The sequence below is a fragment of the Lagopus leucura genome, unplaced genomic scaffold (assembly GCF_019238085.1).
Source record: "Lagopus leucura isolate 7727_CA_CO unplaced genomic scaffold, USGS_WTPT01 Super-Scaffold_739, whole genome shotgun sequence".
Lineage (NCBI taxonomy): Eukaryota > Metazoa > Chordata > Aves > Galliformes > Phasianidae > Lagopus > Lagopus leucura.
The window spans coordinates 7246785-7355694 of NW_024962255.1; the positions used below are offsets into that span (position 1 = coordinate 7246785).

The 108910-nt window shown below is 39.6% G+C and overlaps 2 protein-coding genes across 5 annotated transcripts; one reads left to right on the forward strand and one right to left on the reverse strand.

Annotated features, from left to right (window-relative positions):
* The first annotated feature begins 7696 nt into the window (after window positions 1–7696).
* PHYHIPL (phytanoyl-CoA 2-hydroxylase interacting protein like) lies at window positions 7697–41111 on the forward strand. The gene is made up of 5 exons (XM_042863302.1): window positions 7697–7824; window positions 31999–32195; window positions 36292–36466; window positions 37444–37561; window positions 39874–41111. The coding sequence occupies exons 1-5, from the start codon at window positions 7719–7721 to the stop codon at window positions 40406–40408; spliced, it is 1131 nt and encodes a 376-aa protein (XP_042719236.1). The 5' UTR covers window positions 7697–7718; the 3' UTR covers window positions 40409–41111.
* On the reverse strand, window positions 40932–86006 carry FAM13C (family with sequence similarity 13 member C). 4 transcript variants are annotated; one of them, XM_042863300.1, is made up of 14 exons: window positions 85854–86006; window positions 81642–81698; window positions 79785–79968; window positions 74267–74388; window positions 67785–67848; window positions 60960–61110; window positions 56366–56576; window positions 55525–55663; window positions 54021–54102; window positions 52907–53118; window positions 46382–46477; window positions 44790–44986; window positions 43642–43743; window positions 40932–42830 (listed from the first exon to the last, which is right to left on the reverse strand). In XM_042863300.1, the coding sequence occupies exons 1-14, from the start codon at window positions 85913–85915 to the stop codon at window positions 42707–42709; spliced, it is 1803 nt and encodes a 600-aa protein (XP_042719234.1). In that variant the 5' UTR covers window positions 85916–86006; the 3' UTR covers window positions 40932–42706. The 4 variants fall into 4 exon arrangements, with proteins under 4 accessions (XP_042719234.1, XP_042719232.1, XP_042719233.1 ...); XM_042863298.1 differs by having other exon boundaries at window positions 44790–44989; XM_042863299.1 differs by lacking the exon at window positions 85854–86006 and adding an exon at window positions 82486–82562 and having other exon boundaries at window positions 44790–44989.
* Window positions 86007–108910: the final 22904 nt, after the last annotated feature.

A 108910-nucleotide genomic window follows, 5' to 3' on the forward strand; every position in this document is an offset into this window, starting at 1 on the left:
CACAAAGACTAGCTTTAGCTTCAGGATGCTTTTCTCTTTCACTTTCTGTAAAATCAAGAGAAAACACTTCTGGGGGGGCAACTGAGCACGCCTACAAGGAGCTCTGGTGGAGACACGCTGTCTGGGAGTTTACTGCTCCCCAATGGCTGTGGAAAGATCCTAAGGCAAAGAAACCCCTTTCGCTAACAATGGTCTTTGCACCTGTCCTGCTATGCGGCCTGGTATAAGAACCAGGAGCAGGGAATCATTCACTGAACAGTTTTGGAACAAGCCTGTAAAGACTGCAATGATGAAAATAAATAGCATCCTTTAGGGCTGTCATATATTCAGAACACAAGTAACGGTGATAAGATATTGCTCAGAGCAGAACATGGTTTAATTCAAATACTGGTGAATGTTAAAACAGTGCTATAAAGTTGTGGTTGCTTTATTGTCTGCATACTCTCCCTATTTTATCTGTCTGGATATGGCTGGTGAAGCAGGCATACACTCCTATAAGAGCAAAAACTTGTAAAACACCGCTCTTAATTGCTGTTTTTAATGTGTTTCTTTGTGAAATTCTAATTGTGGATGCTGAACTTAATCAGAGGTCTGAAAGAGAGTATAAGAGCTAGTAGTAAGTGACTATGAGTCAAGTGAATGAAATATGACTAGTCCCACTACATATCTAGGCTCCGAGCCAATGAGAGGGAACATCTGGGTGTTCCCCTTCTCATTCATTTAGCGTAATTTTTCTTCAGTTTCCTTAGCAGTTAATTAGCTTTTGTTCACAGCAGCAGTGGGGAATAAGACAACGATGTCTTTCCTGTCTTGCCACATCACCTGAGCCACAGTAGCCTTGATGGTACAAAAACTGGCAGGCACCAGGATTATTCTGGAATGACCATCTTCTGTGCCTATGCAAAACAAGCCTAAAGCTCTGTAGGTGTAAGAAAACTAGGTTGGTAGATGACATTGAAGAATCACTCACTTAGACTTTCTTTATTCCTTTTATGTGTTACCTTCTTCATGAAAGGAGTTTAGAAGGAGTTTCTATGTCATCCAATGAAGAGGTGTAGTATTATGAGGAAAATCTAATATGCAGGACCATTCAAAATAATCATAGAAAGCCCTTTTGGAAAGGGGAAGGGCTGTGGGAAAGACTTCTTGATACTGTAGTGGAAAGCCAGCAGAAATGTATCTTGTTTCAGTGAAAATGGGAAATACTGAAGAAAGGAATTGGTCACTGTGGGCTACTTGAACAAGTAAAAGTAAAATATTAACTACACTGGAAACAGAAAACTGGATGGCCACCAAAATAGGCTTTCACATTCTAATATAGTACACATGAGAAAAATAGGAACAGGCAAAGGATACACTGAAATGGTTGCCAAGAGGTTAAAGATAATGTGAAGAGGCTGTTTTAAGTCCTGAAGGTACAGTACAGCAAAATGACTTAACCAAGAAAATACTAATGGTAATTAATTTGTAATGGGGAGATAAATTTTGGGGCCAGTTCTTATTCCCAGTAAAACTGATTGGACTTTTGCCATAAAGTTTATTGGGAAGGTGATTAAACTTTGAATAATGACTTGGTTAAGAAATCATTTATGTAATTGTGAACTGCTAGGAAAAAGTAACTAAGAAGTACATAATGAAATATCATCACTTGAACAAATATAGTTGAGGTGTCCCTTTGGGTATTTATAGAAGTGATGGAACAGCTAGTTGTTAAAATATCACAGGGAATTGAGGAGGTATCAGGAGACAAATAAGTGTCAGCATGACGCAAGTCTTTAAAAATTGAATTAAGAGTAACTGTGAAAATTATTGTTTTAAGAGCATGGTTCCAGTGCTACAGTAAAGTAAACCGTAATAAGAAAATTCCTTCCTGCATGTATTTTATTTTTTTAATAAGATGATGACAAGTTGGTAGAGTACAGACAGGCATCAAAACTTTACAAAGACATTTGATGCTCTACTGCGGAATTTCTTAAGGGAAATACTGGTTCAAGTCAATTCGGGCTAAAATTCATTTAAAGGTATTACAGGCTGGCCACAGAACCATAGACAGAAATTAAATCTGAATAGAGGTCAGAATTTTTAAGGGTATGCACTCAGTAGTATCCTTTGCAGGTCAAGTTATGGTTCAACATTTGGAGGATAAATCACTAATTAAATATGAAAATGATACTGAAGTAAGGAGCATGATTAGCAGCAAAGACAAGAGAGGAAATATAAAAAGTTCTAGTTGTTCCTCTTAGATACTATAGATCTAATAAAGTGAGGCTAAACTTAAAGAAAAGCAAATAAATAAATGATAATGGCCAAACATTAACAGTACTTGGTGCTCATTAGGCAATAAATAAATGTTATGAAACCAGAAACACATCACAGTTATCTATGACATAGTCTGTCTTTTTTAAATGCTTATTTGGGCTTTATAAAGCAGATGTGAAAACTGAAATTCAGAAAGCGCCGTAAATATCATTAATAAAATGATAGTTTGCTTGGTATTTTTCCATTAGTCTGAGAGGAATGTTTTCTTTTAACTGTTTATGTTGGTCAGAGTAAGTTGGGAGTTGCAAATCCAGATGGTACAGCTGGAGAGTGGCATTCTTTGAAGTGTTTATTATGGATGGGGATGAGGTGGGGAACGGGGAATAAAGGGGCAGATAGCAGGGCAGTTCCTTGATGTGCTGGGTCAGACTAAACATTCAGCAAGTCCATCTTCTGCAATGGTTGTACACGGATGTTGAGAGAAGATGAGGAGCAGGATAAGCATGCATATATACTCCTCAGTAATGCTTCCCCAGCCTCTAATTGTTTTCAGCTTAAGGACCTTGAATCACTTGTGCTTTTAGTAGTTCCAAAGGATTTCTTTTCAGCCTCTCCTTGAACTGAGATAAACTTTAGCACTGACATTCTCCTTTGGCAAGCAGTTCTACAAGTCTAACAAGAGCCACCTCCTTGTGTTTGTTTTGGAGCTGGTTGCTTTTAAGTGCATTTGACACTGTCTGATACTTGTCCTGGGAGACTGGGAAAACAGTCAAACTTTGTTTGCCCTGTTTGTGCTAATTTTGTGACCCTCTCTTGCATATCCCCAGAGTTGCCTCATTCTCTCATTGATGGGCTTTTTGCCTGCGTAGCAGACTAGCTTTTCCCCATACATATTCCATTCCATCCCTGCTATACAAAAAACTAGGTTCCTGAGTGTGCCCCATGGCACCAGAAGTCACAAGATTACCTCAGAATTTTGTCTTTGATGTTCTGTAATATGCTTTAGAGCCTTGCAAGAATAGCCTGAATGCATGAACTGAATGCAGTGAAGCCTTCCTAAGAGAGGAGAGACATTTGGAGCTGTATGAGCTATTGTATTTATCTCACCGGAGAGTTCCCAGAAATTATGAGGGCTTCCCAGCATCTCTAGCACCATCAGGGAAGAAAGCAGCAGATCCCTTGCAAGAGGGCTTGCAGCCTGTCACGAGGGTGCCTGGCTGCACTGCTCACCCTGCAGAGATGGGGGAGAGGGAGGAAGGCTCGCTCAGGAGCTCTCTGCTGCTTGCCTTGGATTTTCCCAGATAAAAAAGGGTATCTGTTGCCATCACCCTCCCTGTCTGAGTGTTTGAGGGGGCCCTTGCTATGCTGTCTGAGAAAAAGCAAAGAAATTCCCAGCGAGATTCTGAGCCTAGTGTGCCAAATTGTCATACATCAATGTCTTTCTCAGTGTAGAAAAGGAAGCTGTGTCACACTGCACATTAACTGTGCACAGTCGTGGCTTTCACTGGAGGGTCTTAAATCTTTTTTTTTTTTTTTTTTTTTTGTCTTCCTGTCATTACTGTGAGGATTTTCTTCAGTCCTGTGGTGTTTCAAGAATATCTTGCACACAATCCTTTACAAGTATGTGTCTTTCTACTGCAGTGTCCTCTAAAGACAAAGAATGACTGTGAAACCATAGAGTATTTTCTCCAAGAAACTTCAGGAGTTAATTGCTAAGTTTAGTCAGTGTTCCTTTTAGGACTGATCCAAAATACTGGATGGTATTTTTGACCCTTCTATATTTCTGTCCTTTAATGTTTTTTTCTCAAAGGTGACATATTAATAGAAAAAAAGGCGGCCTTTTTTCTCCCTTGTTTTCCTTTTCTGAAAGCCATGTCTGTAGCCTTTCTGCCTTCTGTTTCCACAGCCCATTGAGCAATGACATAAGTCTTCTTTATTCCCAAATGGGAAGGAATAGCTGGAACTGTTGCTGAAGTCTGAGAAAGGAGGTTTCTTTTTCAACTCACGAATAAAATCCTGCTAGTGTGAACTCTGAAAGTGTTTTCAAATAAGAACAATGCGGTTGCCTTACTGCTCCATGCTGCTTTGGGGCAGCTTTCCCCAAATGGGGTGCTAAATAACAGTGGCAGGACTGAACTTGTAGTAGGTGGTGGCTACTAGGGAAGAAGCCGTGTGCTTCTGCAGGGGATGGCTCTGCCTGTCTGCTGTACATGGCAGCCCTGCAATGAGACCTTTGTGCCAATGCTGTTGCACCTGGCCAGGCACAGGGTGTGTGCCACTGCTCGTGTTCCCGGTAGGTGTAATGTGTTAGAAAATGCTGCTGCTCTCTGCTTGCACGAGTCTGCTGTGATGACAGATAGATACACTCTTGTTGAGCTACAGAAACTGGTAATACCCTATTTATCTACTGCTGAATGTGCTAAAGGTTGCTGCTGTGGTAAATCGTAAGCATTTGCAGTTCTAGACACATGACGCTGTTGTCTCTAATATTCTGCTGCCATTGGCAGCCTTCCCATTATATAATGTTGACCCATATTTGTGGTATGTGACATTTTTGCTAAACACTGTCAAGGATAATCCATCTCAGAATAAACTTTTTGATTATAGCTGAGGCTCTGTCATCCCTGAGCACAGACACAACCTGTCCCTCAGATAGCACTATTCCTCATTCAGGAGACAGCCAGAGTATAGCTCTTTCAGGTAAGAGGACCACAGGCATAGTTCCGTGTGCTTTGAGACTGAAATATCTACGGTATCACCGAGTGATTCCAGTACAGTAAATGGAATGAAGTCTGTGAGCAATTTGAGCTATAAGAAGTGTCTCTGTGTAGCCCAGGTGATGGGAAAAGCTGTTGGCTGGAGGAAGCGTGTCAGAGGAGTGACTCTGCAAAATGCTGTCACAGGCAGGTCTGGCTCATTTTGTGCTGTAGAAGGGCAGAGCTGTGGAATAGGTTTCTCTGCGGCACCATTCCACAGAAGTCTGCCACTGTTTGTAGATTAACTGTTTTTTTCTTCAGAAAAAAAGAGTCTTGTGGTCTGGGGAAGTGAATAGATGCAGCTCAACCAGTGATTATTGCCAAGAGGCAGCTGAGAAATGAGAGGCCTTGGAGGAATGGAAACACTCCTAAGGCTGTCTGCTTCCAAAGACCTATGCAAAATCCACCAGTTCTTAAAAACTCAACCTCAGTAGCACAAAATAAAAAGTAGGGGAAAGAAGAATGTACAAAACAGAGGCAGAGAGAATAATAATATTAAAAAAGCAAATTGTCTCAATATTCAGCAATGATGTCTGGTTGAGAAAGGCTTTATGCAGTGTTTTGGCAAATAAGTAACGTGGCTCTGTGAGCTGCTGCAACATCTGACATTGTTGTGGAAAGGAGCGAACGTGAAACAGTGCCGAGAGACTAAACACACCTTCAGTCATCAAACAGAAATTACCCAGCCTTATGGAGGAATGACGGTGTGCTAAGAATGTTCGCAGCACTGAGTAGGAAGGGTTTGCTTCTGTGCAGGGAATGAATGCTTGTCAGAGCCAGAATTAAACCTGATGAATGCAGTCTCACCCACTTCCATTTCTCCTCTCTCGTATTCTCCATTTGTCCTCATTCTGTCTGTGTGTTCATTCATATATTCCTCTCCCTTCCCACCTCCCCATTGACTCACACTCCTTCCCTGTCTGTTACAGCTTTCCTTTCATTTTCCTTCAGGTTTCCTTCCCACTCACTCCATTTTTCCCCTGCCTGACACTCCTGTACACATTTTCATCTGAGATGAAAAAACAGGAGAGAGACAAAGAGGGGGAACAAATGGAAGGTGAGCAAGGCAGGGAAGGAGCAAAGTGCAGGGAGGGAGCGAAGTGCAGGCAGTTCAAGAAGGGCACTCAGTGTCACACTTCTCCCTGTCCTGCACCACAGACCTCTGAAAGTGCCGAGCCAGCCAGGGCTCCATTCTACTCCTTTCTCTCAGACAGCAGCTCGTGGCTGTGGCTTTGTGCACAGTAATGCCAGAGCTCATTTCCTCAGATTAGTGTCCCTAGGATCCTTTATCAAGAACAGGATGATCCCGCATTCGGGTAGAAATCCACCTCTGTGACCATCATTTAGCCATGTGTGGAGCTTGCTGTCATTTTGGAGCAGAAAAAACACTGGGTTTCTCCTGGCACCACCAAGCAGGTGCAGACCAGGAGCAGCTCAGGTTCACAGCAGGGACTCACAGACATTACTCTGCGTGCTGCCAGTGGCTGCAGTTTATCAGTGGCTGCATGGAGCCAAATGTGACTTTGTGAAACAGCAGTTGATGGGCTGGGACTGTTTAGTGCACTGCAAGGCAGGATACAGGCTTACACTGGCTTCTCTGGACACAGGCTATCCAGCCGTGCTCCATTCCAGAGCTGACTCGTGGAAAGCACGCTGTGCTGCCAAGGGCCTGGCCTTCATCTCCACCAAGGCCTATGGGGAGGGAGCAGGGCCGTCATAGATGTGTGCTGTGCAGCGCTCTGGCAGTTTGGGGTTCTTCTATCATTGCTCTCCAATTAAATTTTCTCCTTTCGAGCCCAGTTCTTGTTGCAGAAGCTGTTAGCTGAGATGGAATTGCTCCTCCCTGATAGGAATGAATCGAGCTTCATGCAAAAGGCTGGGCAGGGTTGGCGTGGGGATGGTCAGTGGGGGTGCTGTTGATAGGGATAGCATTGTTAGGAGTCGTGCTGGTGGAAATGGTGTTGGTGTTGGCAGCGATGGTGTCGGTGCTCTCGGGTAATTTTTGCACTGAGTGCAGGAGGAACGCGTGCAGGGCAGGCAGGCAGGAATGACTAATTCCTGCACCCTGTCCTGACACGTATATCCTTCTCGGTTTAACAATGGCCAACATTTCTTTCTCCAGCTCCTTGTGTAACCGAAGGCTCAAAGCACTGCACACAGCATTGCAGTTCCGCACCATGCTGGGCGGCACGTGCTCCCGAGCGCTCCCCGCGGGAAGCCAGCGACCGCGGGCACTTGTCCCCACACTCCCGTGCCTCCCTGCTTGCAGGCACCCTCGAGACGGGAGCCTCAGGCGGCAGCGGGAAGCCTGAGGGAGTGCAGCGGAGCCCTCCTGAGGGGCCCCCGGGGCACGCGCGGCCGCGGCCGTCGGTAGCGGTCCCCGCCGCGGGGCCGCGAGGAGTCGGCGGGGAGCGAGCGGGAAGGCGCGGGGCCGCTCCGCCGGCGTTACGTAAGGGCGTGGGGGAGGGGAGCCGGCCGAGCTGCCGTCGCGCCTCGGCGGCGGCGGCCCCTTTAAACGCGGCGCCCGGGGTGCGAGGAGCGCGCCTCTCTGCTGCCCCCTCCCCAGCCCGCCGCGGCGACAAATCCGCTGCCGCCCGCCTCCGCCGAGCCCAGCCAGCCGGGCGGCGCCGGGAAGCGCGGCCGCGGCTCTGTACCGCCCGAGCTCCAGCCCCAGCCCCACAGCAGGGAGCGGCGAGGGGCGCGATGGAGGCTCCGCGCCTGGCGCACGCCGTGGGCAGCCCCACGAGCCCCTGCGAGGAGGTGATCAAGAACCTGAGCCTGGAGGCGATCCAGCTCTGCGAGAGGGACGGTGAGTGCGGCTCGGCGCGGTAATTCCCGGGCGCGCGCCGCGGCTGCCCCGGCGGACGTAAGGCGAGTTAATCGCCTCTGCGTGCGGCCCTTTGTTAGCCCGGCTGCCGGGGGATGTCCCCGCGCCCTCCCGCCCGCCGCCCTCCCGCGCCGAGAACAAAAGGCGGACTGAAGGCTGCGCCTTGCGGGAGGGAGCGGAGGGCGCGCCGCCGCGCCCCGGAGCCCCCCGGTGCGGCAGTGCGGCTGTACTGGCGGGGAGCTGCGGCACGGCGCGGCCCGTGCCGCCCCGCCGGGACCGGCCGCGGGGCCGGAGCGCGCAGCCCGCGCCCGGAGGTGGAGCGGCGGCCGCGTCGCGGTTCTGTCGGCCGCGAGCCCCGAGCTGCTTTGTGCCGTACGGCAGTGCCCGAGCCCGGCACGCGCGGGCGCGTCCGCCGAGGGCCGCGCGCCGGTGGCGAAACTTGTTGCCGGCGCTGGCGCTGCTGGGCGCGGAGCGGGGCCGCGGAGGGTTCAGCACCGCGGACAGCACCGCCGCGGCGGGCGCCGTCGGGGGCGGGCACGGAGCGGGCCGCTGTGCGCGGGGCTGAGCCGCCGTCCGCGCCCACGGCAGCGGCCGAGGGCGATCGCAGCGGCGACACTGAACGCGCGTCTTTCGTGCACAAGTAGCAGCGACCTACTAGACTAAACTGGAGGCACTGATGCTCAGAACAATGAAAAATTGTTCCGTAGGAGGGCGGAGTATCGTTTCTGTCCTTGTATCGGGCCGTTCTTCTTGTCTGTGTATGTTTATGTGATCAAAAATAACTTCTTGTTTTTTAATGTGATCTGCTTTGACAGTGCTACCTGGTAAATATCTTAGGGGATGGAAATACCTCATCAGTGAGTGAGATAATTGAACTGAGGAAACTATTTCCTTGTTGTGATACACTTATGGAATGTAACTGTTGTAGGTAACGTTTATGGCAACAGTCCAGCTTTCTCAATCACTGTTTGTTTTTTTTTTTAACAAATTATTTGTGTTTAAATTCTTTACTTCTTTGATGAAGGTCTGCTTAATACTTGAAGCAATTAATTTTTTAAACTCTCCATTTCTCTTGAAATATCAGAGAAATTGCTATGGAATTGGAAACTCTTTTTCATAATTATTTTTATGGTGGCTTTGGAAATTACTGGATTCTCTCAGCGTTGGATCTAAGGTAGCATTTGCACTTCCATCCATTCATGCTTAGCACGCTACACAGAGAAACTGAATGGTGTATATGGTGTGGTAGAGGCCAGACTGTTGTTTTGCTAGAACACTTTTTTAAGTTAGCTTCTTTTTATTGATTCTGGAAAGAAATGGAAATAGAGAAGTTATGCACTCCTTAGTATTTGTCTGCCTTAGGTAACTGTGGTGAAGCACTCCATTTTAGCCATTGCAGGCACTATTTAATTTGACATAGCATAGTTAAGCACTGCTTGATTTCTATGGAATAGTGTTATACAGACCAGCAAATGGAAACAATGTAGTGTTTTTCATTTTTAATTTGAATTTTCATTTGAATAGACTGCATTACAAAGCAGTGTTATTCCTGTAGCTTTGACTTTAGAAACTGATCTTCATCAAGTAAGCCACTATCATACAGGTTCATTGCTTCTTACAGTACAGGATTGAATTTCTGAAAGAGAAACCTGTATTGGGCATACAAAATATGCAACTTGATGCCTTACTTGGCACAAGATTGTATTTGAGCATACTTCAGTACTTCCTACAGGTGGCACTTATGTATCAAAAGGATTGCTTAAACGGGATCATGAAAAGAAGCAAGCAAAGGTTTGGCCATTAATCTTTCTAGATAAGCATGGAAATGCATATGCAACCCATTTAGATCCCAAACTGTGCACGTGAGTTTAGTTAAGTGCATTTGTATCATAATTTATTTTAGGATGTCTTAATTGTGAAAGAGTTAGCTCTCAAAGTAGTGTGTTGGTATCACCAAGGCCAGTCCAAGTTTTGCAATTAGAATTAATATATTACCTGTAGTGAATTAAAAATAAGCTAGATTTTAACCTTTGGAAAATGCCCTTTATTCCCCAGCAATAACAGTGAAGCCATTCAGGAAAACGATAGCCTTACAAATTCAACCATGATAAATTCTACAGCACATTTAAGATAGAATTACAGGCATTGTTTCTCCGGGATGTTTCTGGGGTGCATTAAAAAGAGCGTGTCCAGCAGGTCGAGGGAGGTGATCCTCCCCCTCTACTCTGCCCTGGTAAGACCTCATCTGGAGTACTGCGTCCAGTTCTGGGCTCCCCAGTACAAAACAGACAGGGATCTCTTGGAAAGAGTCCAGCGGAGGGCCACAAAGATGGTGAAGGGCCTGGAGCATCTCTCCTATGAGGAAAGGCTGAGTGAACTGGGTCTGTTCAGCCTTGAGAAAAGGAGACTAAGAGGGGACCTGATCTAGTTTTATAAATATCTGAGGTGTGGGAGCCATAGTGGTGAGGAGTCTCTTTTCAGTGGTGAGTGGAGACAGGACAAGGGGAAACTGACATAAGCTGCAGCATAGGAAGTTTCACATGAATATGTGCAAGAACTTCTTTACAGTGAGGTGACGGAGCACTGGAACAGGCTGCCCAGGGAGTTGGTGGAGTCTCCTTCTCTGGAGATGTTCAAGACCTGCCTGGATGCCGACCTGTGTGACCTGCTGTAGGGAACTGCTTTGGCAGAGGGGTTGGACTCGCTGATCTCTGGAGGTCCCTTCCAACCCCTACAATTCTGTGATTCTGTGATTCTCAGAGACCAAAAATATTTTGCCTTGTATTTTTAAGATGAGGGAATTAATATTGAAACATTTTGTGCTTGGAAAATGGGGTTATGCATCCTGTGGTGGAAAATGCAGGAGCCAGAAATCCAGGAATTGGAGCAAATAATTAATGATATTATGATTCATATCTTTATAGTATTTTTTTCTGGTTGTTTCAATGTTCTTTCAAGCACCACCACCTCTCATAATGAATCAGACCATTTAGAAAACTTAATAATTTGAGACAAAATGAAACAAACACATGCCTTTTGGAAATCTTTAAATAAAAACATCTGGTAAGGTTTGGCTTAAAGAGAAAGCAACATTACAAAGCCGGTTATTAGCTCTTACTTTTAGCATGCTTTGTGATCTATGAATATATCTATCATTCCTTATTTTCAGTGAGTTTACTGGTACAGCTTTTTATATGTCTGCTGCACACTCTAACATTTAGTTCCTTGTAACTCTGATGAGTTCATCTTTTGTGTTGTTTCCCTTTGCCATACGTAGATGTTGTAGCCAAGTTTCTGTGAATTTAGGCCAAGAAAGAATGAGCTGAGTTAAAAATTCTCGTGACAATTTCATAAATTTTGTATTATCCCCACCTAGGCTTTAAGCTTTTAGTAGATGCATGATTTTTGTGTCATGAACAGGCCGGTTCTAAGGAAATATATATAACAGCGTAAAATTATAAACCTTTTAAAAACCAGTCCTTTTCAGATACTTGGTAGAACAGTCTTAGGTTTTAACATATGAATTTCGTGAAGCTTCACGTTATGGTTGTGCAGGGCTCCCCCTACAGATACTGCTCTTCAGCTGCTGGCATCCTGCCTGAGGGAAAGCAGTGCCACTGTCGTCTGCTCTTATAGTAGGCAGAGGTGGCTGGAAAGAAGAAGGCACCTATGGATGTGCAGAAAGAAGAGCAGAGTAACAAATCTTCAACAACTGTGTTGGAACTTCGGAGGCTTGGAGTGGGGAGAAGAACTGGTCCAGAAGGTACATGGCCTTGGAGCTAGTAGAGACAGGCTGTGGCTAGTCAGGGGTGGAAGAACAGGAAAAACTGAAGTGGTGGAGATGTTTGTGAGGATTAGATTGAATGTGAGAACAGAGGTAGGAAGAATGACTTTGAATGAAGAATGGGAAAAGAAAATGAAGCAGCAAGGGAGGCAATCCAAATTCTGATGGGATGCACAGAGAAATAAAGTTGGGAAAAAAGATGAGGGGATGTTCACCTAGATTAGATGGGTTTGATAAAAGAGAGTGGAATTAGAAATGGGAGCCCGTGAAAAGTAAACCTGGAGACCTGTCTGCAAAGAAGAAACAAGGTATGAGAATGTGGAAAGGGAAGTACAGACAGCAGAGGTTAGAAGTAAGTAAATGTAACTGGGTCTTGCTCAGTGAAGAGGCCAGGATTCCACTGGCAGCCTTAGGAATGAAAAACAGGACTCTTGAACAACAAAGAGGGGCAGATGCAAATAACCTCAAGAAACAGTATAGAAGTAGCTGTCCTTCGGTTTCATAGACAAAGGTCAATACATATGAGCGCATGCAATCTTCAAAAGCCAGACATGATCCCAGCATACCTTGTAGTTCTTGTTCATTTGCCAGCAAAGATATCTAAAATCTACTGGCAAAGCATGACACCCCTTTTCTGGGTTTGTTTGTTTGAAGGATGACAGTCTGGCATGGCAGGTGGTCAGCCCTTTAGCTGAGATGGTAGCGGTAGCGGTACAGAGAGATGGCTGCTTGTGTACCTAGGTGTTCCAATACGTTACTTGTATGAGAACTGAGGTGAAGCTATGGGTAGAATTCTACGTGTTTTTTCTTCTTTCTTTTTCCTTTTTTTTCCTGATGTTCTGTAAATCCTAAGAAATTGCAGACATGATGGGTCATCCTCTTTGCAGACAGAACTGACATGGTGATAGGATACTTCATGTGATACAGTGGATACTGGCTGAGTTGAGTGGCATGTTGAAAGGTAGGGAAAGAAATAATGGAGAAAGCAATTTTAGTTCTGTCCTGAAGGCTATTCCAGACTTTCTGCATGAAACTGAGCAAGAGCTACCTAATTTTCAAAGGGGATTGTTACTTGTTGTGTTCCTCCTTTTCTGCTTGCTTGATTCTAATACCAAGGAATGAGGCTTTCAGGAATACTGCGAGTCCACAGTGGCAGCTAATTTCAGTGAGTGAGTGAGATTTTGAACATGTGTAACACAGTGCTCAATGCTTTAACAAAGGATATATTAACCATCTTAAATAGGTACTGAAAGTCAGTATTTGTTTATCTTAACCTTTTTGTGCCTCAGTTTTCTCAGTGTAAAATGGAAGTGATATGATTGCCTCCCCTCCAAGAGATGATTTCCAAATAAACTACTAAATATTTGTTAAGTATCCAAGCACCACAGTAGCCTGGAAAACCCATGAGGTGATTGGAAAAGTCCGCAATGAAGTTCATAATTTTGTCTTCAGAGCAGACTCTGAATAATGTGTAGCAAATAAGTCCTGGAACTACTGAACAATGGTGAATAGCGGATAAAAGAAAAGTAGTTCATTAAGTACACACTATTCATTATGCTGAATGAGTCAGAATTTGTGTAGAAAAATAGTATGTAATCATGCAATTAAAGTCTATGTCATAATCTGAACATACAAAGGGGCCAATTTAAGGTTATTCAAGTATGTTTCATTCCGATGTTTCTCCCTCTTGATGGCTTAAACTATACAGTCTTCCTAATGTGCTTTTAAAGTTGTTTTTTCCTGTGTTCGTTTCCACTATGTGAACACAGTATACAACTATCAGGATCACAGCTGGAATTGGTGTCTTGGCCAGTTTCAGCTGAATAAATCAGTTTCATTCCCATCCAAACATTTGAGACCATCAAAACTGTTTAGTCTAAAAATCTTACATTAGTGTTTTACAAGATAAATGTCATTTCTGTCTTATGTAAACTATTTTCGTCTCTGGATTTCCCTATTGTTTGAGGATCTCTCATGTTTTCGTATTTATTTCAGAAGTTTATTGTTATGCTGGATTACCAGAGTGTTCTGCAACATATTTTTATAGTTTGTAGATGGGAGAAGTTTTTCTTGGCCAGGTCATGTACACGTTTTCCTTTTGAACAGAAGGGATACAGTGGCACCATTTAGCCTCTGAATCCATTCTTCAAATCCATCTCTTAGCATTATGGAGCAGCATCATAGCTGTTTCTGAAATGCTATCCAGTAAGTCTCAGAGACAGGAAACAACTGAATTTCTAGGTAGACTCTCACATGAAGGGCAGCTGAGAGGTCCAAGTTTGACGTTAATTGTTAGTGTCCCGAATGGTGCTACTTGCATAGTTAGTTGTTGGGTTTTATTTTATTTTTAACTCTGAGAGTTCTGAGCATAGACATAAATAACCCATGTTTTCATATCAAGTGATAATAATAGAGAGACGCCTGTAACTGTGACACTCAGTTGTGACACAGAGTTCAGGAGTCGTTGTTTGTAATTACTGTAACTATTGTTCCTCTCCTCAGCTGCAGTTTGGAATTAAACACACACTTTTCGAAATAGAAAATGCATAATTTTTCTAGAATTTAAAGGATATAGAAGCCAACCAATAAACATTTTTTTCCTATGAAATTTCTTCTTAACTGATAGAGCATCAAGTGATCAAAGGTGAGTCTTTTTATTTTGTGACAAGTAATATTGCTGCTTCAGGTAGGAACTAGAATCTTGTGCGTAGCATTAGAAGGAAAAATACTTACCATTGACATTCTTGCAAGAGTCACAATTTTTCATATATGAGGTTCCGTACTGTTTGGATACAGAGAAATATTAAATGGGGCCAAGCAGCTATTTGGAAGTCCTCATAAATGATATTTAGAGTTATGTAAGAGAAGAATACTAATGATTTGCTTATATCTTTCACTTCACCTCACTATTGCAAGAATTTTGTACTATCGTTTTCTGTCATAAGCAATGATGCCACTAATTCGTTGGACATTGCTGGAAACTGACTGTGTCAAGAAATGCAGTTATTCTCATCCTTCCTTACTGTTCCTTAATTTTTAGAGTCATTTTACTTCCTTCTTCCTCCTTCCTCATCTCCTTTTAGAGCATTTTGCAAGTCTGTATGGTTGATCATTAACTGTTTTATCTGTTAAAGACCAAACTGTATGTGACTAGCTGTCCAAATCTTGTCTGCTCTTTTATTTGTGCCCCTGGCTGAGCTAATTATTGTTCATTGAAACTCTTCTAGATCTTCTGTAAGTCAACTGAAATTCTTAGTGTGTAACTATACCAAATCCACATAGAGAAGTACTGTCCTCTCCTAGTGCTATGAGCTGATACTGCTAGGTTGCAACTCAAAGTTATGTTCTTTGTAGTTAATTTCCACCTGCTGTTATAACTAGGGCACTTTAGCCGTTACTGTTTCACAAATGTCCTTTCTGTGTGCATGTGTTTTCTCTTCTTTCAAATTATAATTTCCAGATGCATTTTATTTATTCTGTATTAGAATACATTTTATTACTTTTAGCCTGTTCTGCAAGATTTGTGTTTTCAGGTCATTTTAGTATCATCTGCAGTACAGAAATGTGATCTCTCTTTTCCAAACATTCCTAAAGGTGCTTATGTAGCCTGAAGAAGCCCTGGGCTCTATGGTATAGCCCATTAGATTCCTTAGCTTCTTGCATGCTCTGACATGTGTCAGTCTCCTCTTTGCAAGCCAATGTTCAGCCCTGCAGATTGGAAGTTCTTAGTAAATGCAATGGCAGGAGGAATCATTTAAGGAAGAGAAATTCTACTGCCTCCATCATTTATGAAGTTGGACAATCTCAAATACAAAAGCTGTTTTTCTTGAGTAAAAGTTAAGCTGTTAGTAACTCCTTTGTCTGTTTCAGCTTCTCTCTCAAATTGTATGTAGCAGTTTTATTCTCAGCCTACTAATTAATCTGGTAGTTCTAACACCTCTGGTAAACTGTCTTCTGAGCTCACTTCTCTGAATTTTCAGTTACCCTGCAGTCATGCCTGTATAACTACATCACTGTGTGCTATGGGCTGCTTCAGCTTTTACAGGACATTTCCAATAAGCTTCCTAGTTCCAGAGCCGTGGGTTCTTGACCAGGAAGAAGATTGTTTTCTCACACAAAGGAGGGAAAAGAGGGACTATCATGTTTCTTACGTAGAGATGTCTAGAATTTCTTCATTCACTTTTGAATTGCTTTGACAGACATCATTATTTTAAATCATCTCCAAAGGCTGGCTGAAATTTATCTTCCTGACCTTGGATTTGCCTACCGAGTATTCTCTGCCACATTAATTTTCCCCCCTCAAAGATCTCCTCTTTTACACATTCCCTGTAATTTTCTCCATCTCTTACTATTCATGACCTCTATATAGCAGGTTTGATGCCCCCAACTATATCTACCCACAAGGTAGATTTCAGTTTCATTTGTAATGCTGAAGTAGTGTCAGTGTCTTTAACCAGAGTTGAGGAGATAATCTTTTAAAGTCTGCGCAGTCTGGGCTTGCTGTTCTTTGTCTGTTTTGTATTGTAGGTATGTCTGCCATGCTCCAGCATACATGGGCTTGTGTGCTTTATGTGACTTTGGAAAGCTGTTTTTAATTCTGGATTATCTGAATTATCTGCTGTGTTTTCTTGTGTCTTAATAGAAGTATGAAGTGTTCCTACCAGAGTACTATTTCCAAATATTTAGAAACGTTTGAAAAAACACCATTTACACTGTCAATCCATGATATGTTTATAAAAACATGCCAGTGTCATGGCAAAGGAGCACAAATGAAATATTTATGATATTGGAACAGAAGAAAGCTCTGCTCCAACCTCAATTCCTGTGATTTCCATGCTATATTCATTATACAGTGAAGAATCCTTTATTTGACCTTGAAAGTGTTTCCTTCAGCACAGGTTTGTTTAGAATTCATTGTAGCGTTTGTAGCTGATCAATTTTCGCAGTGGTATTTGTAGTTGAATCATTAATCCATTTTATTTTATTGTTTTCACAGAATGTTCTTTTTTTATGTATGCTTGAGTGAGTAAGCTGTTTTGTGTGGATGTTTTCAAAAGCAATGATTAGCTATACTGTTTTTATAACCCAACAACAATTTCTTTGAGCCTTGGCAGTTCTAGCTGCTATCAAAAAAGGGGAAACCTTAAAACTACTTCAGTGTTGCTGTTTTGTTCCTACAGAACGAGGGGAAGTAACTGTTATCAGAGTTGCCCTCTCAGTTCCAAGTACAGAGTGGTGTCTAGAGATTATTTCTTCAATGAGCCAGACACAGCTGGCAGCATTAGGCAGAGAAACATGGTCTGAGGAATTCCCATGTTATGCTTTGTCTGTGAATATACTCTAGTTGTGAGAATTGTCTGCCAGAGGTATTCCATACATTTATACATTTATTCCCTGAGCTGTTCTATTATGTTTGAGAAAACTTTGCGTAGAAGTAAATTTGGATTCATAACTCAGTGCCATCAAGACCTTACAAGTGCTGTGTTTTCCTAATGTCTGTTGTATATATTCACTCTTACACATACAGATGTGTGTTTAATGTGGAATTTTTCTCTTCCAGTTTCAATTTGTCTGGATTTCATCTATCTTCAGTTTTGGCTAGGGAAAATAAAGTTTTAGAAAGATCTTTTTTTTTTTTTAATTTATTTTTTTTATTTTGTAGTTTGCTTGAACTTGTAGCTGAAGACATATGTAGTTTGAAATCAGGTGGAAGAAAAGATGTTTAAAGGCTCTTTCCATCTTGGATAGCCATAACTGTAAATATAACAAACATCAGCAGAATGATTCATACTCTGTCTCTGGTTATTTTAATCTCAAGCAAATTATACATGAGTTTATATAAACTAAGGGGTAAAGTGAAGAATAGAGTATGTAGCAGATTGTTTCCATGCTATTTTTAAGGAATATTTGATAATATGATGTACTTTTATGATGGACGTTATGCTGGTAATGTAGTATTTTAGATAGTAGTAAACATGGATTTCAGAATGGTGATGTTTCTGATAAATTACTAACCTCTAAACTTTCAGTGTAGTTTGAAGATACATCTCCAATCACAGGAGCTGAAAACCCCTATCTTCTCAAATATTGCATTACATTAAAATGTTGTCCTTTGCTTGTGGAACATACTGAAATTTTAGTCAGTGTCACATGTTCTTTGGTGACACATATACCACCTTACCCTTCTCTAAAGGACAAATTTGAGCACAGGATTTCATACATACACAGTTTATTGGGATTCTCTCAGCTCTGCCCATAAGTAGACCTTATTTTCTGCTCTCTCCTGGCTGGAGACACTGGAGGCACCTGAAACTACAAGTCTTTCCTCTGTCTTTGAAGTGCTTTACCCCATCCTCTGGAACATCAACCAATTGAATAAGCTAATAGAATTACAGAATCTTAGAATATCCCACATTACACTGGAAGGGACCCGCATGGACCATAATGTCCAGCTCCTCCACACAGGACCACCCAAACTAATATCCCGTGTCTGAGAGTGCTGTCTAAATGCTCCTTGAACTCCAGCAGCTTGGTGCTTTGGCCATTGCCCTTGGAAGCCTCTTGCAGGGCTGACCAACTTCTGGGGAAGAACCTTTTCGTAACACCCAACCTGACCCTGCTCTGATGAAGCTTCATGTCATTCTCTCTGGTTCTGTTGCTGTCACCAAAGAGATCAGAGCCTTTTCCCCCAGTCCCTGCATGAGAGAGCTGTAGGCTGATGTGAAGCCTTCCCTCAGTCTCCTCTATGCTGAACAAACTAAGTGACCTCAGCTGCTCCTTGAGTGCAGGAAAGACAGAATTAGGTCCTACATCTGAAAAATGAAATACTTATTCTCTTCCTTCTATTTTTGTATATACTGTAATGCTCAGCTGGTTTCTGGGTTGGTTCCTTGAGCAAAGCATCAGCAAACTACCTAGGCTGTCTGGTGAGGCTGTCAGTGCTAATTCAAGTGTGCAGTGCTTGAGATGAAAGCAGAAAGACCGTACAGTGAACCTAAATCCTTCAGTGTGTCTTAGAACACTTCTTATATATAGCTCACATGGTAAGGAGCGTGAATTGGAAAACATTACTTACAATGCTTATATATGTTCTAAATCCAAAAATGAAAAATAAATCTGAATATGAATCATTTTTGAGTAACATATCCAAAGAGACTTTGTTGGCTTAGTGAATTTGTGTTAGGTTTTGCAGCTATTCCTCTCCAGGAAGTAATTTCATTTTGTCTTAGCACAGTTATGATTGATTCCTTGTTACAATCCAAGAACTATATGATAGCTGGTGATAAGACTACAGAAGACTTCATAAGAGAAGCTGTGTTTTTAAATAATAATAATTTGGGTGCCATTGAGGTCTGCAGATTTTCAGGGGATTTGAATCTGATTATTCAGAGTTGTTGTACATTTCTTTTAACTCAATTATATCAAGATTTCAGCTTGAATTTTCTCCTCTCCATTTGGGCATCAGAGAACCTACATGAGCTGTCCGTTACAGATACCATGAGGGCAGGAAAATGATGAGCTGGAGTCAAGTTTCCTCAACTACTGAGATTATGTAACAGTTCAGATCACAGTTAAAATGCAAAAACTGGTGTAAAACAAAGTCAGATTCTGTTTCTTACAAATCTATCCATGTGAAAGGCAGGCAGCAATTACCAATGCTTTGAAGTAAAGAAATGCTCATTCATGCTGCAGACTGCCTGTGTATCCAGTGAGTCACAAAAGCCCACTCACATTGAGCTCCCTGCTTTCCCAAGTAAAATAATTTGTAAAATTGTGTTCCCCAGCCATGACTTCTTCCTGCTGCCCGTCAAGCGGTGAGTTTTGCCTTTCTCTGTAGGCATCACTTTGCTTGAAAGGAATGTGGGTTTTAAATGAAATTTCTTATACAATCAAGTCAGCTGCAGTTTTCAGACAAGCTGGCAGGTCAAAGAAAACTCATGTGAATATGAGGCTGCCTCTCCTTGCTAGATTTGAACTCACATTACCTAACTTGAGATATGTAACACGTTTTTAGTTTTTAATTAAGATGCAGCTGTAGTAAATGGCACCAGTTGTTGCCAGTCAAATAAGAATAAGGTAAAACATGTATGAGTGTGAGGTTCTTAATAATCAGTTAAAATCAGCTAATTGGTGTTTGTTTGCTTCTCTGTTTTGCTCAGTGAAATGTGAAAGTAGAAATCATGTCCAAAAGGCCACTTGTTTCTCTAATACACAATTAATATTAACAGCAGTAGAAGATTAAGAGCAGTGCTTTGCCCTTGGTTACGCTGTTAGATGAAGAGCATTGGAGCAATTAAACCAGTGACCTACAGCAGTGTAACTTGGATAAGAATCTGTCCCCAAGCAATTTTTCCAGGGTCATACAGTCAGTATGCCTTCACCTATTAGATCTGTTTTCTTTCACTGTTAGTCTTGGAGACGTAGGCTATTCCACAGCCTCAGAGAGAGCTGTACTTGTTTACTCATCAGAAGAGAAAAACCTCATACTATAAGAAGCTTCAGATCCCTTCCTGCTCCAAAACCCATCCTTTTAATAATCTACAGAGGGAGAAACTATGTGCAAATAACTGTCACTCCTTGTTTTCTAGCAAGACTATACCGAGCTGTAATACTGAAATAGCATCCTTTCAAAAATAGTCCACACTCCAGGCCTGTGTGCAGGCCTAAGTATGGTCATAAGGAATTTCATAAGGATTCATAGATTCCTAACAATACAGAGCTCACATGCTGAATGAATAAATACATTCAACAAATTGATTTGCTTCTACAGTAGTGAATCTGGTGAAGTAACTAGCTCTCAAAATCTGAAATTTCTTACAACATATGCATTATATGTAAATTTAAGTACATTTAAGTGTATGTATAGTTCATCTTAATTTTTAAGTGATATTTAAATTAAGCTTGAAGGTGGTTTAGAGCCTTTTACATCTCTTATTGCCCTGTTTCTCTTTTGGCAGCTGAGAAATGCACATTTTAATTAAAATTTGTTTTTAAAATGTATTTTGCAGTCAACAAGCGCTGAGGAGAGCAAGCTATCACCCATACTGTACTGTACTGTAAGCTTGCTGTCATGTATATTGGCTAGATGACTGGACTGTTAGGCAGATAATTGTTTGGATGGTTGTAGCCAGGGTGTTGTCAATGGCTTTATGCCCAGGTGGAGGCCAGTCATGAGTGGTGTCCCCCAGGGAGTCTTGAGACAAGTGCTCTTCAACATCTTTGTCAGTGAGGCAGACAGTGGGATTGAGTGTACCCTCAGCAAGTTTGCGATGACACTAAGTTGAGTGCTGCCGTTGACACAGTAGGAGGGAGGGATGCTTTCAGTTGGACCTGGATAGGCTCAGAAAGTATGCACATGAGAATCTAATGAGGTTTAATAAGGCCAAGTGCAAGGTGTTGCACTTGGGTGGAGGCAATCCCAGATATAATTACAGACTGAGAGATTTCATTGAGACCAGCCCTGTGGAGATGGACAAAAAGCTGGACACCAGCCAGCAGTGTACCCTTGCTGCTTGGAAGACCAACTGTATTCTGGGCTGCATCAAAAGAGGGCTGACAACAGAAACAGGGAGGTGATCCTGCCCCTCTACTCTGTCGTTGTGAGGCCCCATCTGGAGTACTGTGTCCAAACCTGGGCCCCCAGTGCAGGAGGAATGCAGAGCTGTTGAAACAGGTCCAGAGGACAGCCACAAGGATGACTGAAGTGCTGGAGTTTTGAATGAGTTGAGTGTATGTACTAAGTACTTCCAAGACATTAAGATATTCAATAAGAACTTATTCTCGATGAAACAATGAGGTCAGCCTTGCTGAACTAACCATTGCACATTGATCAGACATGTAGTCAGGTTTCACCCTAGGCTTTGGGTTTATGAAACTTGTAGGCTTCCACAATTCAGTCAGTCACAGGCATGAATTGTTAGATAGTTGCAATAAAGTTTTCATAAGCCCTTAAAGTGACTTTGCTTAAAGCCAGTTGATTTAGAATAAAACTCTTCCAAGTTGTAGGCACTTCTAAAGATGTTACCAAATGTTACTAAAATGTTGTCTTAAAATAAGAATGGGTCAAAATTCCAAGGGAGAATTGTCACTGACTCAGAAATATTGAATGATAACAGCAGTGGACTACTTTTGTAAAGTGGTTTATCTGAATTTTATTTATGGGAATAATAAAAGAGGAAATAGAGAAATTATTTTAATGATTGCAATTGAATGCATTATTTTTTTTAATTTAAATTAATTGCATTAAACCTATTAAGTAATTTAGTACATTATTTAATTTCTGTAAGATATAAATGCATGCGTATTTTGATCTTTCAGATGTGATGTTTGGTCCTATTATTTGTGGGGAGGGGAAAGTGGAGTAATTAGAACAACTCTGAAGTGTGCGGCACTCAAATTCAGATAAATAATTCTTGAAAAGTGTATCCCTTTTAAAGTATCCAGGGGCTATTTCTCATTGAGATGTGTATTTCTTTGCTGAGTGAGTTCAGAAATCGACTATGATGTAATACTTTTTCCCCTGTTCTCTGTCTTCTTTCTCTTTGATGGGAATCTTGCAAAGTATCAGAGAATACTGTTACATCATGAGAAGCTTGAGAATGGATGAGTATAATTTAGTGAATGATCACAAAAGGTAACTTTAGCTAGCTCATAACTTCTGTGACCTCCCTCTCTACTCAATGAAAAGCACTAGGTTTCTTGGGGCAAAGTTAAATGAGAGAGCTAACTGTAGGTACTCAGATTGTCCAGCTTAGAAAACCATCTTTCTTTACTGAACAGAAAGTGAGCCTGAGGAGAGTGGGCCTTTGTTGATAGTTTCTTCTAAGCATAATAAAAATATTAGTGGTTTCCACACTAGCCCATCGTATCAGTAATGCACATGAGCATCATTGCAAAAAATGTGTATCAAATCTTCTGCGCATCAGTCCTTGCTTTTTTAAATTGGAGGTCCATCTTTTGCATAACATTTATTTAAGGCCTAATCTATCTTATTATGTCAGGAGCAAACTTTGTTCTTGCTTTTTCCTTGGTGCTGTATCTACTGTTGTCTTTAGGTATCAAATAAATGATTGGGTTTTGTAATTTTTAAATTCAAAGAGCTATATATAGCCCAACAAACCCACTTGAGAGAATTTTGAATCTGTACCAAAATTTCTATTCCATAGAAGTACTACTTATTTTTTCTGCTACTAATTACAGTAACTTTCTCTTGCAGTTATACTAATTTCCTGTTTAACTTGAGAATGCATTCAGTGCCTGCTGAGAAAATGCTAGTGCTATAACCAGTTCTGTAGTAGTGCTGGTTGTCCATTTTGTCATGCTTGCACCACATATTCCCATTGGTGTGAGTGGAAAGCTTGCACATTTGAGGAAAGCAAGCTCCTGAAGACCCATCAGCACAAGATTTCAACTATGTGATATTCAAGCGATTTCAGCAAGGGCAAATGAGGATTTGATTTGAGTTAGTATTCAAGTGGATGGCAAACCTTCAAGACTATGTTGAATACTTCTCTTTCGGTTGCTGTACTGTACCTCTTGTCAGGTAGCAGCTGAACCAGTGAGCCTTCTTCATGCAATGAGAGCCTACTTGGAAACAGTGTTTCAGTCTTCTAGCTGACAGCAGTAAGTGAGAAATGAGGCTGGAGAGAGGTTGAGGCGCTGCTCGGTAGGAGCTAAGAACTGCACATTTGTTGCTGTCAGTTGCAGGATTGAGATATTGGTCTGCTCCTGATACGTCTCACGGGATCCACTTGTGGAATACATTTGTTTTCCATAGGAGGAAGAGTTGAGCCCTTTGTAAGGGTTTTCTGCTTCTTTTCTTTTTTCTCTTTTTTTTTTTTTTTTTTTTTTTTGGGGGGGGGGGGGGGGAGGGGTTGGGGGGAGGGAGGGAGAGGAGAGAAGTTCCCTAATACAGAAACAAGAAAATTTGTATTGCATTCATAAATTCATTCAGCCTCCAATTTCTGCCAATGGCTAAGTAACACTTCAGGAGATAATTCAGTGAACTTTACATTGTCACAGTTTTCTATAGCATCAAGTGCACTGCGGTCAACTGTACTAAGAACTCACTTGTGCTCACAGTGTCTGGGATTGTTCTTTTCCTTTTGCAGTGTATGTAGTATTTCTGCTGAAGTCAGTGGTGTAGATTAAGAGGAAAGAGCTAAATTACGCCTTCAGTTAAACCAACTAGTAAGAATCTAAATGATAGCTTGTGGTATTAATAGGAATGGGAGGGTGGTTGGACTAGATGATCTTGCAGGTCATTTCCAACCTTCCAATTCTGTCATTCTGTGATTCTATGGGGAGAAAATGAGGAGAAGGGTCAGAGACGTTTACCTCTATTACGGGATTTATAGAGTCGGGAATGAGTTTAATAAGGATGCTTACTTAGAAAATATTCTTAAATATTTTTACATAAATACAAAAATCTGTATTAGGAGTTAGTTTACCAGAATTCTGTGGGAGAAGGACATTGAGTAGCCTGCATCAATTTGCTCATCTTTTAACATGAAAAGATGCACAACTGAGTGATGCACAAATACTACTTATGGTGACTATGAGTAGGAAGTTGAACTCTGAAATAGGATAGCCCTCCTGGAGAGTATCACTTAAATGGCCTAAGAACTATCAGCCCTGTATGGAGCTGACACCTCACAGAAAAATCTGTTACTATTGTTTGTGTCTTTTTAAAGACAGTGCAGTGCAGCCCCTCCTGTGGTGTCTTCTGTGCAACAGCAGCATAGATAAACTATTTGAACAAGCCTAGAGAACGTAGGTTAGTGTGGGCCAACACTGTGGTGGTGTAGAACTAGCATGACAGCTGTTTCACTGGCTTTCTTCCCATTGCTGGTTGTGGAATATCAATGACTTTCCTGTGCTTCTGGCATTCCCAGTTAGTGCAGTAGCTCCCAGTTGTCTCACCTAGCACAAAATATTGCAGCAATTTAGAAGCTGCTTGGAGTTGCTTTAGCGCAGACAGCTGTCATTTGGATGAATAGAGCAATTGCCACTGCACTTAGGCTTTCTTTTCTGTAGTATCCTTTCAATCTTGTTGATCCATGTTGGAGTTGGTGGTTTTTTGGTAGCTTGGCATGCTATGTAGGGTACATTTCCTTTACTGTCTGTATAGTACCCCAAAATGTTAAATTATCTTCAGTTAAATTATTTGGAAATTACCAGATTACATGACTGTTAAGACTGTGTTTGTGTGAAATCTTAGATATATGAATTTCTGTTGGAAAACTAAACTGTGGTTTTGAACACGTGTATTTTGCAAAAGATTGTGGAGTCAAATTTTAAGAAACTGCTGTCCCCAGGTAATTAGTTGTCATCTCCTCAGCTGGGAATGTGGTAGTGAACTTTTAGGATATTTCAGTGTGGCTTAGAGCTGGAAAAGAGTGGCTTGTAACTGGAAATAGCCATCACTAACAGGTATCGTGTTGTTTGTGTTGTGTTTTGTTTTAAATCTAGACCATTTTAAATGTAGGGTTTTATCCTCAGGCAAAGAAACTTCTTAATAGCAACTATTTAAATGGAGGGACGATCATGAAATTTTCAAAGCACAACTTGATAGCCTAAAATGCCTTATTGTTTTTTACTAATCTTTTGGGAATGTGTTGACAAACATTCAGGGCAGTGGTGCTGGCATTCTCAGGAGAAGCACAATAGTGATTTTTTGTATGGCTGCTACTCAAGTGTCAGAAAACCATGTTTCCCACAGTGTAACTCTAAAGACAATGAAGATTTACTCATGAGTGCAAAGAAACTTGAAACCATGTGGCTTGTTTTTGTCTGCACAACTGGAGATCTTCCAGTGTAGTAAAAATGAGGCACATGTATTTTTACATGTTGAGTGGAATTCATAATGCCTTTAAGTAAAAATGTAAGTTGCACCATCATTGAACTGCTGCACATTGCAGCTTGAGAGACAGAAGGAAAATGCTTTAGCAGGAAACACTGCCAACGGTCTTTAAAATTGGCTTGCCAATGTGACTCCCATTTATAAGAAAGGTCGTAAGGAGGATCCGGGGAACTACAGGCCTGTCAGCCTGACCTCGGTGCCAGGGAAGGTTATGGAGCAGATCGTCTTGAGGGAGATCATGCAGCATGTGCAGGGTGACCGGGGGATCAGGCCTAGCCAGCATGGGTTCATGAAGGGCAGGTCCTGTTTGACCAACCTGATCTCCTTCTATGATCTAGTGACCCATCTGGTGGATGAAGGAAAGGCTGTTGATGTGGTCTACCTAGACTTCAGCAAAGCCTTTGACACTGTCTCCCACAGCATTCTCCTGCAGAAGCTGGCAGCCAGAGGCTTGGATGGGTACACTCTTGGCTGGGTAAGGAGCTGGCTGGAGGGCCGGGCACAGAGAGTGGTGGTGAATGGAGTCAAATCCAGCTGGCGACCGGTCGTGAGTGGTGTTCCGCAGGGGTCGGTGCTGGGGCCTGTCCTCTTCAATATCTTTATTGATGACCTCGATGAGGGCATCGAGTGCACCCTCAGTAAATTCGCAGATGACACCAAATTGGCTGGAAGTGTGGATCTGCCTGGGGGTAGCGAGGCCCTACAGAGGGATCTGGACAGGCTGGAGAGCTGGGCTGGAGCCAATGGGATGAGTTTCAGCAAGGCCAAATGCCGGGTCCTACACTTCGGCCACAACAACCCCAGGCGACGCTACAGGCTTGGGGCGGTGTGGCTGGAGGACTGCGTAGAGGAAATGGACCTGGGGGTATTGATTGATGCTCGGCTGAACATGAGCCGACAGTGTGCCCAGGTGGCCAAGAAGGCCAATGGCATCCTGGCTTGCATCAGAAACAGTGTTGCAAGCAGGAGCAGAGAGGTGATTGTTCCCCTATATTCAGCACTCGTGAGGCCGCACCTCGAGTACTGTGTCCAGTTTTGGGCCCCTCACTGCAAGAAAGATATTGAGGCCCTGGAACGTGTTCAAAGAAGGGCAACAAAGCTGGTGAGGGGTCTGGAACACAGGCCATATGAGGAGAGGCTGAAGGAGCTGGGAATGTTCAGCCTGGAGAAGAGGAGGCTCAGGGGAGACCTTATTGCTCTCTATAACTTCCTGAAGGGAGGTTGTAGTGAGCTGGGGGTCGGCCTCTTCTCTCGTGTCATTAGTGATAGGACCAGGGGGAATGGTTTCAAGCTACGGCAGGGGAGATTCAGGCTGGACATGAGGAAGTATTACTTTTCAGAAAGGGTGGTCAGGCACTGGAATGGACTGCCCAGGGAGGTGGTGGAATCACCGACCCTGGGGGTGTTCAAGGAAAGGCTGGATGTTGTGTTGAGGGACATGGTTTAGTAGGAGCTATTGGGAATAGGTGAACGGTTGGACTGGGTGATCTTTTAGGTCTTTTCCAACCTTAGTGATTCTATGATTCTATGATTCTATGAAAATAGTGCAAGGAAAAGCTGTTTTATCTCTTTCTTCTCCGTTTGCTGCTCTTCTGGTGTGTTTGAGTTCCATGATGTGTGAAGTCCATTTACATCACTTGAGAGATGTTTAACTCTCCGCTACTCCTTAGGACAGCTTTAGATTTGGTCGAGTGATGGTTTGAACACCTCTTGCTTAATTTTAAAGTTTACTTAGGTGGTTTTTTTGTTTGTTTAGTTTTGTTTTTAATAAATGCATAAATAATTTTTGTCCAGATATTGGGTAAATATCTGGTATAGCTGAATCTCAGTGCCATGAAGAAGGAGCGATATGAAAATCCTTCTTGTATTTTTTTGTTGGCCACTTCCCCCTAGTGTCTAAATTGAAGCTGCAGGTAGGCAGTGATGTTTTACAGATATATTTTGTCATCTGCTGTCACAGAATTGTAGGGGTTGGAAGGGACCTTAAGAGATAAATGAATCCAATCCCCCTGCTAGAGCAGCTACCCTACAATAGGTCATACAGGTAAGCAGGTGACCAGATGGGTCCTGAATATCTCTGTAGAAGGAGACTCCACCACCCCTCTGGGCAGCCTGTTCAATTGCTCCATCACTGTTTCCATAACGATGTTCTTCCACTTGTTGTTATGGAACTTTCTATGTTCCAAGTTTTAGGCCACTACTCCTTGTCCTATTGCTGCACACCACTGAGAAGAGCCTGGCCCCATCCATTTGCCTCCCACCTCCCTTTAGGTATTTATAAACATTAATTAATTACTGAAGAGAGAAAAGAGGTTCAGCTGACCCTTCTTTATTTTAATTTTTCTGAACTTAACGAGCATCACTGCAGCTGAATGAATATTTCACGGGTTTACTTCACACTTGAGTATATACAATCCCACTCATTACAATTGCAGTATTAGTTTTATTTTCCTCTTGGTGGGTGTCTGTTATGTCTCTATCAGTCACTTGCAGGTTCTATTTTCTGTCCTTTCAGGATTTCTTTCATGGATAACAAACAATTTGGTGGTGAAATGAAAAATGAGCAGACAAGTATTCCCTTGCTCTGCTGGAAAGTTCTGCATTTTTAGAGCTGAGCAAAAAGAATATTTAAATATTCTAAAATTATAAAAATTCAGTGGCTGGGAGCACTCATTAACTACAATTTGGTGTCTGTGTCCCAGTTTTTCTTGACTGTCTTGCCACTGCTGCAGATGTCATGGTTCAACAGCTTGTTTCAAGTGATGAGGCAAATAAAAAAATAAAAAAAATTAAAAAAAATCCAAATCTTTTTAGCCTGGACTTAGCAATTTCCAAGCCTTATCATTTGTCTCCAATAAGGACAGATGAAAGCCACAAATGTTCAATGGGAATTTTCTGCCTTTTTTTTCCCCCATTCAGAGATAATTTATGTAAGTAGAAGATATAATAAGAATACTAAATTAAGTGTGTCTGTGTGTATATAAATAAAATTGGTTTGTTATCCATTTGCCAGCATTTTGGCTCAGCTGCAGCAGTAGCTATCATGACTGCTTCAAAATTGATGAGACAATTTAACTTGTAATTTAACTCTGGATATGGTAGAGAGAGATAAGCCTGTGAATAGGACCATAAAACATGGATCTTGCAGTTCTCCAGCTGATCTCAGTAAAGCTGCAGTTTTGTTTTTATTTGGCTTTGAAGAAATTGAATATCTTATGCTTCCAGTGTAACCTATGTTCATATGAGTGGTCTTTGACTTTTTTTTATAAGGGTCAAGAATCACTGAGCCCTTTAGCTCATTGCTTATTATAAAAGTAAGATTGTGTGTGTGTGTGTGTGTGTGTGTGTTAAAACTGAGATGTTTCTGCAGCACACAGATATTATATGCCTAGGTTTTTTTGGCAGTGAAGAGCAGGTTTGTCTGGCTTCTAGCTCTTCCATAATTTTCTGCCTGAAAGAAACCAGAAAGCTGTGTTTCTATCGAGACCTGCAGTGGCATCCAATGTTTAACCAACATGAATGTGCAAAACAAAGCAGCTATTTTAATTGGAAGCTGATCTATTTTAATTTGATATGAAGCTATTCAGAACAACATTTCCTATGCCACTTTTATTTTCAGATTTTTATGTGTTGTAATGTTTTGACAAAGGAAGATCAATGTACCCTCAGTGAAGAGGCAAGACAACTAACATGCAAGCAGATTGTTCTAAGTCATTTTCCATCTATTTGGCATCCTAGCCATACTAACTGCCTTTCAACCGGAATTCTGAATGCTTTAGGGCAAACATATGCTACGAGGGTTGCTCTGAAAGTTACGCCTCCTATTTTATTACATTGGCTGTATGGCCAAGTAGGGGTTGAACCTTGCCACCAATATTCCCTTCCACGTTGTTACTGTGTGACAGATGACAGCAGAGGGGCAATCTAACAAATGGTGCCTGACGTGGAAGTGCAAATGAAGCAAAGGTGTGGAACTGAATTCCTCCATGCTGAACGTTGGCACCCACTGATGTTTGCTGGGTGTTTTTGGAGACAAAACAGTGGATGTCAGTACAGCGAGGTGGTGGGTGGTGCATTTCAACTGTGCAGACCAACATGAAAGGCAAACCTTATTCTGGATGGATGTGGACAGCATGCACAGCTGTCACACCACAAAATGAAAATGTGTCTTGGTTAGCTCATCTGGGCAAATGGTGGTGACTGTGTTGAAAAATAGTGCTTTGTAGCTGAGAATTGCTCTATCGCATACTGTCATTCTGCTTTTTGTATTTGTTGTAGCTTTCATGGAAAAAAATTAGGTGGCATTACTTTTGCAGTGAGCTGTGTATTTTTTGAAGAAGTTCAGCTGCTGTTTGTCATTTTAGTAGTTTTTCTGTTGCCCAGTGTTGAGTTATTCTTTACTTGATCCCGATATAAAGAAGAAATATTTTGAAGTAGACAAAATGCTTTCATACATGCTTTCCAGTATGAAAGCCAGTTCAAAGCACAACAGAGAAAAAGGGGAGGAGCAGATGCGTTAACATGTTAGTCAATTACATCTGTGTGTGAGAAAGGCTGATCCAATACCTGCGTGCACAGTCATTAGCAGTTTCCAATGCTGTGTGTCAATTCAGTGCATTTTGACACTCAGAACTACACAAACAGGTATCAAAATATATTCATGCATGGCAAATATTGCAGATACTTCATATTCTAAATAAAAGGGAAACTGGAATTTTGCTTGCTGATGATTCAGAGATATTTATTTCATAATCTGTTCATACTCTTTGTATTTCGAAGTCTTTAAGATGATTGCTTATCACTTAGTAATGCAAGTGTTTTTGTTTTCTCAGATGTATTAAAAATATTTGGAGATTTTTTTTCAGTAAACACGTACTCAAACTATTCACTTCTTAAGTGAAGGAGGAAGTAAAAGAATCAAGAGCACAAATATCTAAACGTGTGTATGAGATGTTTCCATTTACAGGTGTTCTTTTGCTCTTTGACAATCATTAATATGCTCTGTAATCCTTTCTCATTTGTTACTTTGTTTGCAATCAGTGCTGCTTTGCTTACCTCCTGAAGTTTAAACTATCGTGACCATTTATATGGTCAGAGCCCATCAATATAGAATATAGAAGCTCCCTTTGAAGAAGAGAAGTTGCACATTAACATATCATGGATATATATGGCTGTATATGCGCTCACATCCTTATTTTGTTATTTGTTGTTCTGGAGTCTTGAGTTCAACCTGTTCACCAGGAGGTCTGAGAACCTCAGCAGAATCACCTCCATCTTCTCCTGGAAGAGCAATCACATATAGCATTTTTAGTGTGCACCTGGCAGAGATTTCAGTCATTTTTCAAATACAAAATACTTACAAAAGAAAATGATGCTGTTTTCTTCCTGTTGAATTCTCATGGAGGTAAAAACACTAAACCATATATTTTACATGACCAGGATGCTTTCTCTAATGACTGGGATTTCTGACCGCTCTTGCAGGCAGTGCAGCTGCATGATCTTTCTGCCTTTCTCTTCTGGATGTGATTTAGGAATTTTCCTCTCTCTTTTATGTAGACTTTAATCTTCTTTTTCTCCTTTATTTCTTTCTATTCTTATCTAAAGATTTGGTTTGTTGTTTGGTCGGGTTTTTGTTTGATTTGGTTATTTTGTCTTGTTTCTTCACTCCTTCGCTTACATCTTCTCTGTTTTTTTTCCTTTTTTTTTTACCTGTTTATTTCCCTGTTATCTTCTCTTTTTTTATTCATTCACCTTTGACTGAAGTCTGACCCAGTGCAAATCCCCCTAGCATTTCTGTGTTTTAGTACTCATTTTGTGCCCTGCAACAAGGTTGCCCTGGAACTAAGGGAGTACTTAAGTTTGAAATCTGTAAAGCCCAAAGAAACTGCTGTGTGTGTCAACTGGGCAAATAAAATAGAGGGAAAACAGACAGGAAAATGACACCAGTGTATATGTCCTCTTTACTATGGCTCACTAAAAGGACCATTGTTTGTTTGTTTGTTGATTGTTTGATTGTGAGGGGAAGTATTTTATGTGTGTGTATGTGCACACACCATCTATATACCTTGAAGAGATTGGTTTTACTTTGTGCTTGAAAAATGCTTTCAGAATGAGAGTGGTTTCTGTTTGTCTTTATTTCTGTGGCAAGTATGGATAGGGCCATTATGTTAACTGTAGACTACACTGGCATCATAACTATTGAAGCACCAGAAGGCTTCAGATATTTCTCATTCTCAGAGCATAACTGCACACACAGTAGTTATGATACTAAACAGCCTGTGAAGCCCACTTTGTGTTATTAGTACTTATTCAATATTTCTAATCATTGAAATTGAGGTTTCTGTAACTGTGCCTTACTGTGCCTTATTGCCTTACTTCTAAGTACCAACTATGAGATTTTGTGAAAGGCTGTTCAGAGTTGTCATCATATTGGTCCACAGAAAACAGATATTAAGAAGACCTTTAAGTTAACTAACTAACGTAACTGAAATCATGCTTATTTTTTATGCAGGGAATAAATCACAAGACAGTGGGATTGCAGAGATGGAAGAACTTCCAGTCCCACACAACATCAAAATAAGTAACATCACGTGCGATTCCTTCAAGATTTCTTGGGACATGGATTCTAAATCCAAGGACCGCATCACTCATTACTTCATTGATCTCAACAAGAAAGAGAACAAGAATTCCAATAAATTCAAACACAAGGTAATTTTCATTTAAAAATCAAGGTAGACATATGTGGCTTTCAGTAGATGAATCTTGGTGTATCATTAACCTTACAGAAGCGGGTAATGGACATCTGGCCAAGGTAAGTTTAAGTGAATCTGATTGACAGTATTTTTTTTACTCAGAACATCAATGCCTCTACTGTACATGCATGTACATGCAAACACATTTGTTTTGTGGGGAACTGAATATTACCTCTTCCATCTCATTTGGAACTTAAACAGTTTTTTTAATCCATACAATTTATTTTAAGGTAGGCATTTTTATTCCTGATTAGTTCTTAGTCATTATTTAAACAATTCATGTATTCTGTACTTCTCCATAATCAGTGACAGACTGATGAGAGCAACACATGTCGTTTCAACAGAAGAGTCAAAAATTCTAATGCACTTCTAGGAAGGCTTCCAGCAATCTCAGTTTGTAGTGTTCAGTACTGTGACCCAAATATTCAATTTGGCCTCTTTCCTCAAAGCACTAAAGCAGAGAGTTATTGAATATATTGCTGAGTCTATTGTTATCAAGTCCAGAAAAAATTGCTTCAATCTCAAAATAGTTCAAATACTGAGATGTTTTACAGAAATATGGAATGAGATGGAGGAGGAAATTAAAAGCCTCAACCATCTGCAAATTAAAAAAAAAAGTCTTAGCAAAATCCCTAGAAGATAAGATTTGCTAAGGCACCAACAACCTTGGCAAACCGTGTGTACCTGGGAGAGCTACACTAATATTTTATCCTTTCAATGCTTTCTCTATTGGTGAATACATATTCAGCTTGTTTAGAGTGCATATTGTTTTATTATTTATGAAAACTGACATCATAGTTAGGAAGGAGGAAATCTGTAGTAGTATGTAAGTTCTAGAATTCTATTAAGACTTTGTCTTTTTCTTAATGCAATTTGTATGCATTTTCACTTTTTTAAAAAATATTGAAGTATGATTATTCTCACATGAAAAGTGGAGGAATGAGGCTGAGACGTACAGCAAAACTAGGACAAGAATGGAGTCTTCAATTCCTGCATTGTGTCACATGAGTGGCCTTGGCAAAGGGGGGGTAAGATGAAAGGGAAGAAGACTGAAAATTGAAATCTGCTTCTTTGGCATGGAAGAGGAACTACAGAACAGGATTCTGTTCCCAAAAAGGACTGAGGTAGTGTGAGTGGTTTACCTTGCTGCTTAGTCATTCAGGGCTTGCAGGTTGTTGTTATTGTAGCCTAGGTACCTTTATTGTTGTGTATTTAGGAATTGGTGGTTGAGCAGTCATCTGAAACTCCAGGTTCCTGACTGTCACTGAGCTGCACTGAGGAGGCATGTAACCTCCTTTGCTCTTCTTTGGGGCCTCAGCCAGGAATAGAGATTGGTCATTTCACAAATAGGCATGCAGACAAAACAGCTGCTTAATGCATTCTTCGCCTTTGTCTTCTACACCAGTGATGGACCTTGGGACTCTTGGATGGGCTGTGAGTGCAGTAATGATACACTCCCAGCCAACCTCAAACTTGTGCAGGATTTGCTGCTCCAGCTGGATATGCCCAAGTCTATGGTGCACAGTGAGGTTCACCCCAGGTTACCCAAAGACCTGGCTGATGTCATTGCAAGACCTCTTTCAATTATTTTTCAGTACTTGGGAATCTGGAGAATTTCAGTCAGCTGGAAGCTGGCAAACATCCCAGTTTTCAAGAAGGGCAAGAAAGAAGACCCTGGTAATTACAGGCCTGTTATTCTTACATCTGGTAAAATTATGGAAAAGATTATTATTTTTTTCTTTAGAAGTCACTGAAGAACACCTGAAAGACAGTGCTATCATTGATCACAGCCAAGACAGGTACACAAGGGGAAAGACCTCTTTAACAAATTTAATCTCTTTTTATGACAAGATTACCCATGTAATTTTTCAAGAAAAGTGAGCTGATGTAATGTTCCTGGATTTCAGCAAATTTTCCATACCGTTTCTCACAGTATCCTCCTGGAAAAAATGTCCAGCATACAGCTAGACAAATACATAGTGCAGTGAGTGAGCAATTGGCTGATGGGTCAGGCTCAAAGGATTATAGCAAATGAGGTTACATCACACTGGTGGCCATTCACTGGTGGTGTTCTACAGAGCTTCATTTTAGGGCCAATTTCTTTACAGTTTTCATCAGTGACTTGGATGCAGGAATTGAAGTTATACTAAGTAAGTTTGCAGATGACACTAAATTGGGAGGAGCTGTTGACTCTCTCAAGGGTAGAGAGGCCTTACTGAGGGAGCTAGAGAGGCTGGAGAGCAGCTCTGTGGAAAGGGATCTGTGGAACAGGATCCACAGGGCAATGGTCACAGCACCGTGCTGCCCAAGTTCAAGGGGCATTTGGACAGCACTCTCAGACATAGGGCTTGAATTTTGGGTGGTCCTCTGTGGAACCAGGAGTTGCATTCATGGTCCTTGTGGGTTCCTTCTAATGCAGGATACTCTATGATTCTACAAACAGAAAAGAGATGGAAGGAAGACATGGAGAATGCCCAGAGAACTTTCTAAGTTTTGCTTATAAAATGAATAACAAATTAAAAAGAGGAATAACAATGTTACGAAAAGCAAATTCCTCCCTTCTGCCTGTGCCCCCCCTGTATTCCATCCTATTCTCCCCACCCAGCCACGCAAGAGAGAAACCTCTCTAAGTAATATTGCGGCTCTGGCTTCTTCTGATGCAGTTGGAAGAGCTTCTTGGTGCACAGATGGGAGGTAGGGCTTTGAGGCGTGGTGGTAGTAAGGCTTTAAAGTTGTTTGAACGCTGACAAAATTAAACCACCACTTTATTATAGGCACAGACACTAGACTTCAGGTGGAGGTGGTTTTTATGGCAGCCAAAGTAAAGGCAGCAAGAAGAATAATGGCTGGTAACTGTAGCAGCTGCCGACTGCATTAGCATTGGTAAACGCAGTCCAGTGGGGTGCTTTTACAGTGTAGTTTGAGGGTGGTAACTTTAAAAATCACTGGGGGATTTTTGTTTCTTTGTCCCTGTGATTTTTTTTTAACATTTATTTCAGTTTACAGATCTGAGTTCTTTACAATTTCCTCCAAGATGTAAGTTATTTTGAGAATTAACTGAAAAAGAAATCAAAATAACATAATCTTACACTTCCCAATCACGTTTCACTTCCTGTAATATAATAAGCTGCTAGCTTTACAGTTTCTTAGTACAGAAACTGAAGGAAAAATTATAAAAGAAAAATATTTTTTCTGTACTAGGAAATAAGCAAAAATAAATCTCTCAAGTTTTGTTTCTACAGATCATGAGCAATCTCTTTCTATTCCTTTTTCTCCTCAAAGACCTGCTTTACTAGTATTTGTAGGTGGACAATTATTGACTAGCATTTATGTGGAAAGTTACATATGTTATCTAAAATGTTTACTTGTCATATGGCAGCCAGGCATTTTCCTGTTCTGTGGTGGCTGACAAATTGTCAAGAATAGGCATCATTTGTTCTTCCCCTTGGAGGTCTGAGCTGCAGGCTTTGGTGCTACAGAAACTGTTTCAACAACAAGCAACTATACTTCTATTTTGCTCTGTCATGCTGTGCACTGACAGAGCAAAACAGAAATTCGAAATGCAGGGAGGAGCAAGAGGTGCAATGGTGAACACAGAACATCTAGCTGGTATGTTTGGTTTGTCTCTGCCATTCTCTGTATGTAAGGTTAATTTGAAATATGTAGAATGCACAAAGTTATACTTCAGTGTTTTATTTTTCTCTGTTGAAGTTGGAAGACACCAACAGCAGCAATATAGGTAGACTGATTGACGATGGCAGGAATTGTTTGGTTACACTGACTGAAAGAAAAGCTTGGCAATGAGAGCACAAGAAGCTCTTAATTTAAGATGTCCTTATGCTCTGCTTGCATACTTAAGCAGATCTTAGAGCACTGCCCTAGGCCATCCTGTTAACTTCACAGCACTAATGGACTGTGAGAAGTAGCTAGTATTTACACAGAAGAGCCCAATGAGGGCTGGGGGTTATGTTAGGAAGATGACAAAGGCATGGTGGGTTGGCTTGGTTGCTGTGCTGAATTCTTGTGTTGTTTTGTTTTCTTGTTCCCATCAGGATGTACCCACTAAATTGGTGGCCAAAGCTGTTCCTTTGCCTATGACAGTCCGTGGGCACTGGTTCTTGAGCCCAAGAACAGAATACACAGTAGCAGTGCAGACTGCGTCGAAGCAAGTTGATGGCGATTATGTTGTTTCTGAGTGGAGTGAAATCATTGAGTTTTGCACAGCAGGTAATGTTGCTGAGAAAACATACACCATAGGACATATTCAATTAAGGCTAGCTTTGCTGCATGAATGGATTAGCCATCTACCAGTATGACGTAGCCTGGTGGGCTTGTAGTATTTACACTTGGAAACTGTGAATGCTTGCTTTTAGCCTCTGCATGCACTCAGGATTGGTGTATTAATGAGAGAAAGAAGGAAGCTGCAGTGCCCTTCTGTTCTACAATAGCTTAGATGCATTGAAGTGCTGTACCTGGTACCATTGCTTCTGCCAAACTAGGCAAGGAGACTGGTGACCCAAAGTGGAGCAGGGTCATTTGTGTGCCCCTCACTGGCTACAAACCCTTTTGGAGAAAAGACAGTGGCAGCTTGCTAACAGGCAGATTGTTCAAGACATTCTGCTGCTCCCATTTCTCTGCATTCTCCAGAGCCTGAGCACCACCACTAACCTGTCTTGAGGACAAGTACACATACCTTCAGCCTGTTGTTGATCTATATGTGCCTTCTGTTGGATAAGGGCCACCCAATATAAACATGTCTGCCTGCATGAAAGTTGAGAGCTGACTCATGCTCTCCGTGAAGTCTATGTTGGTTGAGATGCAGCTGAGGCTGGGTCCTAAGCAATCTATTTTTAGTTAAATGACTACTAATTAGTTTGCAAACAGATCATCAAACAATTCTGTCAGAAATCAGGGCAATTCTCAGCTCCTCTGCATTTCCCAGATATATATTCACTCTAACACATTTGATCCCCAGATGGAAGCAACTAGAAGCTTGCAAGGTATTCGTAGGGAGGATCAAGCATGCACGCTCCTGCTATTTGTCTCTTGTTGCTGCTGGAAAATAGTGCTGGTCTTGATAGTTATCTATAGCTGCTACATGATGTATGTTGCTAATGCTCAATTCCCAATTATGTATGGAGTTTTTGGAGAGCATTGTGGGTTTTTTTCCTCTCTCGTACTAGCAGATTGTCTTTTCTTCTCAGATTATTCAAAAGTTCACTTAACACAGCTTTTGGAAAAAGCTGAAGTGATTGCAGGCCGTATGCTTAAACTGTCTGTATTTTATCGGAATCAGCACAAAGAATACTTCGATTATATCAGGTAAGAATGTAAACATATGCAAAATTGTTTGGCAAATTAAAGTAGTGATGAAAATTTGTAAATGGAAGTAGCTGTGCTAAAGCTGGAGCAAAATATGCGCCTGTTCAGAGGAAAAAATAAAAGGTAACTCATTTCTTCCACCCTGCCTGGCTCGGCACTTAAATTAGGAAATAAAAGTCTGTGGTTTAGAGCAGAAACTTAAGTAAGTATTCAGAATCTCCACCCTTGCTGAAGTCCCTGTGTTTTCATAGCAAAGCATTTAAAAACCAAATTCTGCTCTTGTGTTAAGAACTTCCGAGTGAGCTATGTAATAGTAGAAATTGTATGTATAGTTAGATATGAACTCCTATGTGTACACAAACACCTATCTCACATATTTGCTCTCTGCATACATTTTTATGCCCAGACGGAGTAAATAGGGTTCTGAAATCCAGACCAAAATTTACAGATCATGCTTACTTGACGAGGAGGGATGTTTAGACAATCTCAAAATACCGTTGTTCAGTTGGAATAAATACAGGGGATAGGTGGAGATAGGTTCCTTATTCCTGCATGGAGACCCAGTTTGATTTTTGCATGCACAAGCAGAAAAGACTTTTCAATGGAAGGAGTCAAAGCCCGTGTATTGGCTGAGCAGGAACAGCCACCACACAGCAGTAATCTGCTCTTAGAAGAATGTGGATGAGAGGTAAACAGTGTGACAACCTCTATTTCAGGAATGATGATGATTCTTTGGTGTATAACGAGGGAGCTGGGGCTGCTTTTGTGCCACGTGATTCCAGCTGTATGTATGTGTGTATATCATACTGTACAGAACTAAAACACCCACTATGTCCACCTTGAAAGTGCAGACTACACCAGCCTTGGAAATGTTCCAGATTTGTAGTCATGAGTATGAAGGGGACTCCAGGATTGTCTCATATATTGAAGAGCATGAAGTTCACTCCCAGGAATTACTTTGTTGCACATAGTGATAGAACTGCTAACTCCATGGAGATAAAGAATGGCTTGCATTTTCAGGTCTTTTTGAGGACCTACTGTATCTCTGGTGACACGCTGAACTAGATACCACAAAAGAGAAACAGCCTGTGCTGTTTCTGATTCTCATTCAGTTTTACTTTCAGCTGTGTATCACAGTGCTTTTGTGTATCACATCCTTTTGTGTTCACAGAGCTTTGAAAATTGCTAGTTTAATACAAGGAGAAACAGAATTTGTTCTCCTCCTATTAGTGTGTTAGAGACGAGAGGCTGACTTTTGCTAGGTCAGTATGAAGCTAGGATACCTGTAACTCCAACAACAGTCTTTGATCAGAAATATACTAGGCCAGACCTTCTGAACGTTGTGTTATAAACCCTAACCAAATGATTGTCACACCATTCCCTCCAATGGCCTCTGTGGTTTCATAACTATTAAACAAGATTGAAAAAGCTTATAGAGTAGCACAAGTAGTAGCAATAGCTAACAAGCAACTGTCACTATGCTAAAGCAGCAACCCCTAAGTGTAAGGTTGCTTTTTGTTGTTGTTGTGTTTTTTTTAAGTATCACGTTGCTGCTGCTTCCTTGAGGTGGAAGCACAACAAAGCGTCTCAGATCCATGGGATGAGTGACCTATAAATAGTGTAACTGGCCACTGGATGTCAGTATCTTGCCACAGAAATGAAACTGCAAGCCTTTTCCTGAGGTTGCAGAGATGGTGGTTATTCAAGCTGATTGTTTATTTCCCTTTTGCATTCATTTCAGTTGTAATATGCCAATTGTACCCCCCTCCCCTTGCACTCTCCACGCCCACAAAAAAAATCCACCAACCACCACTGTCTTGTGAGATAGGGCTTGAGACAATAATTATTGAAATGGCTGAGAAAGTCTTTGAAATCTGAGTCAAATTAAGATATGCTTCTGAGAAAGTTAGAAATAACAACAACAAAATCAGACTTGGAGGCATTTCTGTGTTCATTAGGAGTTTTCTTACATTGTTACGAAAAAATCAGCTAATATATCAGTGCTTTGGAGGCTTTTTGTTTGTGCTATTCTTTGCACTGACCTAAGAGCCACAGCTCTCAGCTGACAGAGAATACAGAGTGAAAAAGAAGGGCTTTTTTCTCCTTGAGGAGGATTTACTCCACCTGAGCGAATCTGGCTTCACTTGATTTCCTTGATCCTAGGATCATGACACTAACCAGAGTTCTCAGAGTTCTAATGATTTTCCTTTGTGTTCCTTCAGCACTGTTGCAAAACAGAATGAAGTAAATGAGTCCTAACTTACCATTCTTGTAATGTTATTAAATAAACAATACCCATCATCCATTTGTAGAGAGCACCATGGGAATGCTATGCAGCCTTCTGTTAAGGATAACAGTGGCAGCCATGGCTCTCCGATCAGTGGGAAGTTGGAAGGCATCTTCTTTAGCTGCAACACTGAGTTTAACACTGGGAAACCACCCCAAGATTCACCTTATGGAAGATACAGGTTTGAGATTGCAGCTGAAAAACTCTTCAACCCAAATACTAACTTGTACTTTGGAGACTTCTACTGCATGTACACAGCTTACCACTACGTCATTCTTGTTATTGCTCCTGTCGGGTCACCAGGAGATGAATTCTGTAAGCAGCGCCTTCCTCAGCTAAATATAAAAGATAATAAATTTCTGACCTGTGATGAAGAAGATGGAGAAATGGTTTACCATCATGCCCAGGATGTTATTCTGGAAGTAATTTACACTGATCCTGTGGATCTCTCCCTCGGCACAGTTGCAGAAATTACTGGTCACCAACTAATGAGCTTGTCTACTGCAAATGCAAAGAAAGATCCCAGCTGCAAGACCTGCAATATCAGTGTTGGACGTTAAAACTTCCCTTGTTCCTTAGGAGCCTTCAAACCTCTGTTGTCCATTTCCATAGTCAGCTGGTTTTGTCAGAAGCATGCACATGCCGCTGTCACCAAGGGCAAACATGAGTCTCCAAACTCTCCAACTAGCGTTTTTAGTATTTCTTCTCCCTCTCTTTCCCTTCTGTTCCTCCAGTGCTTTAAATGATTAGAAGTCCTGGATTATTTTTTCTCTGGCAACAATTTATACTTAGATGCTGCAAAAATTTTCTGTTTCTTGCCAAACATAACAAAATCCTATATAAACTGCTTTAGCAAAATAAAAATAATGGCTTATAAATGGTGTTTAAATATGCATTCATTTTAACTACTGAACAAATACTGGGATAACTCCAAACAGCATGAAAGGTTGTAATTGCAGCATGATTTCAAAGCCTAGAAATGTCAGCACTTCCAACGTGTTGTTTGACAGTGTTATTTATGTTATTTATATTAGCTAACTGAAAACAGAAATTGTGTCTTGACATAATAAATATAATAGAAAAATATTTTATTTGTACTGTTGTATAAAATATTATACAATCATATAGAATATATAGATTACGTTTTAATATCAATTGTATACATATGTCATGAAATCATTTTCCCTTATCAAAGATGTAGTTTGTAAACTTCAAATAGCTCTGTATCTGTTCCTGTTGCTCTAGATGACTTTAATTAAAACAGATTTATGAAGGAGACCATTCTGATTCATAAAATTTGAGTTACAAATTATTAAATTGGTACACTGAAACAACAAACTTCTGAGAAATAAAAACATCCTTTTATAGTCATCATACTTTTTCCTCCAAGCTACTTGAAAATGCGTACGTCTTCAAAAACATGCCCCATCATCACATACAATATAAATACGAACGTGGTTGGCACATAATAGGCTTTATAAAATGAAAAATTTCTTACCAAGATAGGTATAAAACAGGTTCCTTATAATATATGGCCAATACAAAATGACAGTTAAACCAAAACACAAAACACGTTTCAACTTACGCACATCCCTGTTTTTCTTCTCTCATTCTTCCTTTCTTTATGCCTGGGCTAAGTATTTCCCAGAATCCCTGCTTTTCATTTCTAGTACAAAAACGCTGATAATCCTTCTGTTAACAATTCACACCAATGACTTATCACAAATAGAGGGAAAATTTCCTTAATATTACAAAGTCTGGTGCTCCGAAAGTTAAGAAAGATGTATCATTTGAATGGAAAAATATCTTCTTTATAATCTTTTTTATAGTAAACAAGAAGTCTAGTGTTCCTTATCAGATAACTGTGACACTCAGTTATATGCCAGGTACTTTACTTTATCTATCCAAAATATCTTAGCATAATGCAATACTCTAGTCTTTATATATATGTGGCAATTTGTATGACGCAGGAAATAAATAACTTGACATTGTACAAAGTGCATGCTTCTAAACAAGCTTTGGTAATCAGAAAAGCAAACATCATAGCATCAGGCAAAATAAAGTGCAGAAATTCAGTATGGAAATAAAAATTAGCATATAGTTGGTCTATTTACCCAATTTTACGTACCATAAGCCAAGTCCTGTGAACCATAATGAAAAAGACAGCATCCAATACGTTTGCTAAATCTCTTCCTGGTAAACTTCAAATGTTTTGTTTTGCCAAGTCTTTCTCTTATTTCTGAAATACAGTAATTCCATTTGGCAGTCATGCCTCCTTCCTCTAAATCCTGTCAATTTTTTTCCCTTGAATGTACTGGAATTAAGTGGCAACTCCATCTTGAAAGACAGAATTTATTGTTTTAAACTTACTTGCTTGTGTTTCTTTTAATCTAGTGAACCAATCAGCACGTTGAGAACCAATAGTTATAGTTTTATTTATACTGCATGTTAATTCTGTTTAAAAAAAAAAATAAAAGCATGTGGTACATTAGTGTATTCTAAGATGTACTAATAACCTGGAGACATTTCCTCACACTTTTTAAACCTAGGAACAAGTCAAACAGAGTCAACAATACTTCGGTGTCCTTTTAATTTCTAACATTCTCACAGTGCACTTCAAGGCTTTAAAGTGAAAAAATATATATATGTTCTATATATAGTTCACTCACCCATTCTTAATATTCTCATATATTGCTGTCCTCCCTCATCCCCGCTTTTAGAATTGGTAAAGTGCATCAAAAGATCTCAGCATGTCAAATAATTGTGCAGCTGACCAAGACCTCTAAAACTACCACTTTGTTTTTCCATTATTGTTTGTTTGATTTGCTAGAGAATGACACCACTGCATTGTACTGATTTCAAATTGTTTTGGAAACATCATGCTTACTGATGAGAACTTCTATGAGCCTGATTTTGGCTTTTGTGTGCTTGTATTCTGAGTATTCCTCTGCCATAGGTACACGATCTTCCTTTAGAGGACTCCTATAAAAAGCAAGCAGAAGTACAATCACTTTTATGGATTAAAGGAGAAAGAGTCTTTAAAATTAATTTTGAAGTAACTAAAGAGGTTGGAGTCACAAATATATATATATTTTTTCCTAACAGTAGGCAACTAAAGATAATGTCAAAGGAACGAAAAAAAAAAACTAATAGAAATGAAAGGAATTGGATTTTAAATATTAACAAACTTTTCATATACATCAGGAAATTTTCTTTATCGTTAGCTATGCAAGTGTAATTACTTAATTCTGAAATATGCAGAAAAGTTATTAGGCAGCACTTTGAAAAATGCTACCAGCACATATCCCCTGCAGTTTTCAGCAAACAAGTGCGTTAAACGATAGGAGGAATATAAATACAGAGTGAAAAGTATCTAATATTTTTGAATGAAGAAAACAATGGTTTCAGTTTTTATATCTGCCCTTTTAGATATTGTCAAACTGCTCCGTTTAGTCCTTGAAGGTTGACAACTTCAGAAAGAGCATTAGCAAGATTCTCTGTGCCCCAGGAAAGATCCTGCGGTGAAACACTGGACAGTTTATGCCCATTACAAGCATGTTCTGGGAAGATCTCAGATGTAGAAGGTAATCAGGGATTCCCACATCCCAGAGGAGCTTAGCGAGGGTCTGGTCATCTTCATAGAGACCAGGCACCTCCATGTTATCTTCGTGTCCCAGACTGCAGCTCCTTTGGTCTTCCCATATAAGAGTACCTGCTCTCATAGAAACAAATGCACCTACATGGGTACCCAAAGAGGAAAAGGGGAAGGGCATTTGTCAAGTTGGCTATTTACCTTCCTGTCTGCTTATAGAATTGTTCTTCAAACTCTCTTAAAGCTTTGCGAAGCCTTTTCTTGTCTGCTCTTGTTTCTCGGAGATGTTCAAGCAGAACAGGCCTGTAAAACAGAGACAAGACCATGATACCCCACCTGCCTTGACTGACTGTAAAAACTGTGGTTTGGGATAATGGGCAGGACCTGCTGTGGGCCATGGCAGGTGTTCGTCTCAGTGCCTCAAGGCATGACAACGTATCAGTTATATGCGGTTGTGGAAGCATATGTGATTGAACAGTTATGTTCCTTCCTGTTTACTAGTGCTAGGTCTTGCTCTTCTAATAAAGGTAGAGACTGGACAACATGATAAGAAAAATCTTCAGGATTAGAGCTTGTTACTGGTTTCAGTCCTGCATGGGCAGGGCTCGGTGGCTGACTGCAAAATCAAGTCACACAGCCAAGCCCTGCACTGAAAAACAGCTGTTACTAAATATTACTGGGATTCAGAGGAACTGCTAATGGTACCCAGAATCAACTTTTTTTTTTCTTAATTTTTTGAAGGACGTATTCTAGAAGGTATTATTTGGACAATAAGGTTTTGGGTTTTTTTAAGCAGAGTAACAATTTTCTTAGTTATGCTATATCCCTACTATTTTTTTTGTAAGAACACAACATGAAGAAATGAATCACAGCATTTGAACACAGAGCTGAATGCATAGTTGTGTTACATAGAAAAAGACTTTTTCTTTACATTTCTCTCCATTTTGGTAGTGCCTAGTAAGCTTCATTTCTGCATCTCAGATACATCAGTGAAAACACAAGAAAAATATCCCATAAGCTATGATTGATAACAGCCCATGTGTATCTAGAGACCTGCTGTCTCATGCAACCTGGAATTTTTAAATACAAATCTGGTGATGCTTCTGTTTTGTTTTTAATGGAGGGCAGGAAGGCACTGTGAACATTTCAGTGCATCCAGACACTACTAAATACACTTCTGCAAGGAATAAAATTAGTTTACACACGCTGAATGGCCTTCTCAAGGCCGCGTAGCGCATATTTCTTTTTCCTATCTAGTAGGTACGGATCGTGCGTTTACAAATTGTGCTTCATTTATAAAGCCTATACAAAGCATTTCAAAGTATCTGTGACAAAAAGACAGAACTCACATGGTTGCCTCATGTAAATTGGACATAGATAAGGCTGTTTGTCTTAAAGTTTTCTTTTCATTTGGAGGTGAGACATATGCAGGCTCACTCTCCTCCTGAGAGTAACACAGGTGCTCATCAATAGGGAGGCAAGATATTGGACCAGATGATAACTCATGGCTGCTTTGAGAATGGTCTTCATCTGAGTCTTCTTCTTCCTGCTTGTAAAATGTAAAGCATGATAAAATTAGTCATTTACAAAACAACATAACAATTATTAAGATGACAACACAAAGAATTAGGCTGCAATTTCCTGGATGCATCGACTAAAAGATCGCAGATGTTGCAAATTCTACCCAGGTCTATTTGAAACCAATCATGAGCACTCTTATGGGGCTTGCTGGTCTACTGGCTACTGTTCATAACTCAACAGTACAGAATGCAGGCCTGTTTCTGAGTAGCTCCAAATATCAATTTTCTGTTTACTCAAAAGCATTTGCAAGATGAGAAGATTTAGAGAACATTCTGTGTTTATGCAAGCACTGCTGGAACTTGTACTCCTCTTATTTACTATTTAATGCGTTTATTATACCTGGAAATTATAACTGTAACATGAACTATAGATAGGTAGAGATTTTACATATGTTTTATAACTACAAATGTGAGCTACCAAAACAGAGGGATATTGCTGTCTTCTCCACATTCCTTCATCCTCAAAAGAAAAGCTGGGCTGTTAAACTGAGTGCTTAAACATGAAATTCTATACAGCAAGACTAGACACAACTAACACAAGAGACCTTTCAGTTAATTTTGAAATTAAATATCTGTGAGCGCATGTACTAAGATTTCAACTGGGATTTTCAAAGAAATCTAAAGCTCTATTAACATCTATCAAGATAGTAGTTTCTAACTTTTTTAATCGACCAAGCCAACTTCAAAATAGCCAGATTCCACTATCTCTCCTCACAGATAGACCAGTTGTCACATGAATTTTATGCATTATTAAATTAGTACAAATAATATTTACGTGCCATATGTTTAATACAAGCCTTCACAATAAATAGAGGAGATATCTACATCAGGATAGCGCCTGTATTAAAACAATATGAACATCAGCTTCCCAAGACATTGCATCCTTCCTAGGCTCTGCCACCTCTGAAATGGGCATGGAGCCTGTGCTTGACACTAAGCTTGGCCTTGCTGGCCTCAGTCTCCGGCTGTTCCTGGTGCCGTGATCCACACAGAATCTTCAACCTTTTCCTGCAGGAAACTGTCAATCTAAATACAAATACTAAAATGAAAATGACATTTTATATAGCTTAAATCAATTGTAGTAGGAAACACATGACAGCCTTTTATCTCTTGCCCGGTGATTGAAACCACTAAGGAAACTGCCTAAGGAACCATTACCTTGTATTATTGACCTCTGGTACTGTTGGAAGTTGAATTTTACAGTTTATTTCATCTAACTGAAATATTAACACCCTGTTTTAACTAATCAGCAGATTATTCAAATAGCATTAGTTTTACTGCTGCCAAGTTGATGTGCAGGCACAAATCAAAGACATTTAGCATGCTATCTTGACAACGGCTGTGAATTCTTTCCAACTTACAATTGTTGTGATCAGTGATGGAGTTGCAAGAAGTTTCTTGATAATTCTGTATCTGTCATAAAGAGGTTTCATAAGACTCTTTTCTTGTTTAGTTACCTACGGAAAAATCATAGTAAAATATAATCATCCAAAATTAAAAATGAATTTATTTATTTATTTATTTTCTCCTATAAAGCTGAGAAAAGTATTAGAAAAGTATGACCTGATGTTTATTTTGCTTCCAAGGGTATTTCACAGGAACTGTACTGCAAGGCATAAAAATAATTTATAAAAGAAACTTTGGCATGCTTGGCAAGCATAAATTTGCATGCTGGGATTCTGATTGTTCTCTTGCAATCCCAGCTCAACATACTCAACTTTTGATATTGATATGAAATAATACTTGTTAAATGGCATGGCATGTCACTGGTTGCTACGTCACACAGCTGAAGCATTGATTCTTGACACTTCAGCAGTTTCTCTACAAGCATTATGAAAAATCTTTTTTCTGCACTCTCACAGCTCTTTGAAAGCAGAGAAGCATCTATACTGTTGGCTAATTCACTGGAATGTCTCTGCTTGCATACTCACTGTCTCTGCAGGTTGTCATCCCCCTTGTCTTAAAACAACATGAACATGAGCTTCCCAAGACATGCATCCTTCCTAGGCTCTGCCACCTCTGAAATGGGCATGGAGCCTGTGCTTGACACTGAGCTTGGGCCTTGCTGGCCTCACCCTCCGGCTGTTCCTGGTGCCAGGATCCACACAGAATCTTCAACCCTTTCCTGCAGGAAACTGTCAATCTAAATACAAATACTAAAATTTGCTTCTTAAAGATGCATGATAATCTAAGTAGGCAAAGTCTAACTGTGCAGACAGTCTGCAGATTGTTTGTCTATTTTTAGGAACAACAAAAGGTAAGAATCTTGCCTGTATTCCATTTCCCTGCTTTAAATTCCTGACTGACTCTGAGCTCCCTATGACCTGAAATCAGAGCTGTTTGGCAGATCCAAGATTCCTTTATGGCTCCTTAGCACCACTGACCATCTCTTTCTTTATTCAGTTAGCATCTTCTTTCTCAGACTCTTAGAGTTGCCTCTACCTTTGGAAGAAATATTCTCTGTAAACCACAAGCTACAAAGCATGCTCTATTATTCTCGCTTTGCATCTTCAAATCTCTTTCACCTTTATACAGCACTAGTAAGTCAATTTCTTTCTTGTTCTCCCTAGGAAAAGTCATTTAGTCAGACCCCTTTCTATATACACTCTCCTACTCCTACAGTGAAAACATTGAAACCATTTTAAGTCAGTAATGCTGTGGGGAAAAAAAAAAAGATGACAGGTCATTTTTTTTTTAATTTCATCTCCAGTGGTGCTCTGTAAACCTTTTTCAGCTGATACACGTTCTAACTTTTCATACGTTGTGGTATGAAAAGCTACAGTATGCATGAGCCAAATCTAATGTGGATGCATATCCTCCATCTTTGTCATCAAAATCTGCAACTTCCATTTATGAGGAAAAAGACAGGGCCACAGGAAATTTGCCATTTTACTTGATTTTTTTTTTAAATATAAAACAAATTCATAAAGCACTAAAATTTAGATATGAAGATTAGTTTGAAATGTTGATTACAGAAAATTAATCTAAATACGTTTAATTAATGAGTCCAAAAATATTTGATACAGAACTTATATAATCTTCAATTTACTCATCTTCCTATGGTATACTTACAGGCTATCCATGAATACTCTCAAAATATAGCAGACATTTTTGAAGATTGATGTTTTCCAAAGCCTTTTTTTTTTTTGTCATATTCTAATTTTAAAAAGTTATTTATAAGATTGTGAACCAGGATTTCATGACAAGGATACAGATAAGTATTTGTTCAATCCTTTGTTCTCTCCAAATAAACATTAGCAATGAATTCTGTTTCTGTCCACACTAATGTTGAATGGGTCTTGGCAATGATTTAGCAAGAGCAGAATGCAACTTTATATGACTTAAGTCTTACACGGATCACAGATGCATATTTCCCCACGCAAGGCCTATTGCAGAGCAGATGAAACGTAGGAAGATAATGAGTAAAACTGTTTTTAGGTGAGAAATACAGTGTGCAAGAGCACACTGCTGGCTCATATGTGGCTTTTCGTCCACCAGAACCCCCACGTCCTTCTTCACAGGTCTGCTCTCAGTGAGTTTTTCTCTCAGTCTGTACACATTATTTGGGATTGTTCTGACCCAAGTGCAACACCTTGACATCAGTTGCCCTTCCTTTGTCACCGATGTCATAACTCCGTCACAGAAGGCCACCAGATTGGTCACGCACAATCTGCCCTTGTTGAAGCCATGCTGGCTGTCTTGGATCACCTTCTTGTCACACGTGTGCTGTAACATCTCTTCCAGGAGGATCTCCTCCATGGCCTTCCCAGGCATGGACATGAGGCTTATCATCCTATAGTTTCCTATGTCTTCCTTTCTACCTTTTTGAAAATGGGAGTTATATTTCCCTTTTTCCCATCACCAGGGACATCACCTGACAGCCATGACTGCCATTGGCTGGCGAGAGATGACAAACAGGAAGTTTCAGCTATGCAAACACAACACATTTACAGAGTAGAATGACTGACAATGAAATCTCTAAATGTCTAACCATTGTTATACAGTGATTAAAACACGCCAAAAGATGAACATACTGAAAACAGCGCTATTTTTTAAATGAAAGGGAGCAGTAAGCAGGAGGAATTTGCAGTTGGATAGCGTGCATTTGTGGAACTGCTATGGAAAAGCTGCAGAAAATGCAGCTCTTAACTAACAATGGGAGGAGACCTAGGCTACTTCCCCAGTCACACTCATTGCTCTGCTGCACTGAACACCACCTCTCCTGCAAATGCTGAATTCCTTCTGCAGTGGTGTTTCACAAGTGAAGTGTTTTATTTTTGCTCAAAAATCACAATATAAATCAGTGTTAACAGAAAGAGAAATGTTGATTTCTCAACAATGTGATTTATCAGTGTTGGTGATGATGTACCACTATGCTTGTGTTTTGTACAGAGAGCACACTATTTAACTGCTTTTTTTTTTTTTTTTTTTTCCCCTTCCCCCCCTCCTCCCAAGAAAATCTGCTCTTAACATGTCCATATTTTCATCTGGGTTGGAACAGCAAGGAGCACGTGAAGCTAATGTAATTTTCCACAGAGTCTGCCAGATCACGACAGATCTCTACAATTAGAGTTAACTGCTGGAAGGTTTGGAGCAGAGCTCCTCCACTGCAATGAAGTAATGCAGAGAATGATGGAGCTGGGGTAGGGGGATACCTTTCTGCAAGAGATTGGTGACCAGGCATTTTATTGACAAATTGGAGAAATAATAATTAGCCATTTCTTTTAAAAAATGTATCAAATCTTGATGAAGTAATGCTCTTTCCTTGCTATTAACTTTGCAGGAGCATAAACTTTTTTGATTGTTGTCCAAATGCAAAAAAAAACAGAGCAAAACCTCTTGTTCTTAAAGGTCTGCATGAGTTAATCACTCTGAAATTGTTATTCATATTAAAAGAAAAGCTGCTAAACTAGAATTTAGGAGTATTATAAAACAGCTAACTGTATTGCTTGTTGCTATTTCTGCAATTAATACAAGATTCATTCCTTCAAAAGCTATTAAGCCTGAGCAGCTGAATGCTTAACAGGAAACAGAGAATGATCATTAATATTGATTTTACACATGAGAAACAATCTCAAGAGGGTTTAGCATTTGGGTTTATTTCATTAGCTCGTTTCATTAGCAATCTCAAGACAGGTTTGTATTCAGCTGGGCTTAAAATGGCTGATAATTTCAAAATGAGAAAAGACAAACTCCAGAATCATCTTGAACATCTTCTGATTATGGGCTGTGCACAGCAGCATGAAATTCAGTGCTAACTACATAGAAATACTGCTTCATAGCTCATGAAAAGATAAACAGAAATAGGCCTATAATTTATTCAGGTTTTGTAGTTTGCCTTCTTTAGACATACAGGATGGTTTAGGATTCTAAACAACAGTGCCTTCCACCTTTCTCACATTTTATCTGCTATTTTATTAGGATGGTTGTTGCATATTTGAAGAACAAAATAGCCCTCCAAATGACTTGATAACTTTGGGCTAAAAATTAAAAAGTCTGTGATCTATGAATCCTGTTGTCAACAGTCAGTAAAATGTTTACTAAACCCAGTTTCACAAGTCACATTCAACTTCACGTCTTTTTTAAGGACACTCATTTTCTCATCTCTGTTTTGGAGGAGAACAAGACAACCTTGTATGGAAGCACTACCATTGCCCCAAGCAGTTAGACCTTCAAAACAAAACAAAAAAAACCCTAAAAACATTTAAACATTTAGCTACTTTTTAGCCTACTATTAGTCCAGTTCACATTCTGGTAGAGAATCTAAATTCTATACAAAAAATAAAATATTGCACATCAAATTAACAACAGTAACACAAAAGTTGCACTCATAACTGAAAATCAATAATTTTAATGTTAAGCATAAGGATCCAATGACAAATTATTTTGAACTAGCTCAATTTGACTTTCTATTATTCCTTTTCAAGCCTCTGTTCCATGGCAGCTTTGTATAAATATTTTCAATCACCTTTACTAAAAAAGGATAGATCTTTCAGAAGAAAAGTAGTTTGAGATGTACAAATGAGCGTTTAAAAAAAAGAGAGAAATATTAATTTGTGCAGACATTAAATTTAGATGACAGCTCTGCCATTGTACAGAATTAATCAAAAATGGAATGGGATCTGCAGACAGCTTACTCTCGTACTTATGAGAGTTCTTCTTGATAGGTTTTCCTCACTGACATCTGCTTTGGTATCAGCTGATCTCTGCAGAACAACTTTTTTTTAACAACTAAAACTATAATCATGTAGTTTGTACTGTTGCAACTTAAGAATGCAAACAGGACTGCATGCTTTTGTTGTTCTCTTGTGTTTTCTTACAAAGGAGTTAAGCTTGTGAAACCATTTTCCTTACATGTTTTCAAAAAGTAACCTATGAAAAGAAGCAATTAAAAAGTCTGCCATCTAAGCAGATCTTAAAATCTCAGCTACAGAAGTACAGCATAGTTTTGCACTGTTCTAATTTTAATACAGTAACAGGTGGTTAAGAATCAAGAAAAGAAAACAAATTAAAAAATTTTAATTAAAAACAAAACAAATAAAAAATAAAAATAAAATAAAAAATCTGCTGGGTACTTCGTGCTATTGAAATCTATCCTAAATAATTTCTTAGTGTTAAAATATTCTAGCACAGTTCAGTGTTTTGTTCTTTCTCCATTCTCTTAGGCTCTCTCCCTCTCTCCATCCTCCCCCCTTTTCCTACAGCAGCCAGAATCCGGACATTTCTGACTGCGCTGAGATTTCACGTATCTTTGGGAACAGAATTTGTCATCTTTCTTGGCTATACAGCACCAAGCATAGCAACATCATTTGACAGCAGAAATAGGAAAATGAAATAAAGCAACACAAAATGAAAATAAAATAAGCTCTTTTATGGACAGTATGTTCTGTGGAACAGCTTTATACAGATCCTAAAGTGTGCCAGTAGCATGGATGTACAGAATTTTAAAATAGATATTTATTTGAAAAAATAATTAAGTCCCCAACTACATAAGTGCATTTCATGGGATATTAAATCTTCTCTTAGACTGAGAAAAGTAATCAAGAATGGAGAAGAGCAGAGGCAGTACAACTAAGCGTATCAACATCAGAGGGCAAAGCAGCCTGGATGGTTGTGCTGCCCACGTGATATTAATGCAGGGCTATCAGCTGGACAGACGTTTTCAGCATCACTCAGGTGAAAGGGGATTTTTACTGTCAAAATAACTTTGCATATGTTCCTAATTTCTTTGCTTCAGAAACACTTGGGAGAGATCCACCAAGCAGACTTGCAGGTTTATTGTCTACTTAGGAGGGACCTTGTGGGTCCTTTGCAGGAACCAAAGCTGAATTCACCCTGTCTGCTATTAATGGCCTCTGTACATTTGAATTCTGCAATGGAAGACTGATCAAAACACACTTTTTTACACCAGTGAGGAATGACTTAGTCACTGTTTCAGCCAATGGCCCAGAAAAGCCTCCTAGTCAGTCCACAGGGAGCACTTTGAGAGACTGAGACTGTGTGGGTGGTTTAATGGGGGAGAAGTCTTGGTCCCTCATTACAGCATAAAGTTTCTGTGAACTCAAGATAGGAATACATTTCCTTTCATCATTTTTGATACAATGAAAGATGCTCTTCGCATGCACACAACCTCAAGTAGGGAAATCTGGCATACGATTTTTTGCATTCATCTCTGAGCAAAAAGTGTTTGGCACTACTTAAAAAAAAACTTCACCTCATTGTCTGTGCAACTCTTCACAGAAAAATCACTTCAGAAAACTGCACTAGTGCAGTCAGAGAGAAAATGCCCTGTAGTGTCTGAGAGCACAGGATGCATACCCATCCAGCAACTAATATCTGCTTCAGATGATGAAGTACTGTAAGAGACAACCAGATCTGTTAAATACCTTAATAGTCTCAGGAATGTTGAGGTGTTGTCTTTTCTCCTTTAGTTGTCTCAATACACTGTCCATGGTTTCTTCTGCTGAAGGAGCTGGTTCCATGCTTGTGGCCTCCTGTGTCCCAGTCTCTATGGGGGTCCCAGCACTTTCACTACTGTCCTTTCTTTGGCCTGCTCTGAAGGTACAGTTTTGCTCTTCTGACATTCTGAGTTTCAGCTCTGAAAGGTAAATTATTTGCTTGTAAATAGGTGAGAAATATTTGCAAACAAATTTCCTGTGATACTATAAGAAAAAAGCATCCAGACTTCTCACATGCAATTATTATAGTGCAGCAGATTAGAACTTTTGGTGCAAGACCTTGTGCAGGGTCTAGTATTTAATGGAGAACTTTCCAGAAGAAATGTACTGAAAGATGAGTTTTTAATTCTTTCCCACAATAACACCTTCTCTATCCAAATGAGATATAAAATATAACAATAGGATTTAATTAGTAGTGTGAGTCTATTTATAATGAAAAAGAACTTTTGGATAATTTATGAATGGCCTTAAGAAAATAAAAATTAATCAATCCTGGTTACATTCTCCCTGAAGGCAAGCATGTGAAATACCCACAGATGTTCACAGAGCTGTGTGTGGACAGTCAGGGCAAAATGTGACCCCCAGGACCAAATCAAATATCAGGGAAAGATCTCTTTCTACAGTCAAATAAATAAAAGCTCAGTCATTACAATAGCTAAGAAACTTTCAAGAAACTCTTTGTAGTTTATTATTTCACATTAATTCTAGTTATATTAGACCAGCAAACAGACACTCGGAAAATACTTCAAATGACATTGCCTTTTACGTGAATGTTGGTATTTATGAAGGACGGATGATGTCTTTTACCCCTCCCCTTGTTGCCTTGTTACGAGTATCAAATTGACTTTGATCCTTGCTGTCAGGAATCAAGGCAAGTCATGTCACATAATATCTTTATTGTCATTAGGAGACTTACTGCCATGCACTAGAGAAAAACAAGCAGAGCACCAAGAATAGAGAACTACTTGCAAAATATTCCAGGTACACTCATGCTGCTTCCAAATGCTTCAGCACTAAATTGAAATGACACACTATTATGTACCTTTGAGCTGCTTACGACCTTTGGCCAAATCGTTCATCCATTTTAGAACTTCAGGATTGGAAGTCTTGTCACCATGTGAAGGCTGAATATAAAGCACAAAGGAAGGAGGAAAAAAAGGAGAATTGAGAATTAAACAGTCAAACAGAAAAAAAAATAAAAAAAAATAAAAAAGGCCTGAACAGATAGAAACACTCATACAATGCTACAGATGTCCACATTTCCAGTTATCGTGCATATTTCCAGATTTAGTGTCACACAGACCATTTGGCTTGATCTCAATACAAGCTGACTGTAGTTTATCTTTCCTCACAGTGGCACAGTGCTGCAAGGATCTTAGTATTTTGGTTCTGATCCTAAAAAAAAAATAAAATCTTTGACTAACTAGATAAGTAATTTCAATTACTTCAAGAGGACTGATAAAATGCTTGATGTTTGTCACTTTCCTAAGGAGAAATCTGTTGCAGGATGTAGGATGTCAACTGAAGCACTCTACCCTTGTAGGGATAAGCCTTACCTCCTTTACAACAATAATTCTTTTGGGAAACAGCACTTTAAATGTTTCAGCTGAACTGTTTAACTAATAGAAGGAAAAAAAAAATCCTATGCAACAGAGTTACAACAGTTCTTCCTTCACATTTAGAAATTGCGAATTAAATTAATAATTAAAAATAATTTACACTGGAACATTGAAATTCAGCTATTTTATATTATAAAACTGTTTTGCAAAATAAAACCTTTGAAATAATTTCTTTCCTGGTCACAGCATGCTGACTATTAATGAAATTTTACTCACAAAAGTACCTAATGACCATAGGATAGGACAATTCACTGACATACGTGCAGGTTTGCAGTCACTGATGAGACCACAAAGTAGTATTACAGTTTACTCAATTTTTAATTTTAGCACAGTCATAACATCACAAATTTCTCTGTTTCATACTGTACACATCCTTAGCATTGTGATGTTTTGTGTTTATACTGCATTATTCACATTAAACAAACTAGCTTGATAATGAGCAATGATCTTGCATACACTGCATAGTCTCCAGGGTCTCCCCATCAGCAACATATCACAATTGATATTTCTCTTATTTTTTCCATCAGCTTCTATAGAGCTCTGTGTTTTGGAAGTTTAAAGGAATATTTGTAAAAGAAGGCAGAATGATAGTTTCCAAGCAAATGACTTAGCCATTGAGTAAATAACTGGCTTTTCATCTTCTCAATTACATCAGTTTGTAAGCCTATCAGCTATGTTTAAGTGACTCATTCTTCTCACACGTGTAGAAGATGCCTGTTTTGTAATAAAGGTAATACAAAGAAATCACAAATTAGTCTCAGAACTACTAAATACACTGAAAGATGATAAAATATATTCCTTCACGGATAATTTTCCCATTTTATCAAAAATATAATTTATCTCACTGTAGTGCATAATTCCAAACACGCTGGGATTCCTCCCTGCCTTTTGCAGTATTTCCCTTTATCTACTCAGTGATTTTCTTACCAGGTATTTTTTTTCTTGCTCAAACTTTTCTTCATACTTCCTAATTTTTCTCTTGAGACTCTGAAGATGCTTGGTAAGTTGTGCTACTGTTTGGGGCTCTTTGCACTCTTCGCAGTTACATCTAGAAGAACTTCTTGGTCTGCAAAAGCCAAAAGCATAGTAGCTCTATAAAAATGGCTAAAACGCTCTGTGTCTTTTTTCAAACACACGTAGCACTTTCTTAGCACAACAGAATCTACACATAGGTTCTTTCACAGGTTAGAGAGAGTTTAGTTTTATAAAGCTAGCGTGAAATAATTGTTTTTCATTGAGGGTACTCACACAATATGGTAATATGTTTTATATACTTCTTTCCCTAATTAATTTTTGAATTTCTGAATATTTTTCAAAAAAGAGTTTCTAATTTTTTATAATTACAAGTCCACAGAATTGATTATTGTTTATATGCAGTTGATGTTGTTTCTGACTGAAACTCATGTCTTGATTTCTGGAGGTCACATATTGCTCTTATATTCTATGACACTCTTATCTAGTCAATTTTTGTACCTCAATAACCCTCTCTACTTTACGTTCACATAACAGAATAGCCACTTAACTAAATTTTAAATCTGTCACTGTGTAACTATAATTAACAAAGACTTCAAGCAATGTTACACTGAGTTATCAGCAAAAAATGCTAGATCCCATTTCTGATATTTCAAATTAACCATGCCAAAATACACTGCAACGTGAAATTTTCTTATTTGTAACACAGGACTAACGGAGAGACCAGAAGAGTCTAAGATCATGCGTTGTTCAAAATGAATTTAAAATACAGATACACTTAAATACACTTTCTTACATCATGAAAGGTTGAGCACTTGGTGGAGAAGGGGCAGATTCTGGGTCTAAATTAAATCTCTGGCTTTGGCTAAAGATAGAGCAGCGTGGTGACAAAAGAGGATTGTCTCCATCAGTAATGTGATACAGCAATCGACTGGCTCCTAGGGAGCGATGTTCTTGTGGGCTGCTGTCCATGTCATTCTGCCAGTCTCTGTGGGCTGGTAAAGGCTCTAGAAAGAAAGCACAAAACACTGTGCATTGAAGGTCATTCATCAGGTACAGCTACTTAGATAAACAGAAACCTGTACATATAGAAGGATTAAAAGTGCAAGTATTCAAAGTAAACACAGCAAGTATTTCAACAAAGTATCACATGCACCTTGAACATTATACTGAGGGTAAGAAAATACAGAGGGCACTCACTGGCTTAACATACAGTGTCTTTAAGGTCTACAGGAGAAAGCGGATGTATATCTTTATATCTATGGAATATAATATAAAGATGGACAGTTTCCCAGAAGAGAAACATTAATTAGACTTTTATAAACATTTGCTTTTGAGAGCCACATTCCCAAAGCAGAAGATAAATATACAGAACAAAATTTGTGTTGTGATGTAGCATTTTGTCCTTTGGTCAGTGGAAAGGCAGAACACAAACACCGTATTTCCTGATGCTAAAAACCTTAAATGTTGTTTATAGTTTCCTAATTTCATTAGGTTTTGAGATAACACGCATATGAGTCTAAAGAACACTACACAATGAAAATAAAAATAACAAGCAATCGCATTCGAAGTAGTTACTCAAATTAATGTGCAGTAACTGCTCCTTGGAAGAGTCACACTTACAGTACTATGTTAATACTTCTTTGACTGTAAATGGAAACTACCTTAGCTGCCTCAAGAGATAAACTTTGTTTTTTTAAAAATGATTAAGCTAGGAATCAGAATAATTTATTCTGCTCTGAAAATGTAGGAACTGCTAAACTGTATCATACTGATTGTGCTCATGAGTAACATGAAAAATGATGGGCACGTTATGAAGCCTACCTTATGGGATGCCAAGTGTTCATCTTCCCTTGAGTATTCCTAGTTTATTAATGGGCAGAACCACTGAATCTTGCTCCTCACCCTCAGTGGATGAAATGGGTGAAGATAATCTGGCCTAGTTGATATTTTTCACTATCAGATGGCTGTGCTTGAAAGCAGATTTTACTTTGAAGGAGAAACCCCACATTTTCATAAATTCTCCACCAAAAAACAAAAAGCGCGTGTTAAAGCAAAGAATGTGTGTTCTTTCCCAGATTCCTCTGTGTTAATCTCCATAGTGCATAGCACTTGGTATCAGCTACGTTATTTTATCCTCTAAAGCCATGCATACATACAGCCTTTGAATGTACATCATTTGCTATTTCCAGGCAGCATGCGTGCCATTTCTAGTCAGTATCATGTCTGCAAGACAACATGCATTCTACTGTATTTTGCAGAATCCTTTTATTAAATAAAAGTCTAAAAGTGCACAGAAAAAAACCCAAACAACTGTACATGAATTTTTCCCCATAAAAGCTAGCAGATCTAGGAAAGTTCTTTAACCCTCACTTTCTTTGCACTTTCGCCCGTTTACATAGGATGTGATACTCCCACAGTGAGTAGGTATCTCCTTCAGGATTTTAATGGAACCTTTGTAATACATTTTATTTCACCTCTGCCCAATAAATTCTGGAGCTATGAATCTGTACTTCTGCACTAGGATGTTGGGGACACATTGGCTCTAAGTGGAATTCATCATAAAAATCAATTGTTGATTCAGAAAGTAATAGAATAACCTAAAATATTATTTCATCGGAGAGTATCCAAACGTTTTTGTTTTGCTGATAACAAAAGTCTAACTGTATACTGCATAATCGCAGTTTAGTACGTCATGCAAGAGTTACATGTGACTTCTGTGTCTATAAGTTCATTTCCTTCAACAGCACCATCAATTATCATCATGTTAAGAATTTTATCACAGTAAGACAATGTAGGTGATTATTAATTCTAACCTAGTATCTTTCCTCTAATTACTTCTTACTCTGTTAGTGAAATTCACCTCTTAAAGATATGGGAGCAACTCCCAGAAGTTCTAAACAGAGTATGAGATCTAAATCGTCCCAAAGAGAGATCCAGAAGGGCATCTGGGTGAAGCATAGATACAATATTGTACCAGCCACAGGAAGTTATTTACACAGACAACATAATACAGTGATAAAGACCGGAATAAAAGCTGTTCTGCAAACAAAAGTACTGTTAGTTTCTGGCAATTAATCTTCTCTATTACATTTTCTATGACCACAAGAACGGTCTTAGACCCAACCTTATCATACACCAGATGAACTGAATTGCTGTGTACAGTCCGGAGGTGCTCAGTAAGTCATGACTACTTAATCATTTACATGGCCAGCTCCACTTTTAATTACATTTTAAGGCAATTCTCCTGATTCCAGAGCTGTGTAGATTCTAAACATGACACTTATTTTATGAGTAACACAACTACTGACCCAGTATGCACATGTGTGTGACCTAATTTCAGCCTCTATTTTTACTCAAACTGGGAAACAGCCACAGTTAGCCAAGCTCATATGTTGCCCCTTAGCATGCATCTGCTCTGTGTCATCTAATTCAGTCCAGCTTGCCACAGGCAAGGGCTCATCAGAGGATTTAAAGTCAACTTTTTTTTATATAATAGGCAGTAAGCTTAATAATGCGGACTTCAATCATATAATACAGGTTGTCTGATACATATATTTGTGTTTAGTCTAAGTAAAATAATAATACAACATCATCTGTTACACTCAAAAACAAATACACTGATGTATTATGTTCCAATGTGTGTCAACATTTGTGACATCTTTGAATGCAGCGGCTTGCTGCTCAAGTCACATGTATACTCATATCCAAGAAGTATAACTTACATTCTGCTTTTTTTTATTTCCCATTAAAAAAATCTTGCTTAGTATCCCCTTGCAATTCTGTATGGACTTATTTTGCCAGCTCTAATTCAATTTTTTCCATATCCAAATGGAAACTGCTGACTTGTGTCAACAAGACTTACCATTGATCCCTTAAAATTTGCATCAGGAGTAGCCTGCCTTTTTAACAAACTGCTGGGGCTTCATTTAACCACACATATAAATGCATATGCATATACTTTATAAAACACATTACACAAGCATATTTATATTAATATATTTCCACATTGTACATTTTTTCTATTGCCTGATTCACTAAGCAAAGGCTAACAACTAGACACATGGTGAATATGGTGCATCCCCTAAATAGTCTATTTCTAGCCTGGTGCAAATCTCTGGACCTCCATCCAAATACAAGCTGAAAAAGCCAATAGTCTCATGTGACACCTGTACCTAAACTGAATCAGATTTCATTAGTAATTTAAGAGACAGAATTAAGACAAGCCCTATCTATAGAAAATAGGAACTCAATAAAGAAAATTCAATCAACCACAGCACAGCATGGAGAGTCCATTAAAATCCATTTAAATAAGTGAAGTTTAACTGAAGCGCAAGTTTGAACTGCCAGAGTGACAGAGCATGCTCTAGAATGCATGACAGGAATGCTACATCATCCAATACTTGTGTGTATATATGTGCTTTATAATAATTTGGATTCTACTTATCATTTCCCTATTTTTTTTCAATACAAACATTGAACTTAAGTACATATTAACGCTATAATTTGTCCTCTTTTTAGGTATTTAACTTGCTGTTATTTCTTGCTGAAAATTCTAAGCAAACAGCTTTAGAAGTAAGTTATTCTGAACCCAGCATTTATTCAGACATAAAATGTCAACTGCACAGCAATTACTTACCTATCTGCTTTAATTTGAACCATATATGGTCAACAGTTTAAGTGTTTGTGTATTCATGTCACTTGTCTGTGAGATGGATTAGTCATATTGCCTTTGACCTATTTTTCACAAACCGTGATTCCTCTCCTGAGCATCACGACTATCAACCCTGTGACTAGAAGCTATGAACTGACAAAAATAGTGCAGAGCCTTAGGGCTATTTATTTGCAAGGACTGGTTTCCATACTGAGGAAAGAGAGAGAGGTAGCACACCACGATTTGCCCAGATGAGTAATAATAGAGAATCATTAATGATTTAAATGCACATGCTGTAAAACTCACCTTCACTATCTCTCTGCTGATGCATTAAACTAAAATCAATAATAGGAGAAATGAAGTGATAGTGGTCTGACAAAAAGAACGACAAAAATAGAATTACATGATATGGCAGATGATCTCACACCATACAGGCACAGGAAACAAAAAGCATAAATTCATTTGAATAAATAACAGACAAACTAAAAAGAATCAGGATTCTTAAAATCTACTTGAAAAGTCAGATTCCCTCGCAGAAGGACAGAAGGCTATAGCCATTAATTTCTGCTCTTTTAACAAGTGTCACCCCTTTTTACATTAGCATTTGCATCAGGAAACGGTGCTTTGCTTCAGCTCGGCACGGTTTCCCAGAGGACTGCAAATCTGAGATCAGACTGCAAGTCACAAGGCTGCTTTATAATTGCAAATGAGAGCACATCATGACACGATCCCTTACCTCCACTACTGGCCCCATCAGCTTGCACACTGGTTTGGACTGATGAAGGGGCTGGATCCTTGGGTGCTGGCAGCTGGGGAGTTTCCTCCTGGGTTGGCAGAAACGCAGAGCACAGATCCGTTTCGAGGGCTTGTAGCTTCAACAAAGAATTCTGCAGACAAAAGCAGAACATTTGGCTAGATGGAGCGCAACAAAATACAGCGATAGCTCTTCAACTCACTGAGCCCATTAGGAGCGCCTGCAAAGGGGTGTTCCACTAGCAGCTCTGAGGATGTACAAAAGAATAAACATGCACTATTCCACGAGTTTCTTCACTTCTGGTTATTTAAGTCCCAATTTAAATGGATTATTCATGACACGTGGGAAAGATGACATCGTCAGCAAAAGACGATTTATTCTAGGAAGCCAAACTGAGATGGTGTCCGTTTTTTCTTGGTCCTAAAGCAGTACACTAAGTAAGTATTTCATTCATTGGGCTGACATCACGATCTGATGACATTATGTCCCTCCCCATTTACCATTCATGAAAAAAAAGTCTCCCTCTTCAGCCTATTGTGCAGTACACAGCAGTGAACAAAGAGTTACTGAGAACACGCTGCCTCATGGGATTCTTGGAAGAGATATTATTTAACTGGCTTTTTTAGAGATACTTCCTTATGTAAACATTGCTTTTATGTAGGTGGCTGCTGCTTCTGCAAGGCAACCAGATCATTTCCTATCTGTTGCAAAGGCAAAATTAACAAATCATTGTCACTTACTGCAGACAAATCGATGGGGACAAAGCTAGTTACCTATAACATCATTCCCAGCTACATTGTCATGTTTGGTCCATTTCTCATTTTAATCTTCAATGCTGCATGCAATACTCAGCTGTACAATCTGATACAAACATCTTGCTATGATGCAAATGCTGTAAAAGCTCTAATCACCATTCAGCTGGATGAAGTGAGTCACTACTGATACCAAATTATTCAGCTTCCCATTCTCAAGGGAAATAGAACTTGCAGCATAAAACAAAAACACATACAGATGTTTTAATAATCATACAGCTGATGCACTCAGAATATACATAAAATGTTAAATCGTTCACAAGAACATATTTACAAAGAGCATTTTCTGGAAGAAATCTGAGTTACAATACAAAGAAATTCCTGGAGTTTATATCCTAAAATGGTACTTTCCCTACTGTGTCAAAGATCTGAAAGTAATGTATTGATTCATTTAATGAAATAATGAATTTATTTGTTAGAGTATCTTAATACATCTGCACATTAATCTGCACATTACTGTCTAATTTTGATAGAGCTCTTTTATAAGCTCAAGGGTGGCAGTATTTTTGGCTAAAAAAAAAAAAAAGCAAGTGAACTTGACAGGGAACAGCGGGAAAGACTTTCAGCCCTGGTTTTTTTTTTCCTTGACAGTAGACATGGCCTCATTTTAGACGTGAAGAAAAACTTTCTCTCAGAGCGTGGTCAGGCACTGGAATGGCCTGCCCGGAGAAGTCGTGGAGTCACCATCCCTGGCAGTGTTCATGAGGTGTCTGGATGAGGAGCTGCGAGATATGGTTTAGTGCTTGTGGTAGAATGGTAATGAGAAGATGGTTGGACTAGATTTTATATGTCGTTTCCAACATTGTTATTCTATGATTCTATGATTCTCATTTTCTACCACCTTTCACCTCAGCTAAATACTGTGGTTGTGGAATCACAAAACATGGACAGTGTTTAATAGTTACTATTTGATTTACAGGCCAGGGAGGACTCTGATCATAGAATGGTTTGAGTTAGAATGGACCTCAACGATTATCAACCTCCAACCCCCTGCCCCAGGCAGGATTGCCAGCCACTAGATCACATACTAGATCAGATTGCCCAGGCCCCATCCAACCCAGCCTTGAACACCTCCAGGGGTGGGGCATCCACAACCTCTCTGGGCAGCCTGTTCCTTCACCTCACCACTCTCAGTAAAAAACTTCCCCCCTCACATCTAATCTAAATCTCTCTTCCTTTGGTTTGAAACCATTCCCCTTGTCTTGATCCCACCACAGATCTTATTGCAATGTCTGTCTATGGCAAGCACCCTTCCAGAGTTTTCAAAGCAGTCTCTAAGTCTCCTGGTAAGAACATAGATGAACCACTGACAAAAAATTCTAACCTTCATGGACTTTTGAATTTGAATAAAAAAAATCCCAGATCAAGAAAATATATTCATTTGTTTCTTATTATGCAGTACTTGTTGAACAATTCCAATTTCAACAATTTCAGCACTGTAATTCACTAGCTAGTTTGCATTCTGTTACTTTCTGAGATATTTTTCGCCCAGTTGTGGAAAGTGGGTGGACAGCAAACTTCCAGCCACTGCCAAATACTAATAATAATAATCATCATCATCATCATCATCATGTAATAATAATAGAAATACCTTCTGTGATTTCTTGAATGTGCTCTTGACAGAGATTTGATGTAGGAAGAAAATGAGTAACTTATACCATTTTGATGTTACCAGGGCAATGATGAATCTGGAGTATGCCATCAACCTCATTTCACTCTTAAAACACAGCTGAGCACTATGGTATTGACAAAGCACACCATACAGGAAAAGCCACTGAACATTTGTGGGAACACACACAAAGAGACAGTTTTAAGCAGAGGCCAAGCAGAAAGCTACCTCATGTCGCAGGCTCACAGGCAACAAGAGTGTCCTACTAAAATGGCAGGGACACCCCTGCTGCATGCCCTGCCTCTCTGGGAGCTGCCCAAAGCACAAGCACAGCCAGAGCTGCTGGGTAGATTCCACCATCCTGGGCCCTGTTCCCCTGTAACCAGAGCAATGTGCCCCCGCATCTACACCTGCAGCCCACACAGGACAAGAGGCTGTTCTGCAAGGGGGCAGCAGGTCATGTACCCATCCTCGAGCTTGCAGGGGTCAGGACAACTGCTGGCAGAACTCAGGTGAGAAAGGAGGAAAGTAAAAGTCCTGCACAGCACACATTCAGCAACACACCCAGTATGCAGGATAAACCAGCCCACGTGCATCCTATTTAGAGACTTCTCATGTTCCAGAGCCTGCCTTTGGAGCCCAGCTTGGCCATTTCTGCTCCTGACTGTTTTAGAAGTGTTACAGACCACATTAGAAGCAAATATGAGCAGCTACAACATACAAAGAAAGAGGGAAGTGTTAGTTCATGGAAGGTACTATCATAACTTTTGGTAAATTCTCCCGTGAAAGACCAGTATCACTGAAGTAATCTGTTATTGCATATTAGAGCGGCTAATTAATTCAGTTCAAATTCTTCTGATTTTATGCTCATTCCAATGTTATTCTGGTGCTTAACACTAGTGTCACATAATAATTCTATTTCATGTGAATGTAAATAAGAGGGCATTAATATTTAAAATGGATCCTTATGTTTATTTGGAAAAAATATACATACAACTGCCTCTTAAGTGCAGTACTTGGTAAGTTTGAAAAAGAAGCAATTAGAATAGCCATCATTATTGTCCTCTTGGAGTAACTGACAACTTGACCTATACCAGTTTCACTAGCAGAAGAAGAAATGAAATCCTGCATTTTTGCAAATCAAATATAATGGAAAAAATAAAGAATCACAGATCACAGAATCACAGAATTGTAGGGGTTGGAAGGGACCTCCTGAGATCATCGAGTCCAACCCCCCTGCCAAAGCAGGTTCCCTACACCAGGTAGCACAGGTAGGCATCCAGGCAGGTCTTGAACGTCTCCAGAGAAGGAGACTCCACCACCTCCCTGGGCAGCCTGTTCCAGTGCTCCGTCACCTCACTGTAAAGAAGTTCTTGCGCATGTTTGTGCGGAACTTCCTATGCTGCAGCTTATGTCAGTTTCCCCTTGTCCTGTCTCCACTCACCACTGAAAAGAGTCCGGCCTCGCCATTCTAAAGAGAAAGAGAGAAAGAACTTTAAACAAGTCCAAGGAAAACAGAAGAATGTGCAGTGTGGCATTTCTTTCCTACTTATAACTCCTGCTACTGCTTTAAGAGAGCAGTCATGAAGGTATCACGCTCCTGCCTGCTGGGGAAAAAAAAAAAAAAGAGTACAAGAGGACAGCTGTTGACAGCAGAAGTTCAACCTGCAGTAAAGAAACCATCTTAACAAACAAGTCAGATTGTAGTCTGACACCCCTCCCAACCATCTCTCTTTCCAAGGGATTTTTGAAAACCAAGAGTTGAGGCCTTGGGGCAAAGAGTTATATAGATGTCAGATAACTCCTTACATCTAAAGATATGTACCTCACATCTACACTTGCACTGCTTTATCACCTGGAGAACATGACAGTGAATGAACAAGTATTCCCTTTCTATTACCAAAATGCTCTGACAAGGAATGGAAGACCTCTGAAATAGCTCATGTATTTTTTTCAGTTGACGTTATCAGTAACTGTGATCCCAGCTGGAGGTCCCTGCATGAGGCTGGGCAGCATCAAAGCCACGTGCAGTGGGTCAGCATGTCCAGTGGCTGCAGCCCAGCAGGAGGCAATGAGCCTAATAACACCTCACAAATCTCCCTTTTTGCACCAAGGGCTGTGCACGATCAGCCCACAGCACAGAGCAGATGGATATGGTGGCTTGATTGAGAGCCATTGCTGTTAGAAACACTTCTTCCCCTGAAAATGCATTACTATAATCAGCTTCCTTTGATCCCTGGGGAAGGAAAAAGCACAGAATGTTTAGGAACTGAGGAAAGGGAAGAAGAATGTGTTTACCACTCACATAGATCCTGTCCAGGTCTCAGGGAGAAGCAAAGCCTATGCTTGGTACTTTCCGTGCAAATACAGCTGCCCAGCCATGCACGTTTCTGACTGCTGAGGATAGTTGCACCCTGCCCCGGGCATGCCCCTGCCTCAAGACTGGAAGGCAGCTGTTTGATTATATCCAGTTTGCTGATGGATTTACTGGATTTATGGCATCGGCTGGGGTGGAGAGGTAGAACAAGCCAAGCTTTCAGTATTTAATGGCCTTTGGAGTGATTCATACAGAAAAGAAACAGAGTAAATATCAGTCCTTTCAATTTCTTCACAGTGAGGAAATTAAAAGCAGCACCAGAACAGTGACATACAAAAGCATCTCCCTTGCCTTTTGATCTGAGGGTTCAGGTTAAAACAAGATAGGCGTATTTTATGTAAATATAAATAAATCCTTGGTATCTGCTAGGGCAATACTTGTGTCTTGAGGCTAATGACATTTTCCATTCAAAACTTCCCTCATGGGCAACAAACAAGCAACAGTAAGATAGAACAAGATATGCCCTGGGTCTGTATGATGTCACTGGTGACTAGTGAGGAGAGACAGCACTTTCTCTAATCCAAGAAGGGAATTTTGTAATAATGCCTCTCCATTTAGGCTTGCAGGAGACCTGAGATATACAACAATCTAAGATTTTGCAAAGAAAGTTAGCACCACAGTGTGGCTGTGGCTCATTCCACACAAATGATTTGCAACTCATTTTAATTTTTGAACTAGTTATCTGTTTTAATATTTTTATTTACTATTTTTAGGGTTTATTTTAACTGTTTTTTATTTACTATAATATTTACCTTGGAGGGATGCTTTGCACGAATTTAAAATCTTGATATTTAAATCTTGTGTGAAGACAAGAGTGGACTTGATGATCTCTGTGGGTCCCAACTCGGATTTTCTATGATTCTAGCTACGGAAACTGGTGATATTTGCAGTGGAACTTCTCAGAAGAAACGATAACAGTGGTTTCTCCCAGCACCTTAACTAGACCAGGGCTGAGAATTCTCCCTTATGCTTGTCACAGAAAGGGCCTTCCTAGTTATTAGTGGGATTTTCAACAGTGAGCTGCACAGCAATGACATGAATGCAGAGGAAATAATTATAGCATTTTTTATCTGAATTCCTTTAAAGGACACAGGGCAGTTTTCTCCTAATGAAATTCAGGCACATTACAGAAACAAAGCTGGTATTCAATGCTTTGACAGGAATAGACTTTCTTTTACACCCAGTTCTTCCCCAGCACATCTGCTCCCATCTGCTTATGTTGTCTTCTTAGGCTACACTTTAAAATATCATCTGGTCCTTGTTTACATCCCAGCACATCACTGCTTTTGCAGAATTAAGCTTACATCTGCTAGTATACAGATACCCTGGCTTGTGAAAATGCTTTATAATGTTCCCTACTTTGAGTAACTGCACAACTTGCTTTTGGCCTCCACTATGCTGCCTTGACTGTGACAGCCTATCCCAGGCTTATCTACTGTTTGACTGGGTCTCAGAAGCAGCTTCTTTGTGTTCTACTCATGGAGTGCTCCTGCACTGTGAAAACAGCTCTTGTTTCAAGCATCACAGGTGTTATTTGGCTTTCCATGCTTCCTCTCTTCACTCCAACCCTCCCCTCCTACTCTCTGACAAAAGCACTCTTCAGAGTACATTGTGCTGTTCATGGTTTATTTATGTAGGATGTAGCAACCTTTGAGACGTCCTTATTTTTAAAGGAAACATAACTGATTTAAGCTGCAATATGAGGAAAAAAAATCAAATCTTCTTGCAAGATTTTGGCATTTCGCTTAGTTAATATTGAATGTTTAATTCTTTTCTGGTCACAAATAAGATGTAGCGCAGTTTACTTAGTGTAAAAGTCTGACTTTTAAACCATTACAGCAGTCTCACATCTCATTTTGGACCTGTCCTCAAGAACATGGCTGAAATGATTCATTAAAAAGATAATCTAGAATTCTCAAGTGATTGTATTATCCCAGGTGCTGAGAAAAAAAAATTGATCATTTGATTCAAAATTTTAACATCATATTTCCATTTCTGGTCACACTTACCTCATTTGAGCTGCATAGTTGCTCGGTTGCTTCATTTTGTGAAACACATGTGTTTTGATCAATTCTACAAAACAAAACAAGACTTTTCTATCAGTAGATTTCTTGTTTATGTAACAAATGTTCTAGACTCTTCATCACATTTGTACATAAATTACAAGTTATAAGATATTGGAAAAATAACATTTCTATGAAACTTCTATATTTTATACCTCATGCAAAAAAAAATACCAGTGGTTTTACAGAATTCTGCAAAACCTATATTTAAACTGTGAATGAGAACCTGGAAACTATGTTGTTAGAGTGTAAGTTCACTGTGTTACACAGAGTCCATCAGCAGCACCAGCGGTTCTTGGTGTCATGACAGTCAAAGCCAAAAAGAGTTCAAATGTTTAGAACTAAGCACTATTTGTCTCACATGCTTTAAGAACAAGGATTTTCCTCTATCAGAGCCATAAAGAATAAGCCTTTCCATATTTAAACTTGATGGCATTTCAGGCTCTCAACCTTCAGCTTTCTGCTTAAAATTATCTTTTGCAAATTTCACACAGAGCTGTGGGACTCTCACAAGTAGATGGAAATCCTTTGAGCAAGAGAGATTTCTATGTTTTGTACTAAATGTCATTTAGCAGCCCCCAGTGGCATCCACAGCTTTGTTTTCCCTCAGCTTCTCCGCTGCTTCTCCATGTGGAAATAGAAAAGGAAGGTCCTGGACCAGCAAGGGGAAAACCTCTTCCCACTGACTGCTGCTAGCATGAGGACTGTGCCACATCCAGGCAGATGCAGCCATAGCCTAAAAGGTTGGTGCCCATCAGCTCTAGCTTTTACACAGCAGAAATGAAAATATGAGACAGCAGAAGAGTTTTAAAACACTATGAAGTTTTAAAACACTATGAAAACACTATGGAGAGATCTAAACCAATTTATTTGGAAAGAGTGAAATGTTATTTACAGTTTGGTTTAGTAACATGTAAGGAACAACCTGCAAGGCTACAAAAAATATACTTAAAAAGTGATTTATTACATTGAACTAGTGCTAGACACAAGGCAAAGAATAAAAGGACACGTCAGCTTTGTGCTCTTCTGGTACCCATTTGAATAACTCTTTTCAGAGTAATACATAACTTCCTTAACAAAAGAAGCAGTTCTCACAGGCACTGTAGGATATTCTGCTTGATGCTATGCTCACAGCTACGTCACTCATGAATCTTGCACTTCAGAGACTAAAAACTGCACAGCTCCCCCCTCTCTCATTCAGGCTGATGTTCTCACCTACTTTTAGGGGTGCAGACGCATTGCGTTTTCCTATTCTATTTCACTGAAATACTAGAGGGAGATGTTTCCAGTTTTGCATTCGTGGGATTTTGGAGATGCCAGACATTTTCTGAAATCTCTGAAGCAAATAACCATTTTTGTCTGAAAATGATTTACACTAGCAGTAAATATGCTGAGCTGGTCCTACTCTACAGAGTTCTGGGGTGTGCCTTTTTTTTGTTTCCACTAAGACCAAATGCCCCACTAGGCAAATGCAGTTTATCTGAGTGTTGTCAGGCAACAAGGGCTTACGATTTAATAACTAAGGGTTGGATCCTACGCTCATTAAAAAAAAAAAAAAAACAATCACAAAATATCCATTAACTTCAAAAGCAGCAGTAACAAAGTCCTAATTTCCCATCTGTGCTGAGAGCACTAAAATTGTTTTAAACCTCAACATGAATAACTGTAGGTGATTCATATTACATATTACTGACATTGCGTAAAATAATGAAAATACATTTCTCTCTACAGCTGCTATTCATATATATGCGATACCATCCTTACTGAAATAGAGAAAGCCCTATCTCACACTCTTCATGGAGTCTGGCAACTCTGGCTTTGGCAGAATTCTGCTATTGCACAGATGCAAAGATTGAATCCAATAACGTGTACATTTGAAGCTTGTGGACATTAAAAAAATTTAAAAAGTTAATTATCATACCAGAGCTCCTAACAGACTTCAAGGGCAGATGAATTTGCATGAGCAGTGAGCTGTTTGAAAAACAGACCAGAACAAGTGAATTGCTGAATTATGCATGATACAGATATTACTTCTAAACTCACATAAAATTCAAATAAAACTACATAGATTTAAAAACTAGGAAAAATATTTAAACATAAGCCAAGCAAATTTCATTTTCATTTCCCAGATTAAAAGCAGGAAGGAGCATTATATTCTCTAATCTGCAAATCTCCACCCTTTACGCTCCTCCCAGTTCTCTCGGATCAGGTACAGGAATCCAGTCATTTAAATCAGTCTAACCCTGAGTTTTACTACCATTGTTCTCAGGAGACCTATTTATTTATGCACTACAGTGCCACATGCACATGGTGTCTTGGGCCAAGTATCACATTAGTGATATTACCAGTGATAATTCCTTGAAATCAAACCACATCCCATGCTATGGAATGGATCTTTTCCAGAATCACTTCTGGTCTATCCTGGGCCAACACTCTTTCCCCACCTTCAGTCTTGCCATCAGTTTTACCCTGCCCACTATGAGGATGACCTGCCAGGTGAACAGCTCAGAAAAGGTAGTCTCCCTACCACATAAGAGAGATTGATTCAGCCTATCAACAGGTTACCCACAACCAACACATCTCAGAGTCAGGGAAATAGAAACATCTGTTCTGAGACTCCCAACAAACAGCAAAAAGCACTATGAAATTCTAACATAGTCACCACCTTACTACATGGCTGCAAGTAAATGCATAAGAAGTTTGCCTACGAATCTTTAAAAAGCAAAGCAGAACTACAAGAGGCTTTTGCATTAACAGAGTGCATATTCACAATGTAAGAAACAACACCTTTAAGGGCCTAAAAGTGTTTGGACACATCCTATGCTGCTCTATGGGCTGTCTCTGAATGCTGGAGCAAGCAGATACACAGAGATTCAGTAGAGCAGTCTCTCTCTCAAGCTACTGCACTTTGGAAAAAGCTGGCTTTGGCTGACTGCCACAACTACTTTTCTTACATTATGAGAGCCTTTCGTGCTCACAAGGCATAGTCCTTACTTAGGATACAGTGATGTGTTGACATTTTTGCCCCTCTGCATCCACTCTTTTTCTTTATTTTTCTTTTTTTTTCTTCTTTTCTTTTGTCTCAGGGGGGGAGGAAGGGGCATATGACAGCTGAAGAGCTTACTCAGGAATTTTCCATTCCATGATATAAGAACTGTAATCGGAACTTTGAACACCAATATTTGAATATCAAGGCTCCTGAAGAAATTGCTTTTAGGAACATAGGAAGAGATCTGTCATTTCCCTGCATAGCAGTGTTTCATCATCTAATCTTAATTTGCAGATACAGAAATATACACAGAAACATACTGGTCATGATGAATTTTTGCCAGATCAGAGGGATCTGGCCAGGTTCTCTCCTGGCTTGCCTGGTTATCTGCATGGGAATATAGCCTCTCCAGCTCTGCCTCACCCATGTGGCTCTGTCCTATGGCACAGGGATATCAGCACTTCTGCACCTTCCCTGCTCCTTCCCATACATCCCAAAGCTGTAGCTGTTCAGCAAAAAACATGGAAGTTACGTGAGTCCCCACTGAACTGCGCTCTCAGAAGCTACTTGCCTTGAGAACTTTGATACTACTGCTAGAGTTTGCTCTCCCATGTAGAAGGGAGCAAGGAAACGTTGGGAAGCCCTGGTTGTACCCCAGAGTTTTTATTTGTATCTCTGTGGTTTTTTATCCACATCGAGACAAATTAAAATTATCCTATTTTTGCCTGACTAGAACAGATTTCAAGACAAATCCTGTACAATTCAGAGGTATTTAGATTTCAAGCTGCACTGAGACTCATTGCAGAGATATATCAATCTGAAGAAATCAAACTAAAGCAGAAGGAACATATCTCACTAGAAATAGTGAACCTTTCTTCTTAGTACAAGGCAGAAATAAATCCTTCTTTTCCTGTCCTCCCCACACATGTGATAGAGAAGCCTGCTCCATGGCACCCCTGCAGCAGTGTGGTCATCTCCTCCAAAAGAGCAGAAAGCTTTTGGTTTGTGATTTATGGATCCCTCAAAGTTGCAGTGTTACAAAGGATTTTTAGTTTTACCATTAACCTAGCAAGATCAGAGTAGAAGACAGTGAAACTCAAGTTATGCAAGGCTAGCAGATGCTTTCTGTCGAAGTCTAGTTGTGCCCAAGCCTGAATGCTTAACCTTTGCCATGTTCCAGAACAGGGAAAGCAGAAAACAAAGCACGATGTACCTTGGCAGCTGTGTTTCACAGTTCATTGCACAAGCCAGTTCTGTGATTCCAACACAGGAGCCAGTGATCTACACAACCTGAGACAAGGGCACGCAATGACAAGGCCCTATCAAAGCTTGTTAATGGTAAAGAACTGGGGCAAGCTATTGGTGGCTCTTCTGAGGAGTCACCAGCCAGAGTGAATCTCAGACTTGAAAGCAATAACTGCAGCACATGTAATTCAAAGTCCTTCACTCCATCCAGGTAGTGGAAAGTTTTTTCTAAAGATGGCTAAGACAGTTAAATTGAATACAGTGTGTGCATGAGACTAAGGACCACAACTTAACATGTTTACTCCATGCTCAAAGTCCCTAATCTGGGAGTAAAGTCACCTTCATTTTGCTTTGCAATCAAAGTATGAGATGGCCAGACCTCAGATGCTATCACTACATTTTCACAACTCTTAGCATAACAAATCCAGGTGCCTCTATTTAACAGAAATAGCACTTGTAAGTAACGAGCTTCCTAAGGAGCTACCCTGATATTATACAGGAGTAAACAGCATAGTGAGCAATGGTTTCACATCCAAAAAACTAAGGTTGAACTTTTGAAGTGGACAGGAGAACTTTGCCATAGTTGCTGTTTCATTCATGCACACTCTACTCTGATTTTTATGTTTAAAATCCACTTTTCTTTCATTACATTTCTGTCATCAATTGAAATTAACTAACATTACATTTCATTACCCATCCAAAACCAGCAGAGCTGCTATGTAGGTCTAACTCATTCATAACCAAACTCACTGTTCTCTTCCTTAAAATAAATTGGTGTGATTTTTTTCCACAAGTTAAGAATATCAGAGAAGTACAAGGCAAGTTTCTTCAAGTTTCTTAAGCTGGGGCTAATTAGAAACATTTTCCAAGAAGCAGGACTTGTAGTGTCTCAGTGGCAAATGCAAGCATTGGATGGTGAAAGTAGTTGTTCATGAAAGCTAATTAAATGCTCAGACATGCTGCTAAAATTTCCTCCAAGAACATAAGTTAGTATCACTTACAATACTGCCTACTAAAAGCTGTTGTGAAGGCAACTGGCTCCTTTCACATGAAGCACTAAAACATAATTGGAGAACAACTGTCACAGCTAACCTAGCCCTGACTTGAAACAGATCTTGGAGGCAACGAGCTCCGTATGTTCACTACCTCTGTCCTGACCCAATGAGCATCCCTGTGATTGTACAGCTACTGCTGACTCCAGCCAGAGTCCCTTGTTATAGTGCTGCTGTGGAAGCAATCAGAGCACTAAGGCTATCATACACATTTCAGCAGTAGTCCACCCCTTCCGGCAGCACAGGTGAATTGCCTTCACTTGTGCTCCTCTGGCTGAATCATTTCTCACCTCAGGTGATCAATCAAAGGTTCAGGCTGTGACTCAGCAGTTCCCATACAGGCAGAAATAAAGATCAGAGCTCCAACTTGTCTGTTTGAAACTCTGTGTAAACAGTAAATCAGGGCTGAACAGCAGCTGAGCTTGTGAAATCCATAAAGCAGTGCCCGAAAAAAGGATAATTGTGAAGAGCACAGTCTTATTTACACAGTCTAAGCTTCTTAATAACAGCAGAGCCTTTACTGGTAAGTTGGATCAGCTGGGTGAGTTGAAGCCCCATTTCTAGCCTTTTGCTTATCTATGGAGGCTTGGGAATAGAATTTTGACTACGTGTAGCTGCCAGATGTGAGTTACTTCATGTTCTCCTGAGTTGCCTCTGGTCAAAAGTTGACTAATACCTGGACTGAATGTCTCCCCTTTGAAGGGGGCACATTCACAGCATTGAAACAAGAGGAATGTAAACTATGCATAAATGTACACCCATACCAAAATCAGGTATGCTGCTTCACATTTCCATTTCTCAGCAAGAAAACAGCTCTGAGAAAGTGAGGCAAGTCAGCACTGGGAAAAAACAGTAAAAATAAAAGAGTTGAGATATTTTTGAAACTTGGCACAGAGGAACAGACATTTCTGAAGCAAGGATGTTCATGCAGCTTGCAATATAGGGGATTTAAAGGTGGATGAAATTTGCATTCTTATCTTCATCCCTTTCATTTTCTCCAAACAGTTCTTGGCATATAAATACTGAATACAACTGCCAATGGGAGACAGGAGTCTGAATATCTTATACAGCAGACAGCAAATGAATTAGCCTTTCCTACAGTTAATTAGAAGTGAAATGCATTCTCTTATCCCAAAGCTTACCTTGGCTGAAATCTCACAACAGCTTCCTGGCATCTAAAATCCACATTCCATGCACAGTCATTAGCTGAGGATCCTGCCTTCCCTTGCCGCTCTGGGAGGCCTGGCAATGAACTCTCCAGCTCCTGAAGGAAACAACAACAATATTCTATGTCCTGTCAGTGCTGATCAAATGTAGCTGAATATTTTGCTTTAAGAAAGAAAGAGGTCCGTGAAACTGGATTCTGATTTGTAGATCATTGTTATTTTTTGCAAATAATCTGGAAACAACTGGAAAACACAAAAAGGTTTTAAATAAAGCAGCATTTTCATTCTCAGAAAAAGACTTCTTGTATCCAAAGCAGACAAGAAGCCATTGTAAGCCGTTTGTTGTGTATTAGATAACAGATGTAGGAATATGAGCTAAGAGGTGCTACACACAGCAGTCAATATTTTTTTCTTTAAATATACATTTGCATTTAAATTGAAATTACTTCCTCTTAGTGAAAGTCTGAGGAAAAAAAGCCACATCAGCCACCTTGCCATACAAAAAACAAAAAAGTCCAACAAACTGAGGCCAGAACTAGGAATTAGAAAGATTTTTACTTTAAATTGCCAAATACCAATTACATGTGTATGACAAGTTATTCAGCATGTCTTAATTCCCTTACCTATAAAATGGGTTATAATATCTCCCTTGCATTGCCAACAGGTAAGTTAACGAAGTTGTTTGAAAATTAAATCAGTTTTGTTTTTTTTTTTTTTAATTAGTTTTTATCAGTCAATGTTTTATTCTAATTGTTTCCAAACTGAAATACAGAGTGCTTTGCAAAAGAAAAGCATTCACTTCCTCTGTTGAAATATTTCTGATTTTGCTTCATTTTTAAGGCTTAGTTAGAAGCTTGAAGGTCTGATCATGGGGTAGGACCACTTGCATGGGAACTTGGAGTGCTGGGGTCATTCTACATCTGCAAAAACCATCATTGTTTTTTTGTTTTTTTTTTAATTATTTCTGTAGTCTGTTCCATCTTTGAATATTATGAATGAAGTTTGCTTAGAGGTACACTACTTCAATAAAAGTAAATCACACTTTTTAAAAACTGTAAATTTTATTAAAAGTTTTATAATGTAAGGAAGTTTCCTAAGGGTTCTTCTCTCAGGAGAAATATTCAGGAACTGCCTCTCAAAATTGAAGTTGGAGGACTAAAAGAATTCATAAAAAGATCTGGTGAAAATTAATTAAAAAAACAATCACTGGCCTTTTACTTCCTCTTTGTGATGATATTTTAACTATACTATTACGATTTAATTTAGCCAAAGTCCTCTTATAAATTATCAGCATATTTATTGAATTAGAAAACATTAATTTCTCCTACTTGGCCTATGAGATCTATACTGATAACATTGAAATCTATTTTCAGGAAGAGGCAGCTGTCACCATTACACTGTAAGGTACTTGAGGGGCAGCAGTCATGTGCTACCTCTAAGATACACCATGTGTGTCCAGCCACAGGTTATGTCCATACTGCATTTACAGGGGAATAAATATCATGTTTATATCTGCTTGGATTCAAAAGTTGACCACTACAGCTATTAAAACTGATAAAAATAGAACTGTGGGTAGTATGGAAGCTTATCTTAATAATCTTTTTAACGTTAGGCTATTAAAGTCAATGTGTCAAAGAAATTCAGTCCAGTTAAGATGCAAAACCAAAGCTGCATTCAAGTCGTAAATTTGCTTCAGCAAAATACATTTCATATACTCATATATTGAGAGCACTGTCTCAGGTAAGACAGCTGGGCTAAAGCCAGTGTGATGAAGATAATCAAGACCAAATGCCAGGTTCTGCACTTTGTCCACAACAACCCCAGGCAACCCTACAGGCTTGGGGCAGAGTGGCTGGAAGACCATGTAGAGGAAATGGACCTGGCAGTATTGATTGATGCTCAGCTGAACATCAGCCAGCGGTGTGCCTGGGTGGCCAAGAAGGCCAATGGCATCAAGGCTTGTATCAGAAACAGTGCAGCCTGCAGGAGCAGGGAAGTAATCATGCCTCTGCACTCAGCTCTGGTGAGGCCGCACCTCGAGTACTGCGTCCAGTTTTGGGCCCCTCACTGCAAGAAAGACATTGAGGCCCTGGAGCGGGTTCAAAGAAGGTCAACAAATCTGGTGAGGGGTCTGGAGCACATGCTTTATGAGTAACAGCTGAGGGAGCTGGGATTGTTCAGTCTGGAGAAGAGGAGGCTCAGGGGAGACCTTACTGCTCTCTGTAACTACCTGAAGGGAGGTTGTAGTGAGCTGGGGATCATCCTCTTCTCTCATGTAACTGGTGATAGGACTAGAGGGAATGGCCTCAAGTTATGCCAAAGAAGACATTAGGAAATACTACTTTTCTGAAAGGGTGGTCAGGCACTGGAATGGGCTGCCTGGGGAGGTGGTAGAGTCACCGACCCTGGAGGTGTTCAAGGAACGTTTGGATTTTGTGTTGAGGGACATGGTTTAGTGAGAACTGTTGGTGATGGCTGGACTGGATGATCTTGTAGGTCTATTTCAACCTTGGTGGTTCTGTGATCATTGTGCACCAAAGGTGAATGATAGCGAAAGCATTAGGAAAGAGTGCTTTCCATTCCTTGCCATTTGTCCTTCCTAAGGCTATTCTGAATACATGCTTCTTTAGATCTTGAAACACAAAAATACCTATTTAATTTGATATTCTATAGGTCAGTGCTGCAGAACTGATAAAAAAGAAAAGTTCTTGAAAACAACAGCAAAGATGAACCCAAGTAGCTGGAATACTGAGGCAGAACCACATTCCAGCAGCCTGCCTCTTTTTCAATACGAAAAGTTTACAGATCCCCCCCACACCCAGCTCTAGCCTCCAAAGAAGTAAGTGCATACAGTATCCAAGGAATAGCTTTTCTTTAATGTTTTTGTATCAGTTGATATTTGGTCAGCTGAAGTCATCTGGTATTGAACTTTTATTATTAGATTTTGTTCTGTTAATCATCATAGCAAATTCAGTAACCTTTTATTCAACAAGATCTAGGCTATGTGTACACAGTATTACACTTGTGTCATAAAAAAACAGGCACAAACATCACACTTCAACACAGCTGAGCCTTGTGAAGCCCCAAATCCCCATGCTGGCCATCTTCCCCTACAAGAGCACAGATGCCTGTTCCTGCTGAGTGTCCTTTCTACAATGGAAATCACCTGGATTCTCTCCAGTAGAAACACACCAACTTGTTTTCCACTCAAACAGATTTAAATCCTTTCCACACATGCTGCAAACTTATTTACCAGAAGTCTCTTCTGATTTTAAGGAGACTATTTTCTAAAACTACAGCTAATAGCAGCACATAGTTGTGAGCAGAAAGCATTCTTGGCTTATCAGGGCAACATCTTTTAAAAAGATACTGTCACTGCAATATTGCCACATTCTGGTTTTGATGTCACAGAAAACTTCTGCTAGGAAAGTGAGGAGTCCATTGAAAAAGTGTTCTGTATCAAGAAACCCAGAAAAATGAGGATGAACAGTTTAGCCACCATTTGCAGTGCATCATACTTTTCATTTACAACACATCTGGTAACATTATTGTTTGTCAGCTTGATATCAGCTAGTTGTATGTACGTTATTTATCTCTCAGAATGTCTTGGAGGCAAGGTGTTTCACAGAAGGAAAGTATATACAGTTGCACAGTTTCTGAAAGCATCAATTTGGTCCACTTTTCCAGGTAACAACCACATACACATAAACAGGAGCTGAAATAGCTGAAATCACTTTCAGCTTCAAAATGGAGACAGGCAGATGTGACCAACTAAAATTAAGGGCTGCAGTAGGGTTTTGAAGGTCACAACACAACAAGGATCTCAGCGAGAAACTCCACACAGAAAACAAACACTTTCCAGAGCACTTCTGCAAGTGGAGCCTTGTTTTTCACAGGCATGTTAAACATCTTGTTTTTCCAAAGTTAAGCCCTAGAAAATTATTTGCCGGATACTGTGTTTTATTCCCAAGACTACACATCTGAGTTGCACTGCTATTTTATGACAGTCTAAATATATGAACAAAAAATTTCCCATGAAAGAAAACGTTTTCATTTAACATCTTTAGGATACATAAAATACTATGGAGCAGCAAATCTGTGCTATGTTAGCTGACTTTGAGTGAGAGATGCAGGCATGACATAGGAAGGGGGCAGACAGGAGACTCAGACTGAAAGTAGTTGAAAGAGCAAGAGATGATGTATGGGACAGATGTTGCCCTTTCTTATGACTTCCTCACAACTCTGTCTCCATTTGCCCTTTGTAGGGCAAAATTTCCAATCGTTTATCTGCCAATAAGCAGGTATATCTCATCTACCTGCAGCTTACATAGTATTTCCTAGTAATACAATACATCTACAAAATTTAAAAAAAAATGCAGAAGTTAGTACTTTATTACTTATCTTGGCGATAAACTCCAGAAAAAGCATGCAAGAAGATTAGGGAAAGAGCTGATACCAATGTTCTGAAAGAGACTGTGGTAATGCCACTAGAATGTTACTGGCTTTTGATTTTGTTTCAGGATCCAAAAAGACATTCCTCATCTCAAATGAAAGGCATGCCATCCTAAACAATGAGTTCTCATTCTAAATTGGGAAAAGAAAAAAAAAAAGGATCATAATCACTCCTGGTCTGTGAAGAGTTCCAAGCACTTCAGAAAGCTCTCTACAAATTTCCATCCACAAACAAGAAGAGACAAAAAACAGCCAAATACAGCAAACATAAAAGAAGAGATAAACTACAGACATCTCACAAGCCTCATCTCTGCTACAGGCTGCCAGTATGCCAAAGTTAACATCAGTGGTCCCAGTCATGAGAATATTTTTGCTGAAGAGTGAAACCTGGAGGAGAGCTCAATCCTTTACACTGCACATGAGACACAACTTGGGAAACACCAGGAGGGAACAGAGGCACAACCAGGAAATGCTGCAGGGTGGTAAATCTCAAGTCAATGCAGCAATATATATGAACCATTGGCTGCAGAGGCTTCTTCATTTATACCCGTTTTCTTCTTTTTTTTTGTAGCTTTTAGAAAAATTACATTTCTCCTCCCCTCAGTTCATGCCAAAGAAACCCATGGGCAGAGCAGTAGTAGTAGACTCTGTAGTCTTTTGGAATTGAGGAATTATTGAAGCGTGAGAAAAACAGAAAGTAAGACATATCAAACCTTTCCACAAGCAGACAAAATACTACTGTAAGAGATTCTCATTCAAATAAAACAGGAGGAATTTAATCAAGTAGTCACAGGTAATCTGAAGAGATTTGTACTTCTAGAGATATGTTCTCTACTCACTTCTGACAACACCTGCAACCTCTCTGCAATTCCCTGCCTCCAAGGAATAGCCTATCATTACAGGAGTGCCACAGAACTCCAGGTCCCTGAAAACTGGAGTAGACTACCGTAGAATCATAATCACGTCATGGATTTCAGTTTTCATTCTCAGTTTGCATTTCAAAATGAGTGTTTGCTCAGACATTAGTAAATTCAGTCTTTACCTGACTTTCCTCGTGGCCTTTTCCATTTTCTAACTTTGAGACAGGCTTAGGTTTTCTTAGCTTTAAGTTGCCCATGTCAGGCTTCAAAGCCTGCTCCTTCTGCTGCTGAGTATCTTGCAAAGGCGGCCACCTTTCTTCTAGGATAGCTGTGTTGTCTGGATAGTTTTCTTTGTTATCATCATCTCTGTAAGAGAATTAAAATGAAATCCGTTAGACAGGACTTCAGACACCTGTCAAAACATTATGAAGAACAGCAACAAGAACTTAGCTACTCATGGTGATTTAATTTTATGAGGCCGTTCTCTACACACCAAACAAACACTGCATATGTTAGTAAGATGATTATAAGAAGCTACTGTTTATTGAAAATTCAGAAGCTAAACTGCCATTCATATTGTTACCTGTTCGGTTAGGGAGCCATTTGAATAAGACTAGTTTTGGAGGCACTCTTTGCCCTCAGTGCTACATTTCATACTCCCCAAATAAGTCCTGAAACTTGTTCATGCAGCAGACCCCTCCCTGTCCAATGCTTCACGCTGATTTATAATCCCACATAAATGATGGTATGTAGAGTAATTTCTCCCTACAGACACACTTCCCTTCTGACATTTCTTTCTAACATTTTGAGGGCTTTTACAGAAAGCAAGGAAGGTTACACACAAAGTAGGATCTGAAAAACAGGGGAGATGTTTGGATAGAAGGAATATTTAAAATGTGCTACCAGTTTGTAGTCCCCCTTCTGCTGGTTTAAATAGACATTGTTTGTGGATATTCTGGAAATCACTGAACTTTGCCTACTCTACGGGGTGAAAACGTGCCCTGAAGAAGACCTTTCTGTCCTTATCTGCACCCATCCAACCCAATCTCTCGCAGATTAATGTATTCCCTGAGGGATGCAAGACTGCCTGTGCAGCTGGCAGGATGAGCAGATGGGCACTACTGCTTTGAAGTCCCCAGCTGCTGCTTAGTTTGTTGGGGGAATCTAGATGTTAGCTTTAGCTGGTCAAATAAGGGTTAACTGAGAAATTATCTCTTTCCTGGTGTGCACCTAACACAACCAAGGGATTCTAGGGGATACTGAATTAAAATGCCCTTAGGGTTTTGTTTTATTTTTTTGAGAAATGCTATCTTGCTAATACAACATTTTAACCTAAGGATTCTGAGCTGCCAAACTCACTTTCCATCTGTGACCCAACAGCCTCCAGATGGATGCTTGCAGGGTGTTTACAGACTTAAAACCATTGCTGCCCACGCTTTCTGCAAGTGTCCTCCAAGGCAGTTGTTACAGGGTAGGCTGCTTTATATCCTATGGGCATTCCAACAATGTAAAATGTTGCTAAATTTAAGGTATTGTCTGATTCAAAGAATGTTTCCAAAAGGTTGCATCATCTAGCAATTAACAGACGGGCACAGCGATGAGAGACTCATATGTCAAGAATACTTCAATTAAATTAGTCTGAAGGATTTTTTTTCCCCCCACAAGAACTCTTCAATGTGTATATCCTTGCACAGTTACACAGCTCCACTTATTATTGCTTTGTATCGGGTGCTGTACAGAGGAATTCAATGTAATAGCATCAGAGCTGCACCTGAATGAAACTAATTGTGATTTTAAGTTAAGAAACATAGAACATAATATAATTATTTATATAAAAATATTTAATTCTTATACTGCTTACACATAAATATCTACAACAAAAATGCACTTCCCAAAGGTAGTAATAGTTACAGCAGGTAATACCTTAGAGATTATGCATTCTCTTGGTAATAAAGGTTTCTTTCTAACAATTTAAAAAATGCACTCTGGCGATTTTACTTGTTGCCAGTGTATTTCAGACAAAATTTGCAGTAGAATACCTGGGGCTGGAACTGGCTGCGTGAGCTCCACAAACAGAATCTGAATCCTCATCACACCTTGGAAATGGATACAAAATAATTGCTGATAAATAGTTTCTGCTACTGCAGAAATTTAGCTTTCAATAATCATGACCATGCAGCTCAAACTAAGCATAAACGCATTTCATTTTCTCACACCTTGGCTGGTTTCTTTTAATGCCACAGCTTCTCCACAGATCTAAATCTCTAAGTCTCAATCTCAGAGGAAGAAAAGGATTTGAAATGTTGATTGTACACAGTTTGGCATACGTTTTTTCAGCCAGCTGAAAGTAACGATGACAAAGAATTCAAAAGTTACTGGGAAAATTACAAGAAAGTCTGAGTTCGAATTTCTTAAAATATACTTCATGTAACACAATAATAATTAGAGACAATTTCTCCCAGACTCACAAAAACATTAGCAACAGTAGAGCAGTCATTCCTTGTGCTCTGAGCAGCAGGGAATGGAATCCCCACATAAACTACAAAATGATCATTAATCTTTAAAAGGGAACTGTCAGAATTTTTTAAAATGCATGAAAAATTATAATCAATTCCATCCCAATAGGTAAAAAACAGCACAGTTGCCCTAGGACTGCATAATCAAACAGAGAATTTCTACATATATATGCAAAATACTGGTGATGAGCAGTATACTGGGCACTAACTTTAAAGAATTAAACAACTGCAAAGCCAAAAAACAATTTTTCTTCAAATAAATATACATGTATTTGCACAGACTCCCAACAAATAAGTACATACCCTTCCCAGGTATTATTTCTGGGGAGAAGTTGGGGCCCTCTCCTCACCCTCTGTTCATACTCACAGGGTGCAGGCACTAAGTAGGCCTGGATCACTGGAAGTCAGCTGGCAGAAGAATCTCTTCATTACGGGAGAAGCAGGCTGTACTTCTGCTGACTTATTAAATTTTTAGAAGAGCTGCCCAGCTTAGGACAGAGCACATTAAGTGATAATTTCATAGCTCTGCATTGCAATTTGATGGCAAGATTTTTAATGTATTCCTCTTCCCCACCAGTCTTCTGCCTGTTTTTGTCAAAAGCCTGACTGCTGCAGAAATTATTTAAAGGGACATTCAAGTGTTAACACTTCCTGAATAGATCAGCATTTGGATGAAAGCATTTGCTGCATGCAACTGGAATACATACCTACAGTTGCATGTTCCACCTAATCACATAATATTCCTGCAGTGGGTGCGGTTATCCCCTTCCCTCTGGAAGGATGGTGGGCAACTGAACACAGCCAAGTCCATGTGTGCGTATTTGTGTGAGTACTTCTTAACTTGGGCAAGTATGCCAAGGGATCACCTGCTCTCAGCTGTCTGTAATAAGGGTGAGCTGGAGAAGCAGAAAGCCTAAGTAAGCATCTAGTACAGTCATAAATGAAGACAAGTTACAAATACTCCAACTGAGCATGACAAAATGTATTTGACTAACAAGATACCAGTAGATAGAAAAGATTAGCGCTAATAAATCATAGAAGACGGTGGCCATCATGCAATGAATAAGATTGTGGGGAAGTTCAGAAGCACCAAATTTGAAAGGGTGAATAGATTTTTTTCTATCAGCAAGGATAAATATTAACTGACAAAACTCACTCACACAAGACACTGCTTAAGGCCAAGACCGTAGTAGGACTTTTAAAAAGATGAATTCGTGATATAATGAAAATGGTCACCATGAAAGCACAGAGTGTTTTCACCTTGGTTTCATTAAGAAATGGAGCTTATGTGTTCTTGACACCAGTTTGCGCATATGAGCACACACACGTTCACCCTCCTCTCCTTCCATTTCTAAACCTCACTGTGCAACTTCACCTGTCTTTAACAGCTAGAGGGATATGCAAGAGTTTGATATATTTTTTTAAAAGCTTGTGGCCATGTGGACTAGATGTCATCAACAGAAAAACTGCAGCAGCATCTTACTCAATCCTGAAACATCAAGTATACACATAAACAGCTTCAAGGCATAAAACTACAGGGGTTGAAGCTTACAATGGGCAGGACGTTGGCCACTGACATAAAGACTGGGATCCCAATCTACACAGACTTTGCTCTGTCTCCCTAGCAGTGCCTCTGTATTCCAGACACGGTTTAGTGGGAATGTCTTTTTAATTTTTTTTTCCATTTTCACCTTTCAATAGCAACCACTTCAGTACAGCTGGAAAACTGCTTCCTTTTGCAAACTTGACCTTTAAGATGTTCTTGTGAACAATTTCTCCATCGGCCTGCATGCATGGCTTGCTGGGAACACAGCAGCCCCAGGCACTTGCCTTATCTGGAGATATGTTCCTGAAAGTATTGTTTCACTGGTTGTATACCATCCAGCCTTCAACATAAACAAAGTCAAATAGGAATGCCTACCATTGCATGGCAAGCTCTCTCTTTATTCTGCTAAATAGAAGAAATCTATTTTCAGATATGGCCACAGCACAAACAATGAGTGCTGAAGTCTGTAACAATTGTGTGTTCTCAACAGATCTCAGAAACAGGCTTTGGGGCAGGCTTTAAACAGGAAATCTAGGGAAATCAGCTTTGGAAACCAAGTTGGACAGTGTTCTTTGAAGGATGTTGTCTGTCTGTTTTGTTTTCTAAAAGCATGTTTCTACTTCTATGTTTGGTAAGATAAGATTATGAATTAAAGGCCCTGGAACAAAACCAAGAACAGCTTAAATGAAGAGATTCAGCCTTCAGACAACAGTCCTGCTCTGCCACACTGCTGCCTCTCTGCTCCACACAGCACTGCCTGCACCCCTTTCCCCTCCCAGGGGATGCCACACACTCAGCCTGAAAGCCCTTGTCTTTATGATCACACAAAGCTCCAATGAGCAAAACCATCACATTCATGTCCTAGAAAACCTCAAGGGTGAGGCAGGCAGCACCAGGCCACGCCAGGGGAATCTCTGTGGGAAACACAGATGGATGTCAGGGCACAGTACAAAGGAAAGGAGACAAAATATATATATATATGTGTATATATATATATATATACAGTACCTGAAATTTGGATATTCTTTTATGAATTTTACATACCACAGTTCATCACTTAAATAATAGGGACACGTGGAAACAATTCAAAATGATTTGATGATTTATTATCCCCCATTAAATCTTCCCATATTTACCCAATCACACAGAAAGAGCAAGTGATGTAAAATATCAAATAAAGCAAGAGAAAGAATGTAGGAGAGAAAAATTATTTAGACCTCCTCAATAAATGCTTCTTACCTTTTCCTTTAGTGATTTTGACAGTACTGAGTGATAGCTCAAACTAAATTACAGCTTGGCCTGCTTTTAGAATGCATCCCCATGACACTTAAGCACACAGATCGCAGTCCAGCTAGGGCTTTTTAAATTATGGGCATTTTAGCAGTGTAAAACTCATCTAATATACAACAGATCTACAAATCACTTCCTTCCTAAGACACTGCTTAGTACATTACTGCTGAAGAGTCTTCCCTAAAAGCTTTTGAAACAATCAAAAGCATGCAAAATAACACAGAGAATATCTAAATTAAAGTGTTTTAAACTGGAATTTAAAAAGATCATTTCATTTGTAATCCTCCCTAGAGACTTTGCCTTTGTAACTTTCTAATGTCCTCACCTTCTTCTGTTGTCTCTTTATAACAGCAACAAAATCAATGCATATATCCTTATGATCACAATAAAGATGAGAACCTTTTCAATGATTGTATGGAAATAATTACAAAGGAACAATCTGTTTGGTGCCTGGTCTATCTAAATGATGCTTTTGTGTTTGTTGTCTTTTTTTTTTTTTTTTTTTAATATTTTTAAATAATTGTTTTTCCTACTCACACATGCAGGAAATACAGAGCATGCGTTCTGACACACTTGTGTTTGTCAAGATCATCAGTACCAGAAATGAGCAATACATTCACAGGAGATTTATCCTACACTGAAATCATACATTTAAACATTTATGATGTACATCGAATTTATATCCTCCCAGAAAAGTACTTTACTTCTAAATGGTCTCACAACATGTAAAGGCAGCTGTTTTATGCAATTCTTTTCAGAGTCTCAATAATATACTTAGATTAAGAAAAACCTGAATCAAGATATATGACAGAAAGGTGGGGACCTCTCACAGAGTACTTACAATTATTTTCTACCACTCTTATTTAAAAATAAGGCACATCTTTAAAGTGTTGACTTACTCTGCTAAAGCTGTGGTGTTGAAGGATTTATCCTGAATGCTGAAACAGAAACAAGAAAACATCAGACAAGTCAGCAAGGCAGGCAGGCTCCCTGTTTCCTTCTCAGTTGTAGAAACACATGCACAAACATGGCATTGCAAGGCAAGTCTGTGTGTGTGTTAGCTCTACATGCGCGACTGTACCTTCGGCTGCTCTGCACATGCTCATAATCGAGGAACCACAGGGATTAGCCCTACAACACTTACAAAGCCCATCCAGCAGTGCTTTGAATAAATATGAGGATGCAGGTAGCCTGTGAGGCTCAGAAAAGGATCATATTCTCTTACAACAGTAACGCTGCTGCTAATAAAAGCCATGGGTTTACAAAAAATATTTGGCACTCTGTTCTTTAAATGATTGCAATTGGCTAATCAAACACAGTGTTATTTTTATTTACTGAAATAGGACTGTTAAAATATCTGGAGGTTTTTTTCTTCTCATTTGGAAGTCTTTTATACACTCAGCTCATAGTCAGACCCCAGGGAAACAATGAAAAAACAATCTGGGAGAAAGGGCAGTTCAAGTAGCAAAAGGTTATTAAGCAAACAGCAAGGAATAGATGAAACCATTTCTAAGAAAGGAATAGGCTGCTGCTCTCCTGCAGCAAAATTTTTCAGACTTGATGTAATATGTTCAGGAAGGGTCAGCTCAGGATACAGCAAATGGCTGGTTTTGAGGCAGCGGTGGAATTCCCCCTTAAACAACACCTCTCAAATCCAGTCGGAAGGGTTGGAACATTCTGAAATCTTAGCAGCAGAAAACAAACAAAATCCGTTCTCACTGAGACATATTAGAGCTGGGAGGAGGAGGAGAGGGTAATGCAGACAACAGCATCTTATGAGCACTCCTATTTGTGACAACGGCAGCACAGAGCCCCCAGCAGCAGTGGAGCGGGAACACAGAGAGGTGCTGCATCCCCTCCCCACAGCAGCTCACATCACAGCAGCAGCAGCCACGACCACAGAAGTGACAATTTCCCTTCTCCCCCAAACAGTGCTGGCTGTGTGCCTTATCTTCATCTCTTCGCAGCCTCTCTACCTGCTTGCACAATGTGTTTGCTCTTTTCTATATTTGTAAATATAGCAATTTATTTCACGGCACAAATTGTCTGGGGATCAGTCTGTACGGACTTCTGCCATACAAAGAAACAGACTTTGTGAGAGGAAATGAATATAAAAAATGAAGGAGGAATCACAGCTTTTAATCACAACATCACATTAACAAGCATCAAAGATTGATTAGGGTAGATCTTAAAGAGACACTACACATTTATTCCCATTCCCCTTCCTACACGCACACAAGAAGGAGAGGGAAAGCAGAATGACCTTGTGAACATAATTTCTCCGTTTCTTAGTGTTAAGATCAAATTCTCTGCTAATTCAGTCCCTGTGCAAACATACTGCAGTGCCTTGTTATTACCAGTAACAGAACGTGACTGAAGACCACTTTGTAAAACAGAAATGCTTCAAACTGAAACCAAGTTTAAAATGTCATCTCTTACACTGTTTGTATGAACTTCGGCGTTACTAAATCTCTTCTAGGCAAGCTCTTTACGTTTATGTCAGGTTCCTCACAAACTTCCATTTATTTTAGAGACGATGCTCTACCAGTGTTATGGGATAGTCTTTTCCTCCGAGAATGTGAAATCACTTGGAAAAAAAGAAAAACAAAACAAAGCCAAGCCAACACAACAGTTTCACATAAAACAGAATAACATCAATAAATATATGAAAATAGAGGCCAGCTAAAACTGGGGTCCTGTTTCAGAGCTAATCTTCCCATCATATAGATGTAGCCAACCTTCCACTGGGGGAACCCAAGGGAGAGAGCTACAGTAGACCCACAATATCTCTACATCTTTTCTTTTACTCCCAGAAGGAAGAAATTTCTCTTGAAAGGGAAAAGCATCTTTCACAGATGATGTTGGCTAGCGCCTATGGCTACCTCCCGTCCTTTCACGTTTCCCATGTGCTCGGGGTGAGACTATACACTGTATAACGAGCCAGCACCAAACACACTTGAACTTGTGTCTTTTCCCTCTGTGCTCCAAGTGCAAATATATAGGGAAAGCACAATATGGCTGTTACCTCCTTGTTTTCAGCAGTCAAGTTAAAGTCGGTGAGGCCTGAAATGCTATAAAACACCATTCTTCAACATACTGGAAGTTACTGTGCCAGATATACTTTGTCAGCAGTTTCAGATGATGTTTCAGTTTTTTCATCATCCTAAATCCTGAAGAAAATAATTATGCACCTGTATGTAAAGTAAGCTATACTTCAGTAAAGTAAGGTGTGCATTTAAGTACCTTACATTTTGAAGTAATTAGAATACAACTTTTTATCCTTAAAATAAAGGATTTCATATGAGTTTCTCCTCTTTTTTTTTTTTTTTTAAATGTTGAGCAGTTTAAAGACTTGTATTTTTTTCTATTCTGTATTTAAGGAAAAACAATTCCTTGTTTGAAAGTACATAGTTTTGTTTTCACCATCCCATATGCCGACTCTCGGCTGATATCAAGAATGCTAGAAAACTCCAAACTAAAAAGTCTCCATATATTTTGGAGATATCAGGATTCCGAAATATGTTGCTGCTCATTTCTTAAAAATTGAGTAATATATGGTCTTTTTATGGATGACAAGTAGATCGGTATAGAAATTCCATTCTTCCTGTTTTGTTTTGTTTTGTTTTCTCACCAAGAATTACTGCTAACTCAGGAAGAAGAGTGAGATGGGAGTCACTTGGTCTCCAGCTCAGTTTTGCATGTAATAAAGGCATGCTCAGTACAAATGATGCATTCATAAGTTCAGAACAGATTAGTTGGCATTATAAACATGTATCAGCCAATGAATTCTATATAGCGATGGTATGGTCTAGTTGCAGAAGACTATGAAAGAAGAGAGAGGTAGTGAGACATTTTGAATGTGATCATATAGGCAGAGGCCACACTGTAATTTACTTGAAAAAGCAGTTATGGCTACAGGTGAACAGAATGGAGAACAATCAAGACCAAAAGGCCAGACAAGAAGGAGACATGGTGAAACTTGTTAATCTGCAGTTGCCTAAATGCTCACCTACCTGCAGACTTTGTGGCAGCTTGGTTTCACCTCTGCAGCACAATCTTAGCCACAATTTCTAGACTTCGCTCATCTGAGTAAACGTCTGTTCTAAGATTTCTGACACAAGCAAATGATGAGGCCTTTCAACCTTAAGCACTGAATCATGAAGAATTTGTGCTGGGAACTAACCTGAATGTTTAGAGGGGAAATTACTGGTTTACAAAGAATTTTCGCTTCACTAATGTTCTGGGAAGTTAGTACTTTTGTATTTAACATATATTATCTGCTAATGACAAATTCAGTGCAATCCTATAGTGTGAGTATGGCATTTATTGTGAGATTTTTTCTTGATTATTACTTTATTTGCTATTCCACAGTGTACAGAGCGGTTGTGCTGAAATGGCTGCACCAGAGACAATTGTGTTTCACACTATGGTTATGCCATATGAGGGAGCTGCACTAGATGGTGCAGTGGAGGGACACGAGAGAAGCAGTGTGACATGCTGTGCATGGCAAGGAGACCGCATTGGCTCCCTCTTGTCTGGGAAGACATTACTCATGTTCCATTTCCCAAATAAAGGGAAAGTTGGAATGAGCTCTCCCCTACTGCCTCTCTGGATTAAGTCATCTCTGCCAGAACCAGCTGAGCTCAGAGACTCATAAAAATATTGAGCAAATTTGTTTGCCTTCGAGTACGTGTGTTCCTGCCAAGTAGCAATGCCCTGAAGTGCTCCTACAGTCCATTATCTCTCTCTCAAATTGTAGCTGAACGCAGATGCGCTCAGTCTTACCTGTGTACATATATAGCATATTCTCTTATAGATGAAATACATTCAAACCCACCAAGAGCAGATTAAATACATTTGCGTGTCAGATTGATCTGCTACTTCTGAGGTCAACTGAACACTTTTATTTAGGCAGAAAACAAATGGATGGGCTCTGCAGTCACTCCTCTCCACCTTCATCAAGTCTGTTCTAACGCACCAGATTTTTATGGGCTAAGAGCAAGGATCATTCTGCAGCACAAGGTTAGCACAGTGGATCATTGCAGTGTGTTGTCCTCTCTTCAAAAGGGTTCCTGCAGGATACTTCTGCTATTCTCTGATCATGAAGGCATAAACAGAGGAGCAGTTAACTGAGAGAGAAGTCACATTCTCTTTTTTTATATGAGAAATACCAAATGCTTCACCCAAGCAGCTCAAAATACTCAAGTGTTCTATGAGTTGTTTGCCTGACACGCAGCCTGCCTTTTTATGGGTAACGCTATCAGATATATCAAAAAACTGCTTAAGACAAATTAAACTAAAATACTGCAGTTACATGCAGGTTCGTGAACACTCAACCCAGTTTCTGTATCTTTGATTTTCTCAGTGACCTAATTAGCACATCATCTGAGTTAATGGACTTGGGGGAAAAGGAGGCATTCAGCTGATCCTGCTGTATATCTTAAAATGCACAGACATGCTCATGCAGAAAGAGACTCCAGCTGAGCATAGATGCAGGCACAGCTGTTGTAATCCATTCCAGGGCAATTCTATAAGGTATGTTGTATTGGGTAATTGCACAGACATTCAGGGCCATATTTGCTGAAGACATGTTAGTGAGCAAGTAAGCTGCACAGTACTTCCTTGCTCAAGCCTCCTCAGCAGCGTGCCCATAAATTCTTTTCATACTCCCACAGTATGTCCAGGTTTGCACTGAGGGAGATATGCCTACTCTTGTCCAAAAGGCACAGCCACACACCGATCAAAAAGGAAAAATATAACGGAAATGTACAATTTTTTGCAGACTGGAAATTCTGACTTGTGAGCCACTTAGTCCCTTAGGTTCCACTGCTCAGGTTGCATACACTGCTGTGCTACTGGTGCCATGGCCAGTTAGCAAAAGCAAATATCACACAAGTCTGTAGACTAGATTAATTGTGCTGTTATTTTATTTTGGATACACAGAACTACACCTTAAATCTCATTATTAAAGAACAAGTGCCTTTGTGAAGCTCATTCTGCTCTGCAAGCAGTCTCGGTAGAATCCCAAGAATCATTACCCAGCATGCACTAAGCTGCCTGATAAACTCAGCTGTAGCATTCAAATTGATGCTAGTGACTGAGTCATTGGAGACACTAAAACTTGCTTGACTGCAGTCATCCACTGCAGGTAATTTGGTACTGCCTTGGAAGATAGAACAATTTCCAGCAAGATTACACAAAAAAAATCAGGCTAGTCTCAAAAAACAACTAATCCACAATGAGTTTTTTTCTGAGCATTGCAAGAGTGGAGCAAAATACACACACATCTGGTTCTGATGAGGCATCCAGAACACTTCAACAGATCACTTAACCTAAAAAATAAACATCTTAATTTAAGAAGCTTTGATCTTTAGCAACCACACACTTAAGAAAATATCAGGGTTGCACGAATGATCTTTTTGAAGGAACTTCTCTTCCTGATGTGTTCCAAGCTCACTATGCTCCTTTTACTTTGTGATAGTAGGAAGAGAGGCAAGTACAGGCAAAGATGCTGTACAAGATAATACTTCCCTGGAGCAGCGCATGTGGGAAGAATGCATTTAGATAACAGCAGCCAATGTGTTCCTGCTGTTTTGTTTTGGTGGCTGTATTTTTTAAACACTGCTCCCTCTTTGTTGTTTTAGCTATCTAACAGTGCAGGAGAACTGTAGGGTCATGCTTCCTTCTCTACACTCCGGACTGATTATGTTAGAGACCTACAAACAGGATGGAAAACATTAACAGTATTAATTAGTATTACATACAGTAAAGTTATTAAGAGGAACACCTCATGACCATCAGTAACAAGGAAAGGCAGGACTAGGGATGTTCCATAGTTTGCACTGTATGGAGCCACACAATCAGTTTGGCTCAAGTTAAACCCAGACATGAAAAAGATGCACAGTGTTTGCACGAAGATGCCCTCATAACCCTTGGCTTTTTCTTCAAGGGATGGCTGTTACCATCTAGAACAAGGTTGACTCTACTGGGCAATCTGCTTACTTTCTGAAAGAAAAAAAATAAGCAAGAAAGCATGCGTACACTTTTACTCAGAATTCCCAATGCAGAACTCTGCCTCACCACCTGGGAATCCAACTGTGTAACCTGCGTGCATGCAAATAAACATGCATGCATGTACAAACGTGTTTCAGTTATTCTTTCATACATCTCTCAACATACAAACTTGAAAGATTTCAATACTTGCCCTTTTTTCCTGCAGTAACCTCCTTACTTATGAGATACTTTGCAAACCACTGTCCCCCATGTAACTAACACAGCAGTACCCATCACATTGGTTCTCCTGCAGCTTAATGCTTTAAAGAGCCAGAATGATACATAATGAAATCTAAACCAGTTTAGAAATCACGTAACAAAACTGACTTGCAACACTGCTTGATGTCAGAGTTTATTCTCTGTGACATATAGGCAAAACCACTTCAATTAGCACTATCAAAGAGCTCCATTATCAGTAATTATGTGCTTTCATCATGCAGCTGGCCTTCTCCTCTAGCATGCACTGAGCAGTACATGATGACTGCTGATTAGTCCTAGTGATGTCTGAGGGACAGTTCAAGTAACACTAAAAGCAGAATCATACAACAAACCCCTTATAAGGCCCTTCTTCCAGTTCACCAAACACAGTGTGCTTTCCTACCACTCTGATTACAACAGCAAGAGGCTTCTCTCAGAGGACCAGGCAGGTGTACCAGTGGTCCATACTGAGCTATGCTGGTTTATGCCACCTGAGGAGGCTGCACAAGTATTTATAGCCTAGCAGGTCCAATTCCTTGGATTTGATGAGCCTGAACACTTTCTGGGAATAAAGCCAGACAGGCTCCTCGAGTCTTAGAATAATTATTTTTCATAGCTTACTTCCTACTTTCTCTTAAGATTTTTTTTTTGCACTGCAGGAAAATCTAATTGGTCCAGACAGATTATGAAGTATTAAAATATACACTAATCAAAGATGTGAAATGTAAAACTGCACCATTCTACACTACTTAACTTCAACATAATTGACTTTCTATTTATGAATTTTGATTATATTCAGAGAATTCTGATTAACTGCTACAACTGTTCACGTGACAGTAGGAGTGATGACTAAAACTCAAAAAGAGAATAATAGCAATAAATGCACTTACAAAATATAACCTGTATCTTAAGGCTCTTGTAGCATGATAAATAACCAGAACTACTTCTCACCTGGAAACAAAACTGCTCTACAAATACACTTGGATGTTTAGGCATGAATTCAGCTTTACATCACATTACTGCATAATTTAAGTCTGAAAAGCTAGTAATAACATTGCTTCCTACTTTCCATGTAATAAGAAATCTCCATTTGCACAGAAAATTCAGAGAGAGCAAGCCAAAAGATCTCATACAAAGTTTTTAACCCCATTCACTTGAGAAGGGGGTTCTTTAAAGGTATAGCATGTTAGGATGTTAGCAGTAGCACCTCAAAGTAACTTCGGTGATATTTTTCTTGCTGCTAGCTCAATTCACAAATTGTGTTTATCTGCATATATGCCTAACTTTGAAGGAGCTTGGTGTAGTGGTGTAACAGGGATCATAGACTCATAGAATGGCCTGGGTTGAAAAGGACCACCATGATCATCTAGTTTCAATTCCCCTGCTATGTGCAGGGCCACCAACCACCAGACCAGGCTGCCCAGAGCCACATCCAGCCTGGCCTTGAATGCCTGCAGAGATGGGGCATCCACAGCCTTCTTGGGCAACCTGTTCCAGTGTGTCACCACCCTCTGAGTGAAAAACTTCCTCCTAAAATCCAACCTAAACCTCTCCTGTCTCAGTTTAAAACCATTCCCCCTTGTCCTGTCACTGTCAACTCACTTTGGGGATGCTGTACTGAAGAATTGTACTGTTCTGAAAAGGCTACAGTGCTGCAACATGAGTGAGAAACACAGCATGCTTCTGGGATTCTGTATCATAGATGGAGCTTTAGTTTTGGTTCACAACTTGACCACACGTGTTTTGTTAGTGCTGTTGTGAGTGCCAGTGTATGGTGGTGGAAATAAAGTAGTGATTCTACACCCTGACACAGGACCAAAAGAGGGAGAAAGCAGCATGGGTACGGACAGCAATGCCAACAGCCTTGTCAATAACACAGAGACTTCTTTTTTTCTGAATGTGTTTTTATTTTCTCTCCAAACAGCAGGCTGGGAGGAAGATGTTGGCCTCCCAGCCCACCAGAGGCGTGCTTTGATGGCAGTGGGATGAGGCCTAGCACCGTTGCCGGGGCCGCCTCTTGCAGGGTGGGGACGAATCCTGGGGGCTGCTGCAGGTCTTCCTCTTTGGGGCGCAATGGGGCCCCCCACACGAGCTCCGGATGGAAGGGCCCGCAGCTGCTGCCTGCCCTGGCTCTTCCTGTGGCTCCTCTGCTGCGATGGCGGTGGCGGTGCCGGGGTGCCCAGGTCCCCCAGTGGAGCCGTCGAGCAGCTCCTCAGTGCCAGAGGATGCTGATGAGAGGTGCTGATGATGGGGCTGGCTGCAGGGCCGTCCTCCCGCCCTCCTGCAGCACGCTGGTTCAGCTGGCGGCGGATCAGGGGGCCATACAGGGCTGCGGCGATGCTGATGAGGCACCGCACAAAGGACACCATGTTGCCAGGGGTGATCACCTCCAGCTCCCGTACTAAGGCCGCCTGGTCGAGCCCGTGCTCACAAAGGAAGTTCACGGTGGCCCACAGTCCCACTTGCACTTCCCACCAGTCATCGCCAGACATTGCCTGGATCTCCTCCTACAGCCAGAAGAGCAGGGGTGCAAGGTGTTCTGGATGTTGACCAAAAAACGCAGCCCAGACCTCAGTGGGGAAGTTGTGCGCCAGTGGAATGAGCACTGGCTCTCCAGGCACCAGCTCTGCAGGCCCCTGCTCATCCTGCAGGCCATCATCTGAGTGTCCCATGGGCTGCGGGATGGAACACTCAAGATAATCGTCATCCACCCTCATGGAGTCGCCATCCCTGGCAGTGTTCAAGAGGCGTTGCTGGATGAGGAGCTGCAAGATATGATTTAGTAGCTTGTGGTAGCAGTGGTAATGAGAAGACGGTTGGACTAGGTGATCTTATAGGTCATTTCCAACCTTGTGATTCTATGATTCTATGGTTCTTACTTCTTTAATGAACGTTTATTAATTTCAGAGTATATTATGTCACTGTATGGTAACTGCTGAGTCACAACCAGAACCACTGATGGAGCGTCTGGGGAAAGAACCTGGTTGGCCCTTGGAGCACAGGTGAAGGCAATTCAGCTGTGTGACCAGAAGGGGTGGAGCCTGGCAGCACCTCTGTTAGACCTCATTCAAGGGCTGATTGGCACTAGGCAAGGATCTGTGGTTGGAGACCCCTCCCTTGGGGGTTTTCCCTGTGAGCCTATGCCTTTGGAGACAGGTGAGCATTTTTCCTTTCCCTTTGTAATACCTTTCCATTTGTGCTAGTCCTTTTGTTATTACACCTGTATCAACCATTTCACTGCATTTTGATTGTTGCAGTCATTAAGACAAATATTAATATAATTTGTTCATTTGCATGGCCTTTTCTAAGCTCACTCATGTCACAAGTCTAAAAGCAAGATAGCCTCAACTTCTCACAGGCATCTTTGGAACCTTCCCAAGCTGTTTTACTTATGGGCATTAGCTTATCTAGTTTGCAAGTGGCTTATGAAGCTCCAGTTGCTCATTCTCATTTCTACTAAAAAAAAAAAAAAAAAAAAAAAAAAAAAAAAAAGGCATGACTACTTCTTTCCAAGTTGTTTTGTCTAAATATCTGTTTGTTCTAATGTACAGTCAACGATACTTAAAACATCTGATTCAGACCATTAAATTTCCTGATATCACAATTGTTGACATCAGAAAAGCCTCATCAGTTATGGCATATTCCCCTGCACTTGTATGTCACCAAAAAGCAGTGAATATGCCAGTCGGCATTAGCCACGGTCAGTGGGCAACTCCTACTGAGCTTCTACCTTGCTGTTTTAATTTCTTTTCACAGCAAGTAGTCCTCTTTCTTTTGACTTCTATCCAGGCTTCCAATCCAACCACCTACTATTTTAACTTCCTGAAAGAGGGATGCATCGCTCCCCAGCACAGATAAGTTTGCTATTCAGCAGTTTGTGAAAGTGTTCAACTCAACACTTTTTTTTCCCCCTATTAAGCACGCATACAACTTAGATAAAAGGAAAGACAGGAAGTCTTTTACCTGCATGTACACACTAGGCAGAATGTGTCTTTCTGTCAGGACAAGAAAGAAAATCGCAGAAATTAAATAAGATAATCCTATTACATAATATTTAGCTTTGTGGAATAAAACCAGAACTATACAGAAAATGTAAATAAAAGGCACAGAGATACATTACACACAATATTCAAAGTTACCTTTTCATTTAATGCATTTTCTTTTGTGTGATGGCTGTTCAGGAAAATAGATTAACATGTGTCATGCTCTGAGACACAGAAAACATAGAACCTAATTTTGTTACAGAGCTAAGAAAGTGTTCATGTGACTGCATGTTATCAGTGCTCTTAGCTTTTGTTCTCCTGACACACTGCACATTACTTAAGAATGTGTGCTTTCATATTGTGAGCTTGGCTCCCTTGCTATGCAAAAAATATCCTAAGATAGCAGTGAGTTCAAGCATGTTTGCAGGCATGCCTCATGCATGGGATGTGTGGGACATCTCTACTGTTAAGAAGCAGAACTCTGTCCTGTTAATGCAATCTGAATTCTGACATAGGTAGTCTGCAGGTGATCTGTCACTCATATCACCACTCCAAGGTCCTTACATTACTCCTTGATTTACCTGGTGTCAGACTCAACAGTTCTTTCCAGTTCCTGAGTGCAGGAACATTAAGTCTGTGAAACCATTGTAGCACACACAGTGGACAGCAGTCTGCCCTTTGGTTGTAAAATGTTTTCCTCGTGTTCTTTCTCAGTTATCTATTTAAACACTCACATCCCAGGCTAAAAATGGATTTTAGGGATCAAAAAGAATTCGAAAGCAATTATTTTCTCTACAATGACCTTGTGCAGCTTTACAACAGCTGATGATACTGAAAAAATTACCCCTTCTTGCATGAATGTGGCCTCTGTGAAAACTATTTGTGCCTCAAATATTTCCTGCATAAGACCTGCTGAAATGAAGCAGAAACATATGAAAAAGTCATTTGCAAAAGCAGCAGCTTTACCGTGTTGTTATCAATTGTGAGAGTTCTGTTACAAAAGGACAGTGAAAATTGCTTTTCCCTTTTCAGGCATTCTTTGTTGCAAAGCACATTGAGTGCTCTTCATGACATCATCACATTTTCCAATTCAAATTGTTTGTCCCCTGACCTCTTTGATAAATTAGAGAACATTGTTCTTGGTTTTATATTCTTCAGTAGAGAAGCAAAAATAAGATGTTTTTATTCTAATTTTAGTAATTTTTGTTGAGCAATCATGCAGGACCAATCAACAAGACATCAGTCATGAAGAAAACATCATTTCTAGGTAAGCTGTCCATTTTTGAGAGAATCAGAGTCATTAGAAACATTTTCAAAAGTAGAGCCAGTGAGAAAAGTAATAAATTATTGTTGAGACCATGACTGTAATATCGTTGTTGTTGTTCGTGGAAATACAGTCTTGTCTTTATTAACAAAAGTGCTGACAGTGACAGTACTTTTTAAAACACAGCAGTGCATATTGCAGTCTAAATGTAGGCATATTCAAAAGTATTCAGAGCTACTGTAACTCCTCTCTTTCCTGATGCTTGTAGCACTACAGCTTGCATTTTCTAACCCAGACTCTCAAGCCCACACGTAAACACCTACACAGTTTCAGACTAATTTTAGGTAGCCACCAAGCTGAAAAACAGTTGGCCAACACATATCATTCCAGAAATAAAATTAGTATTAGAATTGTAAAGGCTCTGGGATTATGCCTAACACTACAGCTGTGTTGATGCACGCTCACTAAATATAGAATATAAATATAGAAGGGGGAAAAAAAAAAGAATCCCACATCCAAACCCAGCTTCAACAGTTATGAAGCTAACAATCCAGTCACCATTTCAGGACAGATTTTGCTGTTCCCCACAGACTATCCCTATCTTATATAGCCACCCCAAAACTCCTGTCTCAGCTGCTGTGGGTGGCTAACAGACCCATTTAAGACAAAATGAATATTAATATACCAAATTAACCCCCACAGAAATGTTGTAAATCACATGCTGATGGGGAGGTCCCATACTTGCTCTCTCTTATCGATCCAATGCTTCTTAATACTTCTTATTTCATTACTTATTTTACGCAGCCAGCAACTCAGTGGTAAAAAGAATGGGCCAAACAATGACGTTATAAATGTAAAAATGTATTCAGATAGGGCATCCTGCACAGTAGGGAAAAAGCATTCTCCAAAGCAGCAATCCATCTTAACGCAGCATTACTCATAGCTGTGTGGAGAAACAGGAAAGCCAGATAATGTATAGCTACAAAAAGTAAGCATGACTCACAACTGAAATGAGTCATGATTGTGACTAACCTGTTTAATAGCTCTCTTTTTGAAAGTCAGCCTTTAAATCATTTCTGCTTGTTTGTTGTCAATCACCCTGCATTCCATAATCTTAACACGATTACTAAAGCAGAATCACAGTGTGAATCTAAGCAAACAATTATATAAATGTATCTCGAAATTTTAAATAAAACATAGGGTAAGTTAGCATTAGGAAAGCGTTTTTCTCTAGACTCTAGCAGAAATAAAAAATACTTTTTAGCCATAAGTAAGGCAAATACAGTTGAATGTGAGACTGGAGAGATGAAAGGTTGTGGCATTCTGCTACTAGTCACCTGCACACCACCTGCAGGTCCTCTACAAGTCCCTCATTATCGCGTTATAGTTCTGTGCAGTGAATTTAAAGCAGAATAAAAGTAGTTGAGTCCTCAATCAAAACCAAATGCAACTGAGCTCAGGAACAACTATGCTTTTAGGGAGAGCTTGAGGGACAACCATCTTCTGGCAGAAAGCATTTTGTATTTTTAAAACTTTAATCATATCAAATCTGTAAAGAATAAAGTTTAGTGTTCCTTCCTTATTAGCCCACTCTCTTCAACACAGGGTAAATATTCCTCCTCATCCAATGTTAAAAGTAATTCCCACTACTTTAAAAAGTTCAGAAATCCTTAGCTACTCTTTGTATCTGAGACACTGAGTAGGCAAATGAATTTATTACTAGTTCATTTTCACAAACTATCATGTGCTAAAGTCAGTTGGCAGGAAAGAAAAAAGAAATCAAATTAAACCTGTTCCCCAGTGCATCACCAGACTAAGCTTTCCAATTTCAATTCTTACCACAGACTGTCCTATCATCCTTTGCAATAAATGATTCTCATATCTACCCAATGCAGCCAACACTAACTTTTCAACTCATCACCTGAAATCAGCTGAGGAGATATACTGTAACTGTCATTACATGCTGCTGTAATTCATCTGCTATTTTGCTCTGTATCTATCACTAAGTGAATATATAGAGGTACCATGTTTCAAGATTACACTTACACCTAAAACTACACACATAATAAATCACCTGTGTAACATTTTCCAAGAGTCTTTAATCAGGTTTATCTGACATCGCCACTGATGGAAAATAGGATGAACGAGCTTTATTATTATTTACTGTTCTCACCTTGACTGTATAAAATCCAGTTGCTTTCCCGAAGTTGTTGCCAAAAGCCTTGATATTAATACCTGCTTGCAGACTTAGATGTGGGGAAATGTGAGAGCGAGGACAAAAAGTTAGTGCTATCAAATGGGGGATGAGGCATTAACAAAAGAAATACCAAATTGAATCCACAGTATAGGAGCATTTGGTTGATTCACTGAATGCTGCAGTAGGGTAGTCAAGCATCTCTCTGCTATCAGTGAGAAAATTTCCAGGTCATTGGTCAGAAAAATATTTAATTGTTTGTGCTGATGCACTCCTGAGTTTCCTCAGCTCGTGCACAGCATGCTTTTCAAAAATGTTGCAATGTTTCATACTCAAAAGTATGAGAAATTGATTGCAGTTAATGAAACAGACATTGTGAGAAATCATATAACGAAAAGTTACAGAATTTCATCTTGTGCATCAAAGCTGCACAAGGCTCTTCAAATAAATAAGCCAATACGCTTACCCAAATACCTTTTAACTCACAGCAAAATAGGACTATCAAGAATTTCACAGAACCATACAGTCATAGAATATTCTGAGTTGGAATGGACCCACAAAAATAATCAAGTGCTCAGTTTGTTTTAGGAGGTGGCCATTTCATTTTCTGGGGAAAAATAAGATTACATTATACAGAAAATATATTATGCAACCCCACGTTTCATTAATATTGTGTTTGTTGGCAGAAACCTGTTCCAATTTTCAAAATCCATTACAAATGTAGGGAATTACACCCATGAAAAGGGTGAGACACAACACTGCTGCCACTCAACAGGAATAATCATCCACTTCTTTCATAATGCCCTCTGATCTGCGTAAAAGCAACTTTCTTCTTTAATAGATTACGTTTGAGAAAGAGTAATACTATAAGAATGTGTCTCAGATTAAGTCGAGGAAAAAAAGTGACATTTCCTAGTATTGATTAAATGTAGTTTCTACTTTGTCAGCCTTCTTGTTTTTTTTTCCCTGGCTTATATGCAACATCCCAGGACATACCAGTTGTACATATACAAACATCAGTATCTGCTTTACTTGAAGGTCAACATTAAGCTGCACTGTTACCTCTTTCCAGCCCTATCAAAGCAACGTTGGTGTATCTTAGATGTTGTTACACCTTCTACTTCATGGTCTCTTGGACATTTGTACCTGATGCAACAATTCAGATCCATAGGCCAGTCTATTATGATCTGGTCTTTAATTTGAGATTCTCAGCTATATTTGCTCAGAATATCTCTTCCTTTCAGTGAAGATTCTTAAATGTTTTTACCTTCTTAGTAAAAATCCTAAATACTTCTGACATTTTGTACAACTATAAATTTATAACAGGAAGAGAGAGCTCTTTACATCAGTACGTGGCTTATAAATAATACTGAATAAATTTAAAAAAATTCCTCTACAATAACTTCAACATTTCTATGCACAATTAATGTTCTGCTTTCATGTGATCCAAAATGAGCAATTTGCTACCAGTTGCAATCTGTTTGTACAGCAGGAGAAAGTGCACAACTAGAGTAACGTTGGGACATACCCCCTCCTATATTAATAAAACTACGTATAAATTATTACATGCATACAGAAGAATAACTAAGACTTTGCAGTTGAAAATTTTAATTTCTAAGATTCAGAAATTTCTGCAGATTTCAGTCAACTATCTCAGCAGGTATTTGTTTTATACTGGCTGTATTCTAATTGTTTGCAAAACCTGCAAAAGAAAATCCACAGCAGCTACCCTCAAGATTAATTCTCTTTCTCTCAGCAGTGAGTTACACACAAGTTCATCAATAACGTGATGCAGTTCTTCTCCTTCAGAGACACAGGTCTGAGATACGCACAGAAGAGACAAAATATGCAGTAACCAAAACCTTGTGTGTACATTTCCTGAAAAACAGCTAACTTGTTAAGTGCAATATTCTTCACTCTGGTGCGCTCAGGACATTAACTTCCAAATTAGCTGCATGAAGCACGAAGTTGTGTTTTGCTATACGCTCTAAAATTAGTTTGCTGTCTCCCACGTTCCTGTGTTCTCTCCACCTGCTTCATGCCCCTCTTGTAAAGTCTCTGTCTGTAATTGTCTCAGGATGACAAACCTCAAAAGTTTATAATTAGGTCGTCTCTGGCAATTAAAAAGGTTAAGGAAAGAAGCTCAAAACTTCTCATATATAAGCAGATCTACTTGTTCTTCCTAGGAGCAAGGAAGATGCAAGAAACAAGTTTGCTTACAGCTTGGGATCACTGCCATCGTAGCATTGATGTAGATAGTGCAATCTAAGTCTGGATGCAGAGCTGCTATCTAAGGCATGAAACATGCTAGGAATCTTAAGAATCACATGGTTTCCAGCCGTCTGTGTTTCTATATTTCCACAGTATGCAGTTTTCAGAATATGATTTTTGCAATTGCTGAGATCAACACGATGCGTTCTTCTGCAGAAAGAAATCATCCAGTTGTAAGATTAACAACCACACAATTTGAGAATCTGAAAGCCTCTCATTAATCTAGGAAAACATTCTTCTAACTGTTTCAGACAAAGGCGACATCTATATAATGTACCTCCTTACTAGCATTCATACAAGCATAAATTAGAAATATATCACTGCTATCTGAAAGGAGCTTCATATTACATATTTACTTTTAAATGTGGCTTTAACAGTGTGTGGGAAGTGTTGAGTCACGGCCTAAACTACTAATTAAGCACCTGGGGAAAGGACCTGGTCAGCCCTGGGAGCACAGGTGAAGGCAATTCAGCTGTGTGTCCAGAAGGGGTGGAACCTGGCTGCACCTCTCTTAGACTTCATTTAACGGCTGACTGCCACTGGGGAGGAGTTCTTCCTGCAGATCCCTCTTTGGTGGAGCTTTCCCTTGCAAACCTAGAATATTCTAATATAGGTGAGCAATCTTTTTCTCTTTCTTTATAGCACCTTTCTATCATGCTGCTTCTTCTGTCATTACACCTTTGTGGTAATACTTTTTCCATTGTATTGATCTGTCCAATTGCTACACAAGGCTGCTAAATACCTAGGTTGAATATGTTTGGATCTTGCTTTCTAGTGGCCTCTCAAGATGAAAACTGGAAAAGACCTGGAGCCACAAACATAGAGATGTTTCCTTCAAAGTCAGTCTAATAGAAGTCCCAAGTTTCCAACTGCCAAGCTAGCATTTTAGAGATTAATATACCCTGCAAGAACATAAACAACAACATAAATGTATTTCACCTCCTATTGAACTACTTTCTGAATGTCTTGTCTTAGGCTTACTGTTAGCTCTGTCTAACCAGTAGCCTTTTCCAACAACTCTGCACCCAAAAAAAGCCTTTTGATTGTGAAGTTAAGCTAGGGTGGAGGTATCTCTGAACGGAGTAATAAGGAAAGTTGACAAAATCTGATTCACTCATATGGTGTGGAAGATGCACTGAAATCTGAGGAGGGAGGGTGGATTTGGTCTCCTATTGAGCTAGGAAAAGAGAAGAAATGAAAAGCCTGAATCCTGATGATAAATCTTTTCTAAGCACAGAAGGAATTAACTCTGATAACAGAGAGATAACAGGCTAGAAGAAAGGATGAATAGGAGCCAAAGTAATTTCTCTCTCCTGTATTTATGGTGACACACAAATCAGGCTGGCTTTTTGTGGTTGTTTTTTTTTTTGTTTGTTTGTTTGTCTATTCTGCAAAACCTGCAAACCAAGATGTTTAGATGAGCCTTCTTGTGAATATCTAGTTCTTAACAATGCATTGTTAAGAAACTGTCATGGTTGACGTGGCTTCCAGCTATACCCAGAAATAGACTATAGAATCTCTGAAAACCTGCAAGTCTAATTCATCCAAGGCAGAGTTTGGGGTTGCTAACTATGCTTCCTTTATTTTACATTTCATTTAAAACAAACACACACGCTGTTAGGTTGCTAACTACGTAGCTAATTATGTCCTAACTACGTAAGCTGTTACGTTGTTCATCTTTTCCATCTCATTAGTGCTAGGCAATAAGCATGACCATAAGAAACTATCTTGTAATTCCAGGCATGGAATCAAGTCCAATACCTGCTCTTTATTCCTAACAAACCAGATAACTAGGATGCCATGTTTATGTAAAAGATACACAACTGGTAACTCATACGAACATGAAAACACAATCCACATTTCTCCATCATGTATTTGTTAAGCTGGGTTCTTGCATGCACAAATGATCAGTTGATTGAATAAATATGTATGTAATGCCCATTTGCAACTAACACAAATTTTATGGGAAATGAGTATTTTGCTTATTTTGGTCTTCTAGCGGCTTACTATTACTCTGATTTTTAGAACAGTTTTCAGAGTGCAATTTATAACATAACCTCTGTGAGTTCTGAACAAGTAGAAATAATTACATAACTGACTGATAAGAGCTTGGATTAAAATTAGAACTACCATAAAATTATAAATACACATTTTTGTTTGTTTTTGTTCTCCATTTCAGATTTGAACGAAAGCCAGATTTTTTTTAAATAGAATTTATTAACAGAGTTGTATGAAAAGTGTTTCATATACAGCTACCTCAGATGTAAGATTTATACTTTGATTTATATCAGCTACTGCCAGATTGGCATTTGTATTCATTCTCTCCTGCTGCCAGCTCTAATTTTCCATTGCTGGGGATGTAGATTTTCACTCTAAAATAGCAGGAGAAATTCTAACATGTTCAGCGTTTGTCCAACGTTCATATCTGCAATGATAAGGGCTAAACAGATAGGACGGATAAGCAGATGATGCTACAAGGTCTGAAATGAATAGAACTGCCTGAGTTCTAATTTATTTGGAAGGTAGCATGTTTGCATCAGAGCAGCATGAAGAAACCATTTTCTAAAGATGGAATTCTCCTGAGCAGCTAAGATACAAACATTTCAATAGTACTTTGAATGGATTGATTTTGTTTCATTAGAAATTGTTTAATTTTTGGCAAATGCTAAGGAATGAAAGCAGAATGTGCCCAGTTAATTCAACACAGTGATTAAGAGTAACCCCTGTATGCCTTGCTAAAGTTAAATATACCTGTTTAGAACTCCATCATTTATTCATTAGTGACAAAAGGATAAGAAGCAAAGAGTGCCAGCTCAGTACCTACTTGGATACAAACAAAACATTCCCACTTGCAGATTTTTTTTTTAAGTAAAAAAAAAAAAAAAAAAAAAAAAAAAAAAAAAAAGTAGCCCTATTTAATGAGTTACAAAAAAATAAAATAAAATAAAAATAAAAATCAAGAAAAGAGATACCCTCTCCTTCCCTTCCTTTTTCAGCGTTTCAGTCTTCTCCTACCATTCATGCATGAATGACCAGGAATCACAACTCAACCTGACCTCCTGGAGAGTGAATGTGAAACTTCAGCTGTTCATCTCCAAAAAGTCTTCAAAATTCTGGGCTACAGAGAATGAGTCTCTCCAGTTAAATTCTTCAGTTTGTATATAATTCAACACAAGGGAGGACTAGGACTCAGAATGCATCTCTTGAATTCAGTGATACTCAAGTTTCCCATGTGAATCCCATTCCCCAAAATGAAACATTATAGAAATATTACAATAAAAATGGGAAGTACGAATTAGGAGTTCAGGGAATACGAATTTTCACTGAAAGCAATCTGCATTAAATGGCACTCTTTAATAAGTATGTAATTCTATTTACAAGGCATGGGAAACTTGGACAGAAACACTGCCAAGGCAACGTTTGGCTGGAGATGAAATTTGTTTAAATAATCAATCCCTGTGTCTCATTTCAGACATAATGTCAGCTAATAAGAGAAATATAGTTCAGGAGCTCACGTGCGTTCCTGGTTCTGAATCCACCCTCACATGTGACCAGGTTCAATGCATGTGCTCCTCTACTGAGCAGAGCTTCTCTCCTAATCTTACTGTGCAGTGAAGGACACAGATCCTCTTCTGTAGGATGAGGCAAAAATGTGCCAACCTTTTTGCACTATGTATTTTGTCAGACAGAATGAAAAGTGCCATTCAACAGAGGAACTAAAAGGGAGCAAATGCCATCCCCTCAGCAGGCTGTCAAACAGGCATTTACACAGTATTTAGTAGAGGAATTCTATTTTTTTTCTGAGCTGAATGAGAGTCTTTTATTAAGACTGTTATGTCACAGACAGAAGTAATATTTAGATTGCCAGTGCAATTACATTATTTTCAATGACAAGAATACCTCAAAAAAAAAAAAAAAGTGCATATTTCGATGCATCCCATTTTACATTTTCTAATATCCACCATTAAAGGCATCAGAGATTTTAAACCAGGACCAGAGCACAGATGTTTTGGTAGCACTGAGTTTAATTTCCTTACCACTTGCAGTAGCTCTCAGGACTGATATCATTTTACAAGTAATGGTATTTGTTAGAATGTTAAAAATCATACATCTGGCATTCAGTTTCTTCAAACTGCATAGTGCACATGGAACTCTTTTAAGATCAAATCCAGCATACATTCAGGAATGATACATGTCATAAAGTTAGAACCAATGCAAGGCAAATTAATTTTGTTTCATACAAATTAGAAATGTTGTTTAATTGATTGTTTCCAGTGAATTAAAGGCGTTCTTTCTGCCTAGTGTACTGTAGGCATTTTCACTTCATACTTCACATCAGATGGATGAATCACATCTCAGTCTTTCCTCATGGAATACCTTGATTCATTTTCCCAGCACCAATTATAAACTTTATATAACGCTCTTGTGTGCAGTAAGTACAGATAAATATATAAAAACAATTTGGCATTCAACAGATATAAATATTTATAAAGGAATATTTATTTTAAAAGGTAAAATAGAAGCAAAGTGTTCTGAGGCCACCTTATGTTAAGCAAGCTGTGCTCAACACACAACCTCAGTGGGACGTGAGTGACACAATCTGTCACCATGTCCTGGGGGCCAACTGACACTGCGTTCAGGTACCAACAGGTACGTGGGTCTTTGCATACAACTCCTGCACCCCATGTAAGTAGAGCAGAACCACTGCCATGCCCCTTAGCTCCAACATGCTCAGCATGAACCAGACTATCAGAAGCTGCAGCACAGACTTGTTTTACCTGTCTAGACGTTATCTAGAAAATAGATTTTGCTAATTTATTGACAGTACACTGTTTGAGCATCATAAACCACCTTTGTAAGACCTAGTGATGGGCTCCTCTAATTTTATTGGAACACAAATTTCACATAAGATTTTGGATCTGTTGTTTTGACAGAACAACTAATGTTTGGGCAGATAATTTTCATCACGCATATATTATTATCTGATAGGATTTATCTTGTAGGATATGCTATATATTTTATGCCAGAATACATAAAGCCTCTATGCAAATTAATGATATATTACTCTCAGTAGTATCTTTATGTACAGGAAACAGCCAAAGAGTTCCTAAATGATTTGATACGGTGTGCTTCAGAAGCAGAATTTGCTCAAATCTCTTTACGTGAAATGCAGTTAGAAATCATTCCCAAGTCAAAGAGAGTACATTTGGTTAACCTGAAGCAAAATAAACTTTTCTTTTGGTCTTCTTTCCTATTTTAAACTAACCTCAGAGAGCTGAATCACTTTATTTCACCTTCAGCTCATGCCTCACAAATGAACACACTGCACAAGCTATGGAACTAAAGCAGATGACAAAAAGCAAGAAGTAACCAAAGCTAGAGAAGAGAAACATAAACTGATTAAGTGTTGGAGCAAATGGCCCAGGGATGTTATTCAACCTCCATCTCTGGTGCTTTAAAATCAGGTTAGACAAATGCTGGTACAGAATGTTTTAAGTGGAGTTTACCTTGCCTTCAGGCAGAAGTATGGATTGTACAACCTCCTGAGGTTTATTCCAGATCTCTGAGTGTATAAATATAGCATTAATCACTGTCTGTCTTTGGAGTAGCCTTCATGGCCCTTTTAAATCTCAGGATGATGCTCAAGAAGAACTGCAGCTACTATAGCAACATCACAGAGCTGCATCACCTTTCTCTACAGGGCAAAAAATGATAACCAGCAATAATTCTGAATCTTGTTATAACATGCCTTCTTTCCTTCAGTTGGCTGTATCTTACCAGGTGAGACAGAGTGCTTTAAGGGATTTCAAGCAACACACACTCTAGCTTGCTGGCAAGCCTTCATAAATTATCTAGTGAGAAGCAAAAAGCAATGCATTTCCCCATTGCACTGAGGATTTGTGAGCCTGAGAGCTGCTTGAAGGGAATGAGGACCTGGGGAAGGCTTGCTGCACCTGCACATTCCTGGCACTGCCCCAAGACCATCTGCGCAAAAATCTGTGGGAAGGAGAGCTTTATCCATTCAATGTATCAAACATGTTTGCTGTTCTGCTTGGCTTTGGTGCACTCATACAAGCATTTGTTCTTCTAAAATGCCTTTCACCATTCTATACAGCTATTACAAACTAAAATAACACTTTCAATTTTAAAGATTCCTTAGCTGCAACCTTCCTTAGTAGGAGCTAAGAGGTGGTGATAGCAGTATGAAAGCCCTGCATCCATTTTTTATCATCTACTCTCTACCCGGGATCTCCAGGTCAGAAACAGCTTTTCAATTTCTTCTTTGGCATCCACAGCAAACCTGTTTCAGGAACACACTGTTCTATGCTAGAAATACGTAGATGCAGTGTCTAGGGAACAGGCAGACAGAAATTGATACTGTAATCCTATGAATGTTTTGGAAAATAATGGAAAAGTTTTTAACAAAACAATTATATCTTAACCTGAAACTTTTTCCAATTTATACCTAAAGTATAGCTTGAAACATAATAGGAAAACCATGGAAGAAAGAATTTTCAGAATTTGGTTTTCTCTCTTTCAGAACATGCTATAAAGCAAATTACAGATGATACAACAGAAAAGTAGTCTGCTATATTAAAAGAAGTAAATGGAGAAATTCAGACATAAAACTACATTACAATTGCATTTTATTCTCTTGGCTTTAAAATGAGCCCCTGGCTGAAATGTTACGAACAATCTTAACAGTAGCATATATATACTCTCTTTGCATTATTAGATTTTTGTTCCTGTTTGTAAGAGCCAACTAGTCTCAAATGCTGAGGGAAAAAGAGAAAAGTACACTCAGCATTAAGAAAAGTTTTGCCATGCTTCGGTGTGGGCAACAGAGGTCAAAGCATCAACTGCTTTGTCAAAGGAGTAGCTGCAAAGCCTGTTGTGACATTTCTGTTACATTATGATGTGTACAAATGAGCCTTTGGTTTACACAGTTTCAATACTCAGCTCAACTGATTCCTAAAAATTCAAAAACTTTCT

Coding starts and splice junctions, on each gene's coding strand:
- PHYHIPL (XM_042863302.1), top strand. CDS start 7,719: ATGGAGGCTCCGCGCCTGGCGCACGCCGTGGGCAGCCCCACGAGCCCC. Junction 7,825..31,998: donor CCAGCTCTGCGAGAGGGACG/GTGAGTGCGGCT, acceptor TTTTTTATGCAG/GGAATAAATCACAAGACAGT. Junction 37,562..39,873: donor GAATACTTCGATTATATCAG/GTAAGAATGTAA, acceptor ATCCATTTGTAG/AGAGCACCATGGGAATGCTA.
- FAM13C (XM_042863298.1), bottom strand. CDS start 85,915: ATGTTTTCTTGTTTCTGTTTCAGCATTCAGGATAAATCCTTCAACACC. Junction 61,111..67,784: donor AACTATGCAGCTCAAATGAG/GTAAGTGTGACC, acceptor TTTTGTCTGCAG/AATTCTTTGTTGAAGCTACA. Junction 54,103..55,524: donor AGCAAGAAAAAAAATACCTG/GTAAGAAAATCA, acceptor CTTTATATTCAG/CCTTCACATGGTGACAAGAC.